This window comes from Pelophylax lessonae (genome assembly GCF_965119305.1).
Source record: "Pelophylax lessonae genome assembly, chromosome: 11".
Taxonomy (NCBI): domain Eukaryota; kingdom Metazoa; phylum Chordata; class Amphibia; order Anura; family Ranidae; genus Pelophylax; species Pelophylax lessonae.
This window is the reverse complement of record NC_138778.1, coordinates 126,825,199-126,969,377: the sequence shown is the minus strand read 5'-3', so window position 1 is coordinate 126,969,377 and position 144,179 is coordinate 126,825,199.

Genomic DNA, 144,179 nt, shown 5'->3' with positions numbered 1-144,179 from the left:
TGCAACTCGGAATTTGGAATTTGGAACTTGGAATGCATTTGGAACTCGGAATTTGGAACTCGGAATTCGGAACACGGGAACTCGGAATTTGGAACTCGGAATTTGGAACTCGGAATTTGGAACTCGGAATTTGGAACTCGGAATTTGAAAAATTGAAATCAGAATTTGGAACTCGGAATTTGGAATTTGGAACTTGGAATTTGGAACTCGGAATTTTGAACTCGGAATTTGGAACTCAGAACTCAGAATTTGGAACTCGGAATTCGGAAATCGGAATCCGGAATTCGGAACTTGGAACTCGGAACTTGGAACTCGGAAATCGGAACTTGGAATTTGGAACTCAGAATTTGGAACTCGGATCTCGGAACTCGGAATTTGGAACTCGGAATTTGGAACTCGGAATTTGGAACTTGGAATTTGGAACTCGGAATTTGGAACTCGGAATTTGGAACTCGGAACTTGGAACTCGGAACTTGGAACTCTGAATTTGGAACTCAGAATTTGGAACTCGGAATTTGGAACTCGGAATTTGGAACTCGGAATTTGGAACTCGGAATTTGGAACTCGGAATTTGAAAAATTGAAATCAGAATTTGCAACTCGGAATTTGGAATTTGGAACTTGGAATGAATTTGGAACTCGGAATTTGGAACTCGGAATTCGGAACACGGGAACTCGGAATTTGGAACTCGGAATTTGAAAAATTGAAATCAGAATTTGGAACTCGGAATTTGGAACTTGGAATTTGGAACTCGGAATTTTGAACTCGGAATTTGGAACTCGGAACTCGGAATTTGGAACTCGGAATTCGGAAATCGGAATCCGGAATTCGGAACTTGGAACTCAGAACTTGGAACTCGGAACTCGGAACTTGGAATTTTGAACTCAGAATTTGGAACTCGGATCTCAGAACTCGGAATTTGGAACTCGGAACTCGGAATTTGGAACTCGGAACATGGAACTCGGAACTTGGAACTCGGAATTTGGAACTCGGAATTTGGAACTCGGAATTTGGAACTCGGAACTTGGAACTCAGAACTTGGAACTCTGAATTTGGAACTCTGAATTCGGAACTCTGAATTCGGAACTCGGAAACTCGGAATTTGGAACTCGGAACTTGGAACTCGGAACTTGGAACTCGGAACTTGGAACTCTGAATTTGGAACTCGGAATTTGGAACTCGGAATGAATGTGGAACTCGGAATTTGGAACTCGGAATTCGGAACTCGTAAACTCGGAATTTGGAACTCGGAATTCGGAACTCGGGAACTCGGAACTCGGAATTTGGAACTCGGAATTCGGAACTCGGAATTTGAAATTTGGAACTCGGAATTTGGAACTCGGAATTTGGAATTTGGAACTCGAAATTTGGAATTTGGAACTCGGAATGAATTTGGAACTCAGAACTCGGAATTTGGAACTCGGAATTTGGAATTTGGAATTTGGAACTCGGAACTTGGAACTCGGAATTTGGAACTCGGAATTCGGAATTTGGAATTTGGAACTCGGAATTTGGAACTCGGAACTTGGAATTTGGAACTCGGAATTCAGAACTCGGAATTTTAAATCTGGAACTCGGAATTTGGAATTTGGAACCCGGAATTTGGAATTTGGAACTCGGAACTCAGAATTTTGAACTCGGTATTTTGAACTCGGTATTTGGAACTCGGTATTTGGAACTCGGAATTTGGAACTCGGAACTTGGAACTCGGAATTTGGAACTCGGAACTTGGAATTTGGAACACGGAATTCGGAACTCGGAATTTGGAACTCGGAATTTGGAATTTGGAACTCGGAATTCAGAACTCGGAATTTGAAATCTGGAACTGGGAATTTGGAATTCGGAATTTGGAACTCGGAATTTGGAATTTGTAACTCGGAATGAATTTGGAACTCGGAACTCAGAATTTGGAACTCGAAGTTTTGAACTCGGTATTTGGAACTCGGAACTTGGAACTTGGAACTCGGAATTTGGAACTCGGAACTCGGAATTTGGAAATTGGAACACGGAATTCGGAACTCGGAATTTGGAACTCGGAACTGGGAATTTGGAATTTGGAACTCGGAATTCAGAACTCGGAATTTGAAATCTGGAACTCGGAATTTGGAATTTGGAACTCGGAATTTGGAACTCGGAATGAATATGGAATTTGGAATGAATTTGGAACTCGGAACTCGGAATTTGGAAATTGGAACACGGAATTCGGAACTGGGAATTTGGAACTCGGAACTGGGAATTTGGAATTTGGAACTCGGAATTCAGAACTCGGAATTTGAAATCTGGAACTCGGAATTTGGAATTTGGAACTCGGAATTTGGAACTCGGAATGAATATGGAATTTGGAATGAATTTGGAACTCGGAACTCGGAATTTGGAACTCGCAATTTGGAACTCGGAATCCGGAACTCGGAAATCCGGAACTCGGAAATTCGGAACTCGGAAATTCGGAACTCGGAATCTGAAAAATTGAAATCAGAATTTGGAACTCCGAACTCGGAATTTTGAACTCAGAATTTTGAACTTGGAATTTGGAACTCCAAACTCGGAATTTGGAACTCGGAACTCAGAACTCAGAACTTAGAACTCGGAATTTGAAACTCAGAATTTGGAACTCGGAATTTGGAATTTGGAACTCAGAATTCGGAACTTGAAAAAAAAACGAACTGGGAATTTGGAACTCGGAATTTTGAACTAATTTTGAACTCGGAATTTGGAACTTGGAATTCGGAATTTGCAACTCGGAATTCGGAACTCGGAATTTGAAAAATTGGAACTCGGAATTTGGAACTCGAAATTTGGAATTTGGAACTCGAAATTTGGAATTTGGAACTCAGAATTTGGAACTCGGAATTTGGAACTCGGAATTTGAAACTCGGAATTTGGAACTCGGAATTCGAAAAATTGAAATCAGAATTTGGAACTCGGAATTTGCAACTTTGGAATTTGGAACTCGGAACTCAGAATTTGAAACATGGAATTTGGAATTTGAACACGGAATTCGAAATTTGGAACTTGGAATTTTAAACCCGGAACTCGGAATTTGGAATCTGGAACACGGAACTTGAAATTTGACCACCATCCCCCCATCCTATATACAATGCTAAGGAGGAGAGGAGTGTAATATCTATTTAGATCAAAGTGGCACACGATCTGAAATCTGGAGGTGAACATTTTAGCACACCCATAGGGGAAGAGCACCAAGAAGCACCCCATAGATTACACGGTGTAAAGGTGGAGGTTATCAGATTGTGACATCTAGAAAAGGAAGAATACCGCCTATGTATCTCCTATTTGCTTTGGGACACTTGAGCACCTTATAGAGATTGGAGCACTTAACTTGTATATTGTGTATATTGTGCAATACACAGAACTATTTACTTGTTGATGTTTCGTGCACTGAACACTTTATTGTCACCGTTTTTATGAATATGGTTTTAAACACTTGGCATTAATATAGATAACACTATAAGCACCTTTATGTATGAAATGTATATGCACCCTTGCACTTTATATTTATAGATCCATTTTCGGGAATTGAGGAGTTTTAAGATTTACTGATATATTGGTGATCTAAACTATTATTATTTTTTAGAGAAGACACTACACAAGATTTACTCAGCACCACCACAGTGTATATTTATTTATTCAACATTGATTTTGTATACACAATTATTATAATACACTTATTTATTTAATTTACATTAAAATTTTCCCTGAAGCGCGGTACTCCCCCCCCCCCCCATTCATATTTGAAATTTGAAACATTGAACTCGGAATTTAGAACTCTGAAAGTAAAAAACATCTAGCCTTTAGAACCACATTAAAGCAAAACTAATACCTAACATCTCTCCAGCACTGCTATGTCTCGGAGCTCCCTGCTGGCCACTGTCATCCTCAGCCTGGCAAATTCGGGGTATTGACACCTGGCAGTTTCCATTGGCTAGGTCTAGATGACGCCACTCCTACACTTGCGCGGGAGTTCAGTCATTTCAGCATTGCTGAATTTCTTACACTGCGGACAGACAAGTAAGTAACTTTAACCCAAATCTAGTCTTTTCCCCTTGGACCCCGGGGCTGAACAGGTAATTTATTCAGGTTCCCAGCTTCAGGTTACGCACTCGTTTCATTATTTTGGCGTGATAGTTCAGTCACCTCTTCATTCCTACTTGGCTAATAATTTATGCCCTCTTATCCAGGAACTCCAACAGCGCACGACTCAGTGGATCGAACTTCCACTGAACCTTATGGGTAGTTAATATGTTAAAAATTATTTTTCTCCCGAAACTTCTGTATGTACTGGCTAATGCCCCCGGCAAAATTCCTAAGTCCCTCTTTAATTGCATTGTATTATTTTTCTGTGGCATAAACAATCCCCTAGAATAGCACTGGAGACTTTGAAGTTGCCCACCCAACTAGCTGGCCTTGACTTTCCTAGCTTTTATCTCTATTACTTGGCATCCCAACTGGTGGTGGTACATGATTGGTTATACTCTTTCCCTCATAATGCTTGCACCTCTACTGAGGCTGCTATAACCTCTTCCCTCGAATTACTACACAACATTATATACCGCAGACAACCTCCATTAGGCCCAGGCATGGTTATGTTACAGACCACTCTGTCCCTCTTCAAGATAGTGGTACATCGTTTCTCCAAGGAAGCCTGGACTTCCTCTCCCAACAACCCGCTTTGGAACAATCCCATGCTTGTTGAATTGTTTAAAATTCCGCACCTCCACTACTGGGTGATTAGACTAGTCAAATATCTTAACCATTTGTACAGTGCACAAGGTTTTAAATCCTTACACCAGCTCCGAGCGGATTTTGCACTCCCCTGGTCATCCTTGTTTTTTTATTACCAGATCAGACATGCACTACAAGCCCAGTTCGGCTCCCTCACGACCCCTCTACATATGGCAGCCCTTGAAAAATTGCTTAGAGACCCAATTGATACTAAACTGATTTCTCAGAATTACTCCTTATTAGCTGACTCTAATCCCAGATTTATGAGAGCGCAGGCTCTCTGGACGACCCTTGGTGTGCATCTCACTGAAGATGACTGGACTGAGTTCTCAGAAACTTACAAAGGGTCTGTCCTGGCTTCCTGTGACCGATTTATTCAGATTAAGGTATTTCATCACAGCCATCTTACCCCCTAGTTGATTGCATAAAATGGGTTTACGTTCCACTTAGGGATGCACCGAAATGAAAATTCTGGGCCGAAACCGAAAATTCAGGATGCCCTTGGCCGAAAACCGAAACTGAAAATGACTTTTTTTCCCCAAATGATTTTGAAATAGATAGAACAGGGGCATACGCCAGAAACAGGCAGCGACGTGCACCTGTAGCTGCCACCCTGTTGCAGTATATGTACTGTGACAGGTTGGCAAGTGGTTAATTTAATTGCCAATGGTATTTGTATTATGCAGCATGTGGGGGTTAATGTATTGTCACTGATGCATAAGTGACTGACCAGTGACAGTAAATGAACCCCTTTGTGCTGCATTAGTGGCACCAGTGTCAGTGTTAATCAACACTGGTTGCACTGACACTGATACTGGGTGCACTAATGTAGCACAAAGGGGTTAATTAACTGCCACTGGTCGGTCACTAATGCATCAGTGACAATACATTAACCCCCTCATGCTGCATAATACGAATACCATTGGTAATTAACCTCACCTCAGCGCCCCCTATTCATCGATCTGTGCCATAATAAGTCCCATGCCTGTTTCAGCTTGGAAACATGGCTGCTAAGATTCCTTTTTGCTTTACTGGCTTTGCAGCCCAGTTCTGATGAAATGCTCATTATAGTCTCTAAAGAGAACTTGGACAACAAAGCAGATTGTTGAATGTGTTTAAGATTGCTTCAATTTCCTGCGTTTTTGCAAAAATGTATTTTTTGGAAAGGCTGGTGCTGGCAGCTGAGCCAGTAGTGGGGGTCAGTGCTCATTGGAGTAGGTATGAGGTGAGTTACACGGAGAAGTAGGCATGTCCCTGACAAAGGAAAAAAAAAATCTTGCTTAGCTGATGGAAAAAAAAAAGATGCATGTCTGAGCCAGGGGGTTGCACTGCATTCCGTAAGTAATAAGTACAGCTTGACAAACTCTTGCCGGGTGCAGCTCAGCACCTCTTGAAGACTGTATGTGTGAGAATGTGATCCCAGCATCTTCGGGGGATAAGCTATAGCTGCATGAAGAATTCAGTGTTGCCATCAATCACATCTCTGTAGATCTGCAGCGGGTTTAGGAGGAAGCTTCTGTACTGGGCAGAATGCATTATGTTTACTGTCATTGCAGTGCTTAGATGCTGGCCATGCTTGTCGGTCACTTTGATACACGGGACTATGTGTATGAATGAACTAACACACCGGGTGGGAGGGCGGGCGAGCGGCCGCTAATAGCTATAACTAAGTGAGCCCTTCACTTCCCTGTCAGTGGAGATACCCGCCTGATAGGGAAGTGAAGCGCTCACTTAGTTATAGCTATTAGCGGCCGCTCGCCCGCCCTCCCGCCCTCCCGCCTGGTGTGTTAGTTCATTCATACACATAGTCGTAGTAGGGACATCATTGAGAGGTGGGCCGCCAGCCAGAGACGGGACTTTTCAAACCTGCACTGTGCCCCCCTTCCTCACGGGGGCCATTAATTTCGGCATTTTTAACCCATTTTCGGCCGAATGGGATAGGCCCATTTTCGGCCGAAAATTTTGTTGGCCGAAATTTCGGTGCACCCCTATTGTGTGCACATTCCTATGTGCACGAGCCTTGCTGCTTGATGTTCCTGACAATAATTCAGCCACAACAGATGTCTTTCTATTTGTTTTTTTTTTATCTGCGCAGCTATCTGGGCAAGCTATATTCACAAGTTTGCATATTGCATTCAGTGTGGCTGGAGAGTTATGCATTTTAAATGTGCTTTTATCACCCTTCAGCCACAGGGAAGATGTGCTTTCATGAAAACTACACCAAAGATGCAATATTCAGGATTTTATATTTACATTTTTATTTGAAGTGAATGCATTCAAAAAGTAAAGTTTGTTTTATCATATTTTCAATTATATGTATAACATACTTATTTTACAGACATTTTATAGACATTTGTGTTTCAGAATTGTTATAGGTTTTATGAAAACAATGTTAGACATGAAAGTGAGAACATTCAATTCCAAGATCAGAATTATCTCACATCAAATATAAAGTATATCCACATTTCTTTCTGTCAAGTTTTTCTAGTCATTCTCTAACATCAGAAGTCAACATGAACAGTCTCAAATGGAGATAGCATCTCATGCCTTACAGTGTCATCCACTTCCTCCAAAAAGGTTTCCATTTCCTCTCATAGGTCTCTGTTAGATCCAAGGAAGGGCGTAAGGTGATGCTAAGAACATTCTCGAGAAATAGTTATAAAAGTGTTAGACATGAAAGTAAAAATATTCAAAATCCAAGATCATAAGTATCACACATCAAATATAAAAAATATCCATCTAGGAATGCAGTTCAACCTTAAACATTTCTTTCTGCTCTAGTCATTCTCAAACATCAGAAGTCAACATGAACACTCTCAAATGGAGAGTTGGCATCTCATGCCTTACAGAGTCATTCACTTCCTCCAAAAAGGTCTCCATTTCCTTTCATAGGTCTCTGTTAGATCCAAGGAAGGGCATAAGTTGATGCTAAGAACATTCTCGAGAAATAGTTATAAAAGTGTTAGACATGAAAGTAAAAATATTCAAAATCCAAGATCATAAGTATCACACATCAAATATTAAAAATATCCATCTAGGAATGCAGTTCAACCTTAAACATTTCTTTCTACTCTAGTCATTCTCAAACATCAGAAGTCAACATGAACACTCTCAAATGGAGAGTTAGCATCTCATACCTTACAGCGTCATCCACTTCCTCCAAACAGGTCCCCATTTCCTCTCATTGAAGGGGGTAAGGTGATGCCAAGAGCATTCTTGAGAAATAGTTAAAGTTTATATTGTAAGCATATTAACTAATAAACAATAATGTGTTCACTAGTGTTGAGCGAACACGGACTGTATTATTCGTGTTCGTACCGAATAATTGGATTTTTGTTACCCGAACACAAACCCGAAAACTTTACTGTATGTTCGGGTAAAAATCCGTGTTCGGTCATTTTATTTCCGGGTTTGTATGTATTGGCGCGCTTTTAATGGCGGGCTTTCAACAGCCAATCAACAAGCGTTTAACTGGTGTGCCTTAAGCCATCCCAGCCATGCCTACAAATGTATTAGTAGCTGTGATTGGCCATCTGAAGCATGTGACCAAGTCTTTATAAGTTCGAGACCGAGCGGCGCCGCTGCGTCATTATGCTGTAGTACAGGGACAGAGCACACATCATACGTGCTGGCTGCTGATTAGGGACAGACAGGCAAAAATCATATTGTGTCAGAAAATAATTCAGGAACAGGTCGGAGTGCTGCAGGCAGGGCGAGATATAGGCATTTTAGGGAGAGGCTGGCGATATTTAGGGTCAGTGTTCTACAATCGATTTTGCTGTGTGGGGGGGGGGGGGGGTTTGCAGTGCCGGCAGTGACCGATCTTATCGATCCTTTTAGGGAGAGGCTGGAGATATTTAGGGTCAGTGTTCTACAATCGATTTTGCTGTGTGGGGGGGGGGGGGGTTTGCAGTGCCGGCAGTGACCGATCTTATCGATCCTTTTAGGGAGAGTCTGGAGATAGGCAGGTGTCAGTGGTCCACATCGATTTTGCTGTGTGTGGGGTGGTGTGAACACAATCTTTTTGCCCACTGAGGAGGAGGGAGAAAAAAGTCTTTTTTATCAGTCAGTTGTGTGCAGCGTTTTTCCTTCAGTGCTGCTGTGCTGACTGTGATAATACACTGCTGTGTTCACATGTGCTATTATTGAGTGATTTCAAAAGTTATACACTTTTTTCTATTCCACTATTCAATATACACCCTTGGGTTAAAAAAATAAAATTGTGGCATAGTCTGTACTAATCTAGTTAAAAATTACAAACTTAAATGGTGAATTTTCTTTTTTTTTTCCCTCCATAGCCTGCAGCAGAGCTGACTGATATAAGACACTGCTGTGTTCACATGTGCTATTGATAAATCACCAATTTTATATCATATTTTCGATTCCGCTATTCAATCTACACCTTTGGGTAAAAACAATTCAATTGCGGGATAGTCTGTATCGGTACGTGTGAGATACACCTTTCCAATTTTTGGGGCGCATCTCATACTGCCGAGGATTGCAGGGTGCTTCAGTCTGCCTCCTGCCTGTTCCGAACTCCTCCTACTCCTCATCCTGCCTTTGGGGGTACAAAAAATAGTAATCGGGGCCTAGTCTGGTTCTGTACATGTGAGATACATACACCTTTTGATAATATTTTCTATTCCGCTATTTAATCTACACCTTTGGGGTAAAAACAATTAAATTGCGGGATAGTCTGTGTCAGTACGTGTGAGATACATACACCTTTTGATATCATATTTTCTATTCCGCTATTCAATCTACACCTTTGGAGTAAAAACAATTAAATTGCGGGATAGTCTGTGTCGGTACATGTGAGATACACCTTTACAATTTTTGGGGCGCATCTCATACCGCCGAGGATTGCAGGGTGCTTCAGTGTGCCTCCTGCCTGTTCCGAACTCCTCCTACTCCTCATCCTGCCTTTGGGGGGTACAAAAAATAGTAATCGGGGCCTAGTCTGGGTTTGTACGTGTGAGATACACCACCGTTTTGTAAAATTTTTCCTATTCCGCTATTCAATATACACCCTCTTTGAGTGTAAAAAATTAAATTACGGCATAGTCTGTATCGGCACATGTGAGATACACCTTTTGAAATTTGTTTGGCGCATCTCCTTTCACCGCCGAGGATTGCAGGGCGCTTCAGTTTGCCTCCTGTTCCCAACTCCTCCTACTCCTCTTACTCATCCTGTCTTTAGGGTACAAAAAATTGTAGTCGGGGCCTAGTCTGTGTTTGTACGTGTGAGATACACCGTATTATAAAATTTTTCCTATTCCGCTATTCAATATACACCCTTTTGGAGTGTAAAAAATTAAATTATGGCATAGTCTGTATCGGTACGTGTGAGATACACCTTTTAAATTTGTTTGGCGCATCTCCTTCCACCGCCAAGGATTGCAGGGCGCTTCAGTTTGCCTCCTGTTCTGAACTCCTCCTACTCCTCTTCCTCATCCTCCCTTTAGGGTACAAAAAATTTTAATCGGGGCCTAGTCTGTGGTTGTACGTGTGAGATACACCATTTTTTTATCCTTTTTCCTATTCCGCTATTCAATATACACCCTTTTGGGGTAAAAAAAAAATTAAATTGCGGCATAGTTTGCATATTTGACTGTGAGATACACCCGTGCGATACTGTTGTTGTTTTGTTCCGCTATTCAATAAACACCTTTCTAGGGCAAGATCATAAATTACAGAAATATGAGGAGACCGTCAAATAGGGGCCGTGGCCTGGGTCGTGGTGCTGCTGGTAGAGCTCCTGTTGCAAGGAGAGGACGTGGTCGATCTGTGCCAGCTACACGCACAAGTGAAACACCTTCTTCAAGTGCGAGTAGGCGACAGAACCTGCAGCAGTATTTGGTAGGGCATCATACGCCTCTAGAAGTGATGAGGCCAGAACAAGTAGAGGCGATAGTAGATTGGGTTGCTGCTGACAGTGCCTCCAGTTCCTTCACATTGTCTCCCACCCAGTCTACTGCAGAAAGGTCAGAGTTGGCACCTGCAGCCAATGTCCAACCGTCTTTCACCTCACCCCCTTGCAAATCAGGCAAGCAGTCTGAGCCCCAAGTCATACAGCAGTCTCTTCTTCTTTTTGATAAAAGAAAACTGGTCTAGCACTTGCAATTGTGTACATCTCCATCCCTAAAATTTTGTAAAGACAAGAGAACGGTCGCCCAGGCGGGACTTTATATGAGGTTGCCACAATAGTCATGAAGAGTCAAAGAGTAAAATTTATTAGTAGAGTAAAAGCATACAATCGATATAAATGTATAGCCATAAGTATAGTTACAAAACATGTACAGCATGTAGAAAACAATTGACAAAATAGCAGCAAATTGCGCATGATGACAGCATTGCAGCATCCGTGTAGCATAGTATTGGGTATATCTTGTATTGTAAACTCTACGCGTTTCGTGGGTCTAATATGCCCACTCATCAGGAGTATATAAGTAGGTCTGTCTAAAAGTAAATAATAAAAAATAAAATATCAATATTTGCTGTGCGTTTATATTGGCCAAACACTGTGAAGTTTCAACAAATGTATGACCCAAGTGGGGAAACAACACTTACATTGGGCCAAATCAGATTGAGAAATGCTGCCATGAGGTGGGGTGCCAACGTCTGATCCGGGAGCTGAAGAGACAAGAGTACCCACAAGAAAATGGGGAGCCGGGCAAGGAAACATGAGTGATGGAAAATGTGATATGACACTGGCTGAAAAATGCAAGAAATAGTATATCAAAGTATTAGAGTATGGGCTGTATCACATAGTGAAACATAAAAGTATTCAATGTACAAGGTATGTTCCAGCAGAAACAGTGTCAACATTAGAGAAGGAGAAAAAAAAAAACGAAAGAAAGCACCGAAGAAAAATGCAGATCCCCAGAAAAAGTGCTGATCACAGTGTAACCAATGACCAGGAATAGTGATGAGAAAGCTGTGATGAATAAAATAAAGTGAGGAAGATGAGCTCATATGGTTTCATAACACTGGTTGAGTGAGCATAGTATCTCAGGATATTGAAAGTACAAAAAAGTATCAATATAATAAAGATGATACAAATAAAAATATATAGTAAAATTGAGACAGGTGTAGAAACCATAGAGTAATGAGCTCGCAGGGTGGTGCCTGTTCTAAGGACAGCAATGCTGGGAGTAGTGAGAGACTGAAAGAGTGAAGTGTCTAAAAGAATGGGAGGTGGAGATGGTGAAGGAAGTGGTGGGAATTAGACAAGGTGTGTAATTATGTCCACATAGTGAACCCATTGGAGAGAGAAAATATAGGATATCAGTGCATGAGAGGACAGAAGTGCATAAAAGTTGAGTTCCTCACCCGAATATCCACATAGGTTGCACGTAGATCTTGTCCCTAGCGCCATGTGTATGGTAGGACAAACCGAACTTGTTCGTCAACATGGAAAAAGCCAGCACAAGCTGGCAACCATGACCATAGATGTTACAACCATAACTAGCACATGTAGACGCTGCAATTGCAGCGGTGCATGTGACCAGCAGGAACATGACGCCGATATATAGGTGGCTCCACCCTAGAGGGGAGGAGACAGCAGGGGAGGAAAACCTCCCCATAATATATCGCAGCTCCCGGAGCAGATCTGCACCTACCACCAGGGGGAAGCGCATAAGCCATTAAAATGCAGGTGCCGAAGTGTACCTGCAAAAACGCATGGTAAAATGAATAATTAATGCAATGTGTACAATGCTTACATGCTTACATTGCCCGCCTTTGGTCTCGCATTGCTTTAGTCTAACCGATGTAACATTACAGCATCAATTCATGTAAGCATTGTACACATTGCATTAATTATTCATTTTACCATGCGTTTTTGCAGGTACACTTCGGCACCTGCATTTTAATGGCTTATGCGCTTCCCCCTGGTGGTAGGTGCAGATCTGCTCCGGGAGCTGCGATATATTATGGGGAGGTTTTCCTCCCCTGCTGTCTCCTCCCCTCTAGGGTGGAGCCACCTATATATCGGCGTCATGTTCCTGCTGGTCACATGCACCGCTGCAATTGCAGCGTCTACATGTGCTAGTTATGGTTGTAACATCTATGGTCATGGTTGCCAGCTTGTGCTGGCTTTTTCCATGTTGACGAACAAGTTCGGTTTGTCCTACCATACACATGGCGCTAGGGACAAGATCTACGTGCAACCTATGTGGATATTCGGGTGAGGAACTCAACTTTTATGCACTTCTGTCCTCTCATGCACTGATATCCTATATTTTCTCTCTCCAATGGGTTCACTATGTGGACATAATTACACACCTTGTCTAATTCCCACCACTTCCTTCACCATCTCCACCTCCCATTCTTTTAGACACTTCACTCTTTCAGTCTCTCACTACTCCCAGCATTGCTGTCCTTAGAACAGGCACCACCCTGCGAGCTCATTACTCTATGGTTCCTACACCTGTCTCAATTTTACTATATATTTTTATTTGTATCATCTTTATTATATTGATACTTTTTTGTACTTTCAATATCCTGAGATACTATGCTCACTCAACCAGTGTTATGAAACCATATGAGCTCATCTTCCTCACTTTATTTTATTCATCACAGCTTTCTCATCACTATTCCTGGTCATTGGTTACACTGTGATCAGCACTTTTTCTGGGGATCTGCATTTTTCTTCGGTGCTTTCTTTCGTTTTTTTTTTCTCCTTCTCTAATGTTGACACTGTTTCTGCTGGAACATACCTTGTACATTGAATACTTTTATGTTTCACTATGTGATACAGCCCATACTCTAATACTTTGATATACTATTTCTTGCATTTTTCAGCCAGTGTCATATCACATTTTCCATCACTCATGTTTCCTTGCCCGGCTCCCCATTTTCTTGTGGGTACTCTTGTCTCTTCAGCTCCCGGATCAGACGTTGGCACCCCACCTCATGGCAGCATTTCTCAATCTGATTTGGCCCAATGTAAGTGTTGTTTCCCCACTTGGGTCATACATTTGTTGAAACTTCACAGTGTTTGGCCAATATAAACGCACAGCAAATATTGATATTTTATTTTTTATTATTTACTTTTAGACAGACCTACTTATATACTCCTGATGAGTGGGCATATTAGACCCACGAAACGCGTAGAGTTTACAATACAAGATATACCCAATACTATGCTACACGGATGCTGCAATGCTGTCATCATGCGCAATTTGCTGCTATTTTGTCAATTGTTTTCTACATGCTGTACATGTTTTGTAACTATACTTATGGCTATACATTTATATCGATTGTATGCTTTTACTCTACTAATAAATTTTACTCTTTGACTCTTCATGACTATTGTGGCAACCTCATATAAAGTCCCGCCTGGGCGACCGTTCTCTTGTCTTTACAAAATTTTAGGGATGGAGATGTACACAATTGCAAGTGCTAGACCAGTTTTCTTTTACCAGTATTTCCCGGGTGGAAGACACCCATTGCCCGCCTTTGGTCTCGCATTGCTTTAGTCTAACCGATGTAACATTACAGCATCAATTCATGTAAGCATTGTACACATTGCATTAATTATTCATTTTACCATGCGTTTTTGCAGGTACACTTCGGCACCTGCATTTTAATGGCTTATGCGCTTCCCCCTGGTGGTAGGTGCAGATCTGCTCCGGGAGCTGCGATATATTATGGGGAGGTTTTCCTCCCCTGCTGTCTCCTCCCCTCTAGGGTGGAGCCACCTATATATCGGCGTCATGTTCCTGCTGGTCACATGCACCGCTGCAATTGCAGCGTCTACATGTGCTAGTTATGGTTGTAACATCTATGGTCATGGTTGCCAGCTTGTGCTGGCTTTTTCCATGTTGACGAACAAGTTCGGTTTGTCCTACCATACACATGGCGCTAGGGACAAGATCTACGTGCAACCTATGTGGATATTCGGGTGAGGAACTCAACTTTTATGCACTTCTGTCCTCTCATGCACTGATATCCTATATTTTCTCTCTCCAATGGGTTCACTATGTGGACATAATTACACACCTTGTCTAATTCCCACCACTTCCTTCACCATCTCCACCTCCCATTCTTTTAGACACTTCACTCTTTCAGTCTCTCACTACTCCCAGCATTGCTGTCCTTAGAACAGGCACCACCCTGCGAGCTCATTACTCTATGGTTTCTACACCTGTCTCAATTTTACTATATATTTTTATTTGTATCATCTTTATTATATTGATACTTTTTTGTACTTTCAATATCCTGAGATACTATGCTCACTCAACCAGTGTTATGAAACCATATGAGCTCATCTTCCTCACTTTATTTTATTCATCACAGCTTTCTCATCACTATTCCTGGTCATTGGTTACACTGTGATCAGCACTTTTTCTGGGGATCTGCATTTTTCTTCGGTGCTTTCTTTCGTTTTTTTTTTTCTCCTTCTCTAATGTTGACACTGTTTCTGCTGGAACATACCTTGTACATTGAATACTTTTATGTTTCACTATGTGATACAGCCCATACTCTAATACTTTGATATACTATTTCTTGCATTTTTCAGCCAGTGTCATATCACATTTTCCATCACTCATGTTTCCTTGCCCGGCTCCCCATTTTCTTGTGGGTACTCTTGTCTCTTCAGCTCCCGGATCAGACGTTGGCACCCCACCTCATGGCAGCATTTCTCAATCTGATTTGGCCCAATGTAAGTGTTGTTTCCCCACTTGGGTCATACATTTGTTGAAACTTCACAGTGTTTGGCCAATATAAACGCACAGCAAATATTGATATTTTATTTTTTATTATTTACTTTTAGACAGACCTACTTATATACTTCTGATGAGTGGGCATATTAGACCCACGAAACGCGTAGAGTTTACAATACAAGATATACCCAATACTATGCTACACGGATGCTGCAATGCTGTCATCATGCGCAATTTGCTGCTATTTTGTCAATTGTTTTCTACATGCTGTACATGTTTTGTAACTATACTTATGGCTATACATTTATATCGATTGTATGCTTTTACTCTACTAATAAATTTTACTCTTTGACTCTTCATGACTATTGTGGCAACCTCATATAAAGTCCCGCCTGGGCGACCGTTCTCTTGTCTTTACAAAATTTTAGGGATGGAGATGTACACCATTGCAAGTGCTAGACCAGTTTTCTTTTACCAGTATTTCCCGGGTGGAAGACACCCATTGCCCGCCTTTGGTCTCGCATTGCTTTAGTCTAACCGATGTAACATTACAGCATCAATTCATGTAAGCATTGTACACATTGCATTAATTATTTATTTTACCATGCGTTTTTGCAGGTACACTTCGGCACCTGCATTTTAATGGCTTATGCGCTTCCCCCTGGTGGTAGGTGCAGATCTGCTCCGGGAGCTGCGATATATTATGGGGAGGTTTTCCTCCCCTGCTGTCTCCTTCCCTCTAGGGTGGAGCCACCTATATATCGGCGTCATGTTCCTGCTGGTCACATGCACCGCTGCAATTGCAGCGTCTACATGTGCTAGTTATGGTTGTAACATCTATGGTCATGGTTGCCAGCTTGTGCTGGCTTTTTCCATGTTGACGAACAAGTTCGGTTTGTCCTACCATACACATGGCGCTAGGGACAAGATCTACGTGCAACCTATGTGGATATTCGGGTGAGGAACTCAACTTTTATGCACTTCTGTCCTCTCATGCACTGATATCCTATATTTTCTCTCTCCAATGGGTTCACTATGTGGACATAATTACACACCTTGTCTAATTCCCACCACTTCCTTCACCATCTCCACCTCCCATTCTTTTAGACACTTCACTCTTTCAGTCTCTCACTACTCCCAGCATTGCTGTCCTTAGAACAGGCACCACCCTGCGAGCTCATTACTCTATGGTTTCTACACCTGTCTCAATTTTACTATATATTTTTATTTGTATCATCTTTATTATATTGATACTTTTTTGTACTTTCAATATCCTGAGATACTATGCTCACTCAACCAGTGTTATGAAACCATATGAGCTCATCTTCCTCACTTTATTTTATTCATCACAGCTTTCTCATCACTATTCCTGGTCATTGGTTACACTGTGATCAGCACTTTTTCTGGGGATCTGCATTTTTCTTCGGTGCTTTCTTTCGTTTTTTTTTTCTCCTTCTCTAATGTTGACACTGTTTCTGCTGGAACATACCTTGTACATTGAATACTTTTATGTTTCACTATGTGATACAGCCCATACTCTAATACTTTGATATACTATTTCTTGCATTTTTCAGCCAGTGTCATATCACATTTTCCATCACTCATGTTTCCTTGCCCGGCTCCCCATTTTCTTGTGGGTACTCTTGTCTCTTCAGCTCCCGGATCAGACGTTGGCACCCCACCTCATGGCAGCATTTCTCAATCTGATTTGGCCCAATGTAAGTGTTGTTTCCCCACTTGGGTCATACATTTGTTGAAACTTCACAGTGTTTGGCCAATATAAACGCACAGCAAATATTGATATTTTATTTTTTATTATTTACTTTTAGACAGACCTACTTATATACTCCTGATGAGTGGGCATATTAGACCCACGAAACGCGTAGAGTTTACAATACAAGATATACCCAATACTATGCTACACGGATGCTGCAATGCTGTCATCATGCGCAATTTGCTGCTATTTTGTCAATTGTTTTCTACATGCTGTACATGTTTTGTAACTATACTTATGGCTATACATTTATATCGATTGTATGCTTTTACTCTACTAATAAATTTTACTCTTTGACTCTTCATGACTATTGTGGCAACCTCATATAAAGTCCCGCCTGGGCGACCGTTCTCTTGTCTTCTTCTTTTTGAGGACTCTGTCAGCAGGGTTTCCCGGGGCCATCCACCTAGCCCTGCCCCAGAAGTGGAAGAGATTGAGTGCAGCGACGCCCAACCACTTATTTCTCAAGATGAGTACATGGAAGGACCATCGCAGCACGTCTCCGATGATGACGAAACGCAGGTGCCAACTGCTGCGGCATTCAGAATTGTGGAGACCGACAAGGAGGGCAGGGGTGAAGACTGGGTGGAAGATGATGTGGAGGACGATGAGGTCCTCGACCCCACATGGAATGAAGGTCATGCAGGTGACCTGAGTAGTTTGGAGGAAGAGGCGGTGGTCGCACAGAGCCACCAGCACAGTAGAAGAGGGAGCAGGGTGCAGAAGCGGAGCGGCCGTGCCCTAGACACTACGCCTGCTACTGCCCAACGCAGCAAGGGAACGAGCGCACCAAAGCGAGCTCAAAGGAGTTCTCTAGTGTGGAAGTTCTTCAGAAAATGTGCTGATGACAGGACACGAGTGGTTTGCACCCTGTGCAATCAGAGCCTGAAGCGAGGCATAAACCTTCTCAACCTGAGCACAACTCATGCATGATCAGGCATCTAAGTGCAAAGCACGAGCTGCAGTGGAGTAGACACCTTCAAAACCAAGAAAGGTCTCTATCTCCTCCTGCTTCCTCTTCTGCTGCAGTCTCGGCCTCTCCATCCACCTCTGTAGTGATACCGGCAAGCCCACCCCGCAAACAGACGATCTCTCAGCAACACCACCACCTGGGTCACCAACCATCTCCACAATGTCCCGTGGAAGCGTTCAGCTTTCCATCTCCCAAACACTTCAGAGGAAGAGGAAGTACCCCCCTACCCACCCGCGATCCCTGGCCCTGAATGCCAGCATTTCAAAATTCTTGGCCTTTGAAATGCTGTCATTCCGTCTAGTGGAGACACACAGTTTTAAAAGCCTTATGTCGGTGGCTGTACCACAGTACGTCGTGCCCAGCCGCCACTACTTTTCCAGGCAAGCCATCCCTTCCCTGCACAACCAAGTGGGGTAAAAAATCAGGTGTGCACTGCGCAACGCCATCTGTGCCAAGGTCCACCTAACTACCGATACGTGGACCAGTAAGCACGGTCAGGGGCGTTATATCTCCCTAACGGCACACTGGGTAAATGCAGTGGCGGATGGGCCTGAGGCGGATAGCAATTTGGCCCATGTCCTTCCCCCACCGAGGATTGCAGGGCGCTTCAGTTTGTCTCCTGTTCCTAACTCCTCCTACTCCGCTTCCTCATCCTCTACCGCCTCCTCATCCGGTCAGCGTAACACCTTCACCACCAACTTCAGCACGGCCAGGGGTAAACGACAGCAGGCAGTTTAAAAACTTGCCTGTTTGGGGGAAAAACCACACACCGCGCAGGAGTTGTGGAGGAGCATGGAACAGCAGACAAACGAGTGGTTGCTGCCAGCGAGCCTCAAGCCCGGCCTGGTGGTGTGCAATAACGGGCGAAATCTCATAGCAGCTCTAGGCCTAGCTGGTTTGACGCACATCCCTTGCCTGGCGCATGTGCTGAATTTGGTAGTGCAGAGGTTCCTTAAAAATGACCCCGATATGTCAGAGCTGCTGCAGAAAGTGCGGGCCATCTGTGCGCACTTTCGGCGTTCTCACCCTGCTGCTGCTCGCCTGTCAGCGCTGCAGCGTAACTTCGGCCTTCCCGCTCACCACCTCATATGTGATGTGCCCACAAGGTGGAACTCCACCTTGCACATGCTGGAAAGACTGTGCGAGCAGCAGCAGGCCATAGTGGAGTTTCAGCTGCAGCACGCACACGTGAGTCGCTCTGCGGAACAGCACCACTTCACCACCAATAACTGGGCCTCCATGCGAGACCTGTGTGCCTTGTTGCGCTGTTTTGAGTACTCCACCAACATGGCCAGTGCTGATGACGCCGTTGTCAGCTTAACTATCCCACTTCTATGCTTCCTTCAAAAAACGATTCGGGCGATGATGGAAGAGGATGTGGCACAGGATGAGGAGGAGGAGGAGGAGGATGAAGAGGTAAAATTTCCAAGGCTTTCAGGGCAGTCATTCGCAAGTGGCTCCGAGGGTGGGTTCCTGCACCCACAAACGCCAGGGACACAATTGTCCAGCAGGGGCACAGTTCTGGAGGATGAGGAGGATGAGGAGGAGGAGATGGAGGAGGAGATGGAACCATGTTCACAGCAGGGTGGCACCCAGGCCAGCTCATGGCCATCACTGGTGCGTGGCTGGGGGATACAGAGGACACAGACGATACACCTCCCACAGAGGACAGCCTTTCGTTGCCTCTGGGCAGCCTGGCACACATGAGCGATTACATGCTGCAGTGTCTCCACAACGACCGCCGAGTTGCCCACATTCTAACTTGTGCTGATTACTGGGTGGCCACGCTGCTGGATCCCCGTTACAAGGACAACGTACCATCCTTAATTCCCTCACTGGAGCGCGATCGCAAGATGCGCGAGTACAAGCGCACGCTGGTAGACGCGATGCTGCTGGCATTCCCACCTGACAGCGGGGCCACAGTGGAAGCACAAGGCCAAGGCAGAGGAGGAGGAAGAGGTCGCCAACGCAACCAGGGCACCGCCAGCACCTCAGAAGGCAGGGTTAGCATGGCCGAAATGTGGAAAAGCTTTGTCAGCATGCCACAATAAACAGCAGCACCAGCAGCTCATATGGAACGTCTTAGCAGGAGGCAGCATTTCAGCAACATGGTGGAGCAGTATGTGTGCACACGCCTACATGTAGTGAATGACGGGTCTGCCCCCTTCAACTTCTGGGTCTCCAAATTGGGCACATGGCCTGAGCTTGCCCTTTACGCCTTGGAGGTGCTGGCGTGCCCTGCAGCCAGTGTATTATCTGAACGTGTATTTAGAACGGCTGGGGTCGTTATCACAGACAAGCGCAGCCGCCTGTCCAGAGACAATGTGGACAAGCTCACGTTCATTAAAATGAACCAGGCATGGATCCCACAGGACTTTTCCGTTCCTTGTGCAGAATAGAGATGGATACCGACCTTACCCAGCCATTGTTCTATGTTTGCTCTTTCTCACTCTTTTGGGGTGTACCCTCATTTAAAATGACTGAAAAAAAGCAGCGTTGGCTACCTCGTCCTCCTCCACCACCGCTTCCACCTACACCGCCCATAGGTGTGCGCAGCCTATTGCATTAGGGTGTGCACCCCAAAGTTTAAATACACATGCATGTGTTTGCCTACATGTATATGGCCCCGGTACATTACTCTCCCTGCTGGCAAAGTGAAATAGAAGTGTGTGGCACTTCTCTTATGGCAGAGCAGGTCCGAGGGAGATCTTTCCCATCTCCTCACTGGCAAACAGAGCGATAATGCTAATGTGCCCTAGGTGATAAGGGTGTGCCCAGGCACACCCGGTACACCCTGTACGCACGCCTATGACACCGCCACATCCACCACCACCTCAACCTCCCTCCTACTCCATATGGGCCTCGTCCTTCACAGATGAAGAACATTGTTTTATTTTTCTGTTTTTTTTTTTTGTTGTTTTAAGTTTTTTCCCTATCCATATTTGTTTGCAGAGCACTTGCCATGCTCTTAACTACGTTTTGCTGCCATTTGCAGCACTCTAACCCTTTCCATTGGTGTTTTAGGGCCATTTTAGTGCCTGAAAGTTCGGGTCCCCATTGACTTCAATGGGGTTCGGTGTCCGGGTAAAGTTCGGAAAAAGTCCGGGACACGGACCCGGACTTTTTTTTCAAGTTCGGCCAAACCCGCCGAACACGGACATCCAGGTGTCCGCTCAACGCTAGTGTTCACCATAATACAGTCAGACAAAAAGAAAAAAGCCAGGATTAATGAAAAGGAAAGACAAGAGTGATGGGTGAGGACTCCATGGTGAAATATATTGAATCCACAGATTCCATATTACTTTAAACTTGGTTTGTGAATTATTTTATATGCTTGTTCACCTGTCATTAACCATAATCCAGTTAAGTTTGTTCTAGACTCATTCCAAAAGGGATGGTCAAATTATGCCAAAATCTCGCTGTGGTGATTTTGGTGACTAGAAATAAGTGAGAAATCACGTTACTCAATTTCCTAGGTATACTGCTGATTGTACTAAAAAGTAGGGAATCGTCTTGTTTTTTTTTTTTTTTGAACAAAAGTTTATTGAGTTTTTCAACATATTAACAAATAAAATAACAGCAATACATATACAATGAGGATTTGACCAATCCTCAGTATCATGAGTTAGGGGTCTAACAAGTATAACACTTAATAAAATAAAATGAGGATAATGGGGGGGGGGGGGAAGGGAAGAGGCGGGGGAGGCAGGATGGGGGGGGGGGAAGGAGGAAGGGGTGGGAGAGCACCAACACGAGCATATCATTCTCAACGACAATTAGTTAACCATATATAGAAAAAATAAAGAGAGATGTAGGTCCAAGTTCTGTGATCGCCTTACCCCCTAGTGAGTCTTATGCTGAACCTTTGCAAGAGGAGTAAACAGGGGGGGAAGGCAGGGTATAAAGCCAGTATTAGTGGTAGCTGGGCCGACAAATAGAGTCAGAAGTGCAGTTGCACATTAAGATGGCATGTCTACCTACTGCCTTATGCTGCGGTGTTGGGATAGTCTGCAGAATATTCAAAGGTTTTCCTGGTAACTAAATCCAGAAGATGGCTCAATGGCTAATTGGTATGTGGCAAACGGTAGAAGTTTTATATACCCGTAATAAGGGTATTAAGTGGGTAAATTATGCAGGTATGCGGACCATTTACAGTCAAACTTAACCGGATTTAAGGAATTAGTCGTTTGGTCTCAAGGGCCTCTCTGGCGTAGAGTTGTTGCAGTCCCTGGAATCTTCTTGTTTAAAGTGTTTGTAAAGGAAAAAAAAACTTGTCATACTTACCTGCTCTGTGCAATGGTTTTGCACAGGGTGCCTCTTCTTGGGTACCCCATGGGCATTCTGGGCCATTACCCCTTACCAAGTGCCCCCCATAGCAAGCAGCTTGCACTCATGCATACTTGCTCTTGAGCAGGATCTGTGTGTCGCTCAGCCCAGCCCTCTCCTCACTGGCTGTAATTGACAGCAGCTCAGCCTATAAGAAGGCAGAGACCCGGTAGAGCCGCTGCTCTCCTACACATCAATGATTCGAGATCGGTCTTAAGCCTCGTACACACAATGAGAATATTAGACTAATGATGATCCGTTTTTTTCGGCATGTTAGTTTCATATCGAAAATGAAGAGGTTACTAAAGTTACGAAAATTATTTTATGACAGAATACAACTTTGGAAGCAATTGTATTGTATGTATTCTTTCACTTCCGAGCATGTGCGGTCTCGGCCACTCAATTTTCTTTGGACGAATACTGCACTGATTAAACGGAAATTTTTTGTTCTAATATCGGACAAGAAAAATTTTGTGCTTGTCTCTTTGGATAATTTTGCATGACTTGTCATGATCAGCTCGAGAAAGTTGTGTACCAACAATCAGATTATCGTACGATTGCTTTGAAAGCGATATTTTTTATCCGATTTTCTTATCGCGTTTACTAGGCATTAGGTGATTATTGTATTGAAGGCTGAGGGACCTGCGCACTAAAGATTTTTTACATTCATGGATAGAACGCATGGGGGTAAAAAACATTCAGCCTGTAGAACCACTTTAACCACTTTACGACCGGCGCACGACGATCTACGTCGGCACTCAGCCCCGGCCAGGCAAACTGACGTAGGCCTACGTCAGCACAATTTGCCGGCCCTGTGCGCGCTCCCGCGCGTCCCCGCCGCCGATGATGACTCGATTGGGTTCAGAACCGATCAGTCATCAGGTCCAGGCCAATCATTTTTGGTCTGGACCTGTTGATCGGTCCTGCCCAATCAGATCATCCTCTAAGCCTGTGAAATGTAAACACAGGCTTAGAGGAGATGTGCCCTCCCCCCACAACGGTCTTTTTGGATCCAGCGTGAGAGGAGAGCACATCTTACTGTGAGTACTGCACCAAGCACACCCACACACAGTTAGATAGGCACATTTCACCCCCGATCGCCCCCCCAATTAACCCCTACAGCACCTGACACAACACACACTATATACAGCATATAGCATATACCTATATACCTGTATAAGTGTGATTTGTGAACAGGTGTAGCCCTTGCGACCCCCCCTTTTCCACTCAAATTACCCCCCACCCCCCCCTAATAAAGATTTAACCCACTGATCCCCCCTGAACCCCCCCTGATCACCGCCGTTAACCCCTACACCCTCTGTCACATCAGCACTAATACAAACGCAATATACGGTGTTATTGTATTTTTGTATTAGTGTCATTGTGATCAGAATTAGCGCAGGCGACTAAGTTTCTGTCCCAAGAAGGTTTAGGGTCCCCGCCACCCGCCCAATAAAGATTTAAGCCCCTGACCCCCCCCTGATCACCCCTACACCCCCTGCCATAACACACACCGTATACAGTATATAGCATTTTGCTATATACCCGTATAAGTGTGATTTGTGGTCAGGTCTAGCGCTTGCGACCCCCCTTTTTCCACTTGAATTACCCGCCACCCCCCCCTAATAAAGATTTAAGCCCCTGATCCCACCTGATCCCCCCCTGATCACCGCTAGTTAACCCCTACACCCTCTGTCACATCAGCACTAATACAAACGTAATATACTGTGTTTTTGTATTTTTGTATTAGTGTCATTGTGATCAGAATTAGCGCAGGCGACTAAGTTTGTGTCCCAAGCAGGTTTAGGGTCCCCCCCACCCGCCCAATAAAGATTTAATCCCCTGATCCCCTCCTGATCACCCCTACACCCCCTGCCACAACGCACACTGTATACAGTATATAGCATTTTCTATATACCCGTATAAGTGTGACTTGTGACCAGGTTTAGCGCTTGCCACCGTTCCTTTTATCCTTAGGATACCCGCCAGTCCCTTCCAATAAAGATTTAAACCCCTGATCCCCCCCTGATCACATCCCGTTAACCCCTACACCCTCTGTCACATTAGCACTAATACACACATAATATACTGTTTTTACTGTATTTTGTATTGGTGTCATTGTGACTTGAGGTTGCGCTAGCTAGCTAGTTTCTTTCCCAAAGGAGGTTTAGGGTCCCCGCCACCCCCCCCAGATCCCCAGCGCATAGTTTAGAAGTAACCCCTGATTGCCACACACGCACGCACGCACGCACGCACCTACACTTCCATTTCTAGTATAGTGTTTGAACAGATCAATATCTGATCTGATCAGAACTATACTAGCGCCCCCATAGTTTAGGGTTCCCAAAACGCGGTGTTTGCACGATCAGTACTGATTCCGGCCAGCACCTGCGTTTAACCCTTTCACCCAGGCAAGTGTAGTAATCAATAGATTACTGTCACTTGCAAAAAAACACAAGACACAAAACCGCTGTGTTAGCAGAGTCAGGCCTGATCCCTGCTAGCATTAGCAGTTTTTTTTGTAGCGCTTGAAATAGTCTTCGACAACCAGGTGCTTTTATTACCTGTGAGTCGCATCACTGTACGAGTAAATTTAGTTGCCAAAATGACCAAACGTTCGTACAGGGATGAAGAGCTTCTCAGTTATATGCTGACCGAGTCATCTGATAGCGAAGGGGAAGCTACAATGACCGAATTAGTGTCAGTATATGAACCTGATGACGGCAGCGGCTCCCTGACAGATAGCTCCGACGACAGATGGGTCCCTGTTAGACCCAGGCGTACCCGACCCCATTCTGAAGTTGTTGTGATGCAGGAATCGCAGGGTGCTCGTATGGAGCAGAGTGTGGGTACTAGTGCCGCTCATCCTTCTGGCGACCTGGCAAGCGCCAGCGGCCTAGTACAACCTGGACCTAGTACAACCAGCACTGCAGTAAGACCTGGTGACGTGGCGAGTCCCCTAAGTGCAGTTGAAGCTGGTGCGGTGGCTAGCACAAGTAGTGGCCCGCAGCCACCGCGTATTCGAAGACAGGCCCGTAGAGCCCATAGTGCCCTCCCTGATGCGCTGGCATTTCCTAATTGGCAACCCACCGATACTACAGCGCCAGTACTTCCCCCATTCACCGCCCAACCTGGAATCCACGTGGAGACAGCTGGTTTTACGCCCCTGAACTTTTTTGAGCTGTTCTTCACGGAAGATCTTTACAGATCTATTGTGGATCAATCAAATTTGTATGCACAACAGTTCATCGCCGCCAACCCAAATTCACACCTTGCCAGACAATTCGGCTGGAAACCTATAACGGTTTCCGAATTTAAGATCTTTCTGGGCCTTTCCCTCCACATGGGCATAACTAAACAGAGTGAATTGCGGCTATATTGGTCCACTAGCCCAATTCACCATATGCGCATGTACTCTGCCTCTATGTCCAGGACGAGATACGAGCAAATTCTGCGATTTATGCATTTCAGCGACAATGAACTCTGTCGTCCTCGGGGAGACCCTGCATACGATCGGCTCCACAAAATTCGGCCCCTCATAGACCACTTCAATCAGCGGTTTGCAGCCTTGTTTACCCCCGAACAAGTTGTCTGCGTTGACGAGTCCCTGATTAAATTTACTGGCCGCCTTGCTATGAAACAGTACCTCCCCAGCAAGCGTGCCAAGTACGGGGTCAAACTGTATAAATTGTGTGACAGGGCCACAGGCTATACAGTTAGTTTCCGGGTCTATGAGGGAAAAGATAGCTGTGTGGAGCCCCCCAACTGCCCAGACTACATAGGGAGCAGCGGTAAGATCGTTTGGGACTTGGTGTCACCCTTATCCGGAAAGGGGTACCATTTGTACGTGGACAACTTTTATACAAGCGTGCCACTATTTAGTCACCTTCTTGATTTACAAATTGGCGCATGTGGCACCGTGCGACCTAATCGCCGGGGCTTCCCCCAACGGCTTGTAGATTCCCGTCTTAGTCGGGGGGCGAGAGCCTGCTTGAAAACGGACAAATTACTTGCGGTGAAGTGGAAGGATACACGGGATGTTTATGTTCTGTCCTCCCTTCACCCAGACACGACGATCCAAATTCCTACGGCAACTGGCGTTGTGGAGAAACCCCTCTGTGTCCACGAATATAACCTTAACATGGGAGGGGTGGACCTTAACGACCAGCTTTTGGCGCCGTATTTAGTTGCCCGTAAAGCCAGACGCTGGTACAAAAAAGTGTCTGTTTACCTATACCAATTGGCTATGCTGAACGCCTTTGTCCTATACAGGGCGTCAGGACGAACTGGATCTTTCCGGGAATTCCAGGAAGAGATCATCCTTGCCTACCTGTACCCAGGAGGCATGCCTGCCCAACTTCCCCTTCCAGATGCAGTGAGCCGGCTGCATGAGAGGCATTTTTCACATGTCCTCCCGAGTACCCCTACCCAAAGATGGCCCCAAAGAAGATGTCGTGTCTGTAGCAAGCGCGGATTTAGGCGTGACACCCGTTATTATTGTCCCAAATGTCCTGACCAACCTGGTCTCTGCATCGGGGAATGTTTCGAGCGCTACCATACACTAGTGGATTATTAGCGTAGGGTACAGCACGACACAGTGTAGGGCACATAAACACAGGGTCTCGAAGGATGTTGGATGTCCATCGACATTTTGAGAGACCCAAGCTGGAAGAGAAGATCGCAGATGATTGCAGTCCCTCCCAAATCAAGAAGTAAAGGAACAGTTAGAAAGAAAAATAAAAGGATCCAAAAACTGTTGTGGTGTCAGTAATTTTATATGTCCTTCTACTCCTTCCTACTATACTTTTTTTCAATGTCCTTTGTTTGTTTTTTCATTCTTTTGTGACCTGTTTCTCTTGCAGGTCCCTCGTCGGCTACCACGCATTGATTTTATATATTCTGACACAAACAGCGTTTGCGCTCAGCATATATGGATACCTTTGCTGATAGCAGCTGTGGTGATTTTCTGATTTCAGCACTGCAGTTAAAATCCTATTTTGGTATACGTGGATAGCGCCGTGTATACCCATCATTAAATTCAGTGGGTGGTTGTTTGGGCGGTTAATGATGAAAATCCAAAAACTGTTGTTGTCAGTCATTTTATATGTCCTTCTACTCCTTCCTACTATACTTTTTTTCAATGTCCTTTGTTTGTTTTTTCATTCTTTTGTGACCTGTTTCTCTTGCAGGTCCCTCGTCGGCTACCACGCATTGATTTTATATATTCTGACACAAACAGCGTTTGCGCTCAGCATATATGGATACCTTTGCTGATAGCAGCTGTGGTGATTTTCTGATTTCAGCACTGCAGTTAAAATCCTATTTTGGTATACGTGGATAGCGCCGTGTATACCCATCATTAAATTCAGTGGGTGGTTGTTTGGGCGGTTAATGATGAAAATCCAAAAACTGTTGTTGTCAGTCATTTTATATGTCCTTCTACTCCTTCCTACTATACTTTTTTTCAATGTCCTTTGTTTGTTTTTTCATTCTTTTGTGACCTGTTTCTCTTGCAGGTCCCTCGTCGGCTACCACGCATTGATTTTATATATTCTGACACAAACAGCGTTTGCGCTCAGCATATATGGATACCTTTGCTGATAGCAGCTGTGGTGATTTTCTGATTTCAGCACTGCAGTTAAAATCCTATTTTGGTATACGTGGATAGTGTCGTGTATACCCATCATTAAATTCAGTGGGTGGTTGTTTGGGCGGTTAATGATGAGTAATACTACGCATTATTCCTGTGCTGATTTCTGATAGGTTCTCTTTTTTTCCGTTCAGCCCACAGGCTGCATGAAAAAAAAAAAAACCTATATGCCAAACAAGGACCAGCAATGTACTGGTACGTTGCTGGACTTTGAGTGGTTATACCAGGATGATGCCTGCAGATTTAGGCATCATCTTGGTATCGTTTTTTACAGCCAGCGGTCGGCTTACATGTAAAAGCAATTCTAGCAGGTAATTGGCCGCTAGACTGCTTTTACATGCAGTGGGAGGGGCCTCCCCCCCCCCACCGCCACCTTCCGCAGCCTTCCATGGTTTTTCTCTGGCTCTCCTGTCCCACCGGTTAACCCGAAAGTGCAGCCGGTGGTTCAATTATCTAACCATAGAGCTAATTGGAGATGAGAATGGCTCCAATCATCTCTATGGCCTAAGATGCCGGAGGCTACGAGCATTTTATGACTTCTGTTTCGCCAGAAATAAACAGGGCCATTGGGAAATTGGGAAAGTATTTTATCACACCAATTTTGGTGTGGTCAGATGCGTTAAGGTCAGAGGAGAGATCTAGAGTCTAAAAGACCCCAATTTTTTTTAAAAAGAGTACCTGTCACTACAGATTGCTATCATAGGGGATATTTAAATTCACTATGATAACAATAAAAATGATTTAAAAAAAAAAAATTAAAGGAAAGGTGTCAAAATAACATAAAAAAGCAAAAGAAAAAAAAAAAAAAAAAAAAAAAATTGAGCCCCCCCCCTTACCCCCGGTGCTTGCGCGCAATGGCGCACGCAAGCGGTGGTCTAGTGTCATATGTAAACCACAATTGCAGCATGCATGTGAGGTATTGCCGCGATCGCCAGATCGAGTGCAGTAATTCTTGCAGTAGACCTCCTCTGTAAGTCTAAAGTGGTAACCTGTAGAGACTTTTAAAGGTTTTCAAAAATGTACATACGTTTTTGTCGCTGCGCAGGCATGCGCAATTTTTAAAGCATGTCATGTTAGGTGTCTATGAACTCGGCATAAGATCATCTTTTAAATTTTACCAAAAAAATTGGAATTATATAGTGTATTTGTGCAATAAATTAAAAAAAAAATGTATTTTTTTCGCAAAAATTGCGTTTGGAAAATCTGTGCGCAAATACCGTGTGACAAAAAAATTTGCAACATCCACCATTTTATTCTATAGGGCCTCTGCTTTAAAAAAATATATAATGTTTGGGGGTTCAAAGTAATTTTCTAGTAAAAAAAAAATATTTTTTCATGTAAACAAAAAGGCACAGAAAAGGCTTGGTTTTCAAGTGGTTAGAAGAGTGGGTGATGTGTGGATAAGATTGAGTATAAAATGCCGGAACTGTTCAAACACCCCCCTAATGACCCCTTTTTGAAAAGTAGACACCCAAAGCTTTTTTCTGAGAGGCATGGTGAGTCCATGGAGTATTTTATATTTTGCCACAAGTTTCGGGAAAATTATTATTTTTTTTTTTTTTGTTGTTTTTTTACAGAAAGTTGTCACTAAATGATATATTGCTCATGCATGCCATGGGAATATGTGAAATGACACCCCAAAATACATTCTTTTGCTTCTCCTGAGTACAGGGATACCACATGTGTGAGACTTTTTGGGAGCCTAGCTGTGTACGCGCCCCCGAAAACCAATCCACATCTTCAGGTTTTCTAATGGCGTAAATTGCTGATTTTACCCCTGACTACCTGTCACAGTTTCAGAGGCCCTGAAATTTCAAGATGGCACAAAACCCCCCCAAATGACCCCATTTTGCAAAGTAGACACTCCAAGCTACTGGCTGAGAAGTATGGTGAGTCCATGGAATAGTTTATATTTTGCCACAAGTTTCGAGGAAAAAAATTTTTTTTATTTTTTTTTATTTTTTTACACAAAGTTGTCAGTAAATGATATATTGCTCACACAGGCCATGGGTATATGTGAAATGACACCCCAAAATACATTCTGCTGCTTCTCCTGAGTACAATGATACCCCATGTGTGAGACTTTTTGCCAGTCTAGCCGCGTACAGGACCCGGAAAACCAATGCGCACCTTTAGGCTTTCTAAGGGCGTAAATTGTTGATCTCACTCCTTACTACCTATCACAGTTTTGAAGTCCATAAAAAGCCAAGATTGCACAAACCCCCCCCAAATGACCCCATTTTGCAAAGTAGACACTCCAATCTATTTGCTGAGAGGCATGGTGAGTATTTTGCAGCTCTAATTTTTTTTGGAAAATGAAGAAAAAACAGGAAAATGCATTTTTTTTCCTCTTTTTTCAATTTCCAAAACTTTGTGACAAAAAGTGAGATCTGCAAAACACTCAACATGCCTCTCTGCAAATAGCTCAGGGTGTCTACTTTCCGAAAAGGGGTCATTTGGGGGGGGGTTGTGCTGTCTTGGCATTTCATGGCCTCCAAAACTGTGATAGGTAGTCAGGAGTGAAATCAACAATTTACGCCCTTGGAAAGCCTGAAGGCGATGATTGGTTTTCGGGGTCCTGTACTCGGCTAGACTGCAAAAAAGTCTCACACATGGGGTATCCCTATACTCAGGAGAAGCAGCAGAATGTATTTTGGGGTGTCAGTTCACATATACCCATGGCATGTGTGAGCAATATATCATTTACTGACAACTTTGTGTAAAAAAAAAAAAAAAATATATATATATATATATTTCCCGGAACTTGTGGCAAAATATAAAATATTCCATGGACTCACCATGCCTCTCAGCAAATAGCTTGGGGTGTCTACTTTCCAAAATGGGGTCATTTGGGGGGGTTTTGTGCTATCTTGGAATTTTAGGGCCTCCGAAACTGTGATAGGTAGTCAGGAGTGAAATCAACAATTTACGCCCTTGGAAAGCCTGAAAGTGGGGACTGGTTTTCGGGGACCTGTACTCGGCTAGACTGCAAAAAAGTCTCACACATGGGGTATCCCTGTACTCAGGAGAAGCAGCAGAATGTATTTTGGGGTGTCATTTCACATATACCCATGGCATGTGTGAGCAATATTTCATTTACTGACAACTTTGTGAAAAAAAAAAAAAAATATATATATATATATATTTCCCGGAACTTGTGGCAAAATATAAAATATTCCATGGACTCACCATGCCTCTCAGCAAATAGCTTGGGGTGTCTACTTTCCAAAATGGGGTCATTTGGGGGGGTTTTGTGCTATCTTGGAATTTTAGGGCCTCCGAAACTGTGATAGGTAGTCAGGAGTGAAATCAACAATTTACGCCCTTGGAAAGCCTGAAAGCGGGGACTGGTTTTCGGGGACCTGTACTCGGCTAGACTGCAAAAAAGTCTCACACATGGGGTATCCCTGTACTCAGGAGAAGCAGCAGAATGTATTTTGGGGTGTCATTTCACATATACCCATGGCATGTGTGAGCAATATTTCATTTACTGACAACTTTGTGAAAAAAAAAAAAAAAAAAATATATATATATGTATTTCCCGGAACTTGTGGCAGAATATAAAATATTCCATGGACTCACCATGCCTCTCAGCAAATAGCTTGGGGTGTCTACTTTCCAAAATGGGGTCATTTGGGGGGGGGTTTGTGCTATCTTGGAATTTTAGGGCCTCCGAAACTGTGACAGGTAGTGCAGAGGTGACATGCACAATTTACGCCATTAGAAAACCTGGGAGTGTTGATTGGTTTTCGCGGTCCTGTACACAGCTAGGCTCCCAAAAAGTCTCACACATGGGGCATCCCCATACTCAGGAGAAGTGGCAGAATGTATTTTGGAGTGTAATTCCACATATACCCATGTCATGTGTGAGAATTTTATCTTTTAGTGACAACGTTGTGTAAAAAAAAAAAATAAAAAAAAAAAATAGTAATATTCCCAAAACTTGTGGTAAAATATAAAATATTCCATGGACTCACCATGCCTCTTAGCAAACAGCTTGGGGTGTCTACTTTCCAAAATGGGGTCATTTGGGGGGGTTTTGTGGTATCTTGACATTTCAGGGCCTCCTAAACCGTTAGAGGTAGTGAGAAAATGCAATGAAAAATGTACGCCCTTTGAAATTCTGATGGTGGGGATTTGTTTTTGTGGTCCCGTACACAGCTAGGCTCCCAAAAAGTCCCACATATGTGGTATCCCTGTACTCAGGAGAAGCAGCAGAATATATTTTGGGGTGTAATTACACATATACCCATGGCATGTGTGAGCAATATATCATTTCAATGACAACTTTGTGTAAAAAAAAAAAAAAAAAAAAATTTTTAGACATTTTTCAAACACCTGTGACAAAAAAATGAAATATTCAATGAGCTCAACATGCCTCTCAGAACATTCCTTAGGATGTCTACTTTCCAAAAAGTGGTAGTTTGGGGGGGTTTTGTACTGCCCTGCCATTTTAGCACTTCATGAAATGAGATAGGCAGTCAAAAATTAAAGCTGCGTAAATTTCTGTATTTACACCATAGTTTGTAGACGCTATAACTTTTGCGCAAACCAATAAAAGACATGTAGCTAAATATATTTTGGCCAAAAAAAAATACATAAATTGAGTATATTGGATATTTTTTAAAAGACAAAGTTGAAAATGTCATTTTTTTGCAAAATTTTCGCTCTTTTTTTATTAATATCGCAAAAAATAAAAAGCGCAGAGGTGATCAAATACCACCAAAAGAAAGCTCTGTTTGTGGGAAAAAAAGGACGTAAATTTCGTTTGGGTACCACATTGCATGACCGCACAATTGTCAGTTAAAGTCACGCAGTGCCGAGTCGTAAAATACCCCCTGGTCGGAATGGGGGTAAAATCTTCCGGGGCTTAAGTGGTTAAGATTGATAAGAGTCACCATATAAATAAGTGCATTGACTTTTGTCCAGGTATACTGCTGATTCTACTACAAAGTAAGGCATCTTCTTTTTTTTTTTAATATTTATGAGTCATCATATAAATAAGTGCATAGACTCATATACCGTAGTGATGTCACCCTCTAGGCCTGCTAAGTTATTATATAACGTTTTAAATGGTGTCCATTAAGTTTCATGGACAGCTACATATTTCTTTAAGAATTAATGCATCTGCATAAACCTAATCGTCTGCTAAGGAGGTAGCTTAAATCAAATGCCCTTTTCAAAAAAAAAAAAAAAATCACATACTTTATAGCAACTTATGTTGATCCAGCACTGAAATAGGCTATTAGTATTCCCTGGTTTGAAGCTTGGGTTTCCCAGTAATGGTGCTAAGGGTGGTAAAGATGACCCAAACAATAGGTAGTGTATAGGGAGTGTGATAGGGGAGGACTATATTGGGTCTTAGCCACATCATGGTGGCAATAGAACATGTTTGAAAAGGAAGTGCCTATATATATATATATATGTATATATATATATATATATATATATATATGGATCCACTGGGGAGCTGTTGGCCCTACACTGCACAATGCCAGCTGAGCAAATTGGGTTTCATAATTGTTTGTTCATATTGAGCTAAAATGCATATATGTGAATATAGGCTTTTAGCTCATCTAAATTGTAGTTTCAGCATACTGATTTTATATAATCAAAGGTAATTTACATTGTTACATACATAGTAGTTTAGGTTGAATAATAACAACAGTCCATCCAGTTCAACCTGTGTAGGTGTGTGTGTGTGTGTCAGTGACGATATTTATTTCCCATATCCCTGAATATTGTGTTCTTTGAGATGCACGCCCAAGAGTCTTTTAAAAGTATCGATACATCCTGCTGATACCACCAATTGTGGAAGAGAGTTCCACATTCTTACTGCCCTGACAGTGAAAAACCCCCTACGCAGCTTAAGGTTAAACCGCTTCTCCTCTAATGTCATTGTGTGGCCGCGTGTTCTCTTACAATCTCAGAGACTAAATAGTTTATTTCCTATGCTGGGATCACCATTGTGGTATTTATAAATTGCTATCAAGTCCCCTCTTAGGAGTCTTTTCTCAAGGGAGTGCTTCTAGGTCCTCCAATCCTCTAATTAGTTTAGTTGCCCTTCTTTGGACTCTCTCCAGTTCCAGCACATCCTTTCTGAGGATTGGTAACCAGAACTGGACAAAATACACCAGATGTGGCCGGACCAGGGTATTATAAATTGACAGGATTATAGTTTTATCTCTGGAATATATCCCCTTCTTTATGCATGCTAATAATCTGCCAGCTTTGGCAGCTGCAGCCTGACATTGCATACTATTGCTTAGTCTATTTTCCACTAGGACCCCCAGATCTTTCTCCATCCTTGATTTCCCCAGAGGTTTCCCCACTAATGAGTAGTTTGCGTTTATGTTTTTACCCCCCAAGTGCACTACCTTACATTTCTCCACATTAAATCTCATTTGCCATGTTGTTGCCCACTCTGCTATTTTGTTCAGGTCATTCTGTAAGATTTCTATATGCTGATGTGAGGTTATTACCCTGCCTATCTTTATGTCATCTGAGAAAACTGAGATTGAGATAAAAATCCCATCCTCTATATTATTTATGAATAAATTGAACAGAATCGGTCCCAGGACAGAGCCTTGGGGGACCCCACTTACCACTCCAGACCAGTCTGAGTACACCTTATTTATCACCACCCTTTGGACGCGCCCCTGTAACCAGTTTTCTATCCAAGAACAAACCTTGTGATCGATGCCTGCAGACCTTAGCTTGTAGATTAAGCGTTTATGGGGAACTGTATCTAATGCCTTTGCAAAATCCAGATATACCACATCAACAGGCCTCCCCCTGTCTAGATTGCAGCTCCCCTCCTCATAGAATGTTAACAGATTGGTCTGGCAAGAATGTCCCTTTGTAAAACCATGCTGATTCCTCCTAATGATACTGTTCTTGGATATAGTCCCTTATCATTCCCTCCAATAATTTACATACTATTGATGTCAGGCTGACTGGCCTGTAGTTTCCCAGAATGTCTCTGCCCTTTTTTGAACATTGGTATCACATATTTTAAATAATTTCCTTAGTGTAAGCATTACCCTAGTAATCATGATGTTCCCAATGATTGATAAAGATGTCCACTGAAAGACTTGTTTAATTTTGGCACTTATGGAATAGAGTAAATTAGGGGATTGATTCTGAGGCCCTCTATTACAAAAATACAACACTTCTATAGGAAGAAATGTATTTGTAAGAGAAGTGTAGGAAAATATTTATTTTTTAAACAAATGGTAGTATTTTAGGTCATGTACAAAACAGTAATTGTAATTAAATGCAGAAAAAAAAATGTAGCTCATTTTTTTTTAAACCCTGGAATAGTTTACCTAGTAAAATATTTATTTTCCAAGCAAACAGGAAATTCCTTTTCTAGAGTAAGACAGTAAGTTAAAATTCAGAAACAAGTTAGGAAGAAACCAGTAAAGCATTTTGACACACAAAACAGAAAACAATATTCAAATTTAGCCAGACTGCATCTAAAATGAAAAGACGTATTTTTGAAACAAAGCCCAACAATATTTGGGCGAGTAAAACAGTATAATGCATACTACAAAGCCATATTTACTGGCAGGATTTTGTTATCAGTGTAAGCGTGTTTAACAAAAGGAATAAACAAGACACTGAATGAGGCTGTAAGAATGGTAACTGGAAAGAATAACATATAGGGTGCAATCTGAAAGCAAAATGAAAAGTGAATTGTGTGTTTCAAACAAGTCTTAAATGGAAAGATTTCCTTTCTAAGAAAATTGCAGATAAATTGTGCTTAGTGCAACACAGCAAGGTACAATACAAATGGAGTTTCGTAAAGAATTGCAATGCACAGACATAGGCAAGGACATTACTAGCTCCAATGATTAAAATAACTGGTGTGCCCTAAAATTCGCTATTTTTTCTTTTCCTCTAAACCAGCATTTCTCAACCTTTTTTCAGTCTTTGCATACTTTAAAAGTGTGAAAAATGTCAAGGCACCCCAGTCTAAAATGTAAAATATATAAATGTTACTTATGAATGGGAAACATTAACAATGTACACAGCCACTATTATATCAGAGGCCTCCCATCACATTAGAGTTCCCCCTTTACCTCAGAGCCCTCATCACATCTGAGTTATACATGAGGGGCCTTCATGACATCACAGGCCCCCTGTACATGAGTCCCCCCCATCACATGGGTCTTCCCCATCACATCAGAGCCTCTCCATCACCACAAAGTCCCCCATCACAGAGCACCCACACTCCCCTCTTTAGATTTGAGCCCTACTTTTTGGTGTCAGCATCAAGGCAGGTGGTGGGAGGTGGAAGAGGTCTGTAGGAGCAGTTTTCTGTCTTTTCCTGAATGATGGGGGTGGCCCTTCATGCTGCCTACCATGAAAGTCATGCATTCTCATGGTGTTTGTGAGCCAGCCACCATCACCATAATAATGAATAGTGCTATGCATCCTGGCCCTTGAGCATCTTTAGTTGTTGTAGTCCTGGCGGCCAGCCCACCCGCAAAATAGCAACTTATGATGCTGATCCTGGGCAAAGTGGGCCCCATGCTCAAAACAACCCAGGAGAATCCAGATGGCACCCTGGTTGAGAAACACTGTTCTAAACAACTGTGGGTTTAACAGTAACCAATTCTTTCTGAAATTAATTGTTATAAGGACTTGTGCAATGAAATAAAATACAATTCAAAAACATGTTCACACAATACACTAGTTTTAAAGAAATTACGTATTTACATAGATTCAATATATTGAATAAATTGTTACAAATCCATTGAGTTCAGCCATCAATAAAACTGAGGGGTATGTTTGTAAGGCAATGAATGTGACATTTGCAAAACATCCACTACAGGTGTATCAACCTAAAGAATGTGTTTTTTTTGAGTAAAGTGATAAATTCACTTGCAGTTCATGCTTGGTGAATTACACATTCGCTGCTTCATAAATATGCAGCTGAAAAGGTTTCAGAGAATTCCTAACCCCTAGCTAATCAAGAGGAAGGCAACAAAGCATGCTCTAGTTTGGATTACTAGGAAATCCTTTCTTATCCCTAAAGAATATTGATATATCCATGTTTCAATTTTTTACCTTTTTTATTATAAAAACTTGTTAGGACAACAGTTTCCTGCTGGTTACGTGGCTGTATAGGCTGATATAAATAGAGATGCAACACGTTTTGGGTCACTGACCCACAACAAGCATGCAAATCAGGAAATATGACTTTCCTGACCTACATGCTTGTTCTGGATCTATGGTCAGATGCAGATCGAGAGAGACATGAAGATTAAATATGTATTGGCAGCCCCTGTATTCTTCTCAATACAGTTTTATTTTTAATATGATTTTTATTTTTTTGCAGATTTTTATTGAATTTTCTGTGATTGCCATTTATATACAGTATTCGTACATAGTAAAAGCATAAACTTTCTCAAGACTGAATACATTACATTTAATAAATCTTTCATAATCAGTGATAATTTGTTTAACAGTCACTGATTATTTTCCAATTTCAGGGTGTACTTTCTGTGAACTGAACTACATGCAAACAAAGAAACAGTGCTTTTGATCACAAAACTATATCCTATTTGTAAACAAGGTAAATATTGATGGTCCCAAAACTTAAAGTGATTGTAAAGCAAAAAATGTTATTTAAGCTAAAATAACAAACATGTCATACTTACCTGCTTTGCGCAGTGAGTCCCCCACCGGCGCTCTTGGCCCCTCCTCTTGCTGAGTGCCCCCATAGCAAGCCACTTGCTCTGCGTCCATAAGACAGCCCTACCCCCCACTCCTGCCTCACAAGCTGTGATTGACAGCAGCGAGAGCCAATGGCTCCTGCTGCTGCATTTCAGCCAGTAAGGAGGGAGAGACCTGGGAGAGCCTTGGGTCTCTTGCTCATAGCTGGATCGAGATCGGGCTTAGGTAAGTATTAGGGAGGGCTGAGGGGGAGCTGCACGCTGAAGGTTTTTACCTTTATGCATAGAATGCATGAAGGTAAAGAACCTTCGGACTTTACTACCACTTTAAGGCCCTTTTACACAGGGGATCCGATCAGATCCACCTGACAAAACTGATTGGAAAGTCTATGCATTACTATGGACCAGCAAGTGTACACAAACTTGTGTCCATTTAGATCCATCTAGATCCATCTAGATCCAGGTCTGATCAGGCCCGGTAAAAAAAGGAGGACTGCATCCTCTTCCATTTGGGTGGACCGGATCGGAGGCATCCAGGTGTAAACAGACAACATAGTCTGTTTACCCCTGGTTGTCAATAGAGAAAAGTGGGGTCTGTCAGTGTCCACTCTGCATAAACTGAGCGTACATGGACCTGTCATCCGCTCGCTCTGCTCCAATCAGCAGGGGATCAGCTCACAGATCCCTAGTTGATCGAAACAGAAGTGTGAAACAGCTCTAAAACCAGGAGTATACCAGCTACAACTTGAGATTATTCAGAGTATTAATCATTTATCACAACCTCTTGCCATCTTCTAGCCAGTTGATGATATTGTAGATATTGCATTTTCAAAATCAATAAACTTTAATTTACAAATTAGATAACTTATAGGGCTTCTTCTAGGGCTTCTAGTCTTAGGTGAACTACTTGCCTAGAGTGCCAGAAGTTTGAGAGGGCACCAGAGTTGAGTAAAAAATGGTGACTTTAACCACTTGCCAACCACCCGCCGCAGTTGTACGACGGCAGTCTGGCGCTCCCAGTCAAAGTACTGTACATATACGGCGCTAGCCTGGGAGGAGCCAGGGGGGCGATCGCGAGCCGCCGGAAGTGCGCTCCCGCCCCCGCTCATCAGCTGGGGAGTCAGTGCATGTGCCCGGCAGCTCCGATGGCCGCCGGCCACTCGCAATCTCCCTCTGCAGTGAGAGGAGGACAGACGGCTGATGTAAACATAGCCGTCTGTGATTCTCACTAAAGTAATCACAGAGGCTATGCGATCCTGCTATGTAGGATCAGAGTTGTATAAAGTACTCGAAACCCATACTTGAGTAAAAGTACAAGTGCTCAATCAAAAAGTGACTTGAGTAGAAGTGGAAGTGCTTGATCAAAAAGTGACTTGAGTAGAAGTACTAAAGTATTCAACATTTTTTGTACTTGAGTAGCAAAATTTGTAAAAAAACTACTTGCAATACTTAAGTACTGAAAGTAAAAGTACCAGTAGTTTTGAAAAAAAATTGCTACTCAAGTACTGAAAGTAAAAGTAGAAGTACTGTGTTATGTAGTTATTAAAGAAAGAAGTCAAAAGTTTGAACATCATATTGTTTTTTATTATTTCAAATGCAGCTTTTATTTATACATACAGTAGCATTTATTTTCGTATGCGCTGATAATACACATGTTTTGAGCTTCATGAAACCTACCATCTACTGTTCTGGCAGTGGTAATTTTTATAATTGTAACGAGTAACTATGCAGCACAAAAAAAAAAAATATCGGAGTAGAAGTATTGAAATCATTGAAAAAAATGTAGTGAAGTAAAAGTGGAAGTAGGAGAAAAAAATTATACGCTAGGAAAGTACAGATACCGCCTTTCGGTACTTAAGTACAGTAGTGAAGTAGTTCTACTTAGTTACTATACATCTCTGTGTAGGATCGTATGTCTCTGTGATTACATCACAAGCCACGCCCCTCCACAGTTAGAATCACACCCCTAGGGGCCTCACCCCTCCCCCTCTTCCCTCCCCCTCTCTCTCCTCTCCCTTTCCCCTCTACCACCCACCTAAACTAACCAGGGGAGTGTCTCTCCCTCCTCGGAAAAATCGCTCCCCTCTATGATGATTTACCCTCACATACAGTCACAGAAGTGCGCTCTATCATTTCGGTTATTACTGTGTCACCTTTACTATCGCTATCCCACATTAATGCCTGCAACACATCCTGCGCTTTATACCCAAGAACCACATACCCCAAGTCGTTCCGACTGTTCTTTAGATAATCACACTGCGGTTAATAGGACGTATTGAGTATGAGACACACATGCTCCAATGGGTTTTCCACGCATTACACGCTCTTCATTAGGCTCCGTAAAGATGCTTAGTTCTTTTCTTTTGACATAAAGATTTAAACTGTAGTTATACAAGAAACAGTTTTTTACAGTTATTACTAGCTGTGTTATTGTGTTACCTCTCTCTACTTTGTTCATTGTATATCATACATGCCTATCCATTTCTTGACAAGTACTATGTAATACCCTTTAAACAAGCCGTGTTGCTTAACTTTGATTATACTGTTAAAAATTCTCAAGAGACTGTATGTCTTCTGTAAACTCTTGCATTTTCTCATTAAAAACTTCTTGGAAAAAAAAAAAGAAAGAATCACACCCCTAGGGACATACTTAACCCCTTGATCACCAGTAAAGTTAACCCCTTACCTGCCAGTGTCATTTTTACAATAACAGTACATATACAGTGCCTTGCGAAAGTATTCGGCCCCCTTGAACTTTGCAACCTTTTGCCACATTTCAGGCTTCAAACGTAAAGATATAAAACTGTAATTTCTGTGAAGAATCAACAAGTGGGACACAATCATGAAGTGTAAAGAAATTTATTGGATATTTCAAACTTTGTTAACAAATAAAAAACTGAAAAATCGGGCGTGCAAAATTATTCAGCCCCTTTACTTTCAGTGCAGCAAACTCTCTCCAGAAGTTCAGTGAGGATCTCTGAATGATCCAATGTTGACCTAAATGACTAATGATGATAAATAGAATCCACCTGTGTGTAATCAAGTCTCCGTATAAATGCACCTGCACTGTGATAGTCTCAGAGGTCCGTTTAAAGCGCAGAGAGCATCATGGAGAACAAGGAACACACCAGGCAGGTCCGAGATACTGTTGTGGAGAAGTTTAAAGCCGGATTTGGATACAAAATAATTTCCCAAGCTTTAAACATCCCAAGGAGCACTGTGCAAGCGATAATATTGAAATGGAAGGAGTATCAGACCACTGCAAATCTACGAAGACCTGGTCGTCCCTCTAAACTTTCAGCTCATACAAGGAGAAGACTGATCAGAGATGCAGCCAAGAGGCCCATGATCACTCTGGATGAACTGCAGAGATCTACAGCTGAGGTGGGAGACTCTGTCCATAGGACAACAATCAGTCATATACTGCATAAATCTGGCCTTTATGGAAGAGTGGCAAGAAGAAAGCCATTTCTTAAAGATATCCATAAAAAGTGTTGTTTAAAGTTTGCCACAAGCCACCTGGGAGACACACCAAACATGTGGAAGAAGGTGCTCTGGTCAGATGAAACTAAAATCTAACTTTTTGGCAACAATGCAAAATGTTATGTTTGGCGTAAAAGCAACACAGCTCATCACCCTGAACACACCATCCCCACTGTCAAACATGGTGGTGGCAGCATCATGGTTTGGGCCTGCTTTTCTTCAACAGGGACAGGGAAGATGGTTAAAATTGATGGGAAGATGGATGGAGCCAAATACAGGACCATTCTGGAAGAAAACCCGATGGAGTCTGCAAAAGACCTGAGACTGGGGCGGAGATTTGTCTTCCAACAAGACAATGATCCAAAACATAAAGCAAAATCTACAATGGAATGGTTCACAAATAAACATATCCAGGTGTTAGAATGGCCAAGTCAAAGTCCAGACCTGAATCCAATCGAGAATCTGTGGAAAGAACTGAAAACTGCTGTTCACAAACGCTCTCCATCCAACCTCACTGAGCTCGAGCTGTTTTGCAAGAAGGAATGGGCAAAAATTTCAGTCTCTCGATGTGCAAAACTGATAGAGACATACCCCAAGCGACTTACAGCTGTAATCGCAGCAAAAGGTGGCGCTACAAAGTATTACCTTAAGGGGGCTGAATAATTTTGCACGTCCAATTTTTCATTTTTTTATTTGTTAAAAAAGTTTGAAATATCCAATAAATTTCGTTCCACTTCATGATTGTGTCCCACTTGTTGATTCTTCACAAAGAAATACAGTTTTTTATCTTCATGTTTGAAGCCTGAAATGTGTCAAAAGGTCGCAAAGTTCAAGGGGGCCGAATACTTTTGCAAGGCACTGTATATAGCACTGATTACTGTAGTAATGTCACTGGTACTCCCAAAAGTGTAAAAATGTCAGTCAGGGGTCCGATCTGTCCGCCGTAATGTTGCAGTCCCGCAAAAAAAATCGCAGATCGCCGTGATTACTAGTTAAAAAAAAACAACAAAAATATGTAGCAGAAAACAAATTGGCCTAAAATGTTAAAAAATTTTGATTTTTACTTTTTTTTTTGAGAATTTCATATAAAAAAAATTTGAAAAATATTGTTATTTTTTCAAAAATGTCGCTCTTTTTTTGTTTATAGCGCAAAAAATAAATATCGCACAGGATATCAAATACCACCAAAAGAAAGCTCTGTTTGTGGGGAAAAAAGGACGTCAATTTTGTTTACGTACAGTGTTGCACGACTGCGCAATTGTCCGTTAAACTCATGCAGTGCCGAAACGCAAACTAGGGCCTGGTCTTTGAGCAGCCAAATCTTCCGGGGCTGAAGTGGTTAAATTTAGGTGTGAGATGGACTAAATCATTTCTGACAAACATGTACAACATGAGGCAGATTTATAACAAAGATTAGACATGGCTATCCACTGTCTATTATATCTGGCCTCTATATATTACGGCCCATTCATAAAATCTAGACTTGGATAAAAAGTATGGAATGCTCAGAGTCCAGAGAATTGCAACTTCTAAGGTATGGTTCATAGACATTTTTTAAATAAAAAGCAGCAACATTTACATCAAGCTAGCGCGTCTTAGGGGAATAGACTTCCACTTCTGAAGGGCTTTTGCTGCAAGCTATTTTATGGGAACAATTCCCATGAATGGTTATGTTGTATCAGAGATTTCAGAAACCAGGATGGCAGGATGGCTTTAGTACTCTAAATGGGTTGGCTTTATATACATGTTGCTACTTTTTAATAACCGTCTATGAACCATACTTTAGAAGTTGCAATTCTCTAGACACAGTGCTCCTTCCCTTTTTATCCAAGTCTACGCACTGAAATGACCATAAGGTAACACAGAACAGACAGCAATCCAAACCCCAAGAGGGCTCAGCGCCAGCATCCATCACTGGGCACTGTCCACTGGAAGGCATTCCTTTCTTTCAGCCCACATGAATGCCCACCCAGGACCAGTGACCAATTCAGCCAGTCCAGTGTGGTTTGAGGTAGATATTCATAGAAATGTGGGACACAGAGGTTTATTTACTAAAACTGGAGAGTCCAAAATCAGGCTAACTTCTGCATAGAAACCAATCAGCTTCCAGGTTTTATTGCCAAAGCTTAATTGAACAAGCTGAGGTTAGAAGAAGTAGTAGTTTCTATGCAGTAGTGAGCCTGATTTTGCACTCTCCAGCCTTCGTAAATAAACCCCACTGTGTATAGCTTGCAGGAGAGAGAGCTCTGTGATAGAAGCAGAGTCACATGACCAGATTCTTCTGGATATTTTTTCTTTTACACCCATCTGTTCTGAAGAGTAGGATTCCCGAAGTCCCAAAACAGAAAATTGTCTGACCCCAGAATGATATGTGTTTCATGTCTTCAATAGTAAATACTAGTACAGAATAAATTATGTACTGTATATTTTTTTCCCCGGGTAAACTAAAACTGCAGCAGAAAGTGTTATCAAGTTTTGGGAAATTTCCATGGTCGCTTCATAAAACATTAAAATACAGTTTGACATAATGTAGCATTCATCTTATAAATATAACTAATGAAAATACAGAGCAATCTCTTACATCCATAATTGCTGCTAATTATTTAGTGAAATGTACTTAAACTCAAATTATAATAATTATTATCAGCGCAATACCATATATAAAAAAATATAAACCACACAATATCCTCTACCCCAATATTAGTGCACAAGTGCAAATTTTTTTATTAATAATACATTTTCATTACAGTTTTACTTATTGGAGTGAAATTAAAGCACTTTTTAATATGGGTGGAAATTTATTATTAATAAAAATTTTTGCACTTGTGCACTAATATTGGGGTAAAGGATACTGTGTGGTTTATATTTTTTAGATACGGTATTGAGCTGATTAATAATTATTAAAATTCATTATGTAAAGCTTCTTTTTTGCGATTATTGCTATAGATAACAGTTGCTGTACAGGAAGTAAGAAACAATATGTATATACATTATCTCACAAAAGTGAGTACGCACTTCACATTTTTAAAAATATTTTATTTTATCTTTTCATGTGACAACACTGAAGAAATGACACTTTGCTACAATGTAAAGTAGTGAGTGTACAGCTTGTATAACTGTAAATTTGCTGTCCCCTCAAAATAACACACAGCCATTAATGTGTAAACCTCTGGCAACAAAAGTGAGTACACCCCTAAGTAAAAATTTACAAATTTGGCCCAAAGAGTCAAAATTTTGGTAGGCCACCATTATTTTCCAGTACTGCCTTAACCCTCTTGGGCATGGAGTTCACTAGAGCTTCACAGGTTGCCACTGGAGTCCTCTTCTACTCCTGGTGGATGTTAGAGACCTTGAGTTCCTCCATCTTCCGTTTGAGGATGCCCCACAGATGCTCAGTAGGGTTTAGGTCTGGAGACATGCTTGACCCGCCCATCACCTTTACCCTCAGCTTCTTTAGCAAGGCAGTGGTTGTCTTGGAGGTGTGTTTGGGGTCGTTATGTTGGAATACTGCCCTGCAGCCCAGTCTCTAAAGGGAGGGGATCATGCTCTGCTTCAGTATGTCACAGTACATGTTGGCATTCATGATTCCCTCAATGAACTGTAGCTCCCCATTGCCAGCAGCACTCATGAAGCCCCAGACCATGACACTCCCACCACCATGCTTGACTGTAGGCAAGACACACTTGTCTTTGTACTCCTCGCCTGGTTGCCGCCACACACGCCTGACACTATCTGAACCAAATAGGTTTATCTTGGTTTCAACAGACCACATTACATGGTTTCTTTAATCAATGTTCATAGTCTGCTTATCTTCAGCAAACTGTTTGCGGGCTTTCTTCTGGGAGGACAGCCATGCAGACCAATCTGATGCTGTGTGCGGCGTATGGTCTGAGCACCGACAAGCTGACCCCGCCCCTTCAACCTCTGCAGCAACGCTGGCAGCATTCATACGTCTATTTCCCAAAGACAATCTCTGGATATGACGCTGAGCACGTACACTCAACCTCTTTGGTAGACCATGGCGAGGACTGTTCTGAGTGGAACCTGTCATGGTAAACTGCTGTATGGTCTTGGCCACCATGCTGCAGCTCAGTTTCAGGGTCTTGGCAATCTTCTTATAGCCTAGGCCATCTTTATTTCAGATCCTCAGAGAGTTCTTTGCCACAAGGTACCATGTTGAACCTCCAGTGACCAGTATGAGAGAGTGAGAGCGATAACACCAAATTTATTACACCTGCTCCCCAGTCACACCTGAGGCCTTGTAATACTAATGAGTCACATGACACCGGGGAGGGAAAATGGCTAATTGGGCCCAATTTGGACATTTTACCTTAGGGGTGTACTCACTTTTGTTGCCAGCAGTTTAGACATGAATAGCTGTGTACTGAGTTATTTTGAGGGGACAGCAAATTTACACTGTTATACTAGCTGCACACTCACTACTTTACATTGTAGCAAAGTGTAATTTCTTCAGTGTTGTGACATGAAAAGATATAATAAAATATTTACATAAATTTAAGGGGGTGTACTCACTTTTGTGAGATATTGTGTATGTATATATATATATATATACACACACACAAACCCGATTCCAAAAAAAGTTGGGACACTGTACAAATTGTAAGTAAAAAAGGAATGGTCTAATTTACAAATCTCATAAAGTTATATTTTATTCACAATATAATATAGATAACATATCAAATATTGAAAGTGAGACATTTTGAAATGCCATGCCAAATATTGGCTCATTTTGGATTTCATGAGAGCTACACATTCCAAAGAAGTTGGGACAGGTACATATAGGAGGCCGGAAAAGTTAAATGTACATATAAGGAACAGCTGGAGGACCAATTTGCAACTTCTTAGGTCAATTGGCAACATGATTGGGTATATAAAGAGCTTCTTCGAGTGGCAGTTTCTCTCAGAAGTCAAGATGGGCAGGGGATCACCAACTCCCCCAATGCTGTGGTGAAAAATATTGGAGCAATATCAGAAAGGAGTTTCAAGGCGGGAAAACCATACTGGATGCCCGTGATCTTCGGCCCTTAGACGGCACTGCATCACATACAGGAATGCTACTGTAATGGAAATCACAACATGGGCTCAAGAATACTTCCAGCAAACATTGACGGTGAACACAATCCATCATGCCATTTGCCGTTGCCGGCTAAAACTCTACGCCAAAAAAGAAGCCATATCTATACATGATCCAGAAGCGCAGACGTTTTCTCTGGGCCAAGGCTCATTTAAAATGGACTGTGGCAAAGTGGAAAACTGTTCTGTGGTCAGACAAATCAAAATTTGAAGTTCTTGTTGGAAAACTGGGACGCCATGTCATCCGGACTAAAGAGGACAAGGACAACCCAAGTTGTTATCAGTGCTCAGTTTAGAAGCCTGGATCTCTGATGGTATGTAGTTGCATGAGTGCGTGTGGCATGGGCAGCTTACACATCTGAAAAGGCACCATCAATGCTGAAAGGTATATCCAGGTTCTAGAACAACATATGCTCCCTTCCAGAGTTGTCTCTTTCAGGGAAGACCTTGCATTTTCCAAAATGACAATGCCAGACCACATACCGCATCAATTACAACATCATGGCTGCGTAGAAGGATCTGGGTACTGAAATGGCCAGCCTGCAGTCCAGATCTTTCACAAATAGAAAACATTTGGTGCATCATAAAAAAGATGTGACAAAGAAGACCTAAGACAGTTGAGCAACTAGAAGCCTGAATTAGACAAGAATGGGACAACATTCCTATTCCTAAACTTGAGACCTTCCTCCGTCCCCAGACATTTGCAAACTGTTATAAAAAGAATAGGGGATGCCACACAGTGGTAAACATGGCCTTGTCCCAACTTCTTTGAGATGTGTTGATGCCATGAAATTTAAAATCAACTTATTTTTCACTTAAAATGATACATTTTCTCAGTTTAAACATTTGCTATCTCATCTATATTGTATTCTGAATAAAATATTGAAATTTGAAAGTTCCACATCATTGCATTCTGTTTTTATTCACAATTTGTACAGTGTCCCAACTTTTTTGGAATCGGGTTTGTATATATATATACAGTATAAGCACAAAGATATGAGTGCATGTTTTTTGCTTTTGGGTGTTTGAGAAAAGCTTTCTATGGCTCTCATTACTAGGACAGAATTAGATATTCCCACATACATATCCACATGATTCCTATATTGTCCTTTACAAAGTGTATTGTATATGCATAATTGCTCAATAGTTTTCCATATAGCTACCTGATTTTTGTTCTCTTGATTTTGCTGTAAACCTCCTATTACTATGAAACACTGAAGAATTTTGTGGGTGTTAAAAATTAAAAAGTTTAGATGCCACCTGCTTTCAGTAGAAAAAAAGAAGCTGTCAATTTTATTCTTTAACACCCACTTTACCATCTAAAACTACAGTATTTGATGAGCCAGCTGCAAAAAGCCAATGTATGCTTATTTGTAATCAGTTTTATTTATTTATAATACATTTATTATTGATAAAGAATGTGCTAATGACATACTTGGAGTTCTCAAAGTTTAGTGCATAGGGTCTATTGAAAAGCAAAGAAACACACAAAACGATGTGCATTCTCATTCTATCTAGCCACATTTTTTTCTGTTTGGCACAACTCTATTTTTGTAGGCTGTATGGGTTGTATGGGTCATAGCCGACAAAAACCTAAACCAGTGACAGGAAATCACAATGATGCTGGAAAAGCCTGGCTCCTATCTGTCTCTTGCGTTGTTGCATTCTGGAGGACACATCCTTGATTTACAAATAGTGTTACTGTATATACTGGATTTTTCAATTGCAGCTGCAATATAACTATAAATTACTGTATGAGTGCAAATATTTTAAATTTGTATTTTCATTTTTCAAAATACTTATGCACATAGCTAATTTATTTCCAGTATTAATGGAATCGTATTTCGGGTTGGACATTCCTTATTACTTACAATTAAATTATGGTTCATCTATTTGTATTTTTAGTTATTGGTCATTATTAATACTATGTGGGGCTTTGTGGTTAGTTTGAGTGCTGATCTTTATGTAAATAATAGACACCAGAACACTAGAATATAACCTGCTGCTTCTCTATGGATTTTGGAAATGTGAAATGAATAAAAAATCATGTGCCACTGGGACAAATAAAGCTTTTTCTTATTCTCTAATATATCAAGGCTTACAAGTGTTTCGGCTTGTGATCTTTACATAGGACACGATATAATGGCATTGGGGTTGATTTACTAATGACAAATAGACTCTGCACTTTGCAAAGTGCAGTTTCTCCAGAGCTTAGTAAAAGAGGTAAAGCTTTGCTTGGCGCCAAAGGGTTAAGTAGTATTTCATATAAGTTTCTAGATAACCCAGAAGTGTTGGAGCCTGGTGTTGGTTACCATCATCCCTGTGTAATCTTGTACACAACAACTGAATCCCCCTTGGATTGGGACTTTAAATACGGTGACTTCAACACCAAAACATATAGAATATTTTAAAATATTTAGTTTTTTAATTTATATAAAAAATTGAAATGTACAAAATGCCAAACAAGTTTTTAGAAAACTATACATCTAAAATTGAACCTTCCACGGAATTGTATAGTGTGATGCACCACAACTCCTGAGTGCTGGCAGCAATCATGAATATCTATATAATTTTGCATGTAAATTGTTTTGCTCTGAGTTTTTGATATTTTTGAGCAGTTGTCATTAGGTGTGTGTACTGAGTTGATCATGCAGTTAGTTGGTATTAACTTGTAATCATTTTGAACACTGATTTTCTACACTAAGTTGTATTTATTTTTCTGATGAATTTTCACATTGGGTATATTTAGTTTTGAAAAAAAAACAATATTTTTTACTTTGTACTATAATACACATCCAATAATTTTTTTTTAAAAATCTAATTTCTTCATCAATTTAGGTCAATATGTATTCTGCTACATATTTTTGGTAAAAAGAATCCCAATAAATGTATATTGATTGGTTGGCACAAAAGTTATAGCATCTACAAACTATGTGATATTTTTATAAAATTTGTATTTATTTATTTATTTTTACTGGTAATGGCAGCGATCATCAACTTATAATGGGACTGTGACGTTTAATGGAACAAATGGGGGACAGAGACTGGTGTCTCAAAAACAGGGGATAGGGAAAAAACCCCAAAGGGGGGGTAATGGTTGGACTTTCGCGGTACCTTGGTTCAGAAATATAATTACAAGAATATTATATAAAAACCTATATACAAATTTTATTCGATACAAAATATTAATTTAAAAAGAATATGGACCAATAATCCGAAAACAATTCATTTGACATAAGAAAACTACTAAATACTTATTATCAAAACAGAGTACAGAGATTCATTTTTGGACGTATATTCCTCAACATGTTTTACGGTGATGATCCGCTTCTTCAGGAGGATAAGTAGATACGCGCTCTCTAAAAGTAATGACAACATATGAATAAAAAAATGCCAAAATATATAAATATACAACCTAGAAAATACATACACATAGTAGGACAACAATTCTTTGAAAAATGAATTAATGGGGGATGTCTGGGCCTACCTAGGAACAGCACATGTCACCAGGTCCAGTGGCAGTTCATCCAGAAAATGTACTCTCCCCGGCGGACATTAGGGACTAAATTGGGAAAATCTGATCAGAAAATAGTGATAATGATGTAATATATGGCAATAAGTGAAAACCTACTAAAAGGAAAGGAGAAACAAAGTCACAGAGAAAAAGAAGGGGGGGGGACCTCAGGCTCATTTTTTCAATGGACTGCGAGCTTGCGGCAGACAAATCGGACACTTTTGACACTTTTTTTGGGGACCAGTGACACTAATACAGTGATCAATGCTAAAAAATATGCATTGCCACTGTACTAATGACACCGGCAGGGAAGAGGTTAACATCAGGGGCGATCAAAGGGTTAAATGTTTCCCTAGGGAGTGCTTTCTAAATGTGTGTGGGGTGCTTTTACTGTGGGAAGACAGAGATCTGTGGTCCTGCTACCTGCACAGAACCTCTGTCTTCCCTTGTCACAGAATGGTGATCTGCCTTGTTTACATAGGCAGACCACCTTTCTGCCTCTCTCATGAATGATCGGCAGGTCCCAGCGGACATCGAGACTGCGACGCAGACCCGGAAGAGCAAAATCACGTACCTGTATGGGATTTAGCGCAGAAGACTCATCGCCCCGCAGTTAATGTCATGGGGCGGTCAGAAACTGGTTAATATCACTTTAAAAATATTTTAATTAACTTTGGAAATTACATTCCCATGTTTAACTAACTATATATGAAATTGTAATCATTTGGTTTACATATACTGTAAGGATAGGTTGACTATACTATTTAGGTTACTAAAAGAGAAAATTGAAAATTCAACAAAATACTCAAAAAAAGCTTTTATTAACCACTTGCCGACCGCTCACTCGAGCTCTACTGCGGCAAAGTGGTTAATTCCCTTCCAGCGACGTAGACCTACGTCGCTGGACTCCTCTCCTTGTGGGCGGCGCACACGCGCCGCTGGAGGCTCGCTCCCGCTGTATTCAGTCACAGCAGTGATCACCGCCGCTCTTCCCCGATCGTCGGGGAATCGAGTATGGAGATCCGCCCGCTTGTGTAAACAAAGCGGGTGGATCTCCTAAGTGACAGACAGTGACAGATTGCGCGGTTCAGCACAGCTGAACCTGCGATCTGTCCCTGTGTCACTCAGTCACCTCTCCCCACACACGTTAGTAAGCACCAGGCATACATTAACCCCTCCCTCCTCCAATAAAATTAACCCCTTCCCTGCCAGTGTAATTTTTACAGTAACAGTGCATATTTATAGCACTGATTACTGTAGTAATGTCACTGGTAACCCCAAAAGTGTCAAAAATGTCAGTCAAGGGTCAGTTCTGTCCGCCGCAATGTCCCAGTCCCGCAAAAAAAATCGCAGATCGCCGCCATCACTCGTAAAAAAAAAAAACACCAAAAATGACAGAAATCTTTCCCTTAGTTAGTAAATGCAATAACTTTTGCGCAAACCAATCAAAATACGCTTATTGTGATTCTTTTTTAACAAACATAGGTAGCAGAAAACAAATTGGCCAAAAATGTAAAAACATTTTTTTTTGGGGGGGGGGGGGGGATTTCATATAAAAAAATGTGAAAAATATTGTTATTTTTTCAAAATTTACGCTATTTTTTTGTTTATATCGCAAAAAGTAAAAATCTCACAGGTGATCAAATACAACCAAAAGAAAGCTCTGTTTGTGGGGAAAAAAATTACGTAAAATCTGTTTCACGACCGCGCAATTGTCAGTTAAATTCGCACAGTGCCAAATCGCAAAAAGTGGCCTGGACGTAAGACAGCAAAATCCTCCGGTGGTAAAGTGGTTAATAAACAGATGTTTGAGTTTGTACCTAGGGACAACAAAATGAATAATCTTTGTCTATTCCTGCTTTGTCCTTAGACTAAAGTCACTCTCTGTGAAGTGATGTGTATGTATTTATTGTCTCTGGATGTCACATCAGCGTGGAGAAGTTTAATCATGTGCATACTCATCAGTAAACATTTCTTTCCTCAACTAGGGAAGTCTTTTTCCTTTACGCTAAGTTAGAAAACATGAACATGCTTACATAATATTTAAAGGTAGGCAATGTTAAGAGAAAATTGGAAATTTCATGACTTCTCCCCAGCAGATAGCACTTCTAAATGGGAATTTTATTTTACCATTAGTTTATTATTATGTATTTTACTTGTTTATGTATGTTTGTATGTGGATTCAATGTTTGAAATAAAGATACAAATAAATAAACACACCTGTGGGCTCTTTGACAACACGCATGAAGCTGTCAGATTCTGCAAGGGTACTCAAATTTAATCTGTTCTCGCTGAATTCAATTTTTTTTTCATTTTACGGATAAATGTTGTCTTTTTACCTAGATAGTCACGTCATCAAATTAAAAATTGATGAGTATACACTATATTGTCAAAAGTATTAAGAAACCTGGCTTTACACGCACATGAACTTTAACCACTTGCCGCCCGCCCGCCGCAGTTTTACTGCAGCAGGCTGGCTCGGCTGTGCGAAGGTGGTGCTCTGGGGAATGCTGATGCATGGGGCCGGCGGCCGCAAATACCGCTGGCCACCCGCTATTGCTCCCCCCTGAGAGAGAAGAACGGTCAGCTGTTGTAACCACAGCTGACCGTTCTTCTCTCTGGAATGATTAGAGAGCGCCTGTGATCCTTCTATATAGGATCACAGGTCTCTGTGGTCATTTCAAAAGCCCAGCCCCATACAATTAGAAAACACTCCCCTAGGCTCACATTTAACCCCTTGATCACCCACTGTGTTAACCCCTTCCCTGCCAGTGTCATTATTGCAGTAACAGTGCATATTTTTTAGCACTGATTACTGTAGTAATGTCACTAGTCCCCCAAAAGTGTCAAATGTCAGTTAGGGGTCCGATCTGTCCGCCGCAATGTCGCAGTCCCGCTAAAATTCGCAGATCGACGCCATTACTAGTAAAAAAAAAAATTACATAAATCTTTCCCCTTTTATAGACGCAATAACTTTTGCGCAAATCCATCAAAAAACGCTTATTGCATTTCTTTTTACCAAAAATATGTAGCAGAATACAAATTGGCCTAAAATTATGAAAAAAAAATTGGGAATTTTATATAGCAGAATGTGAAAAATATTGTTTTTTTTCTTTTCAGAACTGTCGTTCTTTTGTTTATAGCGCGAAAAATAAAAATCGCAGAGGTGATCAAATACCATCAAACGAAAGCTCTGTTTGTGGGAAAAAAAGGACGTCAACTTTATTTCAGTTAAAATAACGTAGTGCCGAATCGCAAAAAATTGCCTGGTCATTAAGGGGGTAAACCTTCTAGTCCAGAACTGGTTAATGGCATCCTAGTCTTAGTCCGGAGGGTTAACTATTGAGTTGGCCCACCCTTTGCAGCTATTCCAGCTTCAAGGTTTAGGAGTGTGTCTTTGGGAATCTTTGACCATTCTTCCAAAAGCTCATTTGTGACGTTAGGCACTGATGTTGGATGAGAAGGCTTGGCTCGCAGTCTATACTCTAATTCCTCCCAAAGGTGTTCTATTGGGTTGAGGTGAGGACTCTGTGCAGGCCAGTCAAGTTCCTCCACTCCAAACCCGCTCACCCACATTATATTGGCAAAAGTATTGAGCCACCCCCTCCAAAGCATTTGGTGGAGGGGGGGTTATGGTGTGGGGTTTTTTCAGGGGTGCAGGCCAGTCAAGTTCCTCCACCTCAAACTCGCTCATCCATGTCTTTATGGACCTTGCTTTGCGCACTGGTACAAATAATTTGGTGGAGGGGGGATTATGGTTTGGTCATTACTACAGCATTCAACTCTGTATAGTGACCAATTCCAGACACCTGTAGGACTGTATCTGTACTCAGGTTGTAGGCTGCTGCTGTCCAATTATGCCCAGACAAGGTGGCTATGGCGGAACCATCAGTGAACCATGCTGACTCTTTCATGTCTTCTGACAGAGATTCAACGGGTAGAGCCTCTTGAATGGGGGATGACTGTAGCACATGAATGTATTCTTCTGGCTTGGTGCTGGTAAAAGTTACAAACCCTGCCAACTGTTTTGAAATGTCTCTGACATCCCCAGCTGCAATTCCCACTTTCTTGAAGGTACCATTTCCATTTCATCAGTGTATGGTTCTGGGCTACAGTTGCCCTAGTGGTCAGTCCATTACCTCTCACCTATCCTGCTATTGGCAATGCAGTATGGATGGTGACTGTGTCCTTTCCTGTAATTGTCTCTATGTGGTTAAGTGCTGTGTAGGCCCCAAACAGGTACTTCTCTAGGGGCGTGTATCTCTTCTGTGCCCCTGTCAGTTGTTTGGACCAAAATCCAATGGATATTGCGCTCTGTACTTTCTTTTCATTTGGCTGCCACAGACTCCAAGATATTGTACCATCCTGCTCCACTATGTCCAGCTGAAATTGTACTCCTTGCCTCACAGGTCCCAATCCCTGATGCTGCAAAATGGCTTCTTTAGCAGCAATGAATGTGGTCTGCTGGTCTGAACCCCATGAGAATGGAGTCTTTTTCCTGGTGATATTTTATATAGGCCTTAAGATCAATCCAAGATGTGGGATGAATGATCTCCAGAATCCCACAACTCCAGTGAACTGCTGTGTCTCCTTCTTGATAGTAAGGAGCGACAGTGCCAGGATAGTTTGCACAACTGTCTCTGGAATTTTCCTCTGTGGCTCAGTCCACACATTCCCAAGAATTTCACCTCTGTGGCAGATCCTTCGACTTTGTCTCTGTTTATAGCCCACCCTCTGTTCCCTGTGTGCTATAATAATAGGTGTAGTGCTTCCGTTACATCTTCTTTTGTCCCAGAGATCATGATGTCATCAATGTAGTGAAACACAGTGACTTTTAAATTCAGTATACTTAAATCTCAGGCAATGAGTCCATGACAAATTGTTGAAGAATGAACATAGTCTTCAGGAGGCATGGTGAAAGTGTACTGGCGGCCATCCCACACAAAGGCAAACAAGTTCTGACACTCTGGGTCTATCAAAATATAAAATAAACCATTAATGTCTATCACAGCATAATATTCTCCTGCCTCTTTTGCAATTTTCTTAATGATTGAGATCATTACAGGTGCAGTTGACTTTAATGGAGGTGCCACTTTGTTTAGACCTCTGTAATCCAGTCATTCTATATGTCCCATTGGGTTTCTTAACTGGGAACAACAGAGATGAGAAAGGACTTACAGCAGGTCTAAGGATCCCCACTCTCAACAGTTCTTGAATAGTCTCCTCAATTTCTTTGTGGCCTCCAGGAAGTCTGTACTGCTTGAGACAGATCGGCTTCTCTGGTGGAGGAATGTAGACAGCGGTCCATTTCGCATGACCTCTGACCATAGCCTTCCCCGCCTTAACCAGATACACTTTATCAGGATAGCCAAATGTGAATGCTGGTGTGGTTTGCCCTCCTAATCCTTCTAAGTAAATCACTTTGTGATGGGAAGGATTTCCTTGCAAAAGTGTAAGTTCAGCTCCAGTATTAACTAAAGCCATCACAAAGGATGACTTCCCCCATCATGCAGTGAAAGGGGCATACAGGTGTTGGTCTCCTGTTGTCACTGCTCTCATTGCTGTTACAGGAGATCCACCTTCCCATTATAAAAGCTAGGAAACCTCCCAATCCCCTTTTCTGAGTCTCCCTTACTCCTCCCCAGGATAAAGGGATTGGGGTTTGAGTTCATGTGCAGTTTTGGGAATTAGTTTGGGGCTAACAAGAGGGGTCTGTTCTGTTTCTCTAAATCTAGGCTGATATTATCTTCACTAGGGATGGTGTTCCTAACCCTGACAGCTTTCCCCACTAAATGTTTTCACCTCTGCAGCAATTGTGCAGTAGAAATCCCATGTATCTCCTCTTTAGGTACTCCTGCCTTTAATAGGTACACCCACATTTGTTTCCTAGAGATAACTAGCCTGGTTTTCTCTTCACCTCTTGTCTTCTCTCCCACATTCCCTTTCTTCTCTGTTCTTTTCTGCTTGTTGTCTTCCTGTTTGGCCTTGACCTTATCTATTAACCTGACAGGTTTTGTTTTAGTCTCCTCTAGCTCCCCAAATGGCCAAAAAGGGTAAGGGTTTCATGAATATTGCTGTTTACTCCCAGGCCTCCCAGCAAGGACAATAAAGGAGCCCTGAGATTAAATGGTGTAGACTTCATCAGCTTAGAGTGCAGAGTAGACGTAATGGGTTCCATATCTGGACCCATCCATTCTGGAAATGTATTTAATCCGGTTATACAACCCATCTCACATAACCTGGAAATACCCTCTCTTAATGTTCTCCAGGAGCAGGTCTATGAGAGTCTCCACAGTGGAAGCACATGCATTCTAATGGATAGATAGGGGGCAGGTGGGCCTGGAGGTAACCCAACCCTCCTTAAGGGCACAGGAGCACAATGGAGGCCCAGCACATAACACAATGGCAGCAAAGGCGTCCAGTGTGTCCCCTCACCAGTATACATCAACAACAAACAAAATGGCCCCTGCCCCCACCTATGACTTGCCTTCACAGCAAGGAGCACATGGAAGGGCAACACATGCAAGAAAACCCCAGAAAAATTCCCAGCTCAACTCACTAACCAGTCTGCTTACCAACCTTGTGCTCCTGTGCCTTTATGGAGGGTTGGGCTACCTCCATATCCACCTGCCCCCTATCTATCCATTAGATTGCATGTGCTTCCACTGCGGACACTTTCATAGATTTACAGGAGTTAGAACTGTAGGTAATATAGGGTGCCATGAAGTGGCTCTGCAGCTTATGCATGTGTTTGCAAATGTGTGCTAACTAAACCCCTGTTTTTAACGCATACTGTTAGACAGGTTACCTATTTTAATCCCAAGATAGGTGATGTGAGCCTAAGCTATAGGAAAGACGGTGTTGGTAGTCCATGAAGAGGGGCATGGTATAATGGCAAAACTTCACTTTTAGAGAAATTTATTCTGAGCCCTGAGTAGGTCCAAAATCATGTGAAGATCTCCTGGATATGTAACATGTCTAATCTAGGATGGGAGGTGAATATGAGGATGTGCAAATAGGGCTGTGCGTAGCTCGTGTTGGCCCACCTGGATCCCGTGAAGTTTTGAACAAAATAGTAGTGAAAATGGCTTTAGAGCTAGATTGAAAAGAAGTGGGGAGAGGGGGCATCCCTGCCTGGTTCCCTTGTGAAGCCATATACTATTGGATATATGTCCTGCTACTACTGCATTAGCCAAGGGGGTTAAATACATGGTGGATATTAGGTGGAAAAGTGGGCCTGCAAAGCCAAACTTCCGTAAAACCAGCCACAGCCAGCGAAAGCTCACATTGTTGAAAGTCTTTTCTGTATCAAGGGTGACAATGGCAAGGTCGCTAGACACGTTGGCCCTAACTTGTTCCAAGATGGTTAGGACTTTGAGAATATTGTAGGTGGCTGAATGACCCGACATAAACCCTGCTTGGGAAGGGTGGATTAAAGTGAGCATAATTTGTGCCAGCCTATTAGTGATGATTTTCTGCAGATCAAAATTGTGCGCTAGATAGGAGAGGAAATGCCATGACTTGACAGAACTATGTAGTGACATTTCTGTCAAGCAAACTGAAATTGGAGCGTTATCAGAAATAGCAATTTCATGGATGTAGGAGTCAGCGGTATGTGTCAATAGAGCAGAATTGCAAAAGAGATAAACAATCCAGGACAGGGAGTGGTGCGGGGGGGGGGGGGCATATTCTTTACCGACATTCCAAGAGACTACTCTCATAATAGGGTGATGTCAAGGGGGGTCTCAAGTAAGGGTATGACGTGCCTCTAGGGGTGCAGGAGAATGATTTAATGATACTGGGTTTCTAGTAGGGAGGGTTTAGAGGGACAACTGGCTCAACACGGATCTAAAGTGGGGAATAAATAAAAACATAACAAGCATAGCATAAACTTCCCTTTCTTCCACATGTGAACCACTAATATGTGGACAGCGTTACCGGAGGTGCATGGGTATTGGCCTACAGACTATGCTGAGTAGGGCTACTGTGGAGAAATCATGGATTAGTTAGTACACAATGCGCATTTCCCAGTGGATAGTCAGTAGAGACAATGAGTGCAGACTCCAGAAAGGTTGTAAGTAAGGAGAGAAATCACAATAACAAAAGTAAACATACCAGTATGCTAACCATGAGCTGGAGTGAACAGATGCACAGTGGATGAAAAGAGTCCGTTATGCCCATGTAGGAAAGGAGCCATAACTTAAGCCCCATACACACGATCAGATTATCGAACGATCTGTCGTCCATTTTTTTGTTGCATGCTAGTCTCATGTCGAAAGTGAAGAGGTTACTTTCATACGAAAATTCCCGTACGACAGAAGTGATGTCATGTGTTGAATTGTTTTTTATGTGTTCTTTCGTTTCTGAGCATGCCTAGCAGTGGCGACTGGTGCTCAAAATTTTTTGGGGGGCGCAAACAGAAAAATGTAATAGGCATTGCTTTGCGGAAAAAAATGCTGTAAAAAATTGCGTGACTTTGAGGTCAAAAAGGGTGACAGGGGCCTTCAGTAATCAAGGTATAGTGTGCCCCCTTCAATGTAGAGTGACCATCGTGCCCCCTTCAATTCAGAGTGACCAGCGTGCCCCCTTTCAATGCAGAGTGACCAGCGTGCCCCCTTTCAATGCAGAGTGACCAGCGTGACCCTTTCAATGCAGAGTGACCAGCGTGCTCCCTTTCAATGCAGAGTGACCAGTGTGCCGTGCCCCCTTTCAATGCAATGACCAGCGTGCCGTGCCCCCTTTCAATGCAGAGTGACCAGCGTGCCCTTTTCAATGCAGAGTGACCAGCGTGCCCCCTTTCAATGCAGAGTGACCAGCGTGCCCCCTTTCAATGCAGAGTGACCAGCCTGCCCCCTTTCAATGCAGAGTTACCAGCGTGCCCCCTTCAATGCAGAGTGACCAGCGTGCCCCCTTTCAAGGCAGAGTGACCAGCGTGCCCCCCTTTCAATGCAGAGTGACCAGCGTGCCCCCCTTTCAATGCAGAGTGACCAGCATGCCCCCTTTCAAAGCAGAGTGACCAGCGTACCCCCTTTCAATGCAGAGTGACCAGCGTGCCCCCCTTTCAATGCAGAGTGACCAGCGTGCCCTGCCCACTTTCAATGCAGAGTGACCAGCTTGCCCCCTTCAATGCAGAGAGACCAGTGCACTTACTTGCAGCGGCGGCTTCTCCTCAGTCCCCGCGTCTCCTCGAGTCTTCCTGCCTCCTCCTCAGCCAATGGCATGGGTTCGCCTTTCGGCCAATCAGGAAGTGGGTCTCGGGTCCACCCTTTTCTGAAGCCTATTGGCTCTAATCAGGTGATTTTGAAAAAAAAAAAACCCCATTGAATTCCATGCGTCTGGCGCCCCGCATGTGGATTAGAGGGCCGGATGCATGGATGGGGGGACGGCACCCCTGCGCCCCCAACGCATCAGCCGCCACTGATGCCTAGTCTTGCTCTTACGATTTTTTTCGGACAAAAACTGTACTAATTAATCAAAAATCGGACGTTTTGTTGACGAACGATAACAATTTTATAGCCTGCACATCCAGTTTTTGTCGTCTGAAAATTCGGCTGTCGAAAGCACTATACTAACAATCCAAAAATCGGCAGATCGTTCGTCGGAAGAAATTTACCTTCCGATTTTCGTATTGTGTGTACGGGCCTTTAGGCACAAGAAGCAGGCATGTCAGCAGAATTTGTAGTGGCCTGAGTTGTTGGAAAATAGGAGACTTTTAGGTGGATGCTTTCTCGGACTTCGTTGGTCCCTGGATTCGAGCGGACGCAGAGATGCTGGAGGACAGGAGGGCTCCATTGACGTGTGAATATATGTTTGTAGGTGGCTTGATGCTTCTTCCAGGTGTGAGAAAGATTTTGGATCCCCAGCTGGGTCAATGAACCATAGTAGAGCGGGATAGGCCAGTGTAAAAAGTTATTCCTTTTTGGAATAGCGCCGCAAAAATTGGTTAAAAAGCTTTGCGTCGGTGAAATACCTCTTGTAAATAATCCGCAAATAAAAGCAACTTGTGGCTGTTCACTTGCAATGATTTGGAGTTGCAAAACGAAACGCAGTATGGCCTCTCTATTCACATAATTGAGGTAGCTGACAATGACAGTGTGCGGTGATCGCCGTTCATTCGATTTTCATTGATCTTCTCTAAAAGGTATTGCTATGTTTGAGCATACTGTTCAAACAACTTTAACACCCAAGCGCTCACTCCAATGGGAATAACAGGCGTGCTGCTCTCCTCAGGCAGGGGACTCCAATCAGAAGTGCATTGGAGTTTCGGGAGACACGCTCCCTTTTTTCAGAGCTCTGAAGAAGGGAGCGTGTCTCCCGAAACGGGTCAGCGGTCCAACGATAGGGACGACCACCTCCACATGTGTGGACTCAATCTATGCGATATATGTTCTTCATGTCTGTGAGTATGTTATAGGGAGTCAGTTTTATAAGCTGGTTGCTCCTGAGCCGCCGGCCCTTACTTCCTTCACATGAGGCAATGGAACTGGAAGTATCAGCCTCTGATATTTACAAACAGTTGTAAAAGTTACCGACTTTTTCAAACTGTTGGTAAATTTTTCTGACGGTTGGCAACCCTGCCCCTAAGGTCTAAATCTGGCCCTAGCCACAAAAGATGACTGGAGACCACTAACATACTGCATAAGATGACTGAAGGCTACTGTGACAAGACAAATGAGGACTAGAGGACACTGACATGCTGCAAAAGATGACCAGAGATCAATGACATGCTGCATGTGCAAATTAGAGATCCCTGACTGTTGCAACAGATGATTGAAGACTACTAACATGATGCAAGGGATGACTATAGACTACCAACATGTTGCACAAGATGACTGAAGACTACTGACATGCTGCAAAAGATCAATAGAGACCACCAACATGCTGGGGAAGATCACTGAAGACTACTGACATGCTGCAACTGAGGGCTAGAGACCACCAACATTATACAAACAATGACTAGAGACCACTGACTGCTGCAAGAGATGATGAGAGACCACCACTGACTGTCACAAGAGATGACCGGCAGACCACTAACATACTGCACAAGATATACAACAACTCCAAGGTAAGGCTACAAATTAACTAGTCAATGTTATAAATACCCCAAAAAAGAGCACCATATACTGTACCTATTGAGGTAGTGTCACTCTAGCCCATAAACAGCAATCAAAATACCTAACCCCCTCTAAGAGACGAGGAGGAGAACAGGTGGCCAAATGAGCGACACAAAGTAGTGTACTGGGGATTATTAAATTACATGTATTGATAATAATAAAATATCATATTGAACTGCCTCATAAATCTCATGAGAGGCTACAGTACAATACAGCCTTGGTGGATACTCAGCAAGCCACTGATACAAATGGCCCTGAGTATGGAACAAACAAAAAACACAAAACGACACAAAAGACAGTAAACATATAACATGTATTATTACTTACGTCTGGACGCCTGAGATGACGTCCAGACAAAGCTATGCAAATCTCAAGCGAAATGCATTGGCGCCATCACGTCACTGGACGCCAGGTCTAATTATGTCCCAGATGGGAGCCGGAATGCTCCAGGGATAATGAAGCGCTGCGAGGGATTGGAAATTTTCTAGATATACCACCAGACCATAGGGTGTTGAACAGTGGATATACACCTGTCTGCCATTTATCATCTGCTCACGAACTGCCCATGTACCGAGGAGGGGAACAGTAATGAATATCTTCACTGATCCCGACACGGGATAGTTATGATGCAGGAAGTACCTGTGCAGTGGGGACATTAACCACTTGCCGACCGCTCACTGAGCTGGTACTGCGGCAAAGTAGTTCGTTATCGTCCAGCAATGTAGACCTACGTCACTGGACTGCTCCCCTTCTCAGCAGCGCGCGCGCGCCGCCGGAGGCTCGCTCCCGCTGTATTCAGACACAGCTGGAGTCGGGCCAGGGGAGGAGAGGCGGTGATCACCGCCGCTCTTCCCCGATCGTCGGGGATCGAGTGAGGAAATCCACCCACTTGTGTAAACAAAGCGGGTGGATCTCCTATGTGACAGGCAGGGACAGATTACAGGATTCAGCATAGCTGAACCTGCGATCTGTGTCTGTGTCACTCAGTCACCTCCCCCCACACACGTCAGTAAGCACCAGGCATACATTTAACCCGCTGATCACCAATAAAGTTAATCCCTTCCCTGCCAGTGTAATTATTACAGTAACAGTGCATATTTATAACTGTAGTAATGTCACTGGTCCCCCCAAAAGTGTCAAAAATGTCAGTTAGGGGTCCGATCTGTCCGCCGCAGTGTCGCAGTCCCGCAAAAAAAAAAAATCACAGATCGCCGCCATTACTAGTTAAAAAAAAAACAATAAAAATGACATAAATCTTTCCCGTAGTTAGTAGCTGCGATAACTTTTGCGCAAACCAATCAAAATACGCTTATTGTGATCTTTTTTTTTGTAGCAGAAAACAAATTGGCCTAAAATGTTAAAAAAATTTGATTTTTACATTTTTTTTTTTGGGGAATTTCATATTAAAAAAATTGGAAAAATATTGTTATTTTTTCAAAATTGTCGCTCTTTTTTTGTTTATAGCGCAAAAAGTAAAAATCGCACAGGTGATCAAATACCACCAAAAGAAAGCTCTATTTGTGGGGGAAAAAGGGACATATATAATTTGGGCACGACCGCGCAATTGTCCGTTAAAGTAACGTAGTCCCGAATCACAAAATATGGCCTGGTCAGGAATGAGGTAAAATCTTCTGGTCTTAAAGCGGTTAAAAATATGCTCATTGAGAATTTTTTTGTCAAAGACATGTAGGGGGGGGGGGGGGGAGAGAGAGAGAGAGATGAGCTTTGGCCTCCATTTCCACTAGTAAGACTTGTAATGCAACTTTGGATACATTAAATCGCATAACAAGTCAAAGCCCATTGATTTCAATGGCACCCGTTTTCATGAAAATGTGTGTGTCCAAAGTCTCATGACAAATCACAGTAGTGGAAACGGATCTTTAGTGTACGTTTCCACTATTGCGATTTAGAGTGCGACTTTGATGCGACCTTGATCCAACTTTATACTCTCTGAATCAAAGTTGGTTTAAAAGTTGCATCAAAGTAGTGCGGGCACCTTTTCAAAATCGCAGATTTTCAAAGTCTTATAGATGGGAAGGGGTGCCATTGATTAGTCGTAGTAGTGGAAACGTAGACTTGGTGTGGTTGCCTGTACTATCATCATTGTAGACTGTGAGCCGAGTAAGGATGATCGAACGGTTCGGGTCGACCATCGGTTCGACCCGAACATTGGATGTTCGATATTCGGCCGAATACCGAACTTTTTGCGGTAAAAGTTTGGTATTCGGCCACCAGAACCGCCCAAAATGCACTGGGACAGGAACTGGGCTTTAAAAGCCTGTGATTGGCCCAGAAACATCTGCAAAAGCCAATGAGGGGGCAGGAGTCTCCTAGGAACGTGATTGGAGTGACTACGGGGACCAGAGGCCAATCAGGAGTGAATACGCCCCACACTATATAAGATGGCCCCGCCTAACCCCTAGCACAGTGATCCAGATCCTGTTGAAGAGAGTTGAAGCAGTTCTCTGACTCCTGCTTTGCTATACTACATTTTCTACATATCGAGTGGTTCTAAAGCTCCATATAGCAGAATTGTATTTAGCTTACAGCCAGTGTAGTTAGATACAGCGATTGTGCTGGTTCTTAGAGTTACAAAAAAAAAAAAAAACTTAAGGGACAGTGTCAGTCTTCTGCTGTATGGAGCTTTCTATTTAGTGGAAAGGGATATCTAGTGTAGTTAGGGAACTTTGTACTACATTAGTTATATTTAATAATTGAGTTTCTGTAGGGAAAGTGTGAGGGTTCTGTTTAGTGAGCACGTTGCACAGTGCTGCTGTATCACAGCAGGTATGCGTGCTTGCTAGGCAGCAAAATACAGTGACAACTTAACGCCTGTTGTTCAAAGCGTTAGGTCCACTGTGCAAAAGGCTTTGCTACTGTGCGTGACACGCATCTGCTGTGCTGTATCCAGCGACAACTGTGGGTCACATAGCAGTGTGCGTTTTTCACCGCACACAGTTGCCAACGCATCAGTGACAACTTAACGCCTGTTGTTCAAAGCGTTAGGTCCACTGTGCAAAAGGCTTTGCTACTGTGCGTGACACGCATCTGCTGTGCTGTATCCAGCGACAACTGTGGGTCGCATAGCAGTGTGCGTTTTTCACCGCACACAGTTGCCAACGCATCAGTGACAACTTAACGCCTGTTGTTCAAAGCGTTAGGTCCACTGTGCAAAAGGCTTTGCTACTGTGTGTGACACGCATCTGCTGTGCTGTATCCAGCGACAACTGTGGGTCGCATAGCAGTGTGCGTTTTTCACTGCACACAGTTGCCAACGCATCAGTGACAACTTAACACCTGTTGTTCAAAGCGTTAGGTCCACTGTGCAAAAGCCTTTGCAACTGTGCATGACACGCATCTGCTGTGCTGTATCCAGCGACAACTGTGGGTCGCATAGCAGTGTGCGTTTTTTACCGCACACAGTTGCCAATGCATCAGTGACAACTTAACACCTGTTGTTCAAAGCGTTAGGTCCACTGTGCAAAAGCCTTTGCAACTGTGCGTGACACGCATCTGCTGTGCTGTATCCAGCGACAACTGTGGGTCGCATAGCAGTGTGCGTTTTTCACCGCACACAGTTGCCAACGCATCAGTGACAAATATGCCTGGTAGACCAAGAAAAGGCATACGTGGCCCTGCTGCGGAAAGGGGCACAGCTTCTAGGGTGTCTAGAGGCAGGGGTGGACGTGGTGGTCAGTCCTCAGCCAGGCCCCCATTTGGATTGTTTTCCGGCAGTGGCCAAGCTATACGTCCACAGAATGTACAGGAGGTGGTGGACTATATGACCAAACCCTCATCATCGGCATCATCTGCAACTACAGTGACCCAGGCAGAGAAAAGTGGTCAGTCTTCTGCAGTTGTCAGAAGAAATACAGATGAGTCCATGTCCACCTCACGTCCTCCCTTAGACCCAACTTCAGACATGACAGAGGAGTCAGCTGAGCTGTTTGACCACAGTGTCGGCCATCTACTCCAGCCTGATGCTCAGTCCTTTATGGAGTCTGATGTTGGGTCTGAGTTTGAGGAGGAGGCAGAGCAAACAAGAGGGGAGAGCAGACGGCCCGCTCCATCTAAGGCCGCACCTGTTGTCTCCTGGGCCAGGCCTGATGCTCAGTCTTTGATGGAGTCAGATGTTGGGTCTGAGGTTGAGGAGGAGGCAGAGCAAGCAAGAGGGGAGAGCAGACGGCCCGCTCCATCTAAGGCCACACCTGTTGTCTCCCGGGCCAGGCCTGATGCTCAGTCTTTGATGGAGTCAGATGTTGGGTCTGAGGTTGAGGAGGAGGCAGAGCAAGCAAGAGGGGAGAGCAGACGGCCCGCTCCATCTAAGGCCACACCTGTTGTCTCCCGGGCCAGGCCTGATGCTCAGTCTTTGATGGAGTCAGATGTTGGGTCTGAGGTTGAGGAGGAGGCAGAGCAAACAAGAGGGGAGAGCAGACGGCCCGCTCCATCTAAGGCCGCGCCTGTTGTCTCCCAGGCCAGGCCTGATGCTCAGTCTTTGATGGAGTCAGATGTTGGGTCTGAGGTTGAGGAGGAGGCAGAGCAAGCAAGAGGGGAGAGCAGACGGCCCGCTCCATCTAAGGCCGCACCTGTTGTCTCCCGGGCCACTATACACACCTCATCTTGCTGGGACTTTTTGAGACATCCCATGCAGACAAAACAGTTGCGATCTGCAAGATTTGTAAGAAGGGTATAAAACGTGGCAGAAATGTCAACCACCTGGGTACAAGCTGCCTAAACAGGCATTTGACAACCCACCACTCGGCCCGTTGGCAGGAGCATTTAAAGAACCCACAAAAGGGCCAAAGATCTGTCAGTCGGCCTCCTAGTCCTCCTCGCGCTCCTCCTCGTGCTCCACCTGCACATCAGTCTATTCCTGGCCCTGCTATAGTCACTCGTCACCTGTTGGCAGCCTCCACTGACAGGGATGATGATATAGCAGGCAGTGTCACATCTACCTCCAGCACACCACCAGCTATAACATCTAGACGCCAAATTTCGATTCCACACATGCTGGAACGAAAAAAAATGTATACTCCCCGCCACCCACATGCCCAGCATCTAAACAGTAGTTTGGCTAAACTACTGGCTCTGCAACTATTACCATTTAACCTGGTAGAGTCTGCTACCTTCCATGACTTCGCAAAATGTGCAGTTCCACAGTGGCAGGTGCCAAGTCGGCATTACTTTGCCCGTAAGGCCCTGCCATCCCTATACCAACATGTGGAAGGCAATGTAGTGTCGTCCCTGGCCAAGTCAGTCAGCCGTAAGATACACTTGACGGCTGACACTTGGTCAAGCAAACATGGGCAGGGACGGTACATTTCTGTCACTGCTCACTGGGTGACACTGCTTGCCAGCGGAAGGGATTGTAGCCAGGGCTCGGTGCTGCAGCCAGTGTTGCCCCCACGTCTGCAAACAGCTGGTGGTGTCGCTGATCCGGGTAGATCGATCACTTCTACCCCCTCCTGCTCCTCCTCCTCTACCTCCTCCATGCCCTCCTCTGCAGAATGGTCCTGTGAATATGATGAGGTACCACGTAAACGTTCAAAGGGCTATTCTATGTCTCAGGCCAAAAGGTGTCACGCAGTGCTGCAGCTTGTGTGTCTAGGGGACAGGCAGCACACTGCCCCTCAGATTCTTGGGGCTCTGCAGGCACAGGCCCAGAGGTGGTTGACACCACGCCAGCTGCAGCCAGGGATGGTGGTTACTGATAATGGGTCAAACCTCCTGGCTGCCCTTCGTCAGGGAAAGTTAACCCATGTGCCATGCCTGGCGCATGTCCTGAATCTCGTGGTACAGCGGTTTTTGAACTCGTACCCGGGAATGCAGGATGTGCTAAGGATGGCAAGAAGGGTGTGCAGTCACTTCAGGCGGTCGTACAGTGCCACTGCACGTTTGGCCGAAGTGCAGCGCGAGTTTCACCTGCCGGTACACCGCCTCATCTGTGACATGCCCACCTGCTGGAACTCCACCTTGGCTATGCTGCAGCGCCTGTACACGCAGCAGAGGGCCCTCAATGAATACCTATGCGAGTACGGCACCAGCACTGGCTCTGCGCGCCTGGGCTTCTTTTCACCACGGCAGTGGCTTTTGAGTAAGGATGCATGCGCTGTCCTCTCGCCATTTGAGGAGGCCACAAGGATGGTCAGCCGGGACAGCGCATGCATCAGTGACACCCTACCGGTACTGTTTTTGTTGGAGCACACTCTGCGTGGCATTATGGACAGGGCACTGGAGGCAGAGCAGCAGGAGGAAGAGGAGGACTTCCTTGCCTCTCAAGGCCCCCTTTATCCTGAGAATCCTAACCCCATTATGCCTAGCTCCCAGAGGCCCGAGCAGGATCCAGGGGTGGAAGAGGAGGAGGACGATTCTGCGGGAACTTTTGCAGGGTTTGAGGAGGAGGAGGAGGAAGACATGCGGCAATCTGCAAGGCCTAGTTTGACTCCCTCGGGACACTTTGGAGTAGTGCGTGGCTGGGAGGAGGAGGAGCCCATTCAAGATAATGTAGTTTTGAGTGACCCCGAGGAGTCAGCTTCTCAGGCCTTCGCTAATTTGCGACGCATGGGAAACATCATGCTTCAGAGCCTGCGAAAGGACCCCAGAATCAAGGCCATTAAAGAGACTAACCACTATTGGTTGGCCACCCTACTTGACCCCCGGTACAAGTCTAAAGTCTCTGAGCTTTTCCCATCCACCCAGAGAGTCCACAGGATCAAATCCCTTGAGGACAGTCTCAAGAGGATTCTGGTGAACATGTTCCCCGACTCCCGTAGGGTGCAGGGGCGGGGACAACCTACCATGGATTCTACTGGTGGTCACGAGAGGAGCGTTGGAGAAGGCGTGCGGTTGACGGATGCCTTTCTGTCTTTTTTTAGTCCTCACTGCCCAGGCCTCTCAGCTGCCACATCGCATCGACAACGTCTGCATCACATGGTGGACGATTACATGAGGGCACAAAGTGACACAGAGGGCTTTTCATGTGACGATGCCGATCCACTGGCATACTGGGTCTTAAGATTAGACCACTGGCCAGAACTGGCCCAGTATGCCATGGAGTTGTTGGCCTGCCCTGCTTCCAGTGTCCTATCGGAACGGGCATTCAGCGCAGCAGGAGGATTCGTCACAGACCATCGAACAAGACTCTCCACCGACTCAGTCGACCGTTTGACATTCATTAAAATGAATCAGTCGTGGATATCAAGCTTTGATGCACCTGATGCAGACCTTGTAGACTAGGCTATCGCTGTGATGTGGCAGCTGAGCCTCAGTTTAAGTCTGGACCATGGTGCCACCCTCAAACCCTCCTCTCATTCTCTTTACGTTCACAGAACCTCATTTTGGTTATAACAAAAACTACCATGTTTGCGCACCTGTTCCACAGGTGCACACCTTTACAAGTTTTGGGCCTCCTTCAACACCAGCTCTTTGGGGTTAAGGTGGGGAGGCTATGCTAAACAAAAACTACCATGTTTGCGAACCAGTTCCACAGGTGCACACCTTTACAATTTTTGGGCCTCCTTCAACACCAGCTCTTTGGGGTTATGGTGGGAAGGCTATGCTAAACAAAAACTACCATGTTTGCGAACCTGTTCCACAGGTACACACCTTTACAATTTTTGGGCCTCCTTCAACACCAGCTCTTTGGGGTTAAGGTGGGGAGGCTATGCTAAAACAAAAACTACCATGTTTGCGAACCAGTTCCACAGGTGCACACCTTTACAATTTTTGGGCCTCCTTCATCACCAGCTCTTTGGGGTTAAGGTGGGGAGGCTATGCTAAACAAAAACTACCATGTTTGCGAACCTGTTCCACAGGTGCACACCTTTACAATTTTTGGGCCTCCTTCAAAGCCAGCTCTTTGGGGTTATGGTGGGGAGGCTCCGCCAACACCAAAACTACCATGTTTGAGCACCTGTTCCACATGTGCACACTTTCATAATTTTTACGCCTTCTTCAACACCAGCTCTTTGGGCTTACAGTGGTATGGCTCCGCCAACACCCAAACAACAATTTTTGCGCACCTGTCACACAGATGCATATCATTGTAATTTTTTTCCTTACAAAGGCAATTATTGCCTTCATTACCAGCACTTTCATAGGGATATGGTGTCAAGGCATTGTCGGCACCACCAAAGGCCCAATTTTTAAGCATCCTTTACTTCTATTCAAAGTCAAGAGACAACAGTATTCATCCAAAACATCTCTAATCTTGTTCACTCTGCACTACATTGTGGCCCCTACCCCTAACCCTAACCCTCAATGTATCCGTGCATATATGTCTGTTTCTTGTGAGAATTCAAGTTAAAGTGCACCAAACACCATTTTACATGAAATAAAGTGCAATTACATACATCTTTGGACTTCTTGAAAACATTTGGTAATAATAGCCCCATTGTGGAAATACACCCGTTAACCACTTGCCGACTGCGCACAGTATATTTACTGCGGCAGTCGGCCCCGGCCAGGCAGAGTGACGTAGGTCTACGTCGCTCGCCTGTCACTCCTTATAGAGCCAATAGCGGGCGAGCGCGCGCCCGCCGAGGCGCGCGCCCATCTCGGCTCATTCACAGAGGAGTGCGGGAGTGTGACTGGCGGACCCGATGTCCGCCGGTCACACTACGATCGCCGGTACAGCGGGAGAAAGACAGAGCGGCTTATGTAAACAAGCCGCCTGTCAGTTCTCCCTGTGTAAAAATGAAGATCAGACGGTTCTACTATGTAGAACCGTTGATCTTTGTTTTTACGCCAATAGCAATGTCCCACTACAGTTAGAAGCACGCCCCTAGGACACACTTAACCCCTCCCTGTCCAATACAGTTAACCCCTTCCCTGCCAGTGTCATTTTTGCAGTAACAGTGCATATATATAGCACTGATTACTGCAGTAATGTCACTGGAACCCCCAAAAGTGTCAAAAATGTGTCACGGAACCATGAACCAGACGTACAACAACAGATAAGTGAAAATAAAAAAGCTTTATTGAAAAACAAGCTGTAAAGCAAAAGTCCAAACGGATGGCGAAACTGATGCAGAGTCTTTTGCGAAGCCAGGGGTCAGGAACCAGCAGGGTAGTCAGACGAAGCCAGGATCAGGAACCAGCAGGGTAGTCAGACGAAGCCAGGATCAGGAACCAGCAGGGTAGTCAGACGAAGCCAGGAACAGGAACCAGAAGCAGCAGCAGTCTTAGAAGCATGTGAACACAGGAGGACCAAGCAGGGAACTGAAGCCACAGACCTCCTATATATATGAGCTAGGCATCCAGCTCCTCCCAGTGGGAAGGAGGAGCCGCAGGGTGGGAGGCTACAAGAAACCCAGAAACCAAGATGGCCGCCAGCACATGTCAAACGAAGGAGAACAGCAAGAAGGTAAGACCATGACAGTACCTCCCCCTCAAGGGCCCCTCCTCCGCGGAGTAAAGAACGGTTTCTGAGGGAAGCGTGCGTGGAAGGCTCGGAGCAAGGCAGGAGCATGGACATCTGCGGAGGGAACCCAGGAACGCTCCTCTGGACCATAACCACGCCAATGAACCAAAAACTGCACCCGACCGCGGACCAGGCGTGAGTCCAGGATATTGCTCACCTCATACTCCTCACGATTGCCCACTCGGACCGGACGAGGCCGAGGAACCAAGGAAGTGAAACGATTACACACCAGTGGCTTCAACAGGGAGACATGAAACACGTTGGAGATCCGCATGCCAGGAGGAAGCGCAAGGGCATAGGCTACCGGGTTTACCCTGCGAAGCACTCAGAAGGGACCAACAAAGCGAGGCGCCAGCTTGGGAGTGGGCACTCGAAGGTTGAGGTTGCGGGTGGACAACCATACACGGTCTCCGGCCTGGTAGGAAGGAGCAGGCGCTCGTCTGCGATCAGCCTGGAGTCTCTGGCGCTGTGCAGAGACCTCAAGGGACCTCTGGATCTGTACCCAAGAAGCACGTAGGACGGAAAGGTGATCCTCCACAGCCGGAATATCCTGGGGAGAGAATACCTCCGGTAACACGGCAGGTTGGAACCCATAGTTGGCCATGAAGGGAGACGTCCCAGAGGAAGAGTTCACCGCCGTGTTCCTGGCAAACTCAGCCCAAGGCAGGAGGTCAACCCAATTGTCTTGGTGATCGGAGACATAGCAACGAAGGAATTGCTCCAAGGCCTGATTGGATCGTTCTGGGGCCCCATTGGACTGAGGGTGGTAGGCCGAGGAGAAGGAGAGATGAATCCCCAACTGGGAGCAAAAGGCGCGCCAGAACCTGGACACAAACTGACTCCCCCGATCCGACACAATCTCCTTGGGCAAACCGTGCAACCGGAAGACCTCCCTGGCAAAAATCGTGGCCAACTCCTGTGCAGAGGGTAACTTCTTGAGAGGAACACAGTGGCACATTTTGGAAAACCGATCCACAATCATGAGAATGACCGTATGGCCTCGGGATGCAGGGAGGTCCACAATGAAATCCATCCCCAGGTGTGACCATGGGCGCTCCCCGGTGGCTAAGGGTTGCAGAAGGCCCAACGAAAGGTGCCGAGGAGACTTACTCTGGGCACAAACGGAGCATGCCGCTACATATGCGGCGATGTCGGAACGTAGGGAAGGCCACCAGAACAGACTTGAAACAGCCCAGGACAGCTGATTCTTTCCAGGATGCATCGCGGTCTTGGAGTTATGGTAGGTTCGCAACAACCGAGTGCGCAACTCCTCAGGCACAAAACATCTGCCGTTGGGTCTCCCAGAGGGAGCACCAGATTGAGCCGCCAAAATCTGCTCACCCAGGGGAGAGGTCAGGCTGGTGCGAATGGCGGCCAGGATCTGATTCGGAGGTATGACCGAAGTCGGAATCGACTCCTCCCTGGACAGGTCGGAGTACTGCCGTGATAAGGCATCCGCCCTGATGTTCTTGGAACCGGGTAGGTAGGAAACCACGTAAATAAAACGTGACAAGAACAGAGCCCATCTGGCCTGACGTGGTGTCAATCTCTTGGCCTCAGAGAGGTAGGTCAGATTCTTGTGGTCCGTCAGGATGAGGACCGGAACCACCGAACCCTCGAGCAAGTGCCTCCATTCTTTAAGAGCCTGCACGATGGCCAATAACTCCCTGTCACCAATCTGGTAGTTGCACTCCGCGGAAGACAGTTTCCGGGAGTAAAACCCACAAGGAAGCAGAGGGCCCTCTGGTGTTCTACGCTGAGACAGAAGGGCGCCTACTCCCGTCTCAGACGCGTCCACCTCGAGGACAAAGGGCAACCCAGGGTTGGGATGCGACAGAATCGGAGCTGACACAAAGGCGGACTTTAGAGCCTCAAAAGCTCGGATGGCCTCGGGCGGCCAGACCTGGGAATTACTGCCCTTCCTGGTCAGATCCGTGAGAGGCTTGGCTAGCATGGAAAAGTCCCTGATGAACTTCCGATAATAATTGGCGAAGCCCAAAAAGCGCTGCAGGGAGCGAAGACCACTGGGCTGGGGCCACTGTAAGACAGCCGAAACCTTCTCAGGATCCATGGAGAACCCCTCAGCGGAAATGATGTAACCTAAGAAGGTTACCTGGGATCGGTGAAATTCGCATTTCTCAAGCTTACCGAACAGCTTGTTCTCTCGTAACCGTTGCAACACTCGTTTGACATCCAGAATGTGGGTCTCCATGGACTCAGAATATACCAAGATGTCATCCAAATAGACCACCACACACTGCTGCAACAGGTCACGGAAAACATCGTTGATGAATTCCTGAAAGACTGCGGGCGCATTGCACAGCCCAAAGGGCATAACCAAGGATTCATAATGACCGGTCCTGGTGTTAAACGCGGTCTTCCACTCATCGCCCGCCTTGATCCTTACGAGGTTATATGCCGCCCTCAGGTCGAGTTTGGTAAAGACCGTGGCCCCTTTAAGACGATCGAACAGCTCGGAAATCAAGGGTATCGGGTAAGCGTTCTTGATCGTGATGTGATTGAGACCCCTGTAATCGATGCAAGGCCTCAACTCACCGCCCTTCTTTTTCACAAAGAAAAATCCAGCCCCTGCCGGGGACGAGGATTTGCGAATGTGTCCGCGTGAAAGCGCCTCCCTCACGTACTCCTCCATGGCCACATTCTCCGCTACCGACAGTGGATAGACTTTGCCACGAGGAGGAACGGCACCAGATTGTAACTCGATGGCACAATCGTATGGGCGGTGCGGAGGTAGGGCAACCGCGCGCACCTTATCGAATACATCCCGGTACTCCTCGTATTCGGGGGGCAACAGAGAGTCTGAGGAAGTACACAGCAACTTGACAGGCCCATGGATGCAACTAGCCCCACACTGCGGTGACCACGAGAGGATCTCGGCTGATCTCCAATCGAAAATCGGATTATGCTTCTGGAGCCAGGGGTACCCCAAGACCACCGAGTAGTGTGGAGACGAAATAACCTGGAAGCAGACCGACTCTCTGTGGACGGCACCAATGGCTAACCCCACTGGAAGGGTCTCATGAGTCACGTGTGGCGGCAGAAGGGGTCTGCCGTCTATCGCCTCAAGAGCCAGAGGAGAACCTCGAGCCTGCAGAGGAATGGAATTGGCGGCAGCGAACACACTATCAATGAACAAACCACCAGCACCAGAGTCCACCAACGCCTGGGTCGTCACCGAGACCCCGACCCAGGAGAGGACAACAGTGATCAGTGGTTTGTCAACACGGGAAACCGGGGACGAGGAGACTCCACCCAAGATCTGCCCCCGACAGGATCTCAGGTGCGAGCGTTTCCCGGACGGTTCGGACATGCCAACCGAAAATGCCCACCGAGACCACAGTACATGCATCGGCCCTCGCGTCTCCGGAGTACCCTCTCCCCCTCGGACAGGCGAGCAAACCCCAGCTGCATGGGTTCACCCCCAGACAAGTCATCCCCAGGAGGCGTGGGAGGAGAGGGAGGCACGGGTGGGACAACAAAGGTAGGCGCCAATCTGTTAGGAGGCCTCCGCAGACTCTCCTTAAAGGAAGGTCTCTCCCTGAGTCTGGTATCAATCAAAATCAGGAAAGAAATAAGAGACTCGAGCTCCACTGGCAGGTCCTTAGCTGCAACCTCATCCTTAAAGGCATCCGAGAGACCATGAGAGAAAGCAGCGACCAGAGCCTCATTATTCCAGCCCACCTCTGCTGCCAGGGTACGAAACTTAATGGCGTATTCAGCTACGGATCGTGAACCCTGTCTGATGGACATAAGGAGCTTCGCAGCAGAGGCAGCACGAGCCGGCACATCGAATACCTTCCGAAGAGAAGCAACAAAACCGGAAAACTCGGCAACCACCGGATTGTTGTTCTCCCATAAAGGGCTGGCCCAGGCCAAGGCCTTGTCCGAGAGCAGCGAGATTAAGAAGCCCACCTTAGATCTCTCAGTAGGAAAGGCATGTGGCAGCAACTCGAAATAAATGCCCACCTGGTTAAGGAAACCTCGGCACTGAGTTGGCTCTCCCCCAAAGCGCTGTGGAAGGGGGGCAGAACCGGACATACCCCGAAACACCGCAGGCGCAACAACAGGTGTCGGGGTAGACTCTGGCGCAACAACCGGAGCGGCAGTAGGAGCGGGCCCAGGAGCGACAACCGACCCATCGGCAACGGGAGCGAAATGAGCCGTGCGTTCAAGCAGGGTTTGCAACGCCACGGCGAACTGACCCAACAGGTGATCCTGCTGATCAAGTCTGGCAACCAGCGAGGGTAGTGAGGATGGCCCTGTACCGTCAGAATTCATGGCCTGTGGTACCGTGCGTCCAAGCAGGGTTTGCAACGCCACGGCGAACCGACCCAACAGGTGATCCTGCTGATCAAGTCTGGCAACCAGCGTGGGTAGCGAGGATGGCCCTGTACCGTCAGAATTCATGGCTTGGTCCTAATGTCACGGAACCATGAACCAGACGTACAACAACAGATAAGTGAAAATAAGAAAGCTTTATTGAAAAACAAGCTGTAAAGCAAAAGTCCAAACGGATGGCGAAACTGATGCAGAGTCTTTTGCAAAGCCAGGGGTCAGGAACCAGCAGGGTAGTCAGACGAAGCCAGGATCAGGAACCAGCAGGGTAGTCAGACGAAGCCAGGAACAGGAACCAGAAGCAGCAGCAGTCTTAGAAGCATGTGAACACAGGAGGACCAAGCAGGGAACTGAAGCCACAGACCTCCTATATATATGAGCTAGGCATCCAGCTCCTCCCAGTGGGAAGGAGGAGCCGCAGGGTGGGAGGCTACAAGAAACCCAGAAACCAAGATGGCCGCCAGCACATGTCAAACGAAGGAGAACAGCAAGAAGGTAAGACCATGACAAAATGTCAGTCAAGGGTCCGATCTGTCCGCCGCAATGTCGCAGTACTGCAAAAAAAAAATCGCAGATCGCCGCCATTACTCGTTAAAAAAAAAAACACCAAAAATGACAAAAATCTTTCCCTTTGTTAGTAAACGCGATAACTTTTGCGCAAACCAATCAAAATACGCTTTTTGCGATTTTTTTTTTACCAAACATAGGTAGCGTAAAACAAATTGGCCGAAAATGTTAAAAAATTTTGATTTTTACATTTTTTTGGGGGGGAATTTCATATAAAAAAAAGTGAAAAATATTGTTATTTTTGCAAAAATTACGCTCTTTTTTTGTTTATAGCGCGTGATCAAAAAATCGCACAGGTGATCAAATACCACCAAAAGAAAGCTCTGTTTGTGGGGAAAAAAAGGACGTGAAATTCGTTTAGGTACAGCGTCGCATGACCGCGCAATTGTCCGTTAAAGTCACGCAGTAAAAAATCGCAAAAAAAACCCTGGTCTTTTAGCAGGAAAATCCTCCGGTGGTAAAGTGGTTAATTATATGCACATTTAAAGAGACAGCACCTTTTTCCAAAAAAAACTCTAATCTTGTTCCCAGTGCACTGCATTATGTCCCCATCATACACATTGGCTGTGCCGTTGATTAGGAGCAAAAGAAAGGTGCGGTTAAGCAAAAAAGTCATTTTTGAAGGTTTGGTATGCTCTAATTCTGGTTCTGGACATGCTACAGAGCTGAAACTTCACAGGTACACCTTTTAGACCCCACAGACACTAAATCCAAAGAAATCTCTCTTTTTTTTTTTTTTTTTTATTTTTTCAATAATTGGCTCTCTATCAAAAACGACAATTTTTGAGAACTTTTTTTTGTGTGATTAATAGTCCCTGGGGCATGACCCAGAACCCTAGGCACTTTTTAGGGGCATTTATTGGGTTTTAGGGCTTCAAAATGGGGTTTTTTGATTCCAGAAGTTCGGGTCCCATTGATTTCAATGGGGTTCTGGAATCCGAACCAAACTTTCCTGAATTTCTGGTGTTCTGGTCGAACCGAACTTTTCAAAAGTTCGATCATCCCTAGAGCCGAGATCCCAGAGCACTACCAGATACACTGTGTGAATTATTTCTTTATGTTCTCATGGATTAGGATGTACAATGCATCCTTACTGATGAGAGAACACTGGGCGGGAACCTATGATCAGCTCCTCCCATCCTGTATACGCCCACTGGCTACACGGGAACAGTTCCTCCCTGGAAGTGATGTCACTGGCTTTCAGTAACCACACCCACTTGCTGCTCTTGGACTCAGCAGGAAGAGGAATTGAAGCCATGTGTACTTGAACTTGACTTCTGACACTCTGATTAGCTCAAATGTCCTGGACTTTACTAAGAACTGACTCCTGACACTCTGGTTAGCTCAAAAGTCCCGAACACTGCTCTCTGCAGACCTTTCTGAGGTAGCTTCTGTATACTGCTTCTGCTGCTGCAACTCTCAACACTGTACACTGCACGCTGCACACTTGTAACACTTCAAGGCCCAACCGCTGGCGCCCCCTCTGTACTTCAGGGTCCTCTCACTAGGCACCCCCTCTACACTTCAGGGTCAACACTGGCATCCCCTTTACACTTGCTCCTGCCATGGCTAGCTAGCTCCTGGATCCCTCTGACCTTCACCGGAGTGGTCCCCTCTCACTAGGCAGACCCCCAGGGGCAGTTTGCAGTACTCACAAACTGGGAATGCTTTACTGAAACTGGACCCCTCTCAGCTCCACTGGTCTTCTGCACCGGATCCTCTCTGCCGCTCAGCTCAGCCTTCTGTCCCCTCTCACTAGACAAGCTGCCTGGGACACCCTGATTCCTCTGACAGGAGGCGAGACAGCCGCACTCTCCCTCCTGGGACTCTGCTTCCCGCCAAAGATGCTGCGTCAGGTGCTCCCTCCCAAACTTATACCCACTCCCAGAATGCTGTGCAGCAGAATCTGCCTTTCTGGGGTGAATACAGGCCTGAGTGTGCCATTGGCTGTGTTTCCTCCACTGCCCAATGAGAACCCTCTCATGGAGCACAGTGGCGAGACTCTCCAATCTCAACAGCTACACCTGGGAGACATGACAGCCCAGCTGAAAATCATGGCCCTGCTGATAAGCAGACAAGGCCCACTATACTTTACCTAGCACCTACCTTGTAGGGTGTTACACATGTTTACTGTCTTCTGTGTTGTTTTGTGTTTTTTGTTTGTTCCATACTCAGGGCCATTTTTATCAGTGGCTTGCTAAGTGTCCACCAAGGCTATATTGTACTGTAGCCTCTGAGAGCCAGTTCAATATGATATTTTTTATTATTATCAATACATGTCATTAATAATTCCGGTACATTACTTTGAGTTACTCATTTGACCATCTGTTCTCATCCTCTTCTCTTAGAGGAGGTCAGGTATTTTGAAAACTGCACAAGATGACTGAAGACTACTGACATGCTGAAAATGAGAACTAGAGGACACTGTAAATGCGACGAGCCAGAACCGCAGGGGCGACACGTGAGGTGCACGGTGGGCCGATGAGAGACAGCAATAATACAGTTCATCGGTTTACTCACGGTTAGCAGAAAGCCTCCCTGGGCTGGTCGCACAGTGAAGAGGAAGACAGCACAAAATCCTCCGGGGCACGCTCTGTGATAGGGAAACGCCAGCCAAGATGGTGGTTGAGGTGCCCGTGATGACAGGGGTGTTTAGAGTGCTTGTGGTGGCTGGGTCCCTTGATGGTATTTGTCGTGACGCCAGTACCGTTAATGGTGGTACAACCAGTTGTAATAGCAATAGTGAAGAATGAGGTAGACAGTGGTAGGATACAACTCACAACTTTTACTGTGACTGGTTTTGATTGCAGCATAAACATTCAGTTAGAATACAGTCTCTGGGTAAATAGAGGAATTCTGCTGATCCACTGTTAATAGGTTTTGGTAGGTCTTGACTCAGGCTGTGATTCAGTATAATGCTTACTTGTAAGTGATTTGGCTTCTGGTACCTTTTCAATCCAGTGAAATTTGGTGAGGTTGCCAGTGGCTAAGGAATCCTTCACCTTTATTCTCAAAGGTCAGTTGCTGCCGTTTGGTGGCTTTTACCCTTTGATTTTAGCAGTTCCAATTTGTCCCTTCTTAGGACTGACCTTCACTAACCTCTACATGGTGCTTCTCTGTACATTGACTTCCTGAACTGAACTGACCACAGATAAACCTGAGCTGGGATAGATATCCCAGGTTGGTGCTATCCCCATCTTGTGGTGGGAAGTATGAAGCACACTTGACCAGCCTATGAACAGGGATTAACAAATGTCAAATGCAAATTGACATGCAATACAGCGATGACAAAGAAATAATACATTTGCAGTTCCCACATGTCCTGAGTGGGACGCTGCATACCCCCATGGTAAAACGTGTGTCGACCTCGACACACTTTTGACTCGATGTTGTGTCTTCCTGTAAGATATAAGAGAAAGGGAAAAGCATGCATGCATAGGAAATAACAACATAACCCCATTCTTGTACTTCTTGTATCTGCAAGTAAAATGGGTTAGGCAAACATATCTCAGGCAACAACGAAATGTGTCAAAAGGTGACAGAAAGGGGTGTAGTTTTTCCTCTGAAGACTGGTGATGTATGGCAAAACCAGAATAGTCCACGATGAGATGGAAAAAGGAAAAACAAAACAAAAATAACATCTCAGGAGGCTCACAGGGTATGAGTCCGTTCCCTGGGCACAGAAAAATGTCAACAGAAGAATATCACGGAGGCTCAGATACGTGAAAGTCTATCTCCGGGTGCAGGCTTGAACATTGCAAAACAGTAGGTAAGTAGTCCTTTTAAAAAGACATTTAAAGGAAATAAACATGATATCACAAGTAAGTCTTCTTCTCACTTTGGAACTTCAGACGATGTAAGGATGCATTCAACGATGATGAAATTTTTGTGTCCTAAGCAACGCTCCATTAATCTTTGAAAAGTTCCGGGTGCATTGCAAAGTCCAAAAGGCATGCAGTTGAACTCAAATAGGCCCATAGGGGTGGTAAATGCAGTCTTCTCACGATCTTCAGGTGCCATTGGTACTTGCCAGTATCCACTGGTTAAATCAAGGGTAGAGAAGTAGGCTGAAGATCCTAAAGCTGTCAAAGATTCCTCTATCTATTCCTCTAAGCATCCTTGTGGGTGATTTGGTTAATTTTTCTGTAATCCACACAGAATCTGATATTACCATCCTTTTTACGGACAAGAACTAGAGGTGCAGCCCATGGACTATGGCTGTCTCTAATAACATTGGAGTCCTTCATCTCTTGGATCATTTGCTTTACGGATTGGTACATAGTCGGTGGTATAGGCCGATATCTTTCCTTGATCGGTGGGTGTGAACCTGTAGGGATGGAGTGCTTGATGATATCCACTTCTCCATAGTCTGTGGAATGCTTACTGAAGGCATGGTGAAGCTCCTTCACAATTTTTAGTACTCCCTCAATTTGGTTTGCTGGTGTGGAAGCATCTCCCACATGAAGTTCTTTCCACCAGGATGTTTTTACATTTTGGTCCTGTGGGTTCTGTCTCTTGGTAATTTGCTCTGTGGTAACTGTAGCCACACTGATGACATCTTGAAAAGTGACTTGGATTAGCTGTGCGATAGGACGGTGTTTTGTTAGTGTTACACTGCTATCACTCAAGTTTAGGAGTCGTATAGGCACTTTACCTTCAGAGACGGTTACTAGGCTCCTTGCAGCTCTAACTAGAGGATAGTCTTCCAAAACAACAGGCTCTACCAGGGCTTGGTAGTCTTGACCTTGAATTCCGACTACAGCTCGGCACTACAAGAGAGTTTCGGTGTTGGGTTTGAGGATCACAGGTTGCTTATCCCGGATGCGGGCACAGCAAATTTCTCCTTTTTCGTTGGTGAATCTCTGTTGCGCATTTAGTACACGGATGGTTTGTTGGATAACCTTCTTAGAATCAGGAGAGGCAGTAGGCACTAACTGGTGCAAGGCTTCTAGCATCTCAACATAACAGTTCCTGAGGACATTCATTCCTAGGACTATTGGAGGGTTAGGGTTATTGTCTCTGACTCGTACCACAATAAGGCCTTGTCGAGGTAGTGTAGTTCCTCCTACTTGAATGGTAGGTTCCCAATAACCATGGACTGGTATGGGTTTGCCGTTACTGGCTATGAGACTCAGCCAGGATTCTGGAGGCTGGGTAAGCTGATTTTGATCCCAGTATTTTTCAAAGGCTGCTTGTTGGATAGTGGTGACTTGGGATCCGGTGTCAACTAGGGCAATAAAAGGAACTCCATTTATTTGAAGTGCCACTTCTGGACGGGATCCTACGTATCTTGGCATCCAGTGGGGATCTTCTGGACCTATTGGTTCACCTCCTGAGGGGTGGTCTTTGGCCTCGGGGGTTTCCCTGTTTAACCGCCAGCAGGTTGCTTCTGTATGGTCTGGCTTGTGACAGTATGTGCAGATAGGCCGTTTAGGGGTACTAGTGCGGTCAGGGGGGCGTCCGCCAGAATTTCTGGAATAAGTTTCTCTATAATTAGAGGGGAAGAGTCTTCTGGACACAGGTTTCTCATCATCTAGCATTAATGGTTTCTCCCATTGTTCCAACTTTTGGTGGACTTTCTCCAGACTTTTAGTCAGGAAATGGACTTGCTCAGTCAAGGCAGCAACTGCGTCAGGAACTGGAGCTTGGGCTGCCTGACTGACTATAGGTAAAGACTTTACAGTGGTAACCAGCTGCGATACAGGCACTTCAACAGATCTAACAGGTTCTGTTGGTGGGCTTTTTCCCAGTATGCTGATAGCTAATTCTTTAAAATCTAAGAAGGTAGCTCTTGGATGTTGGGCAGCTAACATTCTTAGTTGGCTCTTTAGATTGTCTGTATTGACGCCTTCAATAAATTGTTCTTTCAGGGTTTTGTCCTGATTCTCTGCCTCACGGGGGTCTACTTGTACAACAGCTCTAAGGGCTTCCTGCAAAGATAATGCAAAGTCTCTGAGTGACTCACCAGATTGCTGTTTCTTGCTGAAGAACCTCATCTTGACCTCTGACACGGTTCTGGGTTCAAAGGTGGTGTAGAGACGTTCAAAAATCTGCTCCATGGTCTTTCTCTCTGAGCTCGGCCAAGATTTCACTTCTCTAAGCGCAGCTCCTTCCAATTGCGCAAGAAGAATCTCCATCTGTTGCTCTGAGGATACAGGGTACAATCTGAACACAGCAAGAATTTTTTCTTTAAAGTCCCTTAAAGTATGAATTTCTCCAGAATATCGTGGGAACCAGGGGGCCCCAAAATAATAAGGCATGGTTAAAGGCATTAAGCTTGATGCTGCAGTGGTTGGTGCTGCACTGGTACTGACTGCGGCTGATGCAGGGGGTCCGCTGAGGTCAGGTTGCACGTCATCTTCATGCACAGACATGGTAACAGCAGGTGAATTCTAGTTAGGTATGTCAAATGCGTTTTTAGACACTTTTTGTGTGGTGTTGCTATGGGCAACCGCTGTCTTGCAGGTGTATGTCCCTTTAAGAATTTTATTCCAGCTGAATACAATGCTGCAGCAATGTTGATTTTGGGTCTCTGGCAGTGTTCCTGCTATTAGTGCTACTTATAGTTAGTAGAGGCAGCTGACAGGTTGCGATTACTGCTCGGACGGCAAGCAATGCGATTATTTTCTCTTTTGCTCGCATGCAAAGTCTCGTGACTTCTGGGGCGTGCGCTTGTGAAACTCTCCTCCCAGGATTGACACAGCAAAGGTAAGGCGGGCTGGCTGGACAATTTTGCATAAATGGGTGGCACCAAACTTTCCCGCTCTGCAGGGGGTGTCACTAACTTATCCACAGTGATGGCGCAGAAATATTTAAACATGAAGGCCTCCGGCAGCCATTTTAAGTGAATAGAAACAGTCAATTCAAATACAGAAAGCAGTTTTGTTGACACACAAATGTCTGATTTCCTCTCTTTGGATGCTGCGATGTTTATGCTGATAACTGGGATAACACTTCCATGCGACTTTGAAACAGTTTAAACAGTTCTGTGGCCCCACACAGTGTGCAATAAGTAAACAGTCTCTCAATAAAGCAAAGGGGCTTATTCTGATGCGACAGTCTTTTAGATAAGGCGCAGGGGTTAGCATCCTGTTCGTGACGCCAAATTTTTATGCGACGAGCCAGAACCGCAGGGGCGACACGTGAGGTGCACGGTGGGCCGATGAGAGACAGCAATAATACAGTTCATCGGTTTACTCACGGTTAGCAGAAAGCCTCCCTGGGCTGGTCGCACAGTGAAGAGGAAGACAGCACAAAATCCTCCGGGGCACGCTCTGTGATAGGGAAACGCCAGCCAAGATGGTGGTTGAGGTGCCCGTGATGACAGGGGTGTTTAGAGTGCTTGTGGTGGCTGGGTCCCTTGATGGTATTTGTCGTGACGCCAGTACCGTTAATGGTGGTACAACCAGTTGTAATAGCAATAGTGAAGAATGAGGTAGACAGTGGTAGGATACAACTCACAACTTTTACTGTGACTGGTTTTGATTGCAGCATAAACATCCAGTTAGAATACAGTCTCTGGGTAAATAGAGGAATTCTGCTGATCCACTGTTAATAGGTTTTGGTAGGTCTTGACTCAGGCTGTGATTCAGTATAATGCTTACTTGTAAGTGATTTGGCTTCTGGTACCTTTTGAATCCAGTGACAATTGGTGAGGTTGCCGGTGGCTAAGGAATCCTTCACCTTTATTCTCAAAGGTCAGTTGCTGCCGTTTGGTAGCTTTTACCCTTTGATTTGAGCAGTTCCAATTTGTCCCTTCTTAGGACTGACCTTCACTAACCTCTACATGGTGCTTCTCTGTACATTGACTTCCTGAACTGAACTGACCACAGATAAACCTGAGCTGGGATAGATATCCCAGGGTGGTGCTATCCCCATCTTGTGGTGGGAAGTATGAAGCACACTTGACCAGCCTATGAACAGGGATTAACAAATGTCAAATGCAAAATGACATGCAATACAGCGATGACAAAGAAATAATACATTTGCAGTTCCCACATGTCCTGAGTGGGACGCTGCATAAATGATGACCAGAGACCAATGACATGCTGCACCTGAAAATTTGAGATCACTGAGTGCTGCAACAGATGTCTCAAGACTCAGATCACCAACATGCTGCAGACGATATCTGAAAATTACTGACATGCTGCAAGAGATGACTAGAGACAACCGACATGCTGCAGACGATATCTGAAGATTACTGACATGCTGCAAGAGATGACTAGAGACTACCGACATGCTGCAGAAGATATCTGAAGATTACTGACATGCTGCAAGAGATGACTAGAGACTACCGACATGCTGCAGAAGATATCTGAAGATTACTGACATGCTGCAAGAGATGACTAGAGACTACCGACATACTGCAGAAGATGTCTGAAGATTACTGACATGCGGCAAGAGATGACTAGATACTACCGACATGCTGCAGAAGATATCTGAAGATTACTGACATGCGGCAAGAGATGACTAGAGACTACCGACATGCTGCAGAAGATATCTGAAGATTACTGACATGCGGCAAGAGATGACTAGAGACTACCAACATGCTGCAGGAGATATCTGAAGATTACTGACGTGCTGCAAGAGATGACTAGACACTACTGACATGCTGCAGAAGATATCTGAAGATTACAGACATGCTGCAAGAGATGACTAGAGACTACCGACATGCTGCAGAAGATATCTGAAGATTACTGACATGCTGCAATAGAGGACTAGAGACTACCGACATGCTGCAGAAGATATCTGAAGATTACTGACATGCTGCAAGAGATGACTAGAGACTACCGACATGCTGCAGAAGATATCTGAGGATTACTGACATGCGGCAAGAGATGACTAGAGACTAACAACATGCTGCAGAAGATGGCCGAAGACTGCTGACATGCTGCAAGAGATGACTAGAGACTATCGACATGCTGCAGAAGATGTCTGAAGATTACTGACATGCTGCAAGAGAGGACTAGAGACTACCGACATACTGCAGAGGATATCTGAAGATTACAGACATGCTGCAAGAGATGACTAGAGACAACCGACACGCTGCAGAAGATATCTGAAGATTACTGACATGCTGCAAGAGATGACTAGACACTACCGACACGCTGCAGAAGATATCTTAAAATTACTGACATGCGGCAATAGATGACTAGACACTACCGACATACTGCAGAAGATATCTGAAGATTACTGACATGCTGCAAGAGATGACTAGAGACTACCGACACGCTGCAGAAGATATCTGAAGATTACTGACATGGGGCAAGAGATGACTAGACACTACCGACATACTGCAGAGGATATCTGAAGATTACTGACATGCTGCAAGAGAGGACTTGAGACTACCGACACGCTGCAGAAGATGTCTGAAGATTACTGACATGCTGCAAGAGATGACTAGACACTACCGACACGCTGCAGAAGATATCTTAAAATTACTGACATGCGGCAATAGGTGACTAGACACTACCGACATACTGCAGAAGATATCTGAAGATTACTGACATGCGGCAATAGATGACTAGACACTACCGACATACTGCAGAAGATATCTGAAGATTACTAACATGCGGCAATAGATGACTAGACACTACCGACACGCTGCAGAAGATATCTGAAGATTACTGACATGCTGCAAGAGAGGACTAGAGACTACCGACATACTGCAGAAGATATCTGAAGATTACTGACATGCGGCAATAGATGACTAGACACTACCGACATACTGCAGAAGATATCTGAAGATTACTAACATGCGGCAATAGATGAGTAGACACTACCGACACGCTGCAGAAGATATCTGAAGATTACTGACATGCTGCAAGAGAGGACTAGAGACTACCGACACGCTGCAGAAGATATCTGAAGATTACAGACATGCTGCAAGAGATGACTAGAGACTACCGACACGCTGCAGAAGATATCTTAAAATTACTGACATGCGGCAATAGATGACTAGACACTACCGACATACTGCAGAAGATATCTGAAGATTACTGACATGCGGCAATAGATGACTAGACACTACCGACATACTGCAGAAGATATCTGAAGATTACTAACATGCGGCAATAGATGACTAGTCACTACCGACATGCTGCAGAAGATATCTGAAGATTACTGACATGCTGCAAGAGATGACTAGAGACTACCGACATACTGCAGAGGATATCTTAAGATTACTGACATGCTGCAAGAGAGGACTAGAGACTACCGACATGCTGCAGAAGATATCTGAAGATTACTGACATGCTGCAAGAGAGGACTAGAGACTACCGACATACTGCAGAAGATATCTAAATATTACTGACATGCTGCAAGAGATGACTAGAGACTACCGACATGCTGCAGAAGATATCTGAAGATTACTGACATGCTGCAAGAGATGACTAGAGACTACCGACATACTGCAGAAGATATCTGAAGATTACTGACATGCTGCAAGAGATGACTACCGACATACTGCAGAGGATATCTTAAGATTACTGACATGCTGCAAGAGATGACTAGAGACTACCGACATGCTGCAGAAGATATCTGAAGATTACTGACATGCTGCAAGAGATGACTAGAGACTACCGACATACTGCAGAAGATATCTGAAGATTACTGACATGCTGCAAGAGATGACTACCGACATACTGCAGAGGATATCTGAAGATTACTGACATGCTGCAAGAGATGACTAGAGACTACCGACATGCTGCAGAAGATATCTTAAGATTACTGACATGCTGCAAGAGAGGACTAGAGACTACGGACATACTGCAGAGGATATTTTAAGATTACTGACATGCTGCAAGAGAGGACTAGAGACTACTGACATGCTGCAGAAGATATCTGAAGATTACTGACATGCTGCAAGAGAGGACTAGAGACTACCGACACGCTGCAGAAGATATCTGAAGATTACTGACATGCTGCAAGAGAGGACTAGAGACTACTGACATGCTGCAGAAGATATCTGAAGATTACTGACATGCTGCAAGAGAGGACTAGAGACTACCGACATACTGCAGAAGATATCTAAATATTACTGACATGCTGCAAGAGATGACTAGAGACTACTGACATGCTGCAGAAGATATCTAAAGATTACTGACGTGCTGCAAGAGATGACTAGAGACTACCGACATGCTGCAGAAGATATCTAAAGATTACTGACATGCTGCAAGAGATGACTAGAGACTACTGAAATCAATGCTGTATCTTGGCCTAGGCCAGCAAGGCCCAGGCCTAGGGCGGCACATTGCAGGGGGGCATCAAAAAAGCTGCCCCCGCATGAAAAAAGCAGCCTCCTCCTGGCTCTTGCACGAAAAGAGTTGACACCACTTGCCAGTCTTATGGGCCAGACTGGGTTGGATGGCAGGGCCTAGAAGACAAATTGGTCTGCCGCCCCCATAAAGCGTCAGCTTTACTGCCAGTATGATAATACTGGTCATCGGCCGCCAATACTAGTAAGTGTGGCACTGGCAGCAGGTCTTAGCAGCCTAATGCTCCACCTACCCTCCTCTACGGCATACCAGGCTTTTGTAGTCTTCTGGATGAGAAGTAAAGCTGGAACATATACTTTTTTGCTCATGGTTTTTGCAACCTTCTGATTTGTCTTAGGTTTTTTCTCTATAGTTAATCCTGTTTTATTTAGCAAAATGTATTGTAATTAAACATACACATTTTGGGCTAATTTTTGGCCTGATTGAGTCCTAATGCTTTGACTATTAAACTGATATTTGTGAATGTCACATGACCACCTTCAAATGGAACTGTAGTTGGCAGGGCCGGCCTTTGGGGTGTGCGAGCTGTGCGGCCGCACAGGGCGCCATGGGCAACAGGGGCGCCGTGCGGCCATCACAGCTTGCAGATGATCAGGCCGCACAGTGGGAGGTAAGCGACGACTGTGGCCTGGACAGGGTGCCTTGGTCTCCTACTGCTGCAGCGCTGAGCTGTGTATCTCACACAACTCAGCTGCAGAGACGCCACCGCTGACTGATCCCTCCTCCTCTCTGCAGGGACGCCAGAGGAGAGCGATCGTCAGCTCCTCCTCCTCCTGCCACTTCTCCTCCTCCTCCCAGGTCTGCCCCGCCCACACTCCCCGGGAAAAATGTGTGGGGGGGCGCGTGGGAGGCGCGCGGGGGGCGCCACAGGATTAGCTCGCACGGGGCGCCTGAACACCTAAGGCCGGCCCTGGTAGTTGGGCAGATCCCCAGTGTTCCTCCTGGGATAAGTGGCACTGACAGCTAAGGGCAGTACCTGTGTTTTCAGATCAGCATTGTATGTCCAATAATCCACAAATATGTATTGAGCCTAACCCTATCTGCTGGCCCGATGTGATGTCATTTAGGGGTATTTTAGCAGGTGAATATAAGCACTTCTACAACTTGAAGTACTTTTGTTATCACTTGGCAATGGCATTTGTTCTGACATCAGTTTGAGATGTTTCAGTGATCATTCAGAATTCATTGACAGGTGCAATTGATCTACTTCTGACCTGCATTTACCTGTGCTTAATGCAGATTTTGCATTTCAGTAGACTTGCATAGGTATGGAAAACCAACTTGAAGCAAGGAAAAGCCTCTCAACACAGGTTAGAGTCCATTCACACCAGCCGCTGCGTTGGTGAAGCCTTAAGAGGAAGGGGTGTGGTTTACAGATGACAGGGGGGGTCTTAAACAGGAAGGGGTGTGGCCTTGGCAAGAAAGGGTGGGTCATATATAAATTAGGGGGTGCACGAGTTTAGTCAGGCCTAGGGCAGCACAAAACCTAAATACATCACTGACTGACATGCTGCAGAAGATGTCTGAAGAATACAGACATGCTGCAAGAGATGACTAGAAGATACAGAAGATGTATCGCTGAGTAAGGGGGTCTGTCCCCGAAACGCCCAAACTTTTTCACCATGTGGCCGCAGAGTCACCCATCTCACCAGTTGGAGTGTTGTATATGGCAAGCTTGATTGTATTCCCACTTTGTGAGTATAACACTGTTATGTGCTTTTAATAAATGTTTTTTGTAGTAACGCACTAGGGGTTTGCGCTCTCTTGTGTATATAGTTTTGCAGTGTTTAGAAGGACAGCCCAGTCCGAGGAGTGCTTCATTGCTGAAACCATTGCCTATCATAGTCCTGTTGTTTGGGGAAGTCCTGGGATTGAGCGCTGGATGGTGTTTTTTGTTTGTATGCTGTAGAACACAGGTTTCAAACACAAGGCCCGGGGGCCAAATCTGGTCCACCAGGCCATTTAATGTGGCCCTCTCACCCAGGGCTTCTTCTCAGCTGGAATGTGGTGGAACTCTGTTCCACCACCTCCAGTTCTTGCCCTCCGATCCCCGCTCACCACTGTCACTTGAAAACAAAAAAAGCCTTCTGTGTTTACAAGGGTAGCTTTTCCTCTCAGTGGCTCTCACAGATCCCTGCCTGCCCTGCCCTCACAGTGGAAGATGCAGGTGCAGTGTGGGTTGGGGCATCAACTGGTAAGCTACACTGTGACCCCTCTCTGTGCCCAGGTGCACAGATGCCAACAGATGAGAGGAGGAGCCGCCTACACTACTGGAAGGTGCTTGAGCTGGGCAGGTGAGCTGCGAGAGAGCTTTTGGAGGGCTGTGGAGGGAGATGTCTGCACAGGTGGGGGGTGGAGGAGACAACGCACCCCTGCTATTTATTGCCCCTTTAAGATCCTCCCACCACAAACTGGCACTGTTCAGTGCGGTTCGGCGGGGGGTCAAGGTTGAGTTCTTGCAGTTATTTTCTGAGAAAACTGACCCTTTGAGGGCAACCATAATGCTGATGCGGCCCATGATGAAATGGAGTTTGACGCCCCTGCTGTAGAAGATGACCCAAGACTGCTGACATTCTGCAAATGAGTACTAGTGGACACTGACATGCTGCAAAAAATGATTAAAGACTACTGACATTCTACATGTAGCACCCTACAAGGTAGGTGCTAGGCAAAGTATAGTGGGCCTTGGCTGCCTAACAGCTGGGCCATGATTTTCAGCTTGGCTGTCATGTCTCCCAGGTGTAGCTGTTGAGACTGGGAAGTCTCCCCACTGTGCTCCATGAGAGGGTTCTCATTGGGCAGTGGAGGAAACCCAGCCAATGGCACACTCAGGCATGTATCTACACCAGAAAGGCAGATTCTGCCGCACAGCATTCTGGGAGTGGGTATACGTTTGAGGGGAGCGCATGATGCAGCGTCTTTGGCGGGAAGCAGAGTGCCAGGAGGGAGAGTACGGCTGTCTCTCCTCCTGTCAGCAGGATTGGGTGTCCTGGGTGGCTTGCCCGAAGGGACGGAGTGAGCTGAGCTGAGCTGCAGAGAGGATCCGGTGTGCCATGGTCCAGCGGAGCAGAGGGGGTCCAGTTTCAGGAAATCATTTCCAGTTCATGAGTACTATAAACTGCCCCTGGGGGGTCTGCCTAGCAGAGGGGACCACTTTGGTGAAGGTCCAAGGGATCCAGGAGCCAGCTAGCGGTAAAGGGGGTGCCAGTGTTGACCCTGATGTGTAGAGGGGGTGCCTAGTGAGAGGACCCTGAAGTTCAGAGGGGTTGTCTAGTGAGAGGACCCTGAAGGTAAAGGGGGTGCCTAGTGAGAGGACCCTGAAGTGTAAAGGGGGCACCAGCGGTTGGGCCCTGAAGAGTTAAAGTGTACAGCGTGCAGTGTTGAGAGTTGCAGCAGCACAAGAAGTTACAAAGAGCTACCTCAGTCAGTGAAGGGCTGGTGGGAGCTGTCTACAGGACTTTTGAGCTAATCAGAGTGTCAGAGGTCAAGTTCAGCAAGTCAGTATTTTTCAAGCGCCAGCAAGCGTTGGTTGGCATTCAGCTGGCGTCAAGACAGCGCTAACTGGCATTTTTATGCAAAGTGTCCCAGTTGTACCTAGTTGAGCCAGAGGAGTATCCCACTCATTTCCTTCTCCCATCTCCATTATCAAATAAACAAAACAAACCAAAGATGCCGGAATGGTCATTGTCTCCAATCTCACACTTGGGTATTCAGCATAAATGGGCTGAAGGTATCAACGGTAACAATGGCAGACCCACATCAGGCCAAATGCCTGGAAAACCTGCTACATACAGTAGAAGAGAAACCTAGGGACAAATAACATGCTGCACGTGGAAACTAGAGACCACTGACTCCTGCAAGAGATGACTAAGTTCTACTGACATGCTGCAAGAGATGACTAGATACCACCGAGATGCTGCAGGAGAAAGACTAGAGAACATGCTGCAAGAGAAATATAGACCATCCACATGGGATTGCAGGCTGCACACGCCCCAAAAACAACAATTAAACTTAAATACACGCTGACATAAATATGGCAAGAAAATTGGCCGTGCCACTTTATTGGTTTAAAACAGGGGTCTTCAAACTATAGCCCTCCAGTTGTTCAGGAACTACTATTTCCATCATGTCAAGTCATGTCTGTTAATGTTAGAGTTTTACAAAGCCTCATGGGATGTGTAGTTCTGCAACAGCTTCGAGGATCCCTGGTTTAAAACAAAACACATTGCTTCCAGATTAAAGGGTTTGTAACCCTTATTTATGCCTTGCTGCCAGCCCCTCTCTTTCAAGCTCCCATCCTGCACTGTATAAGTGTCTGTAAGAAACAAAGCCTCTAAATACCTTTTTGTGAAGTATCTTCAGGCTGATCACATGACTCTGCTCTGCTACTACAATCCAGTGCTACAGCAGGAATCCTGAGCTCTCCCTCTGACATCAGTCGGGAGTCATGTGACCGTAGAGCTGGCCGCTTAGCCCCTCCCGCTGTAGCCATCGATAATACTATCAGAGGGGCTGGGAGTCAACTGACTGGCCTCAAGCTACTTCACGAAAAGATATTTAGAGATTCCGTTTCTTACAAACACTTATATAGTACAGCAGGGGTGGGGAACCTAAGGCCCGGGGGCCGTATGCGGCCCTTAAAGTCATTTTGTCCGGCCCCCCGTGCAGCTGAGTCTCTCAGCTGATCTGTCAGAGAGAAGCCGATGCTTCCTGTATAATTCCGGCTCTGTTCTGACAGTCTGAGTGAGTCTCAGCAGAGTGATATCAAATGAACTCTGTCTGTGACCAATACAGGAAACATCGCCTCTTCCTCCAGCGCGGCGCCGCTGCTAACCAGCATTTCCCGCCAGCAACACACACAGCAGTACCAGACAGAACCAGCAGTATCAGACAGAGCCAGCAGTACCAGCTAGCAGTACATACAGCACAGTTCCTGCCTGTGTCAGCAGTACCCACAGCAGTACCAGCCTGAGCCAGCAGTACCCACAGCAGTACCAGCCTGAGCCAGCAGTACCCACAGTAGTACCAGCCTGCAGTACCCACAGCACAGTACAAGCCAGCCGTACCAGCCTGAGCCAGCTGTACTCACCAGCAGTGCCAGCCAGCTGTAACCTCCGGCAGTACCCACCAGCAGTTCTTTCAAAACTTACCACCACAAAGAGTCAAGTGCTTTAAGAAGAGGTTTTGTCAGAAAGGCTCTGGCAGAGGATGAGTTAAACTCACAGGCTAATCCTGGCTCCACCCTTCTCATCAAGGAAGAGCACTATTTAAGCTGGATCAGCACACAGGTTCAGTGCTGCTTTGTCTTCAGCCTTGTTGACCTGAACCTGCTACCTGTATCCTGTTTACCAGTACCAGACCTGGTTTGTCCTGACTATCCTCTGCTCTCCGCCTGCACCGACCTCGGCTTGTCCCTTGACCTCCGCTCCAGTCTGCTCCTTCTGGCTCCTGTATGACCGTTTGGCTTCTGACCCGGCTTGTCTCACTACGCTCCTGCCACCAGCACCAGTTGCCTGCATACCTGCTCTGGACCTACCCGGCTATCCCTGTCTGTGGACATCAGCCTGCTTCCAGCTACATCAGGCACTCGTGCTACTCTATACTCGGCACCTCCTGTCTGCACTATCAGGGGTCCCGAGTCAGAGGCGTAAGAGAGGCCTTCCTCACCGTTCAGGCTCACCTCCAAGTACGTGATAAGTGCGCTCCAGACTGACCGACACAAACCTGGAAAACCAGTTGTGAGTAGCATCATCATCAATACCAGATAACATCACACACCTCACCAAAGAGAAGCAGTTGCAGCCATTACATTAGGGGTGAGTTAATTAAATGTTTGACCAAATATAACAGGCACATTTTTAAGTTGATAATTTTATACGGCCCCCAAATTATTTTATAAATACCCAAATGGCCCTTAGCAGAAAAAAGGTTCCTCACCCCTGTAGTACAGGATGGGAGCTTAAAAGAGAGGGGCTGGCAGTGACATTTTACTTTTTTTATTAACAGCAGCAGGGGGAGGGGGCAAAGACAGAGACACAGACTCCCAAACTGACAGGCAGGGAGGGGAGGGGGAGAGCAGAGAGGTGTCACAGCAGATGACAGAGGCACGCAGGCTGACCACGGTAGTTAGGGCTCATTAGCCATGATTATTGTGGTCAGCACACAGAGAAGAACACAGGAAGTGTGCTGTTTAATCTACTACAAGGAAACAGGATCTCTCTCTTTTTTTTTTTTAGGGTAAAAAACACTAACTCAATTTATTAGGCAAATAACACAAAATGTATTACAACTAGAGCTTAGCCAAATGTTACATAAATCTCAAAAACAGTCCCCCTTTTAATCAAAGGTGACAAACCACTTAGAAGAGCCTACAACAAGGGAGGGTGGTGGGTACTTGCTGACCAGAGGCTGCCTTTTATACCAAGATCTAAATAGCATGTGATGGGATCTCTCCAATCAAGGTTACCTGTGCAGGTAAGGTGAACTTAATTAAAGGGGGCAAACACCCCCCCCCCCCACACCTGAGCTGAAAATTAACAAACAAGCACACCTGCAAATGTGAGCCCATGTCGGTGGGCCCACAATGTGCCCCCCTTGAGTCTATTCTACAAAGGAGTAATTGGAGCAGTGGCGGCCGGGGCTTTGGGGGCGCAGGGGCGCTGCCCCCACTATCCATGCGTCCGGCCCCCTAATCTGCTTGTGGGGCGCCTAATAGGCTCTAATAGGCTTCAGCAAAGAGTGGACTCGGGGAGCAGAGCAGTGCGCCCCAAGCCCACCCACTTTGTGACAATAGCAAAAGAAAATTTGCTATTGTCACACGGATCCTCCTCCTGGCCAATCGGGACCCGCTTCCTGATTGGCCCGAAAGGCAAACCCCATGCCATTGGCCGAGGAGGAGGCGGGAAGACTCGAGGAGACGCCGGGGGACTGAGGACAAGCCACCAATGCTGAAGGTAAGTGCACTGGTCATGGGGGGGGGGGGCACGATAATCTCTGCATTAAAGGGGGCACACTAATCTCTCTCTGCATTAAAGGGGGCACCCTGATCTCTCTCTGCATTAAAGGGGGCACACTGATCTCTCTCTCTGCATTGAAGGGGGCACACTGATCTCTCTCTACATTGAAGGGGGCACACTGATCTCTCTCTCTGCATTAAAGGGGGCACACTGATCTCTCTCTGCATTAAAGGGGGCACACTGATCTCTCTCTGCATTGAAGGGGGCACACTGATCTCTCTCTGCATTGAAGGGGGCACACTGATCTCTCTGCATTGAAAGGGGCACACTGATCTCTCTGCATTGAAGGGGGCACACTGATCTCTCTGCATTGAATGGGGGCACGATGATCTCTCCACATTGAAAGGGGGCACGCTGGTTATTCTGCATTAAATGGGGGCACGCTGGTCTGTCTGCATTGAATAGGGGCACGCTGGTCACTCTGCATTTAAAGTGGGCACACTGGTCATTCTGCATTGAATGGGGGCACCCTGGTCATTCTGCATTTAAAGGGGGCATGCTGGTCTGTCTGCATTGAAAGGGGGCACGCTGGTCACTCTGCATTGAAAGGGGGCACGCTGGTCACTCTGCATTGAATGGGGACATGCTGGTCATTCTGCATTGAATGGGGGCACGCTGGTCTGTCTGCATTGAATAGGAGCAAGCTGGTCTGTCTGCATTGAATAGGGGCAAGCTGGTCACTCTGCATTGAAAGGGGGCTCGCTGGTCTCTCTGCATTGAAAGGGGGCACGCTGGTCACTCTGTATTGAAAGGGGGCACGCTGGTCTCTCTGCATTGAAAGGGGGCACGCTGGTCACTCTGCATTGAAGGGGGCACACTATAACTTGATTACTGAAGGCCCCTTCCACACTTTTGTGACCTCAAAGTCACGCAATTTTTAAAGTGTTTTTTGCCGCAAAGCAATGCCTATTACATTTTTCTGTTTGCGCCCCCCAGAAAAAATTTTGAGCACCAGCCGCCACTGAATTGGAGACTACCTAATATTGCTGCATGTGCAAACAGTGAAAGTTCTAAAAGTGTTGTGTATTTAAGAGTTAATATTTCTTCCTGCCTTAGTGGCTTCCAGAATCCACCCCCCTTATATATCTGTGAAAGGAACAACAGCACTCAGCCCCAACCCTCCCCACACCTCTGTGCTTTGATTACTGTGTCATTCTTTGATGCTGTGCTGACAGCTGCCTACTACAACCTCCTCCCTCCTCCTACCGGTACTAGCAGAACTATTTCTCTCCTCCAGACAGCTGGGTGGCAGGAAACTGAGATAATAGGGGCATGTGTACCTGTCTGCTAAACACTCACTGACAGTACAGAGCCAGCGCCAATCTTAGACTCAGCGGGCTCTGGAAATTACTGCAGGAAAGAGATGTTCTTTTTAATGGATTCCTTGCTTCTGCTTATGAACCATAAGCACAGGAGAGAAGGCATTAGGTTTTATGGAATTTCTGTAAATATTCAGATGTGTGTCTACAAAAACATACAATCAATCCCTTATTAATCTATAAATCAGATTATAAATATCAGGTTATCATGCATATCTTTTTTATACATTGAAAATGTTAGCTGGGGTATGGTTATTATAGAAAAGTATTAATGCTATACTCTCTATAATATGATCTCTACAAATTATAATGTCCACAAATTCACACACCCAACATAAGCTGGGCTTTCCACCTTGGCATACTTGGGGTACAGGGTATGTGGGAAGACATAACACCAGGGGAGGACTGGGCCAGGGGGCAGGGGGGCAATTGCCCCCTGGGCTGCTCTGATGTCCTGTAAAAAGGCTGCACCGTTTCTGCCACAGACATGCCTAAAGGATTCCTGGTGGACAGAAGATGAAGACAAGGACAGAGCGCAGGCCTCCCCCTCCCCCAGCATGGATGGTGTAAACTGTGTCTGAGCAGAGACCGGTTCCATGCCTCTCCTCCCCTGGTCAGCCCCAACCGAGCTGTCCCAGCTCCCCCCAACCGCCCCCTGCTGGCTAGGTTGGGAACCCGGATTCAGCCGGTGAGTAGAGAGCACCTGGAATGGAGCTTCAGCCTGGAATAGGGGTCAGGAGGAGGACAGGAAGAGAGAGAGTGGTAAGGGGGGCCAAGTCGCTGCACCATGGGCCTCTGGTTTCTCCTCCTCCCCCCCCCCCCGGGCCGAAAGTTGCCAGTCTGCCCCTGCATAACACTCAGGCCTTTGGTGCCTGAATGGCCATTTGCTAGGCGATAATGGGTTGTGTCTAGCTCCTGTATGTACAAGACATAATGTAGGTGGAGAAAATAGTGGGGCTACAGGTGGTGGTGGTGGTATGTGTGTGGTGTTTCTTTTGCTTTGTTGTAGACTTTTAAAAAAATGCAATATTCAGTATATACAATCAGAAGATACCCAAGGTCACTTGCACAATTGAAAAATACTTGCTGAGATTCGGTGCTCAGGCTGGGGGATCCCCACTGCCCTGTTTGAACATCCAAAGCAGAAATTAAGCCGCCAACTCGATAACTCCTTTCTTTGGCTACATTATATACCACAGGATCAAGGCTGACATGTTTTGGCTATTACAGGTTTACTCATAGCATACAGCAATATACAGTATATACAGTACATGTAATACACTGTTCGAAAAATGAAAGGAACACTTTGAAAACCCATCAAATCTCAATGGGGAAAAATATCATGCTGGATATCTATACTAATATGGACTGGGTGATATATTAGGAACGAAAAGAATGAAAAGATGCCACATCATTAGATGGAAATTAAAATGATCAACCTACAGAGGGCTGAATTTACAGACCCACTGAAAGTCGAAGTGAAAAAATGATGCAGCAGGCTAGTCCATTTTGCTGAAATTTCATTGCAGCAACTCAAAATGGTAGTCAGTAGTTTGTATGGCCCCCATGTGCTTGTATGCATGCATGCCTGACAATGTCAGGGCATTCTCCTAATGAGACAACGGATGGTGTCCTGGGGTATTTCCTTCCAGATCTGGACCAGGGCATCACTGAGCTTCTGAACAGACTGAGGTGTGACCTGGCGGCATCGGATGCATCAAAACATATTGTCCCAGAGGTGTTCTATTGGATTCAGGTCAGGCAAGCATGGGGGCCATTCAATGTTATCAATTCCTTCATCCTATAGGAGGTGGCTACATACTCCCGCCACATAAGCCAATTTTGGTGTTCAATGGCAAATGCCAATCGAGCTCCACGGTACCGGGCAATGAGCACAGGGACCACTAGAGGATGTTGGGCCCTCAGGCCACCCTCATGAAGTCTGTTTCTGATTGTTTGGTCAGAGACATTCACACCAGTGTCCTGCTGGAGGTCATTTTGTAGCATTCTGGCAGTGCTCATCCTGTCCTCCTAGCACAAGGGAGCAGATACCGGTCCTGCTGATGGGTTAAGGACCTTCTACGGCCCTGTGCAGCTCTCCTAGAGTAACTGCCTGTCTCCTGTAATCTCCTCCATGCTCTTGAGACTGTGCTGGGAGACACAGCAAACCTTCTGGCAATGGGACGTAATGATGTGCCATCCTGGAGGAGTTGGACTGCCTGTGCAACCTCTTTAGGGTCCAGGTATCACCTCATGTTTCCAGTAGTGACCCTGACCCTAGCCAAATGCAAAAATAGTGAAAAACAGTCAGAAAAGATGAGTATGGAAAACCTTTAATCCTTAAATTTTTTTTGAGCAGTGTATATTCTCTATGTATATATGTACTGTATATATAGCCCTCTTTGTGAGGTTATGAGAAATGGTCCTACCCAATCAGGATATTGTACTAAAACCTGTAGGCAAATAAGAGAACCAGAACCTTCGTATGTGGAAGAGTGGGATTGACAATAAAGTTGACAGTGCCTCTACCCAGGACAGGGCTACTGTGAACAGAGGGGATTCCCCTCCTGGAAAATTCATCAGTAATCTAATCAAAGTTATTGGAAGCAGAGGAAATACCACAACCCACATGTTACATTAACCATAAAAGCCCTTTCACACAGGCGGACCGTTCAGATCCGCCTGTCAGTTTTTTTGGCGGATCTGAACGGTCCCCCCATGCATTCCTATGGGGCATCAGATGTCAGTGGAGACATGTCTGCTGACATCCAATCCGTCAAATCTGGATGGATTGAAACCCTATTTTCCATCCGTCCAGCGGATCGGATCAGATCGGATGAGAACGGACCAACGGTTCATTCCCATCCAATTCCCCCATAGAGATGCATGGGGACCTGACAGCTCTGTCTCTGCACACAGTGCGGAGAACAGCTGTTATCCTCCTGCTCAGCGGGGGATCTGCGGATCGATCCCCTGCTGAGATAAACTGAGTCTGTTTGACGGACTCCTAGTGTGAAAGAGTCCTAAGGCCCCTTTTACACATACGGACCGTTTGCCCATTTTTCATCCATCCGTTGATGGATAAAAAATGGCCAATTATGCATTCCTATGGAAAAACGAATGACAGCTGTTGACAATGGATGAAAAATGGATGACAACGGATGACAACTGTTGACAATGGATGAAAAATGGATGACAACGGATGGAAAACGGATGACAACAGATGAAAAACTGATGACAAAGGATGAAGAACGGATGAAAAACTGATGACTTAGGCTCCTTTCACACGGAGCGGACCGTATTTCGATCCCCTCCGGCACTTTTTTTTTACGGACACGGATGACACTTGTGTCATCCAGTCTATGTCCGCATATCATCCCATACGTTTGTGGATGATATACGGACATAATGTATGTCTATGGGATTGCGGATGTCAGTGGATGACACCGCTGACATCCGATTTTGCATCCGTTCCGTTTTTTCAACGGAAGAAAAATAGGGTTCTGTTCCGTTCCAAAAAAGGACACAAGGATAGTCATCCGCTGACATCCGCAATCCCATTGACATGCATTATGTCCGTATATCACCCGCAAACAGATGGGGTGATATATGGACATTCGGAACGCCCGTGTGAAAGAGGCCTAAGGATGAAAAACAGGTGAAAAACTGATGATGAAGGATGAAAAATGGATGAAAAACTGATGACACAGGATGAAAAACTGATGAAAAACTGATGAAAAACTGATGACTTTGGGCTCTTTGGGCTCTTTCACACGGGCGTTCAGTTTTTTTTTTGCCCGATCAGGTCCTTTTTTTTTTTTTTTGAAACGGGCACGGATGACACTTGTGTCATCCGGTCCGTATGTCCGTTTTTCATGCCATCCATTTGCGGATGATATATGGACATAATGTATCTCTATGTAAATTTTTTTGCGTCCGTTCCGTTTTTTGAACGGAAGAAAAAATAGGTTTCTCTTCCGTTCCAAAAAACTGAACTGAACTGAAAGGACGAAAAACGGATGATCATCCGCTGACATCCGTATTTACATAGAGATACATTATGTCCGTTTTTCATCCGCAAACGGATGGGATGAAAAACGGACATACGGAACATTACAGAGCCCTTTCACACGGGCGGTCCGATCAGATCCGCCTGTCAGTTTTTTAGGCGGATCTGATCGGATGCCCCATTCAGCCCTATGGAGCAGCGGATGTCAGCGGTGACATGTCTGCTGACACCCGCTGCCATCCGCATCCGATCCTGTCCGTGAAATCCGGACGGATGGAAACCCTATTTTACATCTGTCTTGGGGATCGGATCGGATGGGATCAGATGAGAGCGGACAGGCGGTCCGCTCTCATCCGATTCCCCATAGAGAGCAGCGGGGGCTGTGACACCTCCCTCTCCGCACTGCAAGTGGAGACGGAGCTGTCATCTGCCGGCTCAGCGGGGATCGCGGATCGATCCCCGCTGAGCAGCACGGATCTGCCTACGGAGGCGGACCGTGTGAAAGAGCCCAAAGGATGAAAAACGGATTACAAAAATATGTGACTGAACTGATGAAATGAACGGCCCCTTTCACACAGGCAAACCGTTCAGATCCGCCTGTCCGTTTTTATGAAGGATCTGAACGGATGCCCCATGCATCTCTATGGGGCATCGGATGTCAGTGGAGACATGTCCGCTGACATCTGATCCAATCTGTCAAATCTGGACGGATGGAAACCCTATTTTCCATCCGTCCGACGGATGGGATCGGATGAGAACGGACAGACGGTCCATTCTCATCCGATTCCCCCATAGAGAACAGCGTGGACCTGACAGCTCTGTCTCTGCACACAGCGTGGAGACACAGCTGCCATCCACCTGCTTAGCGGGGGATCGGCGGATCGATCCCCTGCTGAGAAAAACTGAGTCTGCCGACGGACTCTACAGTGTGAAAGAGGTCTAAGTATTTATGTGCACATCAGTATAGAAATAACACAAGTTTATATAAGAAAAGATTAATAACATTACATAAATCCAATGTATACAGTATATAGTTATTTATAGCAATACCTCCAGATGTATGTTACACATTGATAATTTTTTTCTCCTGTGGGGGTTTAGCTCTCTCATATCGTGTACATTTGTGTTGGGGGGATGGTAAAAAATGTGACAGCGGAGTGAAGCCATGTAGCGTGGCAAAATTTTTCTCCCAGTACCAGCTGCTAAACGCAATAGTCACACCTATAAGAACACAATGCAAGCAGTCGTGGCACTCTGCATTTATCTGGATCCATATTGATTTTTTTTGTTTAACATTGTAAGGACAAAGGTGTATTCAAAAAAGTTATAAATGGTATTTACTGTACTGTGTAACACTTTAACACATTTTTACTGTGTGGCAATATGCAGCAGATACCTGGTAAGTAAAAGTAATTGGGCCAGCTTCACAAAGACCTGCTCAGGTTGCTCAGTACCATTGGCTATTATCCAGTCTTAGGTCTCATTCATATGTCCCAAATGGCCAAATAACTGCATCTATAATGTGAATATCTACAGTGGGGACCCCAGGTGTTCCAATCATCAGCAGCTTCTCAGCCTGTACACCTAAGTGACAGCCTGAAATAAAGCCAAGGCTGTCCACTGCTGTTAACATGAATCTGCACATCCATTGGCAGAGTTGTATAAAGTACTTGAAACCCATATTTGAATAAAAGTACAAGTGCTCTATCAAAAAGTGACTTGAGCAGAAGTGGAAGTGCTCTATCAAAAAGTGACTTGAGTAGAAGTGGAAGTGCTCTATCAAAAAGTGACTTGAGTAGAAGTACTAAAGTATTCAACATTTTTTGTACTTAAGTATTGCAAGTAGTTTTTTTTTTTTTAATTTTGCTACTCAAGTACTGAAAGTAAAAGTACCAGTAGTTTTGAAAAAAAAAATTGCTACTCAAGTACTGAAAGTAAAAGTACAAGTACTGTGTTATGTAGTTATTAAAGAAAGAAGTCAAAAGTTTAAACATCATATTGTTTTTTATTATTTCAAATGCAGATTTTATTTATACATAAAGTAGCTTTTATTTTCGTATGTGCTGATAATACACATGTTTTGAGCTTCATGAAACCTGCCATCTACTGTTCTGGCAGTGGTCATTTTTATAATTGTAACGAGTAACTATGCAACACAAAAAAAAAATATCGGAGTAGAAGTATTGAAATCATCGAAAAAATGTAGTGAAGTAAAAGTGGAAGCAGGAGAAAAAAATTCTACTCTAGGAAAGTACAGATACCGCCTTTCGGTAGTTAAGTACAGTAGTGAAGTAGTTTTACTTAGTTACTATACATCTCTGTCCATTGGTTACCTGCTGTTAGGGACAAATGTCCGACCCTGGATGCAGAGAGATGGTGTCCAAGGACAGACGTGTATATTTACCTGCAGGTATCCACTGGATGTACACAGATACATGTTTACAGCAGCGGACAGCCTTGGTCACCTAGGTGTACAGGCTGAGCAGCTGCCGATGATTGGAACACCTGGGAACCCGGATGCAGATATTTGCAGTATACTTGTGGCACCATAGTTATTTAAGATGTATGAATGAAACCCAACACTGGATATTCGCTTAACCTTACTGTGCATTACTATGTGGTTTTTATGCACCTTGGCACCAAATTTTGGTAAGCAGTGCACTCTCAGCTATTTTTTTTTCCATTTTTTTTTATTAAAGCGAGTGGATTGATTACATTTTTGCAAAAGGTGAAATTTGCCTTTAACCTCTTGACCTCTAAAAGGTTTTACCCGGTTCCTGACCAGGCTATTTGGCAGTGCTACTTTAACTGGTAATTGTGCGGTGATGCAACACTGTACCCAAATATAATTTATACACTCCTTTTCACACAAATTTATTTATTTTAGTTACTTATATAGAGCTGTCAATTCACGCAGTGCTTTACATATAGATTGTACATTCACATCAATCCCTGCCCTCAAGGAGCGTGCAATCTAAGGTCCCTACCTCACATTCATACTTAAACATAATAAAAATCAAGGAAGTCCTGCGCTAAAAATTATAAAATAAAAATTGAATGTGATATACGTGATAGTGAAAGCAGCTAATACACTAGGTCTATAGAAACCAATGGACGACATCACGTATGACGAAACCAGTCGGGCGGTACCTAATGTGACGCTACCACGCCCCCCTTAGACGCCGGCTCTGTTTCTACACGCAGGACGCCACGGTTTTATTGTTCTGCTTGCTTTTAAAGGAAAAATTGTAACTGCAATTTGGATTAAACTTTTCTTGTTTACTTTTAGTGGATTACACTATGTGCTCTTTATTTCCTCCTTATACACATGGTTCTTAACCACTTGCCTACTGTGCACTTAAACACCCTTCCCATCCAGGCCAATTTTCAGCTTTCAGCGCTGTCACACTTTGAATGACAATTGCGCGGTCATGCTACACTGTACCCATATGAAATTTTTATCATTTTTTTTTTTACAAATAGAGCTTTCTTTTGGTGGTATTTAATCATCTCTGGGTTTTTTATTTTTTACAAAAAAAAGAATAAAGACAGAAAATTTTGAAAAAAAAAAAAAGTTTTTCTTATTTTCTGCGAGTAAATTTTGAAAATAAATTTTTCTCCTTCACTGATGTGCGCTGATGAGGCGGCACTGATAGGCTGCACTGATGGGCACTGATGAGGTGGCACTTATGGGCACTGATGAGGTGGCACTTATGGGCACTGACGAGGAGATACTAATATGCCGCACTGATGAGCACTGATAGGCGGCATTGATAGGCGGCACTGATAGGCGGCACTGATAGGCGGCACTGATAGGCGGCACTGCTGGGCACTGAGAGGTGGCACTGCTGGGCACTGAGAGGTGGCACTGCTGGGCACTGAGAGGCGGCACTGACGGGCGGCATTGATGGGCAATGATATGCGGCACTGATGGGCACTGGCGGATGGCACTGATGGACACTGACGGGTGGCACTGATGAGCACAGATGTGCGGCACTGATGAGCACTGATGGGCAGCACCATCAGTGCCCATACTCAGTGCCCATAGTGCTGCCAGTCAGTGCTCATCAGTGCCTAGATGAGCAGGCACTGATGGGCACTGACTGGCAGCACTATGGGCACTGATTGTGGGCATTGATGGGGGGCACTGATGGCAGGCACTGATGGGGGGCAATTTATGTATGTTTTTTACCTTTAGTAATCAGGGCACTGGTGATCGGTGCCCTGATTACATTTCTTCTGTGTCCCCGGCGCTGTGAGGGCTCCGTGTGAGGAAGGCACGCTGGTGATGAGAGATGATCTCATATGTTTACATATGAGATCATCTCTCATTGGACGGTCCGATCACGTGGTGAATGGCCGCTGTGATTGGCCATTCACCACGATCTGTGATCGGCTGTGTCCAAGGGACACGGCCGACACAGATTTTCCCTGATGCGCGCTTGCGGGAGCACGCAGGGAGCGTGTCACTGGGAGGCCGTATAAAGACGGCCTCCCGAAAATGTGAGTCCGCGCTGCAGCCGTATATAGGCTGTAGCGCGGATGCGAGGAAGTTAATATCCCTGGAGTCAACTGCGAGAGTTTACATCAGATATACCTCTCTTCCCCTGACATCTGAAGGAATGATTTTATTGCAGCCTTGCATCTAAGCGTGTGTGACCTATCCATTAACCACTTGCCGACCGCCGCACGACTATGTACTGTGGCAGTCAGCCCCTCACAGGCAAAGTGGCGTAGTACTACGTCGCTCGCCTGTGAGGCTCTAGGGAGCGAGCGCGCCGCCAGAGGCCGCTCCCTAGTTCACGGACCCCCCCGCGCGTGTGCCCGGCACTCGCGATTGTCCGTTACAGCGGGAGAAAGGCATTCTCTCCTGTGTAAGAATGGAGATCACACGGTTCTGCTATGTAGAACCGTTGATCTCTGTTCTTACACGTCAAGCCACATCCAATCACAGTTAGAAGCACGCCCCTAGGGACACACTTAACCTCTCCCTCTCAAAAAAAAGTTAACCCCTTCCCTGCCAGTGTCATTTTTACAGTAACAGCAGTGCATATGTATAGCACTGATTACTGTAGTAATGTCACTGGTAACCCCAAAAGTGTCAAAAATGTCAGTCAAGGGTCCGATCTGTCCGCCGGAATGTCACAGTCCCGCAAAAAAAATCGCAGATCGCCGCCATTACTCGTTTAAAAAAAAACAACAAAAATTAGGAAAATCTTTCCCTAATGCCTCGTACACACGCATCGATAGTTGGCCGTGAATTTTCGGCCAACGTCCGATGGGCCGATTTTCGGCTTGTTAGTATGATGCTTTCGACAACCCACTTTTCGGCCGAACAAAATCTGGTGTGCAGGCTATAAAATTTTTGTTGGCCGTCAACAGAACGGCCGATTGTTCCTCAGTCAGTACAGATTTCGGCAGACAAAAATCTGATGATCAAGACTGGGCATGCTCAGAGAAGAGAAAACACACAGAAAGTTAACCAGCATATGACATCACTTCTGAAGTTGGTTTTTGTTGGCCGAGAAAATTTGTGTGCAGTCTAGAGCACATTTCAACCAACACAACAACACTGGACAAAAGACGGCCGATCGCTCGGCCGATAATCGTTGCGTGTGTACGAGGCATTAGTTAGTAAACGCAATAACTTTTGCGCAAACCAATCAAAATACGCTTTTTGCAATTTTTTTTATCAAACATATGTAGCATAAAAAAAATTGGCCTAAAATGTTAAAAAATTTTGATTTTTACATTTTTTGGGGGGGAATTTCATATAAAAAAAATGTGAAAAATATTGTTATTTTTTCAAAATTGTCGCTCTTTTTTTGTTTATAGCGCACGATCAAATCGCACAGGTGATAAAGTACCACCAAAAGAAATCTCTGTTTGTGGGAAAGAAAGGACGTCAAATTCGTTTAGGTACAGCATCGCACGACCGCGCAATTGTCCGTTAAAGTCACGCAGTGCCGAATCGCAAAATAGGTCCTGGTCAGGAAGGGGGTAAAATCTTCCGGGGCTTAAGTGGTTAAGTTGGGGGCCTATGCTTCTGGTAAGCAGCCAATTTGTGTATTCCTGCTCCACCACCTCCTTGGGATATAAGCTTTCTACCTATCATCGCCCATTCTGTGACTGTGCTCTATTGATTCCTACATATTCCTTGAATGGACTTTTCTGCACACAGATGCACGATTCTTGTCATGTATATGTCACTATTTAATATTTTGTGTATATTATTTTTTACTGTTTGATGTTAGCGCTTCACAACATACTTACACATAGTAAGGACAGTTTAGACCAGATCCAATCAACCTACCAGCATGTCTTTGAAGTGTAGGAGGAAACCGGAGTACCCGGAGGAAACCCACGCAGGCACAGGGAGAACATGCAAACTCCAGGCAGTTAATGTCATGGTTGGGATTTAAATCAGTGACCCTTTTGCTGCTAGGTGTAAGTGCTAACCACTACACCACTGTGCCACCCAAATAGAGCTTTCTTTTGGTGGTATGTGGTATCGCCACGGGGTTTTAACTTTTTGCGATATAAACAAAAAAGACTGAACATTTTGAAAAACAAAAACAATATTTTATACTTTCTGTTATAAAAAATATCCAATAAACTCAAATTTCGTCGAAGAATTTGGGCCGAAATGTATTCTGCTACATGCCTTTGGTAAAAAAAAAAATCGCAATAAGTTTATATTGATTGGTTTGTGTTAAAGTTATAGCATCTACAAACTATGGCATATATACTGGAATTTACTTTCTGACTGCCTATTGCATTTCTTGAGGTGCTAAAATACCAGGTCAGTACAACCCCCCAAATTACCACTTTTTGGAAAGTAGACACCAAATGCTATTTGCTGAGAGGCATGTTGAGGCCATGGAAAGTTTTATTTTTTGCCACCATTTTCAGATTTATTTATTTTTTTTTTACACAAAGTTGTCACTTAACCATTTAACTAGTTGCTGACCAGCTCCTGTACAGGCAAAGTGACGTAGGGATATGTCGCTCGCCTGGGAGGAGCTAGGGGGTGAGCACGCTCCCGCCCCCCGTCAGCGGGGAAGCCGATGCAGGTGTCAGGCGTCAATCGGTGTGCTCCCCTCCCATTGTCAGTGGGGAAGCCGATGCATGTGTCAGGTGACTCTGATTGCCGCCTGACACCCGTGAACGTTCCCCGCTGAGAGAGAAGAACGGCCAGCTGTTGTAAACACAGCCGACCGTTCTTCTACCTGGAATGATCACAGAGCGCCTGTGATCCTTCTATATAGGACCACAGGTCTCTGTGGTAATTTCACAAGCCACGCCCCCCATACAGTTAGAAAACACTCCCCTAGGCTCACACTTAACCCTTTGTTTACCACTGTGTTAACCCCTTCCCTGCAAGTGTCATTATTACAGTAACAGCGCATATTTTTAGCTCTGATTACTATATTAGTGTCACTGGTCCCCCCAAAAGTATCAAAAATGTCAGTTCGGGGTCCGATCTGTCCGCCACAATGTCGCATTCCTGCTAAAAATCGCAGATCGCCGCCATTACTAGTAAAAAAATAAAAAATAAATAACAATGACATAAATCTTTCCGCCAGGTTGTAGATGCGATAACTTTTGGGCAAACCAATCAAAATACGCTTATTGCAATTTTTTTTTTACCAAAAATATGTAGTAGAATACAAATTGGCCTAAAAGGATGAGAAATTTCGATTTTTTTACTTTTTTTTTGGGGAATGTTATATAGCAGAATGTGAAAAATATTGTTTTTTTTTTTTTCAGAATTGTCACTCTTTTTTTGTTTATGGCACAAAAAATAAAAATCGCACAAGTGATCAAATACCACCAAAAGAAATCTCTATTTGTGGGGAAAAAAAGGACATCGATTTTATCTCAGTACAGTATCGCACGACCGTGCAATTTTCCGGTAAAGTAATGCAGTGCCGAATCGCAATAAATGGCCTGGTCGTTAAGGGGGCAAATCCTTCCGGTCCAGAAGTGGTTAAACAGAAAAATAATAAATGTATATAAAACTACGTGTCTATACGTTACGTAGACACATGGAGACATATTAGCAAAGAAAGTAACTGGATAATTTCCAAATTATAATTGGAAATTAATAAAAATATATGTATGCACCATGTTTGTTTGCACGTTTTCTGTTACTTTTATGCACGGTTAAGTGTTGAATGTATATCTGCAATTTTTTTGAATGCTGTTCCAAATTGTATTCTCTGGCACTTTATCTACTGTTTTTTTATTGGAATATGCATGTTTTGTTATTTGCTGTTCCATATTGCACTTTTTGCACTTTATTTGCTGTTTCATAATGCACTTATTTGCACAATATTTGTTTGAACTAAAGCGCTGCTTGGGCACATTTATGACATAAACAAAATTGTGATACAGTGTAATAATAGCTGCTCACAGTAGATGGCAGCAGATACATATATATATATGTACTGTATCTCACAAAAGTGAGTACACCCCTCACATTTTTGTAAATATTTTATTATATCTTTTTATAACTGACAACACTGAAGAAATTACACTTTGCTACAATGTAAAGTAAACTTTCATGTGAAGTAATTACAGTTTTCTGTATTGCAATTTAGTTTCCTTATCATTTTTCTTTCCTCTCACACTTTAGCTCTGGGTGTATGTCATCCCACATTAGAAATACAGTATTTATATTTTACCTGTATTTTGCTTTTTTTATTGAAACTGGGCCAATCTGATTGCACTTTATCTGTATTTTTTAAATTTTTAATACTGGTGTTTGATGCATATGTAGCGCTATCCCCTAGAGGGCGTTGGAATTCTGGGCCCCCTGTGGCCTGCACAGCCAGGCAACAAGCATTTTCCACAAGCATCCAACAGGTAATTAATTAATCCCAGGTCTTTGTACTTGTTTGTTTTTATTAGGGTGATTAACTTGGATGAAGTTAGAGTAGTATAGGATGCCCAGAACTGTATTTACAGAAGAACTCTGGGGACAACTTGAACTGTTCCCAACTTGCATACTAGATCATAGACTGCACTCCCGCAGTAATAATCCTTACTGGGCCCCTAAAGCACAAGTTCCAAACAGACTTTAAGCATTCTCTTCCTTTCAGCAAAAATGCCAGCGCACCTGGCTTCCCTTGAGATTTTCCCAAGCAGGGATGAAGGTAAGCTGTACACTATCCCTTCTGGAGGCTAGCTAGATATTGCACCTGGCTGCCTTCTCCCTTTTTGGCTTTTGGGCTAAATAGGTAGAGGTTACTCACTCAGTTCCTTGAAATCCTGCAGCATGATAGTGACTTCTGTCCAGGCCTCCTGCTGTATAGTATAGTTCATATTCCTATCGCACACCTTCTTGGTTTGTAGGCTCGTGTGTACTGGGTGCTGAAGCGATCACCAGTTGGCAACTGGATCGGTTACAAAGTAGATACATATTCGCCAGCACACCAAGGATCTTGCAAAAGCAGTCCAAAAACTTTATTCCAAATAAGATCACATCAGAAAAACATAGTGCAACGTTTCAGAGCCGCACAGGGTTTTTATTTATTTTCATATTTATATTTGTTTTTATTTCATATTTATTTATTTTTTATTTTTTGTTTATTTTTAGTTTTATTTACATTTATTTTTATTTTCATTCATTTGTTATTTTCATTTTGTACATTTTTTTGCATTTTCTTATTCGTTTATTTTTATTTGTGATTTTCTATCATCATCGTTCTTCTGTTCTCTTTTTTTCATTTGTATGCTTATTATTATTTTTCTATATTCATTTTATCATCCATACATTAACATTTTTTTATTTATTTTTTATTTCCCTCTTTTTTGTTTTTTTCAGTCTCCAATCCATTTGGAGTCTCTGGTTTCTTCTTTTCCCTCTTTTTTTCTTGCTCAGCATTCCATCTTTTGTGCCCAATATTCCTCTGTGTCTCTGCATTCTCTATGCATTTTTTTGCCCGTGTTCTGTCACTCATTTCATTCTCTTTTCTCCCTTTGCTTCAGCCCTGACAGCCCGCGCCTCCCCCTTCAGAGCCGAGCCTCTGTAACACGCATGTGCGTCCCGACGTCATGATTACCATGACAGTAGGGGACGCTATGCATCCAGAGGCGTACCGCTCTTCACACAGGCGGCCTACGTGGCACGCTATGATTGGCTCCCGCTGCGCACTGCTCTGCAACTGAGACGCTCTGCCCCGCTTGTTAAAGGAGGGATCGGGTCTTTCCCCCAGGGATTGGCAGAGTCCCCATGGCCATTCAAGCTGCTGTCTCCACCCCTCTTCCCACTAAGTTCTGGAACCTCCGCGAAGCTTCCAGAAGACAAGGGAGGTGACTGAGACCCAGCCCGCAGAGTCTGCTAGCTAACTGTTTGCAAACCAATAAACCCTGGCTCCACTGGCTACAGTGGAGCTTAAACTAAATTTACCTACTATACACTATGTACACAGGAAGTGCCGCATATACCTTCATGGATCTTTTTCATTCCAATCTATATATATATGGCACACTCTGTACCATGGAATGGCTGAAGGTAACAACCTACTTAACTTATTTCAAGAAAGTCTGTGCTCTGTCCAACTTTACTATTGTTTTAGATCCCCTTTTTGTAATGTATTTATCTATCAACCCACCCGCTTTCTCGATATATGTTTTTTTTCAATATTTTTGAAACTCAATGAGATTGATTTAACAACGATGTACTGTACACATAGCACTACTTCTTTTCTGCCACAAGATGTCCTCATTCTGATAGCCAGAATCATTCAACCCACTTTAGGCCCGTACACACGTACCAATTGTCGGCCGTAAAGATTCGGCCGACGACCGATCGGCCGATTGTAGGTTTGTTAGTATGATGCTTCCGACAGCCGACAGCGCACTTTCGGCCGAACAGAATCTGTCATGCAAGCATTAAAATTTTTGAAGGCCGACACCAGAACGGCCGATTGTTCGCCAGTCAGTACAGAATTCGGCCGACAATCAGCAGATTTGCAAGACTGGGCATGCTCAGAAAAGAAAAAACACACGGAAAGTTAACCATCACATGACATCACTTCTGCAGTCGGCTGTTGTTGGCTGACAAAATTCGTGTGCAGTCTTTTGCAGTTTTCAACAGACACGACAGCCCTGGACAAAAGACGGCCGATCGTTTGGCTGACGATCGGTACGTGTGTACGGGGCTTTACTCTGAGCTCAGACCATCCTACACCTACCAAACTTACCTGTAACCAATTGGTTATTGAAAGTAGAAACTCTGCCTAGAGTTTACCTGTAACATTCTCTGCACCTTAGCCCAGTGCAGTGCTATGATTTGCAGTTTGTCCACTAGATGTCTCACTAGGTATTAATAGTATATTCTTTTAGCACATATGAATACCTTGAATATTCTGAAACTATAGGAAAATCAACATTTCGGCTATTCTTCACAACATCTCTGATATTTGTGAACAAGATGTTGCCAAATTTATAGCCTAATGACATGCTAAATTGTGAATTATTTTTTTTCACCATAAGATCGTAAAAGTTACTGTTAAAGAATAAAAGATCAGTCCACACAGCCCTGTGAATTATTTTACATTTATCTTTTTTTTTTTTTCCCAAAATATTTTTTCATGAAAATGTTAATAAAAAAATAAAAATAAATAGTGCCTTGGTGGAATTACTATTTTTCTGCATATTTCACTGGATTTCTATAAGGATAAGTATACGTTTTTTGCACTTACTAAACAGATTAAAAAAAAAGGCTTTAATTATATATTCAAGTTCATTGTTAAGGTTTACATGCACTTAGTATTGTAAGCCTATTTTTGATGGACTTTATTTTATTACTATCTCAAAGAGTTCTTTTTGTTGTATTCTTCAAAAGACACCTTCCAAAAACTTGCAGGAAGGTGGATATATTTTTGGCAGCATAATGATGTTTACTAATCCTTATGAATCTACTTTTACATACAGAATACTGCAATAACTTGTCATGTAACACTGCAGAAAATGTATATAAACTGCAGCTCTTGGCAGGCAGCGACTCTAAGCTTCTGTGCAACTGAGATCTGTAACATTTACAGTATACAAGGAAAAGTGTGCCTGGTTGTAGATCTGGTATTTACTATTTCAGAAAATAGAATCTCACAGTTTGGCAATATACTGTATATTATTACATTTCATTTATTTATTAGCTAATTTTTTATATATTAGGACAGAAATAGATATGCATCACTCTCATGCATCTAACCCATTGCATGTATAGCAACTTTTATTATCACTAAAATATACACTTTAAAATCATTTGTAAATGTATAATTACCTTGTAGAACCTCCCGATTGCTTTAAGATTTAAACAACCTGCAGGTTCCCTGAAATCTTACCCATAGGCAGGCCCGGACTGGGACAAAAAATAGGCCTGGGGATTTTAGACTGAGCAGCCAATTTTTCCAGGGATCCGGGGGGGGGGGGGATTTGCGGGGGGCAGCTGGTGACGGGATATTCATAGTAGGTCCTCTAATGAACAAGGGATACTGTGATATAAAGGGGACTGCACTGTAAAGATGCACTGTAATGCACTGTAATGATTACAGTGCCCTAGGAATCATGTCCCCACTTTTAATCTTTGCTTACTGTGCAGATCTCCAGCTCCTCATACCCTGCTCCCTTACATCAGAGTCCGCACAGTCCCCCTTACATCAGGGTCCGCACAGTCCCCGTTACATCAGAGTCCGCACAGTCCCCCTTACATCAGAGTTCACACAGAGCCCCCCTTACATTAGAGTCCACACAGAGCCCCCCTTACATCAGAGTCTGCACAGAGCCCCCCTTACATCAGTATCCGCACATAGCACCGCCTTACATCAGAGTCCGCACAAAGCCCCCCCTTACATCAGAGTCCGCACAGAGCCCCCCCCCCTTACATCAGAGTCCACACAGAGCCCCCCCTTACATTAGAGTCTGCACAGGGGCCCCCCCTTACATCACAGTCCGCACAGAGCCCCCCCTTACATCAGAGTCCGCACAGAGCCCCTCTTACATTAGAGTCCTCCCAGAGCCCCCCTTACACTAGAGTCCACACAGAGCCCCCCTTACATTAGAGTCTGCATAGAGCCCCCCATACATTAGAGCTCGCACAGAGCCCCCTTTACATTCGTTTTATATACCCAGGATGGAGGCTCAGGCACAGGCTGTCCGCAGATTTTCTCCTCTGGCTTTAAACTTCCCGCCCACACAACCCCGGGGTGTGTGGGCAGGAAAGACCCAAAAAGAGAGGGGCAGGAGAAGTGGATGAGCTCTCTCACCCCTCTCACATCCCTGCAGAGACAGGAGAGGAGAACAGTTAGCAGGGGCTCTGAGGCTGAGCTGTGTGAGAGAGATACACAACTCAGCCCTGCAACTGGAGGAGACACAGGCATAGCCACACATTGATAGGTAATCGGTGGCATGTGTTAACCCTGTCCAGACCGCGGTCAACGCTTACCTCCCGCTGTGCAACCTGATAATCAACCGGCCACGGAGCGTGTGGCCCCGGCCCATCAGGCAAATGCCCAGTCTGCCCTATGGCCAGTCCGGGCCTGCCCATAGGGGTTTGTTTGCTAAAGCTGGGGAGTGCAAAATCAGGCAGATTTCTAGAAACCAATCAGATTCCAGGTTTTGTTGTCAATGCTTAAAGTGATTGTTAAGTCGTGTTTTTTTTTTTTTTTTTTTTAAATAACAAACATGTTATACTTACCTCCTCTGTGCTGTGGTTTTGCACAGGGCAACCCCGCCCCATCTCTCTTCTGGTTGGCTAACTGAATTTGATTTACAGCAGTGGGAACCAATGGCTCTGCTGCTGTGTCTCAGCCAATAAAGAGGGAGAGTCCCAGGGACCGAGGGACTTGTGGACATCGCAGGATAGAGATGGGACTCAGGCAAGTATTAGGGGGTGCTGGGACGGCTGCTACACACAGAAGTCTTCTTATCTTTATGCATAGTGTCCCATGGGAAGTATTTCTTTCTAATTCATCTGTTAACACCTATCTTGTGTGTCCACTATATACTGTATGTTGTAATTTCTGTAAATAATGCCATAGTATGATATCTACATACAGTATGTACTAAATTACTCAGTTAGGTTTTGGTTTTGTGAGACGATAGGGCACCTAGGAGAATGTGTCTTATTTATATGCATTTTGGCAAAGGATAAAAAGTTGAATATTTATTATACGTAGTGTATATCTATATTTCTCATATGATACTGCTTTCTGATCCAGCTCCTACTTCAACATCTTATGAAAGAATCTTTAAATATTAATGATTGGGGTCTCAAGATAATACCTTAAGACACATTTTTAAATAATGCTTTCTATTATTTTTATGATATTTACACACTCAGAAATGTTCTCTGTGTTTCTTTACAATATTTTAATTTATACGTTTTATAAATATATATTTTTTTCTTGTAGTTCTCTCAGGGCTCTTTTCTTTTTAAATGCCACATTTTTTTTGTACCTTCAATTTTTTTTTTTTTGCATATTGTCAACTCGTTTTTTACAATTTTAACAAACACATGTATATTCCCTTCAAGTACAAATGCTGGCAAATTTTATATTTTTTTTTCCCCCTAAATCTAAATAAGTAAAGGATCTAATTATTTCATCAGATGCATTTATTCTTTGTAGAGATTTTAACATTTTAATGCTGGCCTTTTTTTTCTGTGATACCAGTGGTACTGATTTACCCCCTATTAGTACACTCTTTCTGCAATGCTAACACATTTAGGTCTTTAATTCATTCAGTAAGATAAAATCCACAGTTGGCACAAATGCAAACCCTTCTCTAATACTGTATTTTCTGATGTTCCAATCCCATATCAAAGGAAGATAAATTAAAATTCTAATTTTGTCAGTTTTTGTTGGAGTGATTTTATCAACCCATCTTTCTTGTGCATTTGGACTTCTGCCTCCATTTGATTTTTTTTTTTTTTTTTTGCCCTCCTTTCCCTCTTTGTGCCCTTATATGCCCACTGCTCTTTGTTTCACAAAATATTGAATTTGGTAGGAACTAAAAAACATTCTGTTCACCATCGACTCCTCTCATATTTCTCTTACCGCCTCTTGCTCTGATTTCTTTTATTTTTCCTTGAATTCAATTTTCCAAATACTGTATCAAATCTATCTTGATTATCCCCTTGCTCAGAACTTGCTGACACATTTGTTGTCAATAAATGTATCATTTCACAAGCTTGCATTGATGATGCATTATTCAACTTTATATGAAATCCAGTGTTCCCTGTTTTAGATCTCGCAGATCACTTATGATTTTATTTTTTTTGCATCCTAATGTTGTACGTGTTTTGGACAGTTGCTTTTACTATTTATTTTCAGTAAGAAAATAGGAATCAAAATTTAGGATTCTGTTGTCAATATGTAAATTAAATAATCAAAGCTAATACTTACAACTAGATCAAGAAAAAAGGATAAAATGTGTCCTCAGAAGAACAGAAAAAAAAAAAAACATTTTAATAATGAACTTAAATTGAATTATATTATGAAGGAGCTATCAATACATACAGTATCTTACAAAAGTGAGTACACCCCCCACATTTTTGAAAATATTTTATTATATCTTTTCATGTGACAAAACTGAAGAAATCACACCTTGCTACAATGTAAAGTAGTGAGTGTACAGCTTGTATAACAATGTAAATTTGCTGTCCCTTAAAAATAACTCAACGCACAGCCATTAAAGTCTAAACCGCTGGCAACAAAAGTGAGTACACCCCTAAGTAAAAACATCCAAATTAGGCCCAAAGTGTCAATATTTTGTGTGGCCACCATTATTTTCCAGCGCTGCCCTAACCCTCTTGGGCATGGAGTTTGCCAGAGCTTCACGGGAGTCCTCCTACCCCCTTTTTTCCTTTTTTTTTTTTTCCTTTCTTTGCTATGTCTCTTTGATGTTTGTCCATTTTTTTCTTTTTTTAGACTCCGTTATGATATACTGTGATGTTATTTTATTATTCTTTGGTCATGATCTTGTCTGTATGATTTTGTTTTTGATGTATATTGACATACCAGCAGAGGACTGCTGCTGATGAAATAATGTCAAGTTCAGAGACATAGAGAAATCGGTCCATGCGGCTGACGTGCAATAATTCTTACAAAAGATGATAGCAGAACTACTCTCATTTGTGAGACCCCATGAACTGAATATTGACAGAGCTCACCAACTTCCTAAACCAGCTTTCCCCCCTGAAGGAGTTCCAAGAGATGTAATCCTGAAGATATTTTTCTTCCACGTCAAGAACCAGCTCATGTACTTTGCATGGCAACGTAACATGCTTCCTGAACCTTATGCGGGGATTTCCTTGTATGCTGAGCTCTCACAAGCGACTGTTTTAGCATGTAAAAATCTAAACACGAAAAGTCCTTTGCAACAATAATATTCCATACAAATGGAAACTCCCTACCAAGCTGTCCATAGAAAGAAACACAAATTCTATCGCATCCTTACCTTGGAGGATGGCCTTAACTTGATGAGAAGTTGGGGACTTCTTTTTTCCCAACACCAAGATGCATTATCATCATGGCAAAGAAGTCCTACTAGATGAACCAGGGTATTATGTACCTGTAAAATGAGACTCCTCCTAGGAGCCTTTGCTTCCAATATGGCCTCTCAGATCATATGACTGCTCTCTTCCACCCAGCTCCCACATCCCTATTTTAGGATCCTGCCTGGCTGGACATTACTTCCCTCATGGATTAAGTGTACAGGAATTTCCTGTACCCTGGGGTTACTCGATAACCAAGTTTTTCTTTTTCTTTTCATATGGTTTTATACCCTTTTGTTTGGTTTGGTTCCTGTTGCCTTTTTGTTTTGTTTTTCATATTGCGTGAAACAGTATATACGACCGACTTGCACTTCGTATTCTCCAAGATGGTACTCAAACTACTGTCGGTAAATGCCAAAGGGCTTAATAGCTCCTTCAAATGTAGATCACTTTGGAAAGAAGCGTTGAACCAGCAATGTGAAATCCTATGTGTACAAGAGACACATTTTTCAGCTCTCAAGCCTCCACGCTGTACACATAAAAACTTTGCTCAGGCGATTCATCCAAAGAATAAAAGAGGAGTGCTGGTTGCATTCAGGGACACAATCTTGTTCTAACTACATGACTCCAAAGTAGACAAAGGAGATGGACCCATCATCCTCGTAGCTATAGTAAATAATGTCACCTACACCCTACTAGTTCTTTATACCCTGAACATTCATCAGCGTTGTTTCATATGGAAGACGGTGGAAAAAGCTCAATAAATCCAAAAGGGATATCTACTGATTTGCGGAGACTTCAATGCATCTATGGATCCTGCACTGAACACAACAGCAAAAAAAACCCTTGCAGAAAATGGGACTTAAATCCTTTTTTTTTTTGCAAGAAGCTTAAGTGATCCCTACACACATCGGAGTGGGACTATCCTTTTTTTTAATTCTCATAACATACTGTATATTCCAGGATAGACTTTTTTCTAACTGTCATGTGTCTACTCCAAAAAGTAATTGAGGTCTGTATCCACAATATCTTGTGGTCAGACCACGCGCCAGCTTCGCTGGATATTTCGGATGGGCAAGCTAGAACAAAAACCATCCTATGGTGGAACAATACATATATACATATAACTCACCTATGTAAGTGAATTAAAGAGACAGTTACAGGAATTCTTTTTATTTAATTCAGACATTTCTAGCAGTACATTTAAATTGTGGTGTACTCATAAAGCCTTTATCAGTTGATTCTACTATCCGCTAGGGGAAAAAAAAAGGAGAACCCAACATATCTCTTCCCTACTATCCGAAATTGCTCAGTTGGAAGGCTTGCACAAACAAAATCCACAAGACACTATCTTGCCTAAACTTAAATCTCTTAGAGATGAGCTTAAAACAACGCTAGTGGCTGACCATGACAAATTGATCAAAAGATTACAACTATCCTTTTACTCCCAAAGGAATAAAGCAGGAAGGCCTCGCAACTAAAATCAAGAATAGCTCTGTTAAAACATCACAGTTTAGGTAAGATTGCTGTAAGCCCTTATGACAGCAAAATAGTTTTGCAAGTATGACGCCTTGCTATATAATTTAAAAGATGATCCGAATATCCACCAACCCTCTAAAGGGGATATTAAATCCTTCCTAGATGGACTACACCTTCCGGCACCAGATCAAGACAATTTGGCACAGCTCAACCAGCCCATTGAAGCCCATTAATGTTATTAAGGTTGTTACAGCTTTACCGCTAAACAAATCCCCAGGTATAGATGGACTTTCTTCCGAAAAATGACAAACCTTTTTAGCACTTTAAAGCCCACACTTAGGTAAAGTCTATAATGCAGCTTCCACAACTGAGCAATTCCTCAGAGAAATTCTGGAGGCAGTAATAGTGGCTCTTCCAAAACCAGATAAAGAACCCAGTCAACCTCAGAACTTAAAGAGGTTGTAAACCTCAGAATTTTTTTTTTTTAAAAGTACACCTGTAAGGCAAACACATAATGAGCTAGTATGCATCGCATACTAGCTCATTATGATATACTTCCTTAGAACGAAGCCCCGAAGTGCCGACCGCTCACCTTTTCCATGGGTGACATGTTCAGTCACCCATCTTCCGGGTTCATGGCATCTGGCCATCTGATTGGCTGGACCCGCGATTACGTCACTCCCGCGCATGCGTGCGGAAGCCGACGGTCACGGCACGGGGCTCTGAAGGAACGGCACCAGCGGCCGTTCCTTCACAGTGCATGCGCCAGTGATTTCACTGGCTGCATTTAAGGTCAATATCTCCTAAACGGTACATGTTTAGGAGATATTTACAGTACCTATAGGTAAGCCTCATCACATGCTTACCTATAGGTACAACTTGCAGAGGAGGGTTTACTTCCTCTTTAAGGCTGATATCCCTTCTCAACTCAGATTTGAAAATCTACTCTAAGAAAATCGACTCCTCAACTTGACACCCCCACCTTCTTGGCCCTGAACAAGTAGGTTTTGCTAAAGGGAGACAAGCTCTGGGTGTCACGAGAAGGATGATTACCCTAAATTATCATGCTGAAACCCATCATGCACCTTCTCTGCTCCTAGCCTTTGACGTGGAGAAGGCCTTCAACAGGGTGCATTGGGGTTACCTATCTCAAGTTCTGCCTAAATTTGTTCTCAGGATTTATTTACTCAGCAATTCTGTCCTTATACCATAATCCTTCTCCCAAAGCTGTCCCAGTAGTTTATTCTAACAAATGGGACTAGGCAGTTGTGCCCTCTTTTCCTTATCATAATGTCCCTGGCTATATAGCCTTTCGCAGGTCATTTGGTCTTTTTGCAGACAATATAATACTGTTACTTTCTGGCACAGTTCATTCACCAACGAACGTTCAGGAACTAATTGAAAATTTTGGATGGATCTCATATTGTAAAGTAAACACTAGCAAGTGTCAAGTTCTCCCCATGGGCATACCCCCCCCCCCCCCCAAATCAGCAATTGAAGAGTAAATTCCCTTCTTATTGGGTTTCACAATAAATGACATACTTGGGAATCCATCTAGCTTTTCCTTCTAAGTTACTTTATGAGTTCAACTTTCCACCCTTGCTAAAGGAAATCACAGAGGCCTTAAGCCACGTAGGCAAGTTAGAACTGGCCTGGATAGGTAAAGCAGCTGTCTTTAAAATGCAGGTACTTCCTAAACTACTATAGGTTTTCAGAACCATGCCAATACCTCTACAGACTGCATTCTTTACCAAATGCAATAAAGTGATAACTATCCTATGGCAGGGCAAAATACCTAGAATGGCTTTTGCTTCTTTAGCCAAACACAGGGAATTTGGGGTAATAGGTTTTTCATATCTTTTGGCTTATTATAAAGCATCTCTACATGTTCTGTCTGGCACCTTCTGATGATAAATTGTGGGTCTTTATTTAACTATCTATGTTGAAACACTAGGACCTAGTAGCTCTTCCAGTAGCATCCCTAATGTCCCCCTCTGTGTGTAAACTACCCCACCCAATTATAGCGGCCACCTTAGAAGCCTGGCGTACGAAACTGAGCTCTACCTTTTAGATGTTTTAGATGTTCCTGTAAAGGCATATGAGTGGTTAATTCATTTTTTTTCACAGCATGGGATTGGACGGCACATGGTAATTATTTTTGGAGTAATATTAGACACAGTTTTCTCCCCCAGTATGTATATACAGTCATGCAGATCCAAAAAAGAATAAAATACAATCAACAATTATAAAAACGTATTTTTGTTGGATACAAAAGAAAACAATTGTAAGATCAAGAATGGTCCTTAGTACAGGTTGATGCTCAACATGTTTCACCAAAATTATTGGCTTCCTCAGGAGACTTATAGCCATGCACAGAATCAATGTTCTTGAGCAATCATAGTGCTAAAGACCGGTCGGAATAGGTGGCAAATGGGTCAGCAAAATATCAGTGTGCCACAGAGGGGATATGTCATCACCTACAGATTTTTTAATCTAATTTTTGATTAATTAGGATTGGCTGTATCTATTGGTGGGCCCTTTTGGACTGTTGCCAATTTGGGAGGTGGGATTGTTTTGTCCTGCTTTGAAATGGGCTTCTGTAGGTGATGACTTATCCCCTCTGTGGCACACTGATATTTCGCTGACCCATTTGCCACCTATCCCGACCGGTCTTTAGCTGCCCTATGATTGCTCAAGAACATTGATCCTGTACATGGCTGTAAGTCTCCTGAGGAAGCAAATAATCTTGGTGAAACATGTTGAGCATCAACCTGTACTGAGGACCATTCTTGATCTTACAATGGTTTTATCTTGTGTGTCTTTTGTATCAAATAAAAATAAGTTTTTATAATTTACCAAAAATGTTGCGCAAAAACATATGAGGAATAGTATATATATGATCTTAAACAAAAAATAACCTTCAATCTGTAAAAAGTATAAAAAAATAAATAATATCCTAATATAAGTATAACAGATCCATCAAAACCGTCTTAATATAAATAAATACTATAAAGTGCCCAATGTGAAAAAAAATGCTCATGTGTAAAAATATCCACTGATGCGAATCCGACCAAGCAATTGTCGGTATGGTAGTAGACCTCTATGAAAGTGCCAAAAGTGCTACATAAATAAATGTGCAAAGTTCACAATGTGCAAAATTAAGAGTCTCTAATAAACTGCTCAAGTTCGCACTGGTTTTACAGGATTATTTTGCAGAATAAGGACTTCACACGTGTTTTTTATTAGAGACTCTGATTTTTGCACATTGTGAACTTTGCACATTTATTTATATAGCACTTGTAGTGAATGACACGGATGGGTGGGCAGAGCCCCACATGGCCACACTGCTTTTAAGTTGTGACAGTGGGTGTGGGGAGAGGATCCCATGTTACATTGGGGGCTCGGGGGGGGGGGGGTGTGGGGCTGCTGATTTAGTAATATGTTACATGTTACACTCTGAATACAGGTGTAACATGTAACATGCTATGATAGGTGACCTTACCCTTTACGAGACCACAGATCATACAGCAGTGTAAAACTGGCCAGCAGCAAAACATTAATGATAAGGGAGAATTGTCTAAAATATAATAGAAAAAGACTGCAGGCAGATGTTCAACTACAATAATTAGGAGCCTGCGGATAATGCAGTAGTGTAAAAGGGGCCAGCATTTTTAACAATTTTAAAAAGCAAAGCTAGGCTCAAATCTACTAGAGAAAAAGTACTACAGGTTTTAGAATATTCCAAAGGATAGAGCTGTGAAAATGGCCACCAACAGTTTTATTCAGGCATAGTAGGCCTAAATGGTGTGTGCCAAACTTTTATTTTATTTTGGGACAGTGAATGAGAGTGATATAATGTGAAGTGGTTTAGGTGCACACTGTTACGTAGTTTTTTTCTACTTTCAAATGATGCAACATCATGCTTTGAACAAAAAGCAGTTCCAAGAACAGAGGTACGTAATTAAAAGCAATGGGCAACAACAACTAACCAATGGAGGAGATGTACAGTATATAGAGAATAAAGGGGGTCAGAGGTCAGTCTTGGGTGGAAAGTTGAAGAGAAGTGGAGGAGATGGAAATTTAGATGACACACAAAGGGCACTTAGGTAGGAGAAGAGTAGGGAAGAGTAGGGAAAAGGTCCTATCAAGGGAATGAACTTCTTGGAGGAGGAGTTGGTGATCAACTGTATCAAAGGCAGCAGAAATATAATGGCATGCACATATATTATGTTAAATCATTATTATCCACATTCCTTTTTCCTCTGTACACTGTACAAAATATTTTATGTATGTTTGCCATGTCACACATTACTGCTTTAGAAATGTGTCTTTTTATGTTAAAAAAGGTATTTATATAATTGATAATGAATCACATAATTGGCTTGTGTAGCAATTTTCTGTTATATCAGTTGTTTCTGGAAAGCTAAGTTTATCTTTAAAATAGAATTTATCTGTATCTGAGCACCACAAACTGAAAATGCTATTTAATAGACATGTGCAAAACTAAAAAATGTATTTTGTTTAGTTTCGAATACATTCGTTATGTTACGAATTTTGTTTAGTTGATTTGTTTCGAAATTCATTTAGTTTCATTTTGTTTTAGTTAAATTTCATTTCACTTAATAATTTCCTAACGAATTCCAAATTTTCGCAACAATTCAAATTTGGATCGGTCGAAAAATGATCAACCAATTCGAATTCTGTGTGAAGATTAGCTTGTTATTCAGCAGCGGACTGGGAAGCCGGCAGCCGTGTCCTAAATAACCGGTGACATATCAGCGGGCTTCCCCACTGACAGCTGAAATGTAAGCAAAACAATGCTGGCACGAGAAAATACAGAAAAAAACAAAACAATCCATGCCAGAAAATTTGTTACTATTTTATTCGGAGATTTGGCTACATCGGAATCTCCGAATAACAAAAAATTTGTCTGAATTTCTATTCAGACTGAAATGATTTACAGATGTCTGCTATTTAATACATGTATAATATTCCAAGCAAACTCACCCATCAGTCCATGTCTTCATGCTTTATTTTGTTGAAAAATTGCTTAAAATATATATCCCCTAGCATTTCTAGCCAACACCATCTTCAGTAAGGGCAGATGGTTCTTGTAACATTTGCTTTCTGGAATCCATCTGCCCTTAGCCCAGGCTTACAGGCAGGAGGGGGTGCTTAGTTGAAAAAGCCCCTCCCCCCTTCTCTAGATAAAAGAAAAAAAATGCCCATAAAGACTCCTAGGATAGTATATGACATAAATTTGGCCGAGGCCATAAACCAGGAAGCAACTAAAGAAATTAAAAAAAAAAATGTAAATAGAAAATGTATTATACCTTCCTATGTACTTACTAAGGCTAGCTACATAAGGTTAAAAATAATTAATGTTGATTTAGAGAGATCAGTTTAACTTTAGGGAAATGAGAAATGGGAGCTCTTTGCACAAAATGTAACTAATCACTCTGTCCCCAATATATTATGTAGTGCATGTTCTAATGGTTGCTGTTAATAGGATAATTAATTTGTGTCAAAAGTTTCTCATGGGTTTTTGAAGTAATTTTGTTATGCAATACAGAAATAATCAAAATGATAATTGGATGAATTTTAATTGCAAGAGCGGTACATCAGCCAGCCATAACAAATGTATCCGCTAATTTACTGAAGGTGAACCTGGCACATTTAAGTACATCATAAAAATATTAACAGTTCAGTGGGAATTTACCTCTGATCCACCCTTTCACATAAGCATGACTCCACCAGGAGTCCACCTGCTCAGCGGAGAATCTGTCTGCTGATCCCTGCTGAGCAGGCAGATGACTGGTCCATGTCCGCTCTGCTTATGCAGATAAGACACAGACACAGCCCGCTCTCCTCTATGGGTAGTCAAATGTAAATGGACCACCTGTCCATTTACACCCGACTTCTATCCGAGGAACGGATCCCCATCCATCTGTTTTTATATCTGATCTGGATCTGTTTGAATGCTGGGGGGTTTAACCACTTCCAGAACGCCTGCTGCAGTTTTACACCGCTAATTTGTCGTTAAATACCGGGGTTATGGCAGCAGATATTTTTTTACTGGGCGGATTGGTCCTCTTTCACATAAAAGTGGTCCTAGCGGCGGATTTGCCGCGGGATCACTTTTATGGGCAGCGGTGCCCCCTCCCGCTGCTTCCCGGTGATTTTCCCAGCTTACTGGAGCTGTCGGTAGCTGGGAAAATGATCCGGTCCTTTTCCCTCCTAGGCAGGAAGTCGAGTGAGGGCAAGCTGGCCCCCACTCAACTCTATGGCCTTGGAGGAAAGGAGTGATGTCATATGTCGCTTCCTCCCATGGGCCCATTTTTTTTCATGATGAAAAAAATGACTTTTTTTTTGCTTTATAGTGTATATGCGATATCTTTTTGACCCCCCCGATCTCACAATAAAGAGGACCTGTCCTGCTTATTTCTATTACAAGGGATGTTTACATTCCTTGTAATAGGAATAAAAGTGATCATAAAAAACTTTTTAAAGGGACAGTGTAAAAATAAAAAGTAAAATAAATAAGAAAAAAAATTTAAAGCGCCCCGTCCCTCCGAGCTCGCATGCAGAAGCGACCGCATCCGCAAGTCACACCCACATATGTAAACAGTGTTCAAATCACAAATGTGAGGTATCGCTGTGACGTGGCATACCTTGACCTTATTGGCCTTTACAGGATACCTTTTTCTTCACTTCTCAGGATGCCTTGATTGGCATTCAAAATGGTTGACTTAAGCAAAATGTGTTTTTGAGTTAATTAATCTCATTTCTCTTTGATTTCTTTACATGTGTCATTGAGCTGGCAAAAGCTAAAAATATACATCAGCTGAGCTATCCGGGCCAATCTGTCATAACGGGAACTTAGTCTGGACCGCAAAGCCAACAATATCTTCAAAAAGCCCCTTTGGGACCTTCTGATCAGTGTCACCGAAGGAAATTTCCCTTATGACAAATAATCACAATCTAGATTGACATAATGCTTACTATAATTAGTTGTTAACTTTGATTGGACAAAAGATGTTAATAACAACCCATTTCTTGTACGTCAGATTGTAATGACAAACCCATTTTTGAGTATATTTAAACTCCAGCACGCTGTAATAAATCAGGTCACTATGATTCAGCCATCTTGAGTCTTGTCTGATCTCATTATATATATACAGTAGCTATATATTGTCTGATTTGGTATCACTGACTAACAGGTAACAGGTATTTTGTACCTGAGGAAAATTTCCACAACAGCTGCAATCGGAGTGAGAGCAATAATTCTAGCTCTAGACCATCTCTGAAACTCTAAACTGGTAACCTGTAGAAATTTTTAAAACGTCGCCTATGGAGATTTTAAATTACCAATTTGTTCCCATTCCACGAGCATGCACAATTTTGAAGCATGACATGTTGGGTATCTATTTACTCGGCGTAAAATCATCTTTCACATTATAGAACAAAATTAATTAGGCTAACTTTACTGTTTATTTTTTTTTTTTAAATGCAGTGAAATTTATATTTTTCCCCAAAAAATTGTTTGAAAGACCGCTGCGCAAATACCGCGTGACAATAAATATTGTAACAATTTTATTCTCCAGTCTTTTTGCTAAAAAAATATATATAATTGCTAAGGCTCATTACAGCCTACCAAAATTCTTTACACTATGGAAACCCTGGCTTAGAAATCCTAATAGTAACTTGGACTCTACTTGACTCTTTATCTCCTTGCCTCCCTCTACCCTTATAAGGGAACCATCTAAACCACACTGATCAACTCCGCCTACCTGCTTCTTACGCACAACGCCTCCTGTTTTAACCCTATCTCCACTTACATGAAGCAGCTGATCCCTACACCTGGAACACAGCACATACTGTACTGGATAACCACATCTGGAACTATACTACGTGTGTGATTGGAGTCTATCCATAATTCCTTGCTTATATCCCCCACTGAGATCATCTATATATGTTATTGTATTTTTTTTTTGTTTCCTTTATGTTTTATGCTTTTTAGTTCAGAGTAACACCATTGCCACTGTATGTAGATGCTTGACTGTTGTGATTCATACTCTTAAGTGGTTGTACTATGTGAAGATGGTATGTAGTCTTGCAGACTATACTTTATGCTTATTTGTACTCTATGGATGTAAAGTTGAAGAAAAAAAATAAAAAGTTTCAAGTTTAAAAAAATATATATCATGTTTGGGGGTTCTAAGTAATTTTCTAGCAAATAATACTAGGCCTGGTCCTTAATTGGTTAAATGGACACATGCCCGTTTACATCCGCTGCTCCATAGAGCCCTCCCCTGCTTCCTCATTGGCAGAGGTAGTGGACCAATCCAGCGAGGACTGCAGCAGCAAAGTATCAGGGGAGATGTAGTCCCGGTCACCAGCGGTCCCATTGTAATTCCCTGGGGGCAGACTACAAACCCCAGCAGGGGAGACAAAAGAAGCAAGGAAACCACAAGGCAGAGACAGAGGCCACAAGACCGGACGAAGAGAAGGGTGCTGCTTTCCAGAGTCGGTGTGACTGTTTTCTGCCACAGCTCCACAGTGGGTCGCAGACATCTCTCCAGAGAGGGACCTAGGCGACTCTCTGCAGATGTTGCGAGGCATTCTGGTTGCCAGGTAACCAGCCAATCTTCTAATGGTGAAACTAGTTCTGGTGACCACCAAGGATTTCCACTCACTTCCTGTTTTGGCAGAAAGTAAAGGGAAATCACCATGCTGGGACAAAGATGGCAAAAAAAGGGGTTATGAGTTTCCAAAAATAAAAATAAAAAGGTTCTACTTTAATTGGTGCCCCATTAGGAAAACATACTGTACTATTCCCCATACTTTTATTAGCACTTTTTTACACAGACAGGTAAAGGTCTAAGGAGGGTTTAAGGTATAGAACGGTACATATAACTGACTCACCCTGAACAAAATCTTTAAAACCTCTTACATTTAATTTTTCTGAAATTTTTAAATTATAACTCATTTATCTATCACTTAATTGACCAAGACTTGGATCCACATACAGTATATATCCAGCAAATTAGATTTTTAAAAACCTGCTCCTTCCTATTTAAACAGGAAGGACTGTCCCTGCAAATCAGAAACATTTATCCTCTTCTTGTGTGTTTTAGCCGTCTGCCTTATAAATACTGTTTTCTTCTCAGACTTCCTATCTCGTGCTTCTTGTGTGACCAAAATGTAAATTCAGATTCACTGACATGCTGCCTAAAGCCAAAAACAGATGGAATGAGCTCATACAGGAAATGAAGGCCCTTATTTATGGTTTACCATTGTGATAACGTACTCTGAGTGCCGCCGCAGTATTGGCACGCTGCTATTTTGTTTCCCATTTTCTTTACTCGGCTAGAATTCTGAACACTTAAACCTGATGTGCATGTAAACAAGTTATCACATATAATAATTAAGATGCAGCGTGCTGTGCAGGCTTGGCCTAATGACATGGTATTTCAGTGATAAACCATTTGCCCTCCTCTGTGTCTGGAAATAGTTGGGTTTTTTTTTTCTTTTAGTTTAAAAATGATAGTTCAACAAGGTCTTCTTGTCCTCTCCTGGTAAATAAACATTGTTTGGATTAACATTCTTCTTCTTTCTTTGCCCCTAGGGTCACCTGGAATTTGTTTTCCAGCAAGCCATTAATTCATTGCATATGCAGTAAAATAAATTGCTTAAAAATAATAAATGAGGATTCAACTCCTGACTGAATTTAAAATGAGTCATTTAAAAATGAATTTACTCAGATTGTCGGGTCTACTTTTACTTGGCTGTAAAATATAAACTTTTGCGTGCCTTTTAAAGTAATTGTAAACTCACTTTAAAGTCTTTTACCTATACAGTGGGGATTGAAAGTTTGGGCACCCCAGGTAAAAATTTGTATTAATGTGCATAAAGAATCCAAGGAAAGATGGGAAAATCTCCAAAAGGCATCAAATTACAGATTAGACATTCTCATAATATGTCAACAAAAGTTAGATTTTATTTCCATCATTGACACTTTCAAAATTACAGAAAGCAAAAAAATGTGTCTGCAAACGTTTGGGCACCATGCAGAATTTATAGCATGCACTGCCCCCTTTGCAAGGCTGAGACCTGCCAGTGTCATGGATTGTTCTCAATCATCGTCTGGGAAGACCAGGTGATGTCAATCTCAAAGGTTTTAAATGCCCAGACTCATCTGACCTTGCCCCAACAATCAGCACCATGGGATCTTCTAAGCAGTTGTCTAGAAAACTAAAACTCAAAATAGTTGACGCTCACAAAGCTGGAGAAGGCTATAAGAAGATAGCCAGAGATGTATAGTAACTAAGTAGAACTACTTCACTACTGTACTTAAGTACCGAAAGGCGGTATCTGTACTTCCCTGGAGTAGAATTTTTTTCTCCTACTTCCACTTTTACTTCACTACATTTTTTCAATGATTTCAATACTTCTACTCTGATATTTTTTTTTTGTGCTGCATAGATACTCGTTATAATTATAAAAATTACCACTGCCAGAACAGTAGATGGCAGGTTTCATGAAGCTCAAAACACGTGTATTATCAGCACATACGAAAATAAATGCTACTGTATGTATAAATAAAAGCTGCATTTGAAATAATAAAAAACAATATGATGTTCAAACTTTTGACTTCTTTCTTTAATAACTACATAACACAGTACTTGTACTTTTACTTTCAGTACTTGAGTAGCAATTTTTTTTTCAAAACTACTGGTACTTTTACTTTCCGTACTTGAGTAGCAAAATTTAAAAAAAAAACTACTTGCAATACTTAAGTACAAAAAATGTTGAATACTTTAGTACTTCTACTTAAGTCACTTTTTGATTGAGCACTTCCACTTCTACTCAAGTCACTTTTTGATCGAGCACTTGTACTTTTACTCAAGTATGGGTTTCAAGTACTTTATACAACTCTGAAGATAGCAAAGCGTTTTCAGATGTCAATATCCTCTGTTCGGAATGTAATTAAGAAATGGCAGTCATCAGGAACAGTGGAAGTTAAAGCAAGATCTGGAAGACCAAGAAAAATATCAGACAGAACAGCTCGCAGGATTGTGAGAAAAACAATTCAAAACCCACAATTGACTTCACTATCCCTCCAGGAAGATCTGGCAGACACTGGAGTTATGGTACACTATTCCACTATAAAGAGATACTTGTACAAATATGGTCTTCATGGAAGAGTCATCAGAAGAAAACTTCTTCTACATCCTCACCACAAATATCAGCGTTTGAACTTTGCAAATGAACATGTAGACAAGCCTGATGCATTTTGGAAACAAGTACTGTGGACCGATGAGGTTAAAATTTAACTTTTTGGTCGAAATGAGCAAAGGTACGTTTGGAGAAGAAGGGGCACAGAGAACCTCTGTCCAACTGTTAAGCATGGGGGTGGATCAATCATGCTTTGGGTTTGTATTGCAGCCAGTGGCACAGGGAACATCTCATAGAAGGAAAAAATGGATTCAATAAAATTTCAGCAAATTTTGGATGGTAACTTGATGCCATCTGTGAAAAAGCTGAAGTTAAAGAGAGGGTGGCTTCTACAAATGGATAATGATCCTAAACACACCTCGAAATTTTGCAGACACCATTTTTTTTGTTTTCTGTTATTTTGAAAGCATAAATGATGGAAATAAAATCTAACTTTTGTTGACATATTATAAGAATGTCTAATCTGTAATTTGATGCCTTTTGGAGATTTTTCCATCTTTCCTTGGCTTCTTTATGCACATTAATACAAATTTTTACCTGGGGTGCCCAAACTTTCAATCCCCACTGTAGGTGCTATAAATATCTCCTAAACTTGCACTGTTTAGGGAATATTTGCAGTGCATGCAGCCAATGACGTCATCAGCGCATGCGCTCTGAAGGAATGGCCACTCGTGCCGTTCCTTCAGAGCCCTATGCCGTGAGCGGCGGCTCCCGCACGCATGCGCGGAAGTGATGTATCAGATGATCAGATGACCAATCAGATGGCAGGAGGACACGAACAAGGAAGCAGGACGGCCGAACATGTCGGCCTTCCTGTCGTTGAGCGGGCGACACTGCGGGGCTTCGTTTTAATGTAATTATTTCATAATGAGCTAGTATGCAATGCATACTAGCTCATCGTGCCTTTGTCTGTACAGGGTTTTTTTTTTTTTTTGCCAATGTTTATGATTAAAGTAGGAATATGGTCAATGGTCAAAATGGCATAGACCATGCAGTATATCAGTAGTAATAACACAGGATGTATTGTCCCTTGGCTCCCCCCCCCCCCCACCACCTAACGGTTTTATAAGGTTTTGATCCTGCCAGTAGATCCGTTGATTTTTCAATTGTTATTTGTTCTTCAGTGAAACCACTGTAGTGTGTGTATTCATCCAATGTAAGGGTAATCTAGGGCAGCGGTTCTCAATCTTATTTGGACCAAGGAATGGTAAACTTCCAAAATCTTCAGTGCCCCATCAGTACAAAAAAGTTTATATATACAGTATATATTACACAATAAAAGTATAGGAATACAAAATATGTATTGCAATTCTTGGAGGTCCTGGGTGGAGCTGGGTGTCACTGTGAGTGGCTGATGGTTCTAGAGGGGGGTTAGAAGTCTTGGCGGCCCTGTAGGGGATAACATTTCTGAAGAGAGCTAGGAGCGACTGTCATGGTGAGGTCTCTATAGGGGGCTGGGTGTCTCTCCACAAGGCTGGGGGTTTGGCAGGGGTGTGGGAGACTTGAGGGCTCTGCCAGAGCTAGGGGACACTGTTGGTACAGTATATATATATATGTAGGGAGTGTCCCCACTGCATCCAAAGAGGGAGCTTGTTGGAGAGTGGAGGAAACCTAGCCAGTGACACATCAGGTTTTATGACAGTCCCAGTGGGAGGGCATTCCTGCAACGCATCGTGGGATTGACCAAAAAGACATGTGACAGGGCGTCTTTGGGCGGGAAGCCAGGTCCCCGGAGGAGGCGGATGGCTGTCTCTCCTCCTGTAGGTGTGTGGAAGGTGGTTCAGGCAGTCGGCCTAGTGAACCAAGTATGGAGCTGAGCTGCAGAGGATCCAGAGTGCTGACGGTGGAGCTGTTGGCAGAGTCTCTTGAGAAAAACAGTGTCCGTGAGCACCAGGAGATTTGCCAAAGGGTCTGCACAAGGCACTCAGCGTTATTAAGTCGTCCCAGCCAATTGTGCATAGTTATACAATTTGGAGTATCCCACTCATTCCCTTCTCCCATCCAAGTTCTCAATAAAAACACAAAAATCAAATCTCCTAGACTGTTTCCTGACTGAGCCAAAACTACTTTAAAAATGTTTAAAAAAGTGCGATTGGCTGCTGGATCTGTCACGCTGGGCTCCCCTGTCTGTCGGAGCTGGGCCAAAACATCTTCCTGAAGCCGCCAGCCATCCTACTATCTGGTCTCTTGGCCCTCCAGGCATCTCCCTCCTTCACCATCCCCTGCACCACCTCTTGGAGCCACAACATCCAGCTGTGGACCCCTGTGTTCCTGCAACCTAACAGATGAGCTATTTTATACTGTTTTAAATGTGAGCAGTTTTCGTGTACCTGCCTTACCCTTTTAATTAACTTCTTCCGGCCCGCGCTATAGCCGAAAGGCGGCTACAGCGCGGGCTCTAATTTCCGGGAGGCCGTCTTTAAACGGGAGGCCGTCTTGTCTCCCAGTGACAGGCCCCCAGCGCGCTCCCACGACACAGCCAATCACAGATCGTGGTGAATGGCCAATCACAGCGGCCATTTACCACGTGATTGGACCGTGCAATGAGAGATGATCTCATATGTAAACATATGAGATCATCTCTCATCGCCAGCTCTCCTTCCTCACACAGAGACTGCAGTGTGAGGAAGAGGAGAGCCGATCGGCGGTAAGGGGACACAGAGGAATGTAATCAGGGCACTAATCACCAGTGCCCTGATTACACAAGACTGGAAAAAAATGTCATAAGTGCCCACAGTGCCCGCCATCAGTGCCCCCCATCAGTGCCCACAATCAGTGCCCATAGTGCTGCCAGTCAGTGCCCATCAGTGCCTGCCCATCTAGGCACTGATGGGCACTGACTAGCAGCACTATGGGCACTGAGTGTGGGCACTGATGGTGCTTGTAAGGAGAATGAGGGATGGCGCTCAGATGTGCATAATGTTGGTGAATGACCCCAATGTGGACTCAGATGTATAGTCTCATAAGAATTTATTAAATGGATCCAATAGTTAAAACAATGTAATAAGTAGATAATGTACAGTCCTACCGCTCCTAGAAGCCTCTGTGTCTCCTCACTGGTTGTGTGCAGAAACCCTTAGTAGGTTCGTGGGGACCTGATGATGGGTGTAGAGGGTCGTGGCTGGCAGGTGGAGAGACGGATTCAGTCAACAGCGGGGGGGGGGCTCGAACGGTCTGGTATGCGGCCGCCTTCCTAGACCGGAGCCTCTGCGTTAAGCTCCCTCGGTGCCTGCCGTGAGCACCGGAGGCGCACGCTGATGACGTCACTTCGCCGGACCGGAAGTCCGTAGATGGCCAGCCGAGGAGTCACCCGGAAGCCGAGAAGGGCGGAGGACTGGATATGTTCTCTTCTATGGAGCCTCCTGATTGCCACAATGACATGTTTCGCTACGATTGTAGCTTTGTCAAACTGCCCATCAGTGCTCATCAGTGCCGCCCATCAGTGCCACCCGTCAGTGTCCATCAGTGCCACCCATCAGTGTCCATCAGTGCCGCCTCTCAGTGCCCATCAGTGCCACCCATTAGTGCCGCCTCTCAGTGCCCAGCAGTGCCACCTCTCAGTGCCAAGCAGTGCCACCTCTCAGTGCCCATCAGTGCCACCTATCAGTGCTCATCAGTGCTGCCTATCAGTGCTCATCAGTGCCGCCTATCAGTGCCACCTATCAGTGCTCATCAGTGCGGCATATTAGTACCTCCTCATCAGTGCCACCTCATCAGTGCCACCTCATCAGTGCCCATAAGTGCCACCTCATCAGTGCCCATCAGTGCAGCCTATCAGTGCCCATCAGTGCCGCCTCATCAGCGCACATCAGTGAAGGAGAAAAATGTATTTATTTTCAAAATCTTCTGTCGTTTTTCTTTTTTTTGTAAAAAATAAAAAACCCAGAGATGAATAAATACCACCAAAAGAAAGCTCTATTTGTGTGCAAAAAATGATAAAAATTGCATATAGGTACAGTGTAGCATGACCGCGCAATTGTCATTCAAAGCGTGAGAGCGCTGAAAGCTGAAAATTGGCCTGGGCAGGAAGGGGGTAAAAGTGCCAGGTAGGCAAGTGGTTAAACTGATAACACTTAGAGGCGTTCTGCTTTTTTTTTTTACTTTAAAAATGTTGAACTGTCATGCTGTTGCTAATGGTAACCCAGGGGTACCTGTACCCAGCAGCTCCCAAGGGAGTAGTGCTACAGAAGTATGAGAGATTTGGCATGAAAAGATTTTTAGACAATGCGTCTGAACAGGTAACACGTTTACTTACTCCATTACCTATTATATCAATGGTAGTTAAATAAAACTAGAAGTGCAGAATATCCAAAATTGGTCCAAATATGTTAATTTTGTTTATTTTGCTCTAATTGTTGTTTTTTGCCTCCACTTACTTGTAAATGGAATAAATATTAAACACTGTAATAGAAGTAAGTCCAGGGTATGTTTGGACGGTGGGTGGCTCCCGGCTATGACTGCTGATTGAGTTGTTATGTATGGGGCTTAAATAAAGTATACTTTTACAGTGATTTCCTGCACGCATAGTCCAAATAATTAAAAAGTAATTCCAGAAAAACGACTATAATATGTAGCATTTATACAGGGAGCAGCTGCACATAGCTGTGTGTTTATCAGGACATAGGGAGCTTTATATGCCTTATTGAAAACCTAATTAGATTCTGCTTGGTAACAAAAAACTGAAAGAAAAAGAGAGAAAATAACGCCCCAGTACTTTTTTTTCCTTCCTCGGGTGCTGACAAAATATCCTCTAGACATAACATTTTTCCAAACCACAGAGAGCCTGCTCTAATTGTAATGATTTGGCAGGCTGGAGATATGTATTTGCATTCTCTCTCGTTAAATGTCACCAATTTGGAAAACTAACTCAATGCCATGCAGTTCAAACATTCAGAGTGGGCGCATTAATTTTTACAGTAGACAAGCTATTATATGTGCCTCTAATATGAGAAGAGCCACTGTCAGCATAAGTTTCTGTTTTGTAGACTACGTGGGAGAGATGTATGAATTGTTGTTCCTAATGCCATAAGTCATAAATGGTGGTTCCCACACGTTTCCTAAAGGTAATTGGCTTCTGGTTCTGAGGGTGGTCTGGGTTGACGCTTACTGCACTGGGGCTCTGCTGAAAAGGAGGATCACCATTTTGTCACATCAACGTAGGTCTCACCCAAAAGATGGCAGCTACAGCTTAATTTCCTGTCCAAAGGTGCAAATTTCAGAAGGGAATATCTGTAATTGTGATCTTTGGGAGAGTCTGAATTACAATGGAGCACTACTGCAACAAAGAGCAACCCAGAGTATGCCAGCAGATGAGGTCCCAGTGTTAGCACCTTGGCCTTTCCTGTGCCATGCCCAGCTTGATCCAAAGCCATTCTTAATATAGGACCACTCATATTGGAAAGTACATTTTGTTAGTAGCTGCCTCATCCTGAACTCGACACAGAGCCAATGATAAGGCAGTACAGCCAGCCTACTGTACTGGGCCTGGGCCCCATCAGTTCATAAGGGGGGTCCAGACACCTGCTAAGGAGGGCCAGCTGTACTGTCTTATTGCAGACATTGATCCTCTTCTGCCCCCCTACCCCCACCTCCTGCAGCACTGCCAGCTTTTCCTCCTCTCCCTTCCTCTGCCTGCACTGCAGGAGGATTGGTTCTAGCACAAGCACCCCTTCCATCTGCTGTCCGCCCCTTTCCCTGTGTGCCCCTTTCCCTGCAGCACTGCTGGCATTTTCTCCTCTCCCATGGGCAGCTACTGTGGGCACACCGGTGGATATTTCAGGATGGAAAGTGGTGGAAGGGGCCAGTAAATATGTAAGTTACTGGCCCCCTAATTTCCTGAATAAACACAGTGAGCGATTGGTACCATTCACTCCTGTGTCCATTCATCACTGAAGCATAGTAAACTGTGTTTGCTATTATTATTATACAGGATTTACGGTATATAGCGCCAACAGTTTGCGCAGTGCTTTACAATGTGAGGGAAGACAATACAGTTACAATACAGTTCAAAACAGGAGGAACTAGAGGGCCCTGCTCGTTAGAGCTTACAATCTAGAAATGCTTCATTTTGTGAATGAGAAGGAAGCCTTAGAGCGCTTCCTATTCATTCATCCGTGCAGCTGAGGTTGTAGAGAAAGGGACTGATAAATCAATGTCATCAGTCACTTTCGGCTGGGGGGCCTGTCAGGTAGGCTGTATGGGGCCCTGCGATTTCTAACAGCAGCCCAGACTAGACATCATGATTCTCAGTCTATTACATTAGCTTTTCCCAAACCTGCAGCTCTACCAACTTCCTATGATTCCATTTTTCAGGCTACAATGCATTTTTCTGCTAAGCATGTTTAACCCTTTTTTCTAAGCAGTCACAAACTGTAGTAGCATATGTTTTGGTGCTACAAAAAAAAAAAAAAAGGCCCATCATAGGTATGAATGGCAGAGGCCCCTCATTATTATATCATTAAGGATGGGTCAGTCATCTGGTTTAATGAACATTAAATTACTTTATTTCACCAAAGAAGCCTTCCACACATCCAATTGGATGACTCACCAACAACTGGTGAATGCAAATACAGTAACAAAACACAATAGGGGCGCTTCCTTGAATGCTCCTAAATATATAATATAACTAAAAAATATATAAAAATATCCACGCTATACAATTGAAAAAAACCCTTCTAAGAACCATAAAGGTTCACAGAAAAAGGAGGTTCAAGCAGCCAACTAAATGCATAGACAAGAACATAAATAAAGTATAAAAGTTCATAAGCAGCACTTGATAGAAGTGAAAATCCATCACCTTCTGTGCGTCTGATAGCACACACCACCAACATGTGATCTCTTAATCTCCTTATCAGGATGAAGATAAAAAAAAGCATGTAGCAAGTGTCGGCAGAGGATCAACCCAATGATATGTCAGTCCCCAATTGCATTGATGTGTTTAAAGCTGCAATTGGGGACTCACATATCATTGGGTTGATCCTCTGCCAACACTTGCTACATGCTTTTTTTGTATCTTCATTCTGATAAGGAGATTGAGAGATCACATGTTGGTGGTGTGTGCTATCAGACGCACTGAAAGTGATGGATTTTCCCTTCAATCAAGCGCTGCTTATGAACTTTTATCCTAAATAATATAAAATACAGGAGTAGATAAAACCAGATGCCCCCTTAACCACTTCCATACCGGCACATTGTATAATGATGCCAGCAGGAAGGCTTTGTCCCTCAGGGCAGATGTCATATGACATCCGCCCATTCTCGGCGCTCTCCCGCTCGCCCGATCAGGGGACACACCCCTTCCCCGATCAGTGTAAAGAGCCAATAAAAAATGGCTTTTTACCATGCACTGCACTTTACCACATGCATCCTGACCGGGGGTGTGCAGAGCGGTGATCGGGATGGAGACTGTCACTCTGACACAGTCCATCTCTGATCGGGGTAAAGAGCCAATGAAATTGGCTCTTTACCATGTGACTTGTTGTGTGCAATCACAGTTGGTTACAAAATGTAAACAAACTTCGGTAACTAGCTGTTACCGGGCTCTCCTCCTCAGACACCGATCCTGTGTGAGGAGGAGATTGCAGTAACAGCTAGTTACCACTTACAGTGCACAGTAAAACACACTGATTACCCACCAAAAAAGAGGACCTGTCACCAGCCCATCAAAGTACCTCTCACTAGCCCATCAGAGTACCTGAGTACCTCTCACAACCCCTCCGAGTACCTGAGTGTTTCCAGAGATGTATAGTAACGAAGTAGAACTACTTAAGTACTGTACTTAAGTACCAAAATGCGGTATCTGTACTTTCCTAGAGTAGAATTTTTTTCTCCTACTTCTACTTTTACTTCACTACATTTTTTCGATGATTTCGATACTTCTACTCAAGTATTTTTTTTGTGCTGCATAGTTACTCGTTACTTTTAAAAAAATTACCACTACCAGAACAGTAGATGGCAGGTTGCATAAAGCTCAAAAAAATGTGTATAATGTCATTTGTAAATCAGCGCATACGAAAATAAAGGCTGTGTATAATAAAAGCTGCTATACCAAATCTTTCCAATAAAAAGAAAATATGAAACAAACAAATAAATGGTGCTACAGCGCTTAAAGTGCATCAAGAAACTACTAACAAACACAACTTGGCTGTGCGAATAAAGTGCCTGTGCAATCGATATAATATCATCGTTGCCCCTAGTGCCCTGTCCACACTCCACACAGTATCAAAAATAAAGTGACATGAATGTGCTAAAGCCTGAATGCAGTGAAAATAATTATTCCCACAATGTAACAGTAAATTCAATTCATATAAAATATGACAATAAATCACAATAAAATAAGTTATGAAATAAGTTATGTCAGGTGCGTGCAACAGGTTGAAGTGTGTAAGCCTATCTATAACGAAAAGTCCATAAATGAATTCCAGTGTGCAAATCTAAAGTGTGACTTCACTTGTCAGATGCTTCCACCTCCTTCAGTGCTCGAGTGACCGACCAACACACCTAATGGTGGTGGCACTGTGGATAGTGTCTGGGTGGCACTGTGGCACTGACTGCACTGGTTCAAAAAGCCATATATATTTAATTATTTCAATTCTCAATCTCATAGGTCCTCTCCTCATAAAATATTAATAACTTAAGATTAGGTGATGAACTTCTTGGCGGCCCTGGCAGGATGACGGGGACACCCGCCACTTCTGGAGCCGAGCCGCTGTGATTCCCCAACATGTGACAAAGGGGCGGATTTAAAGAAACTGCAGCTTCAGACATCCATGACGTGTTTCAGTTTCGCCGCTTTGAAATCAATTAACTGGCGCTGCGGCGAATTGGCTAGTGAAACAGCAATAATGAATTCCGCCGTCAGCGGTATTCACTTACGATCGCGGCTTCGCAAATTCGCAAACTTATGTCTTCGTGCTTATAGCAGTTTCACATAGCGATGTGGGCTAGTGGATTAGTGCACACGTCACGTCTGTAATTCATCTCCCTCTGCTGTAGGTTTGAGGCTTACCATCTCCACCTAACTTTTTTATTTTCTTTTTTTGTTTATATTTCAAAAATGTAACGGATTACATCATATATATTGCTAAATAATGTTACACTCAGAAGCGCTTGCAAACTTACAGCATTTTAAGTGGTTTTATGATCTTGTCTGTGTGTCGAATCGATCTTATGATTGAAAGTAGCAAAGGCAAGTGACCAAACCCCTACACTACTTCAGGGCAAGATGAAACCTCACAATTTTACCATGGTCTTCTTCCCAGATTCCATACAATGTTTAGTACTTTAGCTATATGTGCTTTTTAGCCTTAACACACTCCTTTTTTTCCACCATACAGCTTTATTCTGCACAATAGCTAAGTGCTTTGCAACTTCACTGCAGTTAACAACGTCATGGGTTCAAATCCCAACAATCACTACACTTGGGATCTCTTTTCACTCTCATTTTTTTTACAGTTTTTTTAAACTATCTTGAATTTGGGGGGGGGGGGGGTGGTGGAGGGGGGGGGGGTGTCCTACCCAAATTTCAAGCACATTAATGGAAACAACACAATTTTGATTTTATGAGTGTGGTCCTAGTTTTCTCGAGATGCAATTCTTTACATATTTACCATGGTTCTTACAATTTCTTGACCAATAAACATAGGTGTCTGATATTGGACTCTCTCCATATTTCAACAACACAGACCCTCATAGTCCAACACTACATTTGCCTCACACCTCAACACAATACTGTCACATCCCTACTCTACATTACAACCCCTCACATCACCAGTACAAGCAGCATGCAAAGTGCAAAGCTCCGGCCTTGGCAGCTTAATGGGCCATACACTAAGAATTTTTCAAGACTTTTTCCTGTAGACTTAACCAAACCATATAATATGAGGTCAAACCTCAACACTTTCAATTTGGATGCAATCAGGCAGGCCCTTGCACTACATAGAAAATGTCAATCTGAAGGATAAAGTCTTCTCTAAATCTTACAGTGTGTATGGCCCTTTTGTCTGTAGGCACCCACACAAAACAAAAAACACATGTTCAATTCTAAAGTCTTTATTTATTCTGACAGCATAAGGAGGCATGCATCAAGATAATATTGTCACTCTCCAGTCCGTGTGCCTTTACAGCGCCAGCCCACGATCTTTGCTCCATGGCTACGGGATTCTGATGTCTTCCACATCTTCAGGCAGAGTTCAGAATCCATTCTGCACCTCTACCAGCTCATAGGGGACAGGCATGGCCAGGTTGCTGGTCAGCTTCCAAGCCACTTTGGAAGTTCCAGGGTGTTCATGTTGGTCATCGATGCTGCTTTTGGCCATGTGCCTTACCAAATATCCACTGACCACAAAAGAAGATGAGTGGAGTCCATCAAGGTGGGTTTCTACCACCTAAAACCGCAAGCAGTACCACTCCTGGAAAAATAAAACAAAGGATAAGACATTTCATTATGAAAATCACATCTTAATGCCTGTTTGCTTCATTCTGAACTTCATTTAATTTCGACATCACGAGTGAAATAACACATTTTCTGCCAACTTACACAAACCAGAAATCATTAATGTAAACATTTGAATACACACCTGTGACGCCAGACAGCCCATCACCACAGGCTTCTCATGGTACATGCCATGATTCCAAGATGTTCACGTTCTGGAAAATTAGAACACCATAAGATACCAAGCAGCCGTTCATGTTATCAATAACTACACAGGTGGCATAGACACAAATAAACACCTGCCAGCTCTTCTCAGCCCTTTCCACTATTCACAATACCAACATGTTTATGGTTAGAGGTGCATGTTTTTGCTCAAGTAACACAATTTTACCAATGTTGACTACACTTTATCTACAATGGCAAGTGCCATTGGCAGATGATAATGACCCTCTGTCTCCCTGTGAGTGGCACCTCTGCTAACTAGCAAATTAATACACATGCCCTATCTTGACCGGTTACAGTACTTACATGTAAAGTGGCTAGCAACCAGGGTATTCCGGGTGGCCATACCTGCAGCGGTGCTCCGCCGCCTGGGGGCTGCCGGCTGATGGACCTCTGGCTCCCTCTCCTCCGTCAGCTCCCAAGATTCATCCCGGGCAACGCACATGTTGTGCAACACGCAGCACGCCAGGATGATCTTGGAAGCCTTTGTAGGAGAGTACAGGAGTTCACCCCCAGGCCGGGCCAAGCAGAGAAACCGAGATTTGAGAAGACCTATGGTCAACTCGATGATACTCCGGCTTCTCCGCAAGGCACTGTTGTAATTCATTTCTGCTCGGCCCTGGGGGTACCTGATTGGAGCCATCAGCCACGTCAGCTGCGGGTAACCAGCATTCCCTGAAAAATAAGAAAAATATAAATTAGTTCTTCATATCATGTGACTTTAGATGATGCTTAAATCAGGGTGTACACCGATGTAGCTTATTCCTATGTCTATGTAATCTTACAGTTTATGTTGTTAAGACAAAATACTTTACCAATAAGCCACCCTTGGGGCATTTGGCCACTTTCAAACGCTTCGTACAGAGTACTTGTTCTTAACATACTGGAATCATGGCACGACCCTGGGTGACCAGTGTTGACACTCATGATGCGCTGTTTGGCGTCACAAACTAATTGGACGTTCACGGAGTGGTACTGCTTGCGGTTGCGGTACTCCACTTCGTGGCTCCTTGGTGGCCTAATGGCTATGTGGGTGCCATCGATTGCCCCTAGTATTTGCGGCATGTGTGCCCGCTGGTAGAAACCCAACTTGACGTCATTCCACTCATTTTCATTCTGTGGCCAGTGGATAAAATTGGGCACTATATCGACTAGGGCATTAATGACCAACATGAACACCCTTGAAACTGTGGGCTGGCTAATGCCCATGATACTTCCCGAAGTGGCTTGGAAGCTGCCACGCCCTAAAATATACAAAGTGGCCAGCAATCTGGCCATGCCGGGCACCGCATGGCCGCGCTGTGTGTCCGGGTCAATTTTGTCTGCTATGAGCTGGTCGAGGTGGAGAATAGTTCCTCGCTCGAGCCGGAATTTCCTCCTGACATCAGAATCCCGCAGCTTGTCCAAATAGTCTCTCTCTCTCTCTCTCTCTCTCTCTCTCTCTCTCTCTATCTCTCTCTCTCTCTCTCCCCCCCCCCAGCTTCCAAATACACCATTTTTGCTTTCCTGATAACCGTAATTTATTATGTGCACGTATGTAGGTCATGCGATTTCTCATGTATGTTTAATGTTTGCAGCCTCCTTTGGCCTATAAAATATTACACCACCACCCCCACCAAGTCTGTTTGTGCCATTGGGTAAGTGTTTGGAGGGCCTCGTGTGATGTTTGACCATATGCCTTTTCTAATTATTTTTTAATGTCTTTGCAGCCTCCTAGGCTGTGGTTTATTACCACCACCAAGTCTGATGTGTTCTTTCCCATTTCTTTGCAGCCTCTTCTGCTTTTTTGCCACCACCACCACCACCACCACCACCAAGTCTGTTTGTGCCATTAGGTAAGTGTTTGGAGGGCCTCGTGTGATTTGTGCCCATATGCGTTTTCTGATGTGTTTTTTCCCATTTCTTTGCAGCCTCTTCTGCTTTTTTGCCACCACCACCAAGTCTGTTTGTGCCATTAGGTAAGTGTTTGGAGGGCCTCGTGTGATTTGTGCCCATATGCGTTTTCTGATGTGTTTTTTCCCATTTCTTTGCAGCCTCTTCTGCTTTTTTGCCACCACCACCACCACCACCAAGTCTGTTTGTGCCATTAGGTAAGTGTTTGGAGGGCCTCGTGTGATTTGTGCCCATATGCGTTTTCTGATGTGTTTTTTCCCATTTCTTTGCAGCCTCTTCTGCTTTTTTGCCACCACCACCACCACCAAGTCTGTTTGTGCCATTAGGTAAGTGTTTGGAGGGCCTCGTGTGATTTGTGCCCATATGCGTTTTCTGATGTGTTTTTTCCCATTTCTTTGCAGCCTCTTCTGCTTTTTTGCCACCACCACCACCACCAAGTCTGTTTGTGCCATTAGGTAAGTGTGTTCTGTAACTGTTCACTAATTATACTGTATATGAAGAGCAATCTGCAAATCATGTTTTTTTCTGTTTTCTCTTTTGTCATTTCAGATTTAGGAGTTTGGGGCTCTTTGCTGCTGCTGGACAGCCAGATTCTCTGCCCACCTCGTGCTCCCATGGCCCCACCCACTGGAAGGCTGAGGAGAATGGGCAGGGTGGCCAGGGGGGGCAGGGTGGCCAGGGTGGCCATGGTTGCCAGGGTGGCCAGGCGGGGCAGGGTGGGCAGATCGTCTGGCTCTGGTGTGAGGGAGGCTCCAGCTGTATCCATGAGGGAGTCCACCATCCCCATCCCGGAGGAGGAAGCCGGGGGAGGTGGTAACACACCAAGTGGACAAGCTGGCTCTTCTGACAGTAGTCCTGGAGAGGGTCCGTCCACCAGAGTCAGCTTGTCCACATTATCCCGGCTTCCCCGTTTCACCCACAATCAGTGCTGTGCCCTGGTCCACGCCTATATGGCCAGATATCAGGCGATACATGGGACCAGGGCCGCGGCTCACTCGGTAACAGATAAGCACAGATTGTGGGATGAAATCCGGGATGCTGTAAATGCACTGGGTGAAGCACCTCGCCACCGTGACAGTGTGCAGAAGAAGGTCAGCGACATCTGTGTGTCCGTTCGGAGGAAGCTAATTGCATGGGCTGCGGAGGGTCTTTATGAACGACAAGGTTGGCTGGATGAACGTGTACGAAGTTCTCTCTGGGATTATCAATTACCTTTCTTGCAGATCATAGGACCCGATACCATCTTTCCCAGAGAGGACTTAGATTCGGATGCTTTGCACCGAGGTAGGATATTATCTTGGATGTCAATTGTGTGAGTTGTTTTGAAAAGATGAATTACTATCCTATGTGTGACATGAATAGAATTTGATACTTGCCCTTCCAATTGTCCTTTTTTGGTTTTCCCCAACCTGCAATTTGTTCATCTGTAGCACGGATCTCAGCCCCTCCACAGCCCATGCAGCTTGGCGACCCAGACGGACTCACAGGTGTTGACATCAGTGCTGACCCTCCTCCTGGTAGGTCCCATATCATACTGTGCCAAACAATGTAGATGTATATTTTATTCTTTACAAGATAGCTCATATTGCTATGTCCTTTACAGAAGATCCGCAGCAGGGAACACACCCAGTGCAGCAAGGCCTGGAGGAAGGTGTTGGTATGTCTAGCAAAATAATGTTTTTTGGAATCTTATTAACCCCATTAACACACATGTTTTTTCTTATGAAAGAGTGTTGCCTTTTAGATGTTTACCCTGCAAAACACCGTTGACAGCATTAATGGGTGCCGTCATTAGTAGGCAGACCAAGCCTTCTTAACCTTTGGGAGGGTTTAGCAAGTGTCCTATGAGCCCAGGAAAGCACTTTTGAATGTTTGGCCTCAATGCTTCATTCCTGAAGCTAGGAGGGCAATCTGGCCATAATCATTACTGCCTAAGGTTATGTACTAAACATGTTTTTTTTTTTTTTTCAAAGAACATCAGGCCCCTCTTGACGTAGCAGCTGGAGTTGGATCAGGAGCTGGCGACGATTCTGCATCCAGTGCTGTGGTATGTGATATAAGGGAACAAGGTGCACATGTAACATTTCAGTGGTAGTAATGATTTTGGGCTAGATGTGGCTTACATTGTGTGTGTTAAATTAGTGCTATGACATTCTGACGATGCACCAGCACAACAAGAGTTCTATCTTGACCATCAGGGAATTATGTTATAATTTGGTGTGCCACTAATGTTCCAAAAACATCCAGGACCTTTAAAGTCCGGCCAGTCTTTGATTTTCCAGGTCCAAATTCATGTGTATCGTTTGGTTGGGTTGTCCTGTAGCCGATTGATGGCAAGATTTTAGACAACATACGTAGATGTAGAAAGTCATTGGTGTAGTAACAGATTTACCAAAAGCATAAACAACCTACCACACCAGGGTTAATTGGGAACACCTTCATGTCGAAACTTTTTTGCCTTTGTCATATTAGTCCTACCAATATAATATGTACCCATTATCAGAAGTGTTGCTAGCTTGGATAATATTACAATGAACAAGTACTTATTAGAAGCACATCAAACTTTTCAACGTTCTGCTTGGGGTGTTAAGTTGTCAAACTAATCTGAAATATTTAGTCATGATGTTTGATAATGATTTGGTCTATTTCTTCTGCTTTCAGGTAGCCTTCGATGCAGAGGGATTGTCACCTACCCAACCTCGTCCATCTATGCTGGATGTAGCCGAGAGGCTGCTTAATGAGTATCAGATCCAAAATGAGTTAAGGAGGCGTGCTCAGCAATCTACTGAGGTAGTACGTCTGCTCGGGCTCATACAGGAATCTGTAGCAACAATGGTACAGGTTCAACAGGATATGCGTAACAGCTTGGTAAGTTTAGCAGACCAGCATCAACGGGATCGGCAAAGTGTTGACACTCAGGTGCTGGCCACACGCCAATGCCTGTTTGGATCTGAAGATGCCCCATTGGCAGAGCCCTCCCAAACATCTCACTCACCTGCCACTGCAGGTTGTGGTAGTGGGAGGGTAATGCCAGTGTTGGCCACTTGTCAGGCAGCTGGGGATGGGACAATTCCTCCTGTAGCCACTCCTAGCACTTCACACTCCGTTCAGACTCCCACACCCCTCAATGAGCAATCCTCCAGCACAACCTCAATGCGCACTGGTTCCACAATACCTCTTCCACCTGACTACATTCCCTACACACCTTTATCACTTCACTCCTCCCCAGGCCGTCCTCCTTTTTTCTCACCAATGCGACATGTCATTTCCCCCCACACCGTGGACCACAACAACCAATCAACCACCACTCCCCACACATCTTCACAACCCTTGCACCACCAGCAGCATCAAATAGCCTCGGGGCAGCAACTAACAAATTTGATGGTAATGGCACACGTTCCCCAAATTCTTAGGCTGAGCACAGAG